Source organism: Cydia pomonella, chromosome 4 (genome assembly GCF_033807575.1).
Source record: "Cydia pomonella isolate Wapato2018A chromosome 4, ilCydPomo1, whole genome shotgun sequence".
NCBI classification, from domain to species: Eukaryota; Metazoa; Arthropoda; class Insecta; order Lepidoptera; family Tortricidae; genus Cydia; species Cydia pomonella.
In genome coordinates this window covers 13,193,950-13,338,128 of record NC_084706.1, presented here as the reverse complement: position 1 = coordinate 13,338,128, position 144,179 = coordinate 13,193,950, and the positions used below count along the sequence as shown (strand labels likewise).

The 144,179-nt window shown below is 35.6% G+C and overlaps 1 protein-coding gene across 2 annotated transcripts; it reads right to left on the bottom strand.

Annotated features, from left to right (window-relative positions):
- Positions 1–39,852: 39,852 nt before the first annotated feature.
- Positions 39,853–139,158, bottom strand: LOC133517126 (uncharacterized). 2 transcript variants are annotated; one of them, XM_061850287.1, is made up of 7 exons: positions 138,127–139,158; positions 82,626–82,988; positions 54,428–54,545; positions 50,740–50,909; positions 48,773–48,844; positions 43,125–43,214; positions 39,853–42,172 (listed from the first exon to the last, which is right to left on the bottom strand). In XM_061850287.1, exons 1-6 carry the CDS (start codon positions 138,221–138,223, stop codon positions 43,147–43,149), a joined length of 888 nt encoding a protein of 295 aa, XP_061706271.1. In that variant the 5' UTR covers positions 138,224–139,158; the 3' UTR covers positions 39,853–42,172; positions 43,125–43,146. The 2 variants fall into 2 exon arrangements, with proteins under 2 accessions (XP_061706271.1, XP_061706270.1); XM_061850286.1 differs by having other exon boundaries at positions 39,853–43,214; positions 138,127–139,157.
- Positions 139,159–144,179: the final 5,021 nt, after the last annotated feature.

Genomic DNA, 144,179 nt, shown 5'->3' with positions numbered 1-144,179 from the left:
ATTATTAAGCTTGAAACTACATAATAATCTTGTATTGTTTAGTAAAATTCGTCTTTTTTTAAAGGTTTTTACTAAATTAAAAAAAGCAAAATACATAAAATTTTACCCATTATTCAATTCAATGTTTTTGTATAGCAATATTAACCATATACGCGCGGCAAAATTGTGAAACATTACACTCTAATATAAATCTTACCTGTTTGTATTTAAGGTTTAAATTCAAATGAAGCAGCATGTTGCCGTGTACCTCGGTACCACGAACACCGAAGTTCGCAAATTACGAGCATCTTTCTCTATCACCCTAATTACGCCATGATTAGGAGAAAAAGAGAAAGTTGCCCGCAATTTGCGTACTTCGGTGTTCGCGGTAGGCCCCTCAGTACTCGCGGACTTTATGAATATGTGCGTGCATTTTTCCAATATAAACCTTATATTGTTACATTCAAGGTCTTTATTTAAATGTATAACTCGATGCATGACCGAGTTGCTTTGAAGCTAATTCGCACGGACTCTCTATAGCAAACTTTATGAGCGTGTGCGTGAGTTGTCGTATCTGTCTGTACAGTGTCTCATGAATGAATAGTCAAGCTTAGCTTCACTTCGCGCGCCCGCTATGATTACCAAGTTGAAATTTAATCATTAGTGAAGCTTTATGTTATCAATTCCAAAGTAATGTAATACGTAGTGTTTTCATTATGGAAAAATGTATTTTTTAATTTTAATGATGATTTGTACGTTGGTTTATGTAGCAATAATTTTTAGGCAAGCCGGTGGGAATCTAGTTGTATGGAGCCGCCGCCACTGCTGGATATTAACATTATTGAAAATATTTTTCACAATTTAATGTATATCTATGCCCGCTCATTTTGTCTAATAATTAAGAACTTATGTGTTGTACACCCCTTCCTACTCCTAAACTCATTAACTAAAATTCGACCGGAATTAATTGTAAATAAAAAAAAATGTCATATCAGGCTACCAAAGAGAAAGCAGAGGACCACCAAACATGGAAATTGCTCCACCGACAAGAGTCTTACTCTTAAATATATGATGATGAAAAAAAAAAATTGATAAATTTGGATAATTCTAGTGTATTTTCCATTCCACCATCGTCTTTTACGTGCAGACTGATTATATTTGGATTCTAATTACTGTCACTAAATGTCCTATTTATTTGTTAATATTCCTACTGTATTTATTTATTGCACTATCGTTTGGTAAATGATTAGTTAGTAAATTATATTTTTTGAATGTATCTCCTACCGGGCCCTACCGTGACCAGTTATGTAAAATATATTGTAATCATAAATGTAAATGTTGCAAAGAATAGTACGTACAAACATACTTTATCTACTGTCACGCCCGGATGAAGACGGGTCTCTAGGCTAAATACCCATTTTATTTTATTTTTAATAGGTATTCTTAAGCACTATGTAATATTACTTTACCCACCAGCGTTTCGTAACCTAATTTCAGACGAGAAGAAACGCCAAGGAACTCGTCTGAGTGTACTATTAATGTTTAGAATACTGAAAATAATCGTCTATTAAATATAAATGTAATACTCTTATTTACCTCAGTTAAGTGAACTGCTCCGCTCCCTATAACAAAATTATTCAGTATGTCCTCAAAAACTTCGTTCCCCTATGTCACTCAATGTAAAAATGTATAAACCTTTAAATCATATTTAATGTACGAGCCATTCATATGATCCATATGCTACTGAAACTAGATTTCATTTTATTTTGTATTTTATAACAGTTAACACTCTAATGATTTTAGTATTGTGTACAACCAAACTACATGTGAAAGTAAATAAATAAATTGAATACCCAAGTAATGACTCTATCCTAACTTTACCCCAAATTCACCTATTCTAATGCGTGTAAAATTGGAGGCGAACCTCCAGAATAAGGCGGAGAATAAGGCGCCCTAACTATTAATGTACATAAATAACAAGTCAACGCTTCTTCAATTACTAACAGATTTAAATGAGCAAAGATTACTACTAATGGTCCACTCGTGAGACCCTCTTATTCCTCTGTCAGTTGAAGGAAACGTAAAACGTAAATCTGACGCCAGGCCCTTTTCGCTACCTGGAGCTAACTCTCTACTAGATTCCCGAGTAAACCTGGTTATCAACGTCAAGCAGGTGTGCCTGATACCTGTAAAACGACAACTTCCTAAATAATGTTTTAGAGACTTAAGAGAATAGCGAACGACCGCTTAGAGATAAATCGGGACCACGTTTGTATGACAAGGCGATCTTGCGCGGTCGTCCACTTTCGCCATAAGTACGATGCCGAACAAAATATTAAAAAGTAGATTCTGGTTACCAGGTCTGAACTACGTTGAATCTTATATCATGAACTAGGTACTAGTATTGAAAAATTCCAAGACTTACAAGGTCTACGTAGACAAAATCGGACTCATCTTGCAATTTTACCTAGTAAGTACTATGCAGTCTTTGAAATTTAGCCGTTTAAATTTATTTTTTATAGTTCCTTATCGAATTAGAGCAAGAAATATATATTTCTTGCTTTAATTAGCATGGATTTCCGCAAAGTAACGCCTGATTCTATTAATTAGTTCCTTATCGCATGGTACGAAGTTGGCGAATTGGGCTCAGCCAAAAAATGTGTACCTAAGAGTTTTCCGTCACGGCCCTTTATATATATATATATATATATATTATAATTATATACAGACTGGTTTTGTTATGTTTGACCATAATCTTGAAGTAGATATGTAGGCCATAATGAAGAACTTTTACTATGGGGCCAACACCATAGTATAAGCTGATCAGTATGACCTACATATCCATCCCTCAGAATATGGTCAAAGATAGGTTTAAGGAACTTTATTCTCATTAAGAATTACATAATTCAGTTACATGAGAAAATTTACATTAAAACTAAGTCTAAGCATACAGTGTACACAAAAAACATGTTATTAAATTCATAGTGGGTAGAAATGCATTACAAGATAGGTACTTATTACTAAACGCTCGGAACATATCTTTACGTTACTAACTGAACACCAAACAGAACCAGCGATGTATGAGGCAGATAAGACGATGCGCTAGGATCTTATTAAATTCATAGTGGGTAGAAATGCATTACAAGATACTTATTAGTTATTACTAAACGCTCGGAACATATCTTTACGTTACCAACTGAACACCAAACAGAACCAGCGATGTATGAGGCAGATAAGACGATGCGCTAGGATGTTATTAAATTCATAGTGGGTAGAAATGCATTACAAGATACTTATTAGTTATTACTAAACGCTCGGAACATATCTTTACGTTACCAACTGAACACCAAACAGAAACAGCGATGTATGAGGCAGATAAGGTGATGCGCTAGGATGCGGCATACTCGAGTGTGCTCATAATAAGCATAAGTTTCGTGGATAGATATTTTTTAATCGTTTTTTTTTCTAATGTAATTAATATATATCGGTGCATACGTTGTTTGAAAAAATAAATTTTTTTTTTTTGTTATATAGGTAGGCGGTTGTCAATTTGAGTTTAACTTAAAGAGTACTTGTTTTTGTAAAAAGTTTTAGTATATTGTATAGTAAAGCGGATATGCCTACTTATATTATTTTGTTATCGTTTTGTATATATTTAGGTGTTTGTGAAGATAACAAAATCAGCCTGTATATATTTTATAATTATCATTATGATAATTATGAACAAGAACATGAAAATTATGATAATGACGGACGCTAGTCGAACTCTTATTGTGTTGTTGCTGTGTGTATGTTGTTTTGTACTTGTGTCTAAATAAAATGATTTTAGAATGCACGTGTAGATTATATACATTGAAGTATAACACTACTCTTTTTCAAATAATTATCGCACCGAAATCCCCAGAGTTAACAAATAAACAGAGTACAACTAATATCTTTTTAATTTTGCTAATGGTGGCTGAACGTTTCATAATTATTTACCAACTAACGCGAACTTTGTAGACGTTAATCATAGTTAACTGGCTCATAATTTCATATAACACTATGTTAATAATCTCACACACATTATACGAAATGAATGACCTACTAGTTGTTTTAACCACCGTTAGACTATGAACCTAAATACCCATTATTCATAGAACTTACGCTTCTATATTAACCAATTCCTAGAAATATACTTCTGATTCTTGGTATATTCCTTTTACTGAGGAATTTCGAGAAGACAATGCTAAATTTCGCTTGGCATTGCGAATCGTTAGTCGTGCCAACAAATTGGATTAAATTTATTTAGTCCCCCCTCAAATTGAACTAATTGGTTAGTTGATGGTCGACGATTAATTTTAAATAACTGAAAGGGTCTATTTAACACTTTCAGCGATTCCTAATTAACTTGGAGCGTTAGTGTAACAGCTCTTTAAATGATTATTTACTTGCTAAAGTTTTTCTCCCAAAAGCTGGCAAAGGCTTTTTAACCTGCAGTTAATTAGTCATAGCAATTATTTAAGTTGCCGTAGGTTAAGAGAGCGGAGTTTTAATAATAATGGTACTGTTCTTTTAGATCATAATGCGGTTGCAAATAAATTCATGTGACTTCATCGATTTGAATTCTGAAGTTTGACTTTCACTCGATAGAAAAAAATCACGAATATAGGTCTTAAACGCACCAAAATTTGTAACAATTTATACACAAAAGCTAAAATTATGAAAATTGCTTCTAAAAATGTTTGTGGAAATTCATCGATTACTTTTTTGTTGTTAAAACTTACAACAAATTAAAATTCATAAACATGATATCCGCGGTAATGAGCACGCGCACATCCATTTCGCAATGGCGCAAAGAATAAGGATCAAAGTCAAATGGCGTTTTAAAAGTTTTAATGATGTGTCGAAAGATAGCAGTAAATTTAATGTGGCTTACAAAGATTACTGTGACAATCCACCTCTCTATTTGTCTATATGGACCCTGAACTAAATGTTGAGTTACAGTATTTGACCATAGCGTGGCAGCATTAGCCGTTATATTTCAGCACAGGCACTTAACGCGAAATCAAAGCGTACCTAACCCGGCCAGTGATAAATGTCGCGTATGAATGGCCGGCACGGTATAATAATTTATCGGACTATCTCTCGAGTCCACTCCACCCGCTGATCCGGGTGACGTATCACCGGTGCGATACCGTATGACTCATTTAGTTGAGGCTTTTCGACTTTTAGTGAAGGTTTGGTCAAGAAACAAGAAAACGAATATAGCCATTTGTTAACATTGAAAGATTTTTTACTGCTTACTAAGCTTCAGCAAAACTACAACTTTTAGGGCGCACCAGACACGGGCTAAGATTAGCAGTAATTAAGCACTATTATCTACTCATGAATAAAGTAGTGCAGCGATTACCCATAATTTTAAGTCGGCAGGTAGGGTAGTGATCTGTTTTAAATCTAAATATATAAAAGAAGAAACTGACTGACTGACTGACATATCAACGCACAGCCTAAACCGCTGGTTCTAGAGATTCCAAATTTGGCACGTAGGTTCTTAAGAAGGTCCAGGAGTGCAGTAAGAAAGGATTTTTCAAAATTCACCCCCTAAGGGAGTGAAATGGGGGTCCAAACTTTGTATGGGGAAACAATATTAGTTAGACCATTTTATTCGAAATTTTACAGAGTATTCCTAACGATAAATAAGTAAACACGTGTTTCAGGTTTTTTGAGAATTCAATCCCTAAAAGCAGGAAATATGGTGACAAAGTCAACATGAGCATTATTTCCATGGTTTATCGGGTCGCTGATTACGAAAATAACAACGATTGTAAAATCTAACGGGGTGGACGTGAAATACAAATCCCCTGTTGGGGTGCGATGGGGTTGAAATTACTAAATATCAATATGGGTGTTGGTTTATGGTTATTTGGGACGTTATTAACGAAAATGGCATTGAATTATTTAAAAATGTAATATTGTGGACATGAAAAATATTGACACTATTTTTGCCAAATTGCAATTCAATTGGTCCAGTAGTTTCGGAGAAAATCGGTTGTAACAGATGGATTGAGAGACAGCCACACGTGATCCTATAAGGGTTCTTTTTTTATCTTTTGAGGTATGGAATGATACCCGCGTTATCCTAATAGATACTACGACAGGACTGTTTCTCCCACGGTCAGTTCTATGTGGCGTGCTCCTGTGTAAGTTCACCTCAAAGTTTGGTTCTATTGCTACCGCTTTCAAACATGGCTAGGTAAAAATGTTGTTCATAAGGAAGTACTTTAACAAGTATAAAGTTGTGGAATACTTCATGCATTTTTCAGAACATGATTCTAAATCTAATAATCGCGGACAAACATACCTACATGCGTTCATACAAACATACGGGTCAAACTGAGAACCTTTCTTTTTGCTTTACGCGGGCGAAGCCGCGGGCTAAAGCTAGTATGTTTATAAATAATCGACTGGAATTCTGAGTAAGTATTACATCATACATAAATTAATATTGATAAAGCAAACCATCCATTTAAAACTATTTATTGAATAGGTACTTAGTATTTTGGTCAAGTTGTGAAGTTTTGAGGTTACAAATATCCGTTATGTATGTCAACGTAAAACGTTAACTATCAATGCTCATATGCGACAGAATTTTTGCATTATGTGTTGTCTGTTGTGTGCAAGTTAAGTGGCGCCCTCAATAAACTTCTACAATTTCTTGTCGAACCGTACGGATTGATGTTTAAAATTGTCGCTGTGTGACGCAATAAAGTTAGGCCTCTTGTGCACTAGTGGTTAACCGCGGGGGTGGCTAGTCGCTTTTCCAGTTAATATACAACCGCTTGTGATCGTACGCACTTGACCGCCACAAAATTTCAACCGCGGCGGTTGAATGGAGAGCTACGGCACGCTTCGAGGCTGGCCGCCAACTTGTCTATACGCACTGGCGATTCAGTGTGCGGCGAGCCGCAAATAATAACAGTTATACGACGAGATACTCATTCTAACATAGCAGAAAAAAATATTTTCGTGCTTCTTCAGTACTTGAAAACAACTTGTGAACTGGCCTTGTTTTTAACAAGTCTGGAGTTGAACTTCTAGCGACCGCGGTAGAATGTCTTCCGTCTCGCCAGGCCTATAGAACTCTCCGCGCGAGCTCGAATTTATGCCTACGAAACTCGTCCCGTCTACGGTACAAAAGTGTGAAGGAAATTTCTTCGTCACGAACAAATAACACCGCTTGTATGGATGGATGCAGAAACATCAAAATAAATAAAAAATATCGATTTGATCTTCCGCAAGAGAAAAAAAAAGAAAAATTAGTAGGTAGTGTAGCAAAATTGCTACATATGTATCAACATCTGTCGGTTTATTTTTGAACTTCTCCAGACTCCAGTGACTAGCTGCCAGCTTGGTCAGTTCTCTTTCCGTTGTCTCTCTATGCGGTTTCATAATTCAGGCGTTGATGATTAGATGGCGCTGTATCACATTGGTCGTTGAAGGAGTTTGTTTTTCCTTTTGGCCTATTTTGAATGTGATTTATGGCAGGCTGAAAATAGAATGTATTTTGAGGGGGGGGGGGGGGTATTTTTTTGAATAAAAATTGGAAGGTTTTCGAAAGATGGAATTGAGGTTTTTGTTTTTGAAAAGAACGTCAGAAAAAATTTGCGGCAGAAGAGCAAAGTCAAGTTGGTTGATTGTTTGCCATTTTTTATTGTTGATTAAAAAGTATTGGAAGATATTTGAGTAAAGTTCCACCGAAAGATTGTTTATGGCGTAATAGTGCTATCCTGTGTTCCTCTAGCCGCCGCCGCCGGCCGCTAGCCGGTTTTCCTCTTTGAAACTCAGGGGCGTTTCAGTCAGTTCTAGCCACGTGAATTTTCACCAGCAACAACTTGTGCAATAACGTGTGACGTATTTGCCGCCAAGGCTCAAGGGTACGTAATTTTTTGACCCTCCCGTCGATTCACAAATTCCGGGAGGGCTCCAATCAGACCACCAGCTTCAATAACCTTTATGCGGACAGCACTTTAATGTTGTTTCGGAAACTGTTTAAATTATGTTATATTTTTGTTGCATAATTGTTTAAAATTAAAACGTATTCTGTGAAGTGGCCTTGTAGGGCAAAAGGTTCGCCAATGGACAAGTGTCATATTTTTGTTGGATAATTGTTTAAAAATTTAAACGTATTCTGCGAAGTGATTTTGTTTTACTGCAGTAGACATTAATTGAGAAATACGTACTTACCCTTACTGTTATTATTTATTGAATATCTTTAAAGATGTTATGATTGTACGAGACAATCATGTATAGTTAGACTTGAAATAGGTGAATAGGTATAACTAACTTTTTAGGCCTTTTGGTATAGGTATGTGTATTTTAATGAGAGTAAGTACTTACTGGAATTTAAATATATTGCTTACCCTCTGGTTATTTTATAATTACCAGTATTCATGCTTTCTCTATTATTTTTCTTTATCGTGTAACGTTAATTTCAATCTGGTTATAAACTACACGAAGTTTCATAACGAATTCTTGCCGAGTTCATTGCGCGGCATATAAAAAGGCGTAAACACTGCGGTTACTCCCTGCGGTCCCTGTGGACATATGACCTTTTAAAATGTTTCGTCGGAATGAAATGCATAAACGAAATATTATAATGATTGCAACTTAACTTTCTTATAGTTATTTTACGCTATACGAGTACTGTTATGTGTGTACGTATACCTAACGTCAAGTTCTAAGTAGTATTTGGAAAATCATTTCTAAGTGTAGGCAACCCTAGATTTGTGCCGCTGCGCGCAGTCCAGGGAGCGGCACGTTGAAGGTCATTCCATTGTATTTTCGTGTAGGTATCAAAACGGTAGGTATTTGCGTTTTATTTGAGAGATAAGTATCTGTTCGTAAGAACTATTATATAATCTGTGGTCTCGCTCTCAATCGCCGGATAAGTACCTAGTACCTGGGCGACCGAGCTTTGCTCGGTTATAACTATTTATTGTAATATGGTGGTCTATATAGGTGATAATCTTAACTACATTTTTTTACTAAATTAAACTTGAACATATAAAAAAAAACAAAAGTTAGTCACCGGGCGAGATTCGAACCCGTAACACTCGTTTAGCAGTCCGCGTCTTAAGCTTAACCCGCTGGACCAGACGGACAGTGGCCGGCGACACGAAATTAGCGACCATATTCTGCGTCGAAAGAAAAACGCATGAAAACTCGAAAACACGCGTTTTCCCAAACATAAGACTAATCTAGATAGATTGTATACCCCCAAAAACCCCCATATACCAAATTTCAGCGAAATCGTTAGAGCCGTTTCCGAGATCACAGAATACAAGAATTGCTCGTTTAAAGGTATAAGATATAAAACGGGTACTTCAGAATGCAGCAATCCAGGATTACCCCTCCGCAGAGATTCTTAGTACAGCGATTGCGAGAGTAGCACGCACTGTCGTCTATCTCGCTCCAACCCTTGCTTAAATACGTACACGGTGCCCACGCGCGTTACAAACGCATGTTCCATAGGACTTTAAGTTCAAAACAAATCAATAATGGACAAAAGATCATGACCAAAATTTATAACTGATGATCTAAAAGGCCGCTTAATATGAATCTGTCGAATTGGCGCAAACGGCCGGCATCTTGAATTTCAGCATTTTTATACTGAGGATCCCAAAGGTATCGTAAGAACGTATTCTTAGTCAAAATTGTACAAAATGACCACCATTTAATTTCTTTATTTTTACGATGATCATGTTAAAAATTGATATCTGAGGATTTTACAGCTACCGTAATATGAATTCGTAGTGGAAATTGTAAAATATGTCCGCCATCTTGATTTTCGTCATTTATGCGCTAATTTAATGAAAATTGATGTACGAGGATCTGAAAGGCCTAATATATGTGTCGCCCGCGAGTGTCGTGAAACGAAGTCAAGAAAGGGTCGTGACGGAAACTCGTCATGTTCATGTTCATGGAACACTCGGTTGGAACAAAGTTAAAGAAACTCGTGACGGAAAACTTACACTTTTCTTCGCCTAGCCCCATCTGCTAAGTCCGTACCGTGCGATAAGGAACTTAATTCCAAACAACGGCAGTTATGTATGTAGTTAGTCTATGAATCTACTCTATAGAGTTTTTGGCGGACCGCAAGATCTCAGTTCGGGGCGAACTAATACATAGTATGTAGTTCATTAGAAAAAGAAATTACCTCTTGCAATCTACGTATGCATGCGTACCTGTGTTACAGTTCTACGGCCCCACAGATATACGTTAGTATACTATCAACGCGTTTTCCGCGAGAACGATCACCATTAATCTAATTTCCGGTGTCCAGAGAAGATTAATCGTCGTGCAAAGTTTGCACTTAGCGCCATTTGGTGTTAACGTTATTATTAACAATTACTTGATCATCGCGCGAATATAATAATGTTGGCGACTTAACTTCTGTTCTTTTTGACGCATGAGGGAAAATTAAATTGAAGCAAAGTTATTTGCTTACAGTTAGCCGGGACCATCAGCTTCATAGATAGTGACCCAGCCTATGAAGCTGATGGTCCAGGGTTCAAATCCTGGTAAGAGCATATATTTGGCTATATATTTGTCTGATGAACACGGATATTTGTTTCTGAGTTATGGGTGTTTTCTATGTATTTATGTATTTATAATTATATGTTATATATATATCGTTGTCTATGTACCTACAACACAAGCCTTATTGAGCTTACCGTGGGACTTGGTCAATTTGCGTAATAATGTCCTATAATATTTATTTATTTATTATTTATTTACAGTCTGACAAGAGTGTCGTCAAGTTCACCATACTTATTAACCTATCGAATGAGCTTTTGCTTTTACGGATACTGGAAAGCGATGTGTAAACATACTACATACTTATACGAGGCCTGGACGTTAGTGAGATGACGATATGAGTTGTGCTGGTGTCCGACTTTATTACCTACATGTAAATGAGTTTCACATGATTATCCACCTGGTTTCTTGAGCTTAATAGTCGCCTCCAAACCTCCCCTTATAGCGACCCCTTTCCTCACACAAAGTTTACCTTAAGTTCATATTAGCCTCACTGGAGCACTGTTCACTCTGAGTACTGATAACGTTGGTCACAATCTACAAGAGACACATAATTATTCTAATAACACCACAAGAACGTCCTTGACTTGATCTAAAAGCAAATATCACTCCCCCGTAAATTTGTTCGCACACAACCTCCTTTTTCCTACTGTCGTTCTCATCTACCCTCTCAACTTCAGCCAAAAAATCCCAATAACCTAGAAGCGGTTATTTAACTTAAACGTGACTACTAGCGCCATCTCCATGACGTTGGCAAATATTAGCCGGTTCGCAATACGTTCGCGACAAAGAGATAGTAGATTGTTTTTGAGGGTGCCATTGCTCATCTCATTCCGCTGCATAGTTGTTTGACATTTGACGTTTGCCCCTGACATACATAACGAATATTTTTAGGTAACGTCAAAACTTACTAATTTATGGGTCATTTCTTAGGTCAATTTCTTTAAATTTTGAATAAAATAACTATTTATGACTTAAACTCCTTCGAATTTGAATGATATATGTATGTATGTACTTTATTTTTTAGTTTAGAAGAAATAATACATCAAAATAAATTGAACAAGGAATATGACGCCCGTAGCGAGAAAATGACGGTCTTAGCGGAACATGACGCCGTTGGTTTTTGTTGTTTGGAGAAAATAACTACAAGTTATGAAAGAAATTTGAAACAGCAGTTGAATGGTATAAATGGCATCAGCTGAAAGTTAATAATGTATTATCAATGAGAGTTTGAAATAATTTGGGCTACAAATATGAGGCCTAGGGGTAGGAAAATGACGCCTATATAAAATAGTCTACATTTTAAATATAATGTCATATTTATAAATAAATGCATTAAAGATGCGCTTCTATGCCCAGGTTATATAAGTTTTAATCACTCAAATAATTATTTTTTCTCCAATATGCTTGGAAATGTTCACCTTATTGCAAAAGCAATATAGCAAAAGTAGTAGGTACGTGAAGTTCTTCATTATGTTCAAACTCAAATTTAAAAAATGCAAACCACTACTGTCGTGTTTTAGCGGACGGGAAGTAATTATATTTTTAGTGTTCCGTACAAAACTTTGTTCACGGAACACTTATGGAATCACTTCGGTCTCGCAAATTGGTTAAATTCGGTTTTCTCAGAGGTTTGACGGAGACAGCTGTTTGGACCATTTATAGCAATCACCGCCACTAACATATAAAATAAGTCAAGTTTTATTTTAAGCTAGGAACTTGAAACTTGGTAAAAAGGTATTATAATAAAAAAGAAGAAAAGTAATTTAAGCGTTTTTGGATATTCATTCCTAAGGGAGTTAAAAAGGGGATGAAAGTTTGTATGGGGATCAAGTTTTAATTTGAGTTAGGAACTTGATACTTCGTGTAAAGGTATTATATTGAAATAAATGTAAAGTAATTAAATGTTTTTTTTTTTTAATTCATCCCCTAAGGGGGTTAAAAAGGGGATGAAAGTTTGTATGGTCAACAAGTTAATTTTAAGCTAGGAACTTGAAACTTCTTGAAAAGTTAACTTTTATGTTAAATTAGAAGAAAACTAATTTCAGCGTTGTTTTGAAATTTAACCCCTAATAAGGGAGTTAAAAAGGGGATAAAAGTTTGTATGGAGATCAAGTTTTATATTAAGTTAGGAACTTGAAAGTCTTGAAACTTCGTAATAAGACATTTTCATAAAATACGAAAAAAGTAATTTTAGCGTTTTTTTTCTTCAAAATTTATCCCCTTAGGGAGTTAAAAAGGGGTTGAAAGTGTAATAAATTTACGCGGACGAAGTTGTGGGCAACAGCTAGTTCACGTATAATGCCTATCTATGGCATAATTTTGTGACGGGTCTTTGCTCTGCATGCTATGTGCGAAGTGCATGGCGGGGGCATGGCAAAGCGATCGCAGCGCATGCCGTGGTAAAAATTGGCACTAACAAAGGTTAGCGTGTTCATTTCGTACAAGTTATGTATGTATGTAAACACTTTATTGTACATAAGAGACAGGAAAAGATACATTAAAAAAAATATGTTGGCAAAGTACAAAGGCGTATTTGAATTTGAGTTATATGCTCGAAATACATAGAATTTTTGATTTATTTTGAAATTGTATGATGTAAGAGACCATTGTAATCGGTATGTAATGCTTAATAAAACTAACGCATTTAATTTGATGATGATTAAAACTGTATTCGCATAAATAGCTTGAAAATAGTATGTGTTGTACTATATGATCTTTTTGTAAAAGTTAAGAATGGATATTGTAAGTTATCCTTAAAAAATACATATACACAATCGTGGACCTTTTTTGTATACCAATGAAGGAAAGACAACCCCACTGTACATTGTGTTGTGTTGTTATAGCTCAAACTTACACAAAACCTTAACAAGTTATACACGTTTACCTTTCCCAAAAATCACTCTATTGATAGGTAAAAGTCGTATTTAAATCCGTTCAGTAGTTTTTGTGTTTTGGGATTGTGTTAATAAGATGTAGTGAAGTGACATTTTCCCCTAGATTTGCATCCGCAGAATTCGCTAGGTGGCGTGACGGTAGTGCAGGGAGCGAATACAATTTATAGCGTTTTACTATATTTTAGTCCAAATACATTGGATACTAAATCTCAAATGCTTTGTGAAACTTGTAACATAAAGTTCACGGACGTGAACTTTATGTGAAAATCACGGCTTTAGTCAAAGGAATAAGTTATTCCAAGTTATAATTGGGACACCGGGTTTGATTCAAATGATACTTCGTTACAAGATATGCATAATACGTATATAAGTTGTTAATGTTTATTTTGTTTTAAGTTGTCGTTGGGATTCAGACTGCACCAGCATTACTGCCGTAAATGTTAAAATTCCAAATGATAGAATTTTTACATTTACTGCAGCATCCGAACGTCATCTTAGGTATCAATAATCAGACTACACTTTCAAGTACACAATCATTGACTATTTAATCTGTAACTCACTTTACAATTCAGGTACTGGGTAATTTTTTTTGGGGTAAGTACTTATCCTACAGGTGAAGTGGTGATGATTTTTTTTTTCACTTTAATCTTATGGTTTGGGGAGTTTAAAGTAGGGCTCGCGGTCGTGTCCGTGATTCGTGAACCCGTAGCCGTGCGCCCGGTTTCGTGATTCACGGCTACGGTTTTCTGGTCCGTTCCGCACGTGACATTCGGCTACGTGAAATTAGGGTACGTGAATCCGTGTAGATCCGTGTAGGCGTGATCACGGCTTCACGTATCTTAAGAACACGCCGGTTCGGTCCGCCCGCGACGTTGAGTGAAGATACGATGCGGTCTCTAAGAGCTACGAATAAATATTTATCATGAATTTTTTATTCATAGCTCTAATTCCGTTTCATTACTTTTCAATTAAAATTTATTTTCAATAGTAAGGCCTTTTAAATATTAATGAGTAATAAATGAAAAGAACCAAACATTAATTACAATGAATAGCTACTTTAATATATTTTTTTTATACTACGTCGGTGGCAAACAAGCATACGGCCCGCCTGATGGTAAGCAGTCTCCGTAGCCTATGTACGCCTGCAACTCCAGAGGAGTTACATGCGCGTTGCCGACCCTAAACCCGCCCCCCCCCCTCGTTGAGCTCTGGCAACCTTACTCACCGGCAGGAACACAAACGAGTTGCTAAAATAATACAACAACACTGTGTGTCAGGAGACCAACTATGATGTCAGGAGTAACTAATGACAATGAATGTGAGTTCAAAATTCTAAACTGCTCCCTCCAGATTAAATAAAAAATACCACGAATTTGTAAAACAAAACATCGCGGTCACTTCTTTCAACTTCACGAATAAAAGGTAAAGCCCACAGCTACTTATGTATATTGTTTGTTTCATTTTAATAAGTCGCTCGCAAATCTTATTATCTTTGTCTGCACGTGCAACTGCACTTCTTATCTCCAAAAAAAAAACCGGTATGTTGGCTTAGCTTGTTAGTCATACAATAAAACGCTCTAACAATAATATGTCATTATTATAGTTTCTATTTTCCTCCGTGAGCTTCTACGGGTTATCGTCTTATCTATTGTTTAAAAACCGCAAAGGCGCGTGCCACTATGAAAAAATGGTTAGGCCGCATAGGTAGCGTTTATTGAATTACTACTCTATTGAGCACGGAATAAGATTCATTATGAACTAATACAGAATTCTAACAGAATAGCTGTCTGATCTCTATTGGTGCGTCTAAGGTAGGCGACTAAACGCTCTCAAACCAGCTTAACTTGTGACACTGCGATCCGAAACAAAGATACGTATTCGAAGACCTCGCTTGCACTGGTAATGCGAGCGCACGGCTAGCTAGCGCAAAGGAAGCAATGTTATGTTTCTCGAGGAGCAGGTAAAAAACAGGGCCGGATTTTCACACAAATATATTTGGGTGGTTTTACGTTGTTTAATTTAAAGAGATAAAACATAACACTATTTAAATAGTAGGTACACATCTAACAGAATGGGTTTGTGTAATTACAATAATAACGAGATATACTCATTTTTATAATCAACTGTTTAAACAGTTGTTTGCTAATTTTAAACTTTAAACAGGCTAATTTTAAATAAACAATAAAACAATGGTAAAATAGTAATAAATAAGTCTGAAGAGTTAGCGTTCTTCAGACTTCTAACAAACTGACACTGTTTGTATGGTTTGCTTGAAAGAGTTAGCGTGATTTGACTCTAAACGATATGCATATTTTGTTTTATATTTATTTATTTTATGCATACACTATTATGTATATGTTACTTATTTTTTTGTTAACTCATAATATAAATTTGTATAAATGTTTTACTAAATGTGTACTCTATTGTAAATAATATCTTTATTTTAGTGTACATAATTATAACATATAGGTCTATTTTAACATTAGTAGTGCGGGATTGTTAAATGGATATACATATTTATTACTATTTTACCATTGTTTTATTGTTTATTTTTGTGAAAAACCGGCCCTGTTTTTTACCTGCTCCTCGAGAAACATAACATTGCTTCCTTTGCGCTAGCTAGCCGTGCGCTCGCATTACCAGTGCAAGCGAGGTCTTCGAATACGTATCTTTGTTTCGGATCGCAGTGTCACAAGTTAAGCTGGTTTGAGAGCGTTTAGTCGCCTACCTTAGACGCACCAATAGAGATCAGACAGCTATTCTGTTAGAATTCTGTATTAGTTCATAATGAATCTTATTCCGTGCTCAATAGAGTAGTAATTCAATAAACGCTACCTATGCGGCCTAACCATTTTTTTTATAGTGGCACGCGCCTTTGCGGTTTTTAAACAATAGATAAGACGATAACCCGTAGAAGCTCACGGAGGAAAATAGAAACTATACCTTCAATCTAGAAATAAACAGTACTCTTTAATGCCCCGAAAGTCCGAAACTGATAAGAACTGCAGCTGCGTACTTTTTTTCCGTGGCCCCGTACATGTGTTTTTGTTGAATTTGTTTACCTGTATTACCTTTATCAATTTTATCATACCTACCGAAGATTTGCAGACCCTTTTGTTTCTTTGGATTAGGATTGCCTTGTTTATATTTAGGCTACGTTATATTCTTTGATAGTAGCAAGCTTTTACAAGTTCAAGTTTGCTTTTTCATTCATTCATTACTACTTAACAGAGAAAAATGTCTTCTCTTGATTTAATAATGACAACCAGTAGCACAGCGTTGCTTAAGTTCATAATTATAATGATACTTACTAGGGAGTTTTACACCTTATATTTATATTAGTGCTATGCAACGAGCAGGTCGCTAGTTTTGACTATTAATCATTAGCTGGTTATACAAAAAACAGGATAACCCCATAAATTATTTAGATATAACCATTATATTCAAATCGATGCAAAAAATACAATACTAAGTGGTAACTTAATTCAATAATACTTAGGCCTTATTTATTTTTCTCCCGGGCGTGTCGAAACTACGAGACGTGCGATAAGTACCTATCCAACGGAACCGAGCCCGAAGCTCCGCACACGAACGCAGGTACGGGCTACGTATCATGGCGTGTCACGGTCACGGCGTGTCACGTGAATCCGGTCGCGAACGCAGGTACGAGGTACGTACCTTGGCGTGTTCGTGAAATTCGTGATCTTAGTACCGCCGGGCTTAAGAACCCGTAGCTACGGATCGGCGTGTATCACGGATATCAGGAGCCCTAGTTTAAAGCGAATACAAATCTTTTTGAACCATTTTTGCTCTTGAAGGAACAAAACGTGTCCGTAATATTTTTTTTTAAATAAAACCAAAGTCAACTTTTGTGCTGGTAGCAGGCATTATAAGTTTGTATTAGTTTGATTTCCATATTACTGCAGCTATAATTAATTAGTTGCTTTGCATACCTTTTCTATTAGTTCTTTTATAAATAAAATGGTTATTTGACGACCTGTCTGGCCTATGTCCTATCTATGGTCCTGGGTTCAACACCTGGTAAGGGCATTTATTCGTGTGATCAGTAGGGATATTTTTTCCCGAGTCATGGGTGTTTACTTTGCATTTAAGTATTCATAAATATGAACATATTATATATTTATCGTTGTCTAAGTCCCCTTAACACGTCTTATAGAACTTACTGTGCGACTTAGTCAATTTGTGTAATAATGTCCTTTAATACTTATTTATTCATATATATTTGTAAAGCTTAAAGTATAATACATGTATTTAGATTATAAACCCAACAAACGCGTAATTCAACATAACCTGAGACTGAGGACTCTGAAGAGGCTTATGAATGAAAATATTTCATTCCGAGTGTGATACATCCTGGCCCGTAATTTGAGCAAGGAAGTCACTACTACGTGAGTGAAGTTTACACACTCACCTTGTTGCTGATGTAGAGAGCTGGAAGCGTCATATCATTGCAACAGTAAAGCTTGCCACGTGACCAAGAAAAAAAAATCTTCACTTCTCAATTCGTTTATTTAAAAATTGTAAAAATCTACGAAGCTTTGTCTAATGTTCGAATCCCGGTAAGAGCATTTATTTGTGTGTTCATCACGAATATTGATTTGTTTCTAAGTTATGGATGTTATGAATGTACCTATACCTACTAACTATATCTAAAAACCAGTAGCAATTAAAATGATTGTATTATGTGCCTATATGTAAAATCATTGTATAGGTGATACAGCTCAGGTAAGATAGCACATCAAATATTTTTTGTAGGTATAGTAATCTGTCAGATTTATGTATGGTATGTTCTCGTTTCTTTATTCATTTTATTTTTCTTTTCCCTTTGTAAGAATTCGATATGTTTTCTGAAAGAGCTACGTATTTGTATGATTTGATATGACATATATATTTTCACCACACCAACTGGTAACCTTCTTGATTGTTTAAAAACGTATGATAAAGTTGCATTTTATCCTCATGTGGGGCAAAGTAATCAGATGCAAATTTTGAGTCGTTTCCTTATGTTAGCTGGTAGAATTGACTTTCAAATGATGATTTTGGATGATAAATATTTAATTACGCTAATTTGGATTTGATTTCGTTTTGTTTTTTTTTGCTATATCATAGTTATTATTTTCCTCGCGTTGGTGTGAAAAAATGTTGTGTTTCACACAGAGGCAAAGTTTGTTTAACCCTCGTGCTTTGAAACCCTCGCAACGCTCAAGATTCCACTTCTCGAACCACTCGCTACGCTCGTGGTTCAATTTTGGAGTCTTTCGCTTGCTCAGGTATTAATATTAGCACGAGCGGTTAAACAACAACTTTGCCCCCTTTAAAACAAATAACTATTTTTACCCACGACGGAACGGAGACGGTATATGCGTTTGGGGTGAGAGGATGTTTGTGCAAACCAATGTTGCCATTTTTCTTAACAGCTACTAGTCCGATTTTGATGCGGTTTTCAGTGATTATTCATTTTCCTAGATAGGTGTTACGGTGACAACTCACCAGAGGGCGCTGCAGTAAACATCTAAACTACTTATTGTAGTATAATCGGTAGTGATCTTCCATACGAAGCGATCCCAAATGCTTATAAAAAGTCGCGCGATTGGTTACATGGAGTTTCGCTAGTCACGATTAGATATGCTACATACCTACTGGGTTTTAATCCCAGTAATTGGAACCACCATTAAGCGGTATTGGTACAAGGCAATCGTGTAAACCCATGTTTAAAAAACTCAAAATTCTTCCTTTGGCATGTATATACATAGCAGAAATATGCATTTTTGTAAAAAAACATTACCAATACTTTACTTTTATAGCTCAAGTAAATCCAAATGCTAGAGCTAATCGACTGAACAAACTTCTTGGAACAAAAAACAATTTGGCGCTTTATCGAAATAATGTCGATGGGATGACATACACAATATATAATAAACTGCCACAATCGTTAAGAGACATGCCACTTATTAAATTTAAACGAGCGATTATAATATTTTTAAGCCAGCACAATTTTTATAGCGTTAAGGAATATTTAAATATAGATTTCTATTGATATTGTGACATTTTATTATTTATTAATTCTATTCTTGGCTCTATTTTCATTGTTAATATTTAATAATAATAATTTATTGAAATATAATGTTATTGTAATTGATTATGCAAATATGTAATTTAATGTAATATAATGTAAATAGGTTTTTAAAATATTTTGCATGCCTACTAGTATAAGGTATTGACATTATCTGGACATAATATTATTGACTATACCATCCTATCTGTACATAATGTTAAGCAAATAAACACATTTCATTTCATTTCATTTCACAACAAAACTGTCGCAAGTGAAAAATATGTATGTAGTAACATTTAAATATTTGTGAGTTATCTACTATATTATAAATGCAAAAAAGTAACGATATACTACAGTAACTAAAATTTTAACGTCTACTGATGTTAGATTTGTTTGTCCTATTTATAACTACATTAACTTTGATAGGTGACTTATTTGCGACGATTACTGCTCACCACGCTACGTCTACGCGTCAGACCAGCGTATTCGTTGTTAAGGTGACGCAGTAGCCGTCAAAAATATTTTTTGATACATGCACACGTTTATTGCCGACTGTACATGCTCTCCTTTATATGTCTATCAAGCACTTCTAAACTCAATGTGTTTAAGTTTTCCCATCGAAAAGTTCCTTTTCCCAAACATGCAATGAAATATTGATGTAATGTTCCTTATAATAGGCTGCGAAGTATGACGTTACAGGTGCGGCTAGGACAAGAGGTCGTTAATGGAATTTCATACAAAACTTGCAGGCCTAGGCCGGCAAAGTCCCCTTTTTTTTTAATTTTCATTCCACATAAATTTGTGGCACAGGTATCATGACATTCTGCCACTATGCGTATTAAAAAAACCGGTCAAGTGCGAGTCGGACTCGCACAGGAAGGGTTCCGTAACTTCCGTACCATTATCTATAAAAAAACGGTCACCCATCCAAGTACTGACCCCGCCCGACGTTGCTTACTTCGGTGATTGGATGAGAACCTCGAGATTGGAAAGAAGTATATATTTTATTCTGTTTTTAGTATTTGTTATTATAGCGGCAAGAGAAATACATAATCTGCAGAAATTTCAACTGGCTAACTATCACGGTTCATGAGATACAGCTTGGTGACAGACGGACAGACGGACAGACGGCCGGACGGACGGACCCTTTGGGTACGGAACCCTAAAAAACAATAAATGATTTGGTATTTTATTACTGCAGTTTTATTTAAATAATAAATCCACATGAACATAACAAATAACACATTATTATTATTTTTTCTTAACTATACATAATTAGGTACGTACAAATATACACGGTGATGCTAAATAAAAGTGTGTAAAAATATTGCTTCCCGAAACCCCGCGCTTGTCTCGATACTTCGCGCGTAGTGAATTTGCGTTTGCACTAGCTTATTATTATTATTTGTTTATCGCACTCATGTAAGTACAATGCATTATATCTATGACTTATAGCTATACTTAATTTTTCCTGCTTTAATGAACAAAATCATTTTAAAATTAGTGCAGTTTGCTAAAATATGTGTTTTTTATCTATATAGCAATCTAAATGTTTTTTGCTATGGGATATTTATCAATAGACATGCAAAGTCTCCGATTGCAAGTAAGTCCAAAGAAAAAAATCATAGCCATACGTTTATTACTTCAATTAGGTAGGTACTGATCATGCAAATTTGCCTATTTTTTTAACTCGGGTAAAAGGTACCATTTTATCCCTTGGTTAACAATGTACTATACTAATAGTTCCAGTTAAGCTTATTGTGACGGAAGGATAACTACGGTACCCTACAATGAGCATGGCTCGACATGCTCTTGGCCAGTTTTTTTTAATATTATGATCGCCGCCCCGTTGTAGGCTAAAACAAAGCCTGAAACGCAGAAATCGTATCCAGCAATTATAATATAAATTCCATGTAGGGCCGTCTCATTTGTTTTGCACGACGCACGTAATAACACGATCAAACCTACGAGAATTTTGACATGCCGACGTGACGAGAAAGCTTAAAATGAAAAAGAAATTTATTTGCTCGATAAATTTATGAGTATAACACAGTATCTGGTGCTATTATTATATGTACTAAAAATATGCTTAAATACTATAAAATACTCCCTATCTGACAAGCATGAATTAACGCTTAGATTATATTTTATCAGAAATAGGGTAAATAGGTATATTATGTCCAAAATGTCCTTAAGTACATGAAACTATTGAAAACTGTTGTTTGTCGACTTAGGTTATTCAACTGACAACAGAAATCAATAGAATACATAAATAAAAATAAAATAAAAGTAAAAAACCTTTATTTCTTACAGAGTTAAATTGACACTAATATTATATTTAATTACAAAAAGTAGTTGTTGTTAGTAGGTAAGAATCGTGAAAAAAGTTTATTAGTATTTTTAAGGCAAGTAAAAATTATTATAAAAAATATTATGATAGCGTTATTATTATTGTTATTTGTTTCGTTTTCCTGTGAGTTATTCTGCAAGAACCCCTCTGCAGGTAAAGGCCTCCTCCAAGGTGAACTAATCGTCTCTGGATTTTGCAGTTTGCATCCAGTTTGGACCCGCTGTACGTTTGATTTCGTCCTCCCACCGATTTCGGGATCTCCCTTGCTTTCTTTTGCCTGGTGGTCCCTTCCACGCGGTGACAATTTTTGTCCATCTCTGGTCTTGAATAGAATACATATAATGTAAAAAAAATACAAATTCATTAGTTTATTTAGCCAGTAATATAAGTACAACAAAACATTCTGTTTGCTACATCTTCTGGGTATATCATTTTATTAAGATTGCCAATATTCCGATTATATGTATTCAACAATGTTCAAGATCAAGACAGTCAATATTAATTGAATATACAAGTATCGTAAATTTTTTGGTTTTACTATTTTGTATTGTTAGCTAGATGACGTAAAAAATACTTATTAGGTATCAGTCGCGGCGCGTGGAAATTTTGGCTAGGCAACTCGGAACAAAAAAAAACACCTATCTTAACATTTTTTTCGTGATAAAAGTGAAGCATGCGTATGGCGCATGGTAACAACCGGGACGGAGTGTTATCATAATATTATTCAAGTTTCACCCACGAATTCGAAAACCTATTACTACAAACCTACAAACAGTACTTTTTTTAATAAACGTATGTTATCAAATTATTAAGCTTGAAACTACATAATAATCTTGTATTTTTTAGTAAAATTCATCTTTTTTTAAAGGTTTTTACTAAATAAAAAAAAAGCAAAATACATAAAATTTTACCCATTATTCAATTCAATGTTTTTGTATAGCAATATTAACCATATACGCGCGGCAAAATTGTGAAACATTACACTCTAATATAAATCTTACCTGTTTGTATTTATGGTTTAAATTCAAATGAAGCAGCATGTTGCCGTGTACCTCGGTACCACGAACACCGAAGTTCGCAAATTACGAGCATCTTTCTCTATCACCCTAATTACGCCATGATTAGGAGAAAAAGAGAAAGTTGTCCGCAATTTGCGTACTTCGGTGTTCGCGGTAGGCCCCTCAGTACTCGCGGACTTTATGAATATGTGCGTGCATTTTTCCAATATAAACCTTATATTGTTACATTTAAGGTCTTTATTTAAATGAATAACTCGATGCATGACCGAGTTGCTTTGAAGCTAATTCGCACGGACTCTCTATAGCAAACTTTATGAGCGTGTGCGTGAGTTGTCGTATCTGTACAGTGTCTCATGAATGAATAGTTAGCCCTTAACTACCTACCTACTATTTTTATTACACATGCACCTACCTCCCGTCCTTAGGACGGCTACATAATATCGACCTTATATTTTAAATGTTATGGTTTATATAGGTTTTTGGAAATAGAAACAACAATTACCCAAGTTAAATTGTTTATTAATATAAAAATAACATCAAAAACACGAACATAACATATTTTTCTCTTAAACATATGGCGCCAGTCTTTAATTTTACTCTAGGAACAATATATCCTTTAAAAGGTGAGATCAACGTAAATTATAACTTCTTATAGAGATCCAAGTAATTATTTCTTATTATTTAATAATCAACAAAGCTAATTAGCAATATAACGGTACAAAAAAGGCACTATTTTAATAAAATTGCAGACCACCAAGTTACTGTTTTTCGCGGCAGCGAATGCACAATTTGTTCGCACATTTTAGGCAAATTGGTTTTTTGCATTCGAAACACATGTACTGCGTTCTGCGTTTCTTCTTCGGGTCACACGTAGAGCAGGTTTTGCGCACTTCCAAGCGTTCTTCAACACCATTAGCGTTTTGGAGTGTTGGCAAATGATCGTATCAAATGGAAAAGTATGCGATTTAGAGCATTTTTAAGTATTTACAAACCTACTTAGATGCATAGAAAAACACTTAAAACTTTTAAATTAATATTCGTCGCTCATAAAATAATAAGTGTACTTTTACGAAGACAAGGTCACCGACTATTATACTAGACAAACAGTTGCCTTGGTAAAGAAAATAAGAGTGCATAGTTACGTAGCCTCCTACAACCCGTCTCTGAGACCCCAGGAAAAAAAAACGTAAGCACCTACCACTCGTCTTAGAGACGGGCCGAGGCAGAAATATACTCACCAAAACTAAACGCGTGCACGACCGACCTCGGCGAGCGGTGATGCGGCACTGAGGCGGGAGGGAGGAAGGTACAAGGACACACACGTTTCTCCGATGCTCACACTTAGAATTATACCATTTTTATTATTTAATGAGTCTGTGAGACGGTAGGTAGGTGGTTAAGGGTTAAGCTTAGCTTCACTTCGCGCGCCCGCTATGATTACCAAGTTGAAATTTAATCATTAGTGAAGCTTTATGTTATCAATTCCAAAGTAATGTAATACGTAGTGTTTTCATTATGGAAAAATGTATTTTTTAATTTTAATGATGATTTGTACGTTGGTTTATGTAGCAATAATTTTTAGGCAAGCCGGTGGGAATCTAGTTGTATGGAGCCGCCGCCACTGTTAGGTATGCCGAGCGAAATAGTAGATTATATAGTAGTCCGGGAAGTCTACATTAATCCTACGAAAACCTTTTGTGATAGAGTTTTTGAATTGAATGTATGCTTATTTTCTGTTTTTCATTTGAAACAAAAATGGTTTTAGATATACAAAAACAATGTTAATCGAGGCCAAGTAGTTATTTTTTTTAAATTAATCCTTATATTAAAAAAATATAGACAACCACTGTTAATTGTAAGCTCTCTGACTCTGACTGTAAGACTTTTACAGAATACATTTCGGAGAGTGTGCCGAGGAACTGCGCAACCTTATTCCTCCGTCCCCATTTCACCATCGGACTACCAGACAATCGGCATTTCGGCATCGCTTCACGGTAAGTATTCCACAAATATGCACGAAGCGTTTCACAGCGTTTCGTAACATTCCTTATGCGAACTGCTAAGGAGTTGATTGCCGTACCCGAGTCTGTGTTTCCGCATTAGTACAATCTGGATCTCTTCAAGACTAGAGTAAATAGGTGATCCCACACTACTAGACCTCGGCTTTCAGGTTTCGAAGGCTCCGTTAGCTCCAAGTACTTTCCCTGTTTCTACAATTTGTATGTATGTGGAGAAGAGCTGAGTTCCACAGGCATTATCGATGACATTAGTACCGGGATAAGAATGGGTGCATGGCTCGTAAAAGTATGACCGTCGTTTTGCCTTCACCGCGAGGTCCTGTCCGTTACAGGGTACTTATCTGATTCAGCCGCACCTGTAAATATCCCGTGTCGTTTTTTGCTCTCCCGCCGCCGCCGTATTTCGGCTGAGAGATCTGCTGCTGTTCAAACGAGTCTCCTTCTTCAACTCCATGATCAGTCAGTCGCCTTCACCCTGACTACCTTGCGAGTCCGGTGAACGTGACGAAGTTTTAGTGTACGGAACTTAAAAATAATATTGACCTACCTAGTCCCAGATTGTATTTTGTACCTGATGTGTATGCATTTGTATACTTTCTGTCCTAAATTTCGCAGTGCATTAATATATACTGTAATGCTGTGTAATTTTGTTAAATAAATAGCATTTCTTTAGGTAGCAAGCGGATCATTTTTGAAGTGATTACGAGTAGTCTCTTTAGCCGTGTCCATGTCTGACACAGTAAGCACTAACGCGCTTGACACAGGAGTCAGGCGGTGGCGCCCTATCTCTCGGGATCTTGGGAACCTCTTTCTGCGACTATGCATTTTTGAAAGTCAGAAATTTGCTTTTTCGGAAGCGACCGCTATAAGCCTACAACAACGTTCAACGATGATGGTAGAGCTTTATATATGTGTACCCAAATTGGAATTATATATTCGTACAAAATGAATTTATGAGCCCGTCGGTCTGGCTAGGGACGATGGCAAGAGGCCCGATGGTATGACGTTGGTGCCTTGGAGGATGGGACGGCCGCTAGTCTGGGATGCTACATGCGTTGACACCCTCGCGCCGTCTCACCTTCCGGGCACCAAAAATGATGCTGGTCATTATATTTTTGAGGCGTTTGGGGTCGAAACGCTGGGGCCGTGGGGGCCAAGCGCGCGCCGGCTTTACAGGGACTTAGCCGCGCGCCTTATAGACGCCACTGGTGACCAGAAGGCTGGCCAGTATTTTGCTCAACGCATTAGCATTGCCATTCAACGTGGCAATGCGGCCTGCCTTCTGGGCACACTGCCCATCGGCAGTGACTTGGAGGACGTGTTTTATTTATAGGACCTTTATTTTAAGTTTATTTATAGTTTTTATTATTTTTTTTAAGTTTATGTATAAGTTTTTTAAGTTTAGTATTATTTATGTTTAGTTTATAATTATAATTGACATTTTTTATCCCTATTTATGATTACTTTGAATAATTCTCATTATATATATTTGGCTTCCTTCACGCCCTCCTCTATGTAAACCTCAGTTCAACTACCGTATCCAAATCGGCAAATATATATATAAATAAAAAAAAATAAAAAAAAATGTCCATATAGGTATAAAAACTGAATCGATTGTTAATACATACAAACTAATGCACAAACTCACAACATCAATATTCAATATATTCATTCTCATCGCCAACACACGGTTACATTGAATTCCAATAAACTAAAGCACTCACACTCTCAGCAGCGAGTTAAATTACTATTAACCATTTAGTTATCGACATAAATGATCGTTAAAACAGTGTTATAAGCTTTTATTGCTGAACGATTTATAGGCCGTTTCCATCGGATTATTACGCAATATACACCAAACGCGTTCGATTTTGTTAAGCCAGTAATTTCCGATTAAGTTGCCTTTTGAGTACGTTATAATGGCTAGTTTACGAGATTTAGGGAAAATGAAATGTATAAAATAAAATATATGACGTAATTACGATCATACAATATTATTATTGTCCCATTAAGTGGCGTCACTATTCATAGTGAGATGTGCAAAGGACAATTAAATCTTACTTAAGTAAAAAATATATCGTTCATCTAGTTGAATTATAATTTCAGGGTGGAATCACAAGCAAGTGTATGTATTTATCTACCTAGACTAGTAGTTAGCTCATAACTGTGAACTTGCGATTCGCCAAAAGCGTGTAATTGAAAAAGCTTATTTATTATCAATCTCAAACAATCATATTGTTCTGATGAAGATAAAGAAAAAGATTCCACAAGACAAGACAAGACAGAAGAAGATTCCAATGAAGATATTCGAGATGGCGGCCGGTTTTTACAATATTCTCCTTGGATTCCTATTAAGGCCTTTTTTTGGACCCTCATATATCAATTTTCATCATAATTAGTCAAAAACTAAAGAAATATGACAAACTTGGTCCAATGTTGACCTCCGTTTTTCATTTGTCCTGTAGTGCCGCGCTCTCAGATCTTACCTAAAACGCCCAGTTCAACGGTACACCTGTCCTACCCTACCTACGTACTTACGCCATAACCACGCATACTTTCTTGCAAACCAGTATAGCAAAACCCTTATAAAATGGCTTTTGGGCCTTCTGGTTCCATAATCCTTTGACCGATCTTACTCATGTTAGAACTCTTCTTCTTCAACCTAGCGTTTTCCCGACCTAGCGACAGAGTTCGCTTTCCTACTCAATCTTCTCCACGTTGCCCGGTCTTCGGCATCCTCAGGTGTGAGATTGTTCTCTTCCATTACCGCTTTCACGACGTCCAGCCGACGTTATGTTAGAACTCAAAGAACAAAATAGTCTCAAATTATCCTTCTACCTAATAACAATTAAATTAGAACAAATATAATACTAAAGTTATCGCGGAATAGACTATCAAGAGAGAGTTGCTCCTAGCCGGCTATGTTCGAAAGTTGAATGTAAAAACTTCTCTTCACTTCGCTCGCTCGTTTGATTACATTACACGATGCCCAATTGAACAAAAGGAGATTAATACTTAAACCTAAAATTGGTTTCGCTTAAATTCTGTGGTCTACAATTATACTAAAAGAGTGGCTTATTATAGGTACCTAGTATTTGTGCGATAAATAACTGTTTTTATCTATAGGTATATATCCGAAATTATTTATTCATTGAAATGGTACCAGCAGTATTCTTTTGCTGACTGGTGATACTTACTCGGAACATGTTGAACAAGAATTGGATATGTTAGACCATTTTATTCAGTTTTTATGAGGGTCTTTCGACAGCTGACGCTATGATTTTCACTTGATTATTTTCTGCTGTTGCTGCATGAAGTATTTATATAAAGACACTTTGGGTTTGTAATTATTTTATATTTAAAAACTTTGTCATAGGAATATCAAAAACAGTATAACTTTCTAATGGTAGTCAAAATTTTCATATATCTGTCACTGAAAATGATATATTGACATAAATATAATTCAGCCTACGTAACTTCTAACACTGATTTCGCAGTAAAAATCGATGTGATATATATTTACTATTTTTCCCGGACAATTACTTGACACATAATCATTTCGGTCAAAAAGACAAAAATAACGCATTTATAGGTTAAACTTTATTGCACAAATACAAGTAAAAAGTACTTAATGCCCTGAGGCATTCTGTACCAGTCAACCACTGGGCCAGTAGGATGCAGTGTGATTTTTTTTCCAAATACTAAGTTTAATACTAATAGGCCGATATAGGATAAAGTAATAGGTAATATACTTACATATATCGTCGCAAAAAATAATATTGCTGTAACTCACAAAATCAAAACTACACCGAAAAAACTCTGAGCAAAAACAAAAAAAAAATCATAACTTCTCAACGGTAGAAGGGATTTTGACTACCTTTGGAAAATACATGTTTTAAATAAATAATAATATCTCTCGAATGGAAAACAGTAATTTGAAAAAAAAATCAAGAACATTTTGCGGGTTACTTCATTATGTTTTTTTTTTATCCGCAAGAATGCTTTACGGAATGCTTTCTCACAACAAAATAATATTATGAAGGTAAAACATATAAACCAAATTTAAATTCGTTTTTAATAGCTGTAGACAAAATTATGACCGTCTATAACGTTTTTGGTACCAAAAAATCACATTTAATCAATGTCTATAGCTAGTATGATAAAAATATTAAGATACAATAAACTGATTGAAGTATGAAATAACAAAGTGTAGTTAGTGTTTTCGAAATGTGGCAAGTAATCAATTTAAAATTACTTGATTTTCCTTTCTGTATCAGATGCAAACGAGGCTTGAATTAGTATAAACTCACATTTTAATTTAAAGAAAAAGATTTTTTTTAACTGTTATCCTTTTATCATCGTCAACTGACGGTTTGTTGTACATTGTATCAGTGTCCATTTAGCCTACCACGAATTAAAAATAATAATAACGGGAGTCGGGTAGGGTCTCCGTCTCCGGCGTGTCTTCTTCGGTCGGAGTGGACCCCAAGGGGACCCGCAGGACTTTCAGCTATGGCTTGCCTTCATTGGCAGTCCAGAAAGGAATCGTTAGAGCTATATGGGGTGGAAGTGAAATATGCATAAGACGCGAGTTATCACAGTGGCTGTTATCAGCAACTGGGTATAAAGCGGCGTACACCTCTTGACACCCCTGAGCCGCACATAAACATCTCCTCGTAACCTCTCCGTAAAAATTTAGAAGAAACAATTATTATTTTATTTTAAATGCAATCGTTTAAAAATAAATATTAGGGGATTACACAGATCGACCTAGCTTCAAACTAAGCAACGCATGTACTATGAGTACTAGGCGACAATATACACATACTTATGTAGATAAATACATACTTATATACATAAAAAACAGCCATGACTCAGGAACAAATATCTTTGTTCATCAGACAAATAAATGCCCTTATCGGGATTCGAACCCAGGACCATTGGCTTCATAGGCAGGGTCACTACCGACTAGGCCAGACCGGTCGTCAATATAAGAAAATATGATGTAAGTAGTTACTAATCCATAGGAATAATAAACACGTGGTAGCCCTAGTACCAGACAAGGCAAACAAACTAAAAGAGGAAAGGGTCCCACTAGACAGTATCTAGCAGGTGCTTGTAGAACATTCGTTTGAAAGTCAGCTTGTTTTGGGCTTGTCTAATCGTTAGAGGGAGCGCATTCCAAAGCAACATTATACAAATTAATGTGGACTAAAGTTCCCAAACTGAAGCCCATTGTAGAATAAAAATTTCGCATACATCTTTAAATTTATTCGAAGCGTACAAATACATATATACCTAGACTGAGAACTTATTAAAATATTTAAGAGTCACAGGAACATAGCCGCCGCCATACAACCGAAGTTACACTTAAAACGAACTGCTGAAATGACATGAAACTCGGCATCGACATTCAAATACACACCGTGGGCCAATTAAACCCGACAGCTTTTAAAGGTGTATTCTTGAGCGCATTTAGAGACTAAAATATCATACAAAGTTTCATGAAATCCATCGTGTTTTAGAAATAATGTCAATTTTTGTGAAAATTTGTTTCTGTTATAACTATACCTAGATATTTTTCTAGCAGGAACAAAATTTGCTTAGTGCTTACTACAATAAAAATATCGACAATCTTGTTATCGATACGTACATACTTACTACTTCAACGAAGTATACATATTTAAGGAAAAGAGAAAGAGGGTCATTAATACATCAGTGCGATACTGTTAATAATAAAAAACTAATATACACCTACACTGTAGCCATATACAGAGACACAGACACAGATTTGCTATGGGATCAAAAATGGGTTTAATATAGTACATGTTGTATCACTCTGCGTCAATTTGAAAGACAATTTGGGTGTGTGTTTATCATGGCACTCCATGACCATATAAGTCACTACTTATGGGAGAATTAATTCAGTGACACGAAGTAAGAAAGTTACAAAAGGGTTTCAATTTGTTTTCTAAAGTATGTAAAATATAAATAAATTTATAGTTTTGTTACTATTATCTATTTTTAACGCACCCTATTACCCTATATTTTTCTTTGTATTACCTCTATCACGTTGAAGTGGCACTTATCGATAACAGGACTGTCGATGTTTTTATTTTGTCAAACACTTAGACGTCAACGTTCGTGCTACAAAAAATATCTAGGTATAGTTATAACTTAGTGAAAAACGCCTTTTTAGCTGTGATGCTTCGACTATGTGACTTGGTTTAGACATGCCTACTGATAGACATTAAAGTTTTAAAGTAAGCTCGCAGTTATCTGTAAATAAATAAATAAACTTTATTTATTCATTGTTATGATTTTTTTTTACCAAGTCGTAAAAATAAATAACGGGTCGTGTGCAGAAAAACGACTTGGCGAATTTGGCAAAAACTCATAATTATAATATTTTTTGCTCTTTATGACCTCAGGAATGCGTGGTTAAAATCTGTCTGGTTAAATTGTACTAAACTTCGTTGCTAAGAATTAGAGGAAATAAAAGTCAGAAGCAAATAGAAGGAGTAAAAGTTTTACCTACAAATTTTTTATATGATCTATTTAATTTATATTGCGAATTTCGGCAACATAAACTACTCGTAGATGTATGTTACATAAATTTTCATGTCAAGTTTTATTTTATTTCAGCTTGTCGTTTTAAAATGAGAGCGCGAGCGATTGTATAGGAGCGGCTTTTGGGCGAAGAGTAAGAACCCTTCGACATCCACGACGTATTAGACCAAAGTTACGTGACTGATCCATTTTTAAATATTTCAATGGAAATTTAACTTCTACTAAAAACTTTCGCGTTTCGTATACGTTTCAAGTCTTAAAGTCTGATTTGAGGAGATCTTTCACTACCTCTTGAAACTCATCATCAAAACTGGAGCTTGACAAAAATGTTCGAAACCTTAACGAAGAAGACAAATCGCCAAACCTAAAATACGCATCGTAGAAGAGTTCCGTTCTGGTCTTAACTTAATCAGCAGTTCCACTACACTAACGGCACTTTTTTGTTTGCAAATGCTTGGTAAGTTGATGAAAATACAAAAATCGCTATTGTATTCTTACCAGATTTGAAGAGTTCCCTCAATTTCTCATTGATCATGGGATTTGAGAAATGTTCGGAAAGTTTTTTTTTTTTTTATTCCACTTTGGTTCCATAAATTTTGTCAAAAGCCAGTTCTGATAATGACATCAATTTGATTTTGATAAAAATGGGATCGTTCTGGAACTAAGTATAATTATATTCTTTGCAAAAAAAAAACCGATTCGGTTCAGAAATAAAGAAGTTCTGAATTAATAATTAATAAAGCCGAATTGATAATCTCCTCCTTTTTTGAAGTTGGTTAATAATTACATAATACTGAAGTAATATCAGAATTAATATTAAAACATTTTTGTACCATTTGGCGTTGAAACTCTAGGTCCATGGGGTCCCAGCGCGCACAAGTTTTTTTGGAGAAATCGCGAAACGTTTGGTTGACGTAAGTAACTGCATGGTGACCGAAGAGCTGGCGGCTTCCTCGCACAACGTATCAGTATTGCGATACAACGAGGAAATGCCGCTAGCATCCTTGGTACAATGCCTCAAGGGCCTATTTTAGATATAAGCTAGATATAGTAATCCTCTCTGTATACTTATATCTATAAAATCTTCGCTGGTCTCAGGTGTTGTCGAGGTGATAAATAAGAGTGGACTGTATAGTATAGACGCTGGTTTACTTCCAAAATTACAAAATACAAAAGGTGACAAAGTGAATAGTCGTTGGGGGATTGCACAATAACCGTAAGTTTTTAAAAGCTCTGTAAACTGTCAACGTTTTTGAACACAAAATTGCCATACTTAAATTTGAACATAGAGATTTGAATTATGCTTGAATTTATACAATTCATTGAATATTTTAATTACAAAATATGCAAATTGAATATAATTAATTATGAGATTATTTGTTTACATGAAATTGAACTTATATTAAAATTTACAAAGATTATTTTTTATTACACTCCGTAATTAGTTCCGTTATAACGAACAAGGATCAAAAATGCGTGCATTTTTGAACGTTTCGTAACATGCTCCCGGCCTTGAAGTCTGAGAACTTCAATTGTGTGTCTGCTGCGAGAGGGGAGAGGTTGTTGACTACCCCGTCGGGAGGCCTCCTATCTTCTACTGTATATTTTGTGCTCCGCGTCCGACACTGTTGCTGCCATGGATGCCTCGGAATACTCGACCGAGTTGCCAGAAGAGAAGAGGAAGCAGTTTTGTCCTTCACAGCAACCAGAACGCCGTCCATGATCTCTCCTGTTGATGAGTGCAACGAATATGGAATTGATGAAGTCCTGGAGTCAGCAATCTGTGCGTGAGGCATGAAAATTGTGGATCGCCCTATAAGGAAGTGGGAAGGAATTAAGGGACTGAAGCTAATTGAGACGTTTGACATTGAAGTCAGCGGCCTTGAGATTGAAATTGCCTGAATTTGAATCAGAAGAGTAGATATTCTTTCGTAGGTCATGTACAAAGGCGGTGTAAAAGATAACTGGATGCTTCCGGTTACCTGCGATGACGTTGATGCATTATCAGATAATATTGTCTGAATGAATGAATCTGCAATTAATCGGCGCAAGGCTGCAATATAAGCATTTTTATTAAAATCTGAATAAAGTACGAGGTGCGCTGCTTCCGTTGCAAGACACACAAATGCATAAATATTACCATTTTGGCTAGATAACTTGACCAGATCACCACGCAAAAACGCGCTGTTATAAAACTTGAATATTGAACTGAGCAACACTGGATGACTGGGATCATAATTGTAGCTGGAGTTGCTCAGTCTTCCCCCCACACAAATGAGTTTGCCATCACCGTGAAACGGAGGAGACCGTGTGAATGTGTTTTCTGGTTGTTGATTGACAACATGAGATTGTTCTGCCATTTCTGGCAAATCAACGATGAATCCCCTATCTGGATTGCTTTCTAAGCAACGCTCTATTGAAAGAAACGCAGCTGAAGTACGCTGAAATGAGTGCCCCAGAACCGCAGGCGACTCTTTGAACTGCATGGATAGTTTGAATTGCTCGTCAGGATCAGTCTTTAAAGGCTGCTCCTCACAAACGTTTTGTTCTGACTTAATTGAATCTGACTCCCATGAACTCGGGATGTCAGTATTTGAATATGACGGTATTTCAAGTGAATTGATCTTTTGTAATTTCATGAAGTCTGAATTGTGTGCCCTGACAACGGTATTAGCAGAGCTTACCTCCGACTCATTGATGGGAAAATTACGCCTCGAATACTTTTCAATCAGCACTTGCGCAGACGACATGCTCGCGAAGTAGGTCTTCTCGAAGAGAGCCCACTCCTCTCCGATATCCCCTCCGCTTGCAGACGCAGACAAAATCTCGATGTCTGTCTGTAATGCATCAAATTCATCGTATAAAGGCTCTGTATTGTCAAATCTTAACTGTAACTCGGCAAGCTGCAAATCACTCAATTGCGGCTCGGCTGCTACATTCGAAACGAACTTCTGAAAGGCATTAAGTTTGCTTTTAATAACCCCACGCTTGTAATTCAGGGTCTTAAAATCTTATAAATTAATTAATGACACTACTCAAAATAAATTTTAAATTATCTTAGAATGGAATCTGCTATGCGAAACAACTAGGCGCTTAACTTTTATGCAATGCAGACGCGAGATGCAACTAAGTTATGTAATCGCTTAATTACTTTGTTTACGCCTTCCCGGCACACTGCAGTTTACTATAAAAATTGATCGATTAACGTGTGCTGGTGAAGTTATAATGGTTTTAAATTGAAATTAGACTATTGAGTTGATTAGTTAATGTATATTGTGATTAATGAACAGTTAGATATCAAGTTGGAAGTGAAATTGTGAAATGAAATCTTAATATTACTGTGAAATGTGCTAAGAGGTTATATCTGCCTACAATTCTGAATACCGCTAATGAATACTAGTGAATATCTACTTTCTACTGACCAAATGATGACAATGAAGGCAATGAATTTACTTTCTGCACTAGATGGAAAGGTAATGAATAATGAATATGGTTCAACTGAATATAGATATGGATATGTTTGAAATGTATGGATAGTGCTGCTACAACAAACAAAGGAAATGTGAATTGAAAGGAAATGGAACGATCTCACAATTTCGTGCTTGTTCCTTCTGTGCTGACTGCTTCTGGATCTTAATCTGAATGTTGGTTGCCGTTGCTCCCCACTGGATGCTCCTGAACTGGTCTGGTTGGTGCTGGATGGGCTGGATTCCGTAACTAACTCCGGTTACGGCTGGATTCCCACTGCAATGGGATGCTCCGTGTGTTCGTCGATGCTTTATTCACTCGTCGTTGATCCTGACTGCTGAGACGCGATGAGTGTCAGCTCTGGAACTTGCACGTAGCTGGATGTGCCCTACGCCAACCTGGATGACCCACGGCTGCACTGGAACCGTTGAATATGTGGAGCACGACTCGATGCCACAATCTTGCCTTCTCGTAATTCAGAGGCTTCGTAAGGACCATGTAAACTTCAAATTACATGTATGGATTCCAAATTGCAAAAATTACAAAATACAAAAGGTGACAAAGTGAATAGTCGTTGGGGGATTGGATAACAACGGTAAGTTTTTAAAAGCCCTGTAAACTGTCAAAGTTTTGAATATAAAAATTGCCATACTTAAATTTGAACATAGAGATTTGAATTATGCTTGAATTTATACAATTCATTGAATATTTTAATTACAAAATATGCAAATTGAATATAATTAATTATGAGATTATTTGTTTACATGAAATTCAACTTATATTAAAATTTACAAAGATTATTTTTTATTACACTCCGTAATTAGTTCCGTTATAACGAACAAGGATCAAAAATGCGTGCATTTTTGAACGTTTCGTAACATATCCATTATGTATATTGTTATTGTAAATAACGAATTTTCGTTAAACATTTTGATATGGAATCTATTATTTAATTCTACTTGTACTAGGGACTTTCGATCTTCAATAATCATATATATAATAATATAATATGCCACTATTGTTTCGCACAAATGGACGAACAACAGGGAGAGAATACAGCTCAATCGTTTCACGGAGTTTCCTTCTTACTTCGTAGCTAACAAGTCAAATAAGGAGTGCGATTTATTTCCAACACCGGCGGTCAGAGGTGCTCAATAATTTAGCCCAGTAATTCGTTCAAGAGCGTATCCAGAACATCTATTATTCAGTACTATTGCCGAAATTTTCCAGGGCTGAGAAGCTTTAGAGAGTAAATACTCTAAATACTAGGTGAACATGAACAGAGTGTGCGTGCGCCTCTCATACCTAAATCTAAGGCTGGAAGAAAAATAAGCGTAACATATTTTGAAATATTTATAAATCTAATCAATTATTCCTATATCAAGAGTTGATAAAATCCGTGTTTTTTAAATATTTTATAGTATTTCCTGTAGTAAGCAAAACACCAAAGTATTTACCTTAAAATTCTACAAAACCATCATAATAGGCATAACATATTAATATAAATCTACAGAGTTATAAATATAGTGATGATTTTTCAATGCATATATTATTATCTAGTATGATAATTATAAATTATTCGAAATCAAATAACAGAGGAGAGTAGAAATAGATGCAACATCGTTTCTAAATTATAATATATATTGTAGGTGTCAAATTTATAATCTAGTAAAAATAATATGTTTACAATGAGCTGAATAAAAAGGAATAAAACGCGTCTGAGAAATAATTCCAACGCCCCTTCAAATACTTCCACCATTCACTAAATACACCTGTTACTCGACAAATTAACTCCCGATCGCCCCATCCCTACCGTTCGGTCTAATGTACGCGAAAGTGTTTTCTAATTTAGAAGCAACACGGTCGCTCTTTGATTGATTGCTCCTGTACACAGGGGGTTGAATTGTTTATTCCATTTCGTTACGATTCGGAGTGTTTGATACATTATGAATTTGGATCACTAATGGGAACAACTAACATAGCTCAAGAAAATAATACGTACAGGGGAAATAATTCGTGTAGTTTTGTAAATTGGTACAATGATACCTTGTGGTGTCCAGATGAACATACTAAAAGTCCTCGAGGGTGGGAGGTGTGCTGAGGGTGTAGGGGGGGTCGAAAGTACCTTTTTCAGATCTTTGCTCATATCTTGGATATATTATAATTACTTCAGACAAAAGTTTTACCATAAGATTCTCTGCAAATTTGGTTAAGTATGTTTATTTTTACTATACGATCAATACTTCGGGAGAACAATACAGGGTGTTACAATGATACAAAAAAATACGATTTAAGAAAATGTCGTTTTTTTCGTCATTATTCATGATAACACAAATTTTAGTTAAGAATAGGCAAGCTTAGTCACCTGCTGACCAACTATAAAAAAACTGGCCAAGAGCATGTCGGGCCATGCTCAGTGTAAGGTTCCGTAGTTATTCATCCGTCAAAATAGAATTTTTGTGCAAAAACTCAAAGACTACCGATCAGGTTTGCTATAATTTTCCTTAAAGTCTTTACTAAGCTATACTTTCACGATTTTTGCCATATTTTTTGAAGCCATGGTTCAGAAGTTAGCAGTGGCGGCGGCTCCATACAACTAGATTCCCACCGGCTTGCCTAAAAATTATTGCTACATAAACCAACGTACAAATCATCATTAAAATTAAAAAATACATTTTTCCATAATGAAAACACTACGTATTACATTACTTTGGAATTGATAACATAAAGCTTCACTAATGATTAAATTTCAACTTGGTAATCATAGCGGGCGCGCGAAGTGAAGCTAAGCTTGACTATTCATTCATGAGACACTGTACAGATACGACAACTCACGCACACGCTCATAAAGTTTGCTATAGAGAGTCCGTGCGAATTAGCTTCAAAGCAACTCGGTCATGCATCGAGTTATACATTTAAATAAAGACCCTGAATGTAACAATATAAGGTTTATATTGGAAAAATGCACGCACATATTCATAAAGTCCGCGAGTACTGAGGGGCCTACCGCGAACACCGAAGTACGCAAATTGCGGGCAACTTTCTCTTTTTCTCCTAATCATGGCGTAATTAGGGTGATAGAGAAAGATGCTCGTAATTTGCGAACTTCGGTGTTCGTGGTAGGTACCGAGGTACACGGCAACATGCTGCTTCATTTGAATTTAAACCTTAAATACAAACAGGTAAGATTTATATTAGAGTGTAATGTTTCACAATTTTGCCGCGCGTATATGGTTAATAATGCTATACAAAAACATTGAATTGAATAATGGGTAAAATTTTATGTATTTTGCTTTTTTTAATTTAGTAAAAACCTTTAAAAAAAGATGAATTTTACTAAAAAATACAAGATTATTATGTAGTTTCAAGCTTAATAATTTGATAACATACGTTTATTAAAAAAAGTACTGTTTGTAGGTTTGTAGTAATAGGTTTTCGAATTCGTGGGTGAAACTTGAATAATGCTATGATAACACTCCGTCCCGGTTGTTGCTTCATGCTTCACTTTTATCACGAAAAAAATGTTAAGATAGGTGTTTTTTTTTGTTCCGAGTTGCCTAGCCAAAATTTCCACGCGCCGCGACTGGAAGTTAGGGGAAGTAGAGGGGGGCAACACATGTTTTTCTTCCATAGCGATTATTTACAAAAATGTTACGTTCATAAAAAACATTGTATTGAACACCCATATTAGTTATGAAAGACCTGCCTATCGACACCCGACACTAAAGGGTTGAACCGGAAAAAAACTAACATGGGTCTTCAAGAAACATTTTTTGATAAACGTAATATTTTTGGAAATAATCTTCCCCTAATTTCTGAACCAAAACCTGGGTCCAAAAATATGAAAAAAAAAATCGTGAAAGTAAAACTTAGTAAAGACTTTCAAGGAGAACTATAGCAACTTGATCAGTCTAGCCTTTTTGAGTTTTTGCAAAAAGACCATTTTGACGGAAGGAAAAGGAAAGGACGGAAGGACTGTAGGGCTCATTGGCGTAGTCTATTATTATATTTGGCTGCCTATAGCAACAACCCGCCTAGTGGGTTATCTGGTATCTCAGCAAACGTTATAAGTGCCCACTAAAGGGTGTTCTGGAAGTGAACGTGTTAATATCCACTTACGAATAAAACATTCAGAGATTTATTTTAATAGTGTTTGCTATTAAGAAGAATACCTACAAAAGATCAGCTCCAACTTTTATATTTATAATGTTATGTTTTATATTTATTTCCCTAGTGCTTTTACTATTTTCTTTTCATATTTACATAGCCGAACCTCTAGATTTATTAAAGCCCTAGTCTTTTGAACATTTTAAATGTGGAAATTGTAGCAAACCAAGTTATCTCACTCGCGAATCTTTCCCATTTTCATGCCTGAATTTGCATTAGAAAGTTAATGTTTGTAGATACGGAAGTCATCTGAAATGCTAATATTAAAACGTTAAGCATTTAGTGAAGATACAAATCTGGAAAATCAAAGTCGGAATACATTACTTAAAGGTACCTGCGAACAAGTTTCGAGTGTCGGTTAATGATATGTACTCGTAAAAAGGCGAACCGTGCACGTAAATAAATTGACATTCTGAAAGCTAATGAATACAAAACTGTGTTACTCTAGTACCAAATTTATTGAATACTGTTAATGATGTGGTTTGTGGTTTCTCTCATCATCATTATCATATCAGCCGAAAGACGTGCACTACGGGACAAAGCCACATCAGCCGATCACGTGCTGTCCATCCTACGCTGCATTTTCCGTTTACACTTAGATACGATTTATACTTATGTGTAACCTAAAATAGATGTGTTACTCAGGTTTTACGTATTATTTTTTGTGTCCGAAATGAAATCGGAAATGAGCTCATATGTAGGTTTTTTGGTTAGTGATAATTAAAACAAATTTATACACAACGATCCTTTTATTTTAATTAAGAAATCTCACAATAAAAGTCTTGAGTGGATCTTATCCATAAACGGCAATATGCACAGCAAATGTATTAGTATTATTATTTCCTTACTCAAAACAACTTACGTTTTTATTACACATACAAATTCCATACAAATAATTATTTACAAGCCCTTATCCATGAACTTCAAATTCACAATTGATTTATAATTGGTCTTACATTGCATCAAGAATCAAAAATAAATATCGTTTACGAATAAGGGCGAAAACGCTTGAATTTAGGTTTGATATTGTCCATAATTCATAATGATGTCCAAAAACAATGTACCTAGTAATAAAAAATAAATAAAAACAATCTTGATGATACCCTGTGTCAAAAGGGATCGGCCCTCAAATGCAAACACTTGCAAAAATAAACATTATTTGTACCGAAATACGTATATTGTGATTTTTATTTTATTAAAAATAAATAATTTCTCGTGTACTACTTAATTTATTCTCCTTTATTACGACCTCTTAACTAAAGCAGTTTTTTTTTCATTTTCACTTTTTGAGTAAATTACATCACGTAGTTTTTGAAATAGCATTTTTGAAATCACTATTTTAGCGCTTTTTATGAACTGTTAGATTTTTAAAAGTAAAATGTTTTTAACTAAATATGTTTGACACATTTAGTATTTTTTTTTTAAGGCGATGCAGCTTCTTTAATATGGAATAAGATTAGAGGTGTGCATAAAATGTGCACAAAACGTGTTGATTTTATTTCAGTTACATTAACAAGGTTGGCGTTATTTTCACGCTGTTCAATAATTATTCTAACGCTTGATTGATTATGTGCTTTAAACATCCATTTTTTTAAATCCATATCCAGATAATAAATACAACTAGGTCACTTCGATGCAGACGGTACTTTTTTTGAATAGTAACACAGCGATCTTATAATTTACGAATGTCAATATGTACTCGTATTATTCTAAAAAACTGATGGCCATTATCAAAACAAATAATGCCATAACATTAGCTAACTACTACTTTGAAAACACATGAGAGACACATAAAAACACGAGCTTCGGCATTTAGGCTTGGAACGCATTGTGATCAATTTCTTGCGGGTTCAGTCTTGCAAGTGCGTGCACTTTTAGCGGTTCTGAAACCACAAGAAATTAATCGCGCTGCGTTCTAAGCCTTTGACCCGTGTTCAGAAACTGTAATTTTTTTTAAATTCAAACGGTAAATTATTTATTGTTTTAGGATTATTTTTTAATAATAACAAATCACAATTTACAGTTGTACAATTAAATATTTACTTTTCTATAATAATGAATTTTAGCTGTAAACACGCAATGATTTATTACAAATATTAAAGTTAATCGTTTTGTTCTCCAGAAAAACTCTGGTAAATCAATTGCTCATGTTTCGAAGGTAGCTCAATGTTGTCTATGATAGTTGTCACTGTCTTTAAAGTAACGCGTTTCTCCGGCCTATTTTTGGCTTTGGCTTGATTTTCTTAAAACTATAGGTACCTTCTTATATATTACCACAAACAACAAATTTTAAAGGTAACTTAATGCTAAATATGTTTGTAGACGTTAATGGCGTTATTCCTAAACGTCTTCTGTCCAATCTAACAAACCGTTGATAATCATTTGTCCCTATCTATCATTTTGACATTTCTGTTTGTTAAAAAGAGACAAAGACAAAAAGGTTTGCCAGAGCTTGCTAAGTTTAATAAGGGGGTTAATGTGCTTAATTCGTGTCCCGTAACAATAATGATAATAAAGGGACAGTGAGATCCCATTTATGTGATGCACGTTAGTTAAACGTATGTCATAAAAACACAATTAAATCTGTTCTGTTTGTATTATGGTATGAAATTATTATAAACTAAGACATCCAAAATATTAGATCGTAAATGTTTACAATTTCCTTGCTTGTTAGTTAAGGTCAATACTGGTTTAATTACCTATAGTGTTTATTACATGTTCGTGTCAAATGTATGAATGAACTCGCAATAAACACTAATCAACAGATAAACAGCTCTAATGTGAAGGTCAGCTACACTTATCCCGCAGCAAAACTTATCTCTATTGACCTTACTAATTTTAAATTACGACTTTTTGAAACTAAACATTTAGTGTTTAAAAAAATAACGGATTAAGTAGGTATATCCATATGAAATTAAACTTACAGCCAAGAAAGCTGTGAACTATTTTTATAAACTTTGGTAGTTAGTGCCACTTTGGATTATGACTAGAGATCATATTTTTATCTTAGAATGACTTCAGTACAAAATATTTTATTTACTGGACCTAATCTGCAACAATTAAACATATGTTAGAAGAAACATTAACAATAGTTACTTATCTAATTAAAATAGTAAAAATATTTAGATGAGTAGGTATATTACGAGCACTTGTTCAAACGGTTTAATTGAACGGAAATACTCGTAGTACCTACATATACATATACCTACTTTTATTATAATGAGCCCCGTCCGGGATCGTCCCTCTCACGTTAAGCACTTTGTGTTAACGCTTATTGACATTAAGTTTAAAACAAAACCTTAAAACCTATTTATGATTCAACATTTCTTATAAAAATGATGATTTTCTTAACAAAATTTATTAATGAAAGCATCAGGAACGATCTCATATTGAAATTATTATATAATTAAAGGATTCAATATAAATATAGACCATCTCTCAAGTTTTGTTTGATAAAATGACACATTTACAGAGGGTGGTGAATGTGGACCAAATACATACGGAAAATAACTACACACGTCAATACGTAAGTTAAATATCTTGCTTCTGAAGAAATTAAAAAATAAAATGTAATTAATTAATTTTTATATTATTCTTCTACTCGTACCGATTGCAGCAAAGGTCACTAAAATATAACAAGCATATTTAACTTATGAATTATTCACACAAAATATACGCTTAAATAGATCCACAATTCGAGTTAATAGCATTTGGAAATAAATATTCCTAAAAACACTAATTCAAGTTACTAACAGAAAAACTTCAAAATTGCATCTGGCGTGCCTAAAAAAACTGGACTAATGATTCATGTTACTAAAGGGACACGACGATAGTAACAACCACTGGCAAAATAAGGACAGTCCACATCACAAGCTTAGCCCATACATATTGGAACAATTTCCGCTAACTGCACAAAATTAATATCTATTCTGGACAATATTGAAATTTAACCGACTTTTGAGACGGTATACGATTTCATTCACAATGAGGAAAATGTTTTACCTTTTGTTTTCTCTCAGTTGGCTTATAACACTAACATTTGAGCTAGAACTGGCAGCGCTACCATGGTGATTGCCGTGTACATATTTGCCCCTGTGAACAAAATAAGTATCAATCAGATGGTGTATTGGTCGCATTTTATGCGCTTCAATGTCGAGAAAAATCCAGTTATTATCAAGCTGTTTCAATGAGTGATATTTGCGTTATCGTATCAAAGAGTGAAGTTTCCTAGTAAGACAGACACGATTATCTACTAGTAGCTCTGTGAGCTGTGAACTCCGCTGTTTAAAAGATATTAGAAAAACTAAATAGACAAAAAAATTATAATCATCGAACATACCCACAAAATTTCACGGAAATCGGAAGATTTAGAAATGCGACCTGAAGAGTGGGACGGATGGACATACGAAACAATGTTTCCCTAACAGGCTAATTCGAACGTACAGACATCTAAAAGATGTCATTCAGTTATCGTGCATTTCGCTCGTACCCGTACATGTATTGGCGCAAATTTCTGCCACGACAGCCATCCCGAGACATTGCTGCCAGGGCTGGGGGAAAAATCTTACAAAACTGTTTTCCTCTTGATTTCACATTTACGTTTAAATTTCTGTTCCTATAATCTTATAATCATATCAATATTCCGATCTGCAACGACGTCCGTATATAAAAGCCAAAGTTTATAAATTAATCTAAGTGCAAAAACTGCCCCAGAAAATTCTAAACATGGACCCCCACACATCGCACCCGTTTTCGCCTGCGAAACTGTCCGTCTCCTTGAACTTTAACGACTGAAAAAAAGTTCAGACATAACCTGAAAAGAATACGCTTAGCTAGCGCTTCACGCTCGCTTGATCAATCAACAATACGATGTTTAAATGCAAAAAAATAAATACAAAAAGTTACAATTCAGGGGATAGAATCAGAGACCTCCCTCTACTTGCTACAAAGCTTAGACAATCAAAAATAGGAAATTAAAAGCAAAAAAAAAAAACAAATAATACTTCATTGGAACCCGGAACTTCATGAGTGCAAAGCGAATATATTCCAACTGAGCCTCGAACGGATATGGATATGTGATACGGTGAAATTAGGCTACTTATTGTCGAGTAAAAACCAAAATATCTAAATACCCTAAGGGAACTAGCGTACTAAAATATCTAAATTTTTCGCAAAATACTCTGTAACCATGTCTCACAAGGAAAAAACTCTTATGATATCGATACGGCTATTTGTTTAGGCGCAGTGTACCATGACTATGATGGCGGCATTTTGAAAAAAATCCAAAAACAGGACCGACAAAAAAATATTTTTAATCATAGAATATAGTCACAAAATTTATCACGAATCGGTTGCGAATTGCGATCTGTAGAGGAGATCATCCGGACATACGAAAGAAAATTTCCCGGCTCAAAACGTCAATTATAGGTCAATTATAGGCTCGCTGTAGGTACAAGAAACAAATCGTTGGGTAGTAACAAATGACTCTCGTCACATGCACGGGGAATGTCTGCTCAATGACAGCTATGGTCGCATTTATATCGCCTGTCACCATTCCTGTCACGATCTAACAAGTATGTAAGAGCGAAAGTGATGCATGACGCGACAGGTGATAAAACGCCGACCATTCAGCCGCTACAGTATTTTGTTTAATCATCATAAGAGGGATGAATAGCTTTGCGATCCTAATGAAATAACGATACCTTTTCTATGAAATTCCATTTCGGGAGAAAACTGTTTCCACTAACTAAATCTGAACAAATCGATCGAAATATATATCTAAGGACGGGCCTTACGGACAATAAGAATGGGGCCAGTACAGCGGTGCACGCAGACGAATTCGAGCCAATCGTGCAGTCTAACGCCGCAACGCGATTGGTTGATGAGTTCGCACCACGCGCGCGATTGGTCGCAACTAGTTCCTTTAGACTGCACGATTGGCTAGAATTCGAGAGTGACATTACTGAACTAGCGCCATTCTTAGTGTCCGTAATGCCCGTCCTTAGATATATATATGTCAATGCACAAATCACTTTGCTTTTGATGTCGATCGCTTCACTATAATATACTCTAGGTTTATAGGTTTCGATTTAAAAAAAAAAAATTGGTTTTGCAAATTTTGAAAAAAAGGAAAACCTAGTTTTTCATTGTGTCGATAACCTACTAACACACAATATTTAGAAGTGAAAAAACGTTTTCTCTTTTTGTATGGACGATCACGTGGTATACTTCCCTTTTAAGTTGCCGCGATAGCAGAGTACGCTTCCAGCCTGGGGCACTGGAGGCCTTGTCACCTTTTCTTAGTATATGACATTTATTTCAGTTTATAATTTATATAGTAGTGTTTCTACTTGAAAAAAAAACGAATAAAAATATTTTCTGAAAATAATTTAATTTGTTCTAATACTTCTAATAGTGTCGCAAATTTTAGTTTGAATGAATTTATAATTGTCTTGTTTTTCGATATAGTTAATTATTTGAATAAATAACTAATATCGAATAAATCAATCGTATAATATTCTGTACGCCAATCAAGCGGGCTCTCATTTAGTTTATGTAAATACTTTAGTTTAAAATCGTGATAATTAACAAGTACTGTATACTTATTTACGAAATATTTGGTATTTAACATATTTTCCTTAGTAAGTATGTATGTATGTATATACTTTATTGTACATAGAAATAAAAACACGAAAAACACAGTTACAGAGTAAGTTAAATACAACAAAGGCGAACTTATCCCTGTATGGGATCTCTTCCAGTTAACCTTTGAGGAAATGAGTAAAACAGAAGTAACGGTGAATGAATGACAAACACAAACAAAAGTGTACAATCACTGAAATTAATGAAATGCACGTTTTGAATACACATTGATACAAATATACATAGATAGAAAAATAACCATAAAATAATGCATATATATATATATATATATATATATAACATAAATAAAAATAAATAAATATTCAATATATAATATAAATAGATATGAATTCGAACCAGCAAAGTAAAGAAAATTAAAAAGTAGAAGTACTCAATGGAACTAGGAAGTCGTAACCAAAGTATCAGAAAGCCACAATTTTTTAAGCCTCTCCTTGAGTGATGCTACAGAAGTACAGATTGTGATTGCCTCATGGACACCGGAATCTCGTTCCATAACTTAACGGCATGGACAGTAAAGGATTTCTTGTATGTGCGCGTCGTATTGGAAGGAATTGTGAGTGAAATATTGGTGCTTGATCGAAGGCGATGACCACTACCAGCAGCTAAATAACTAAATCTTTCGGAAAGGTAAGGTGGCAAAGGTAGTATACATACCAAATCCTAAAAAAATACTCAATCTTCATTATTTTCGATGGAATACAATTTTTTTCTATTTAAATATATGATAGAGCCTATAATAAATATGTATCAAGTCTGTACCTTTAAACGATGTAATATTTGTATTTTATCCCTATTACCTACATAATTATGTAAACGGTAATATATAACAGTTCACACAGCAGTAATAAATCACGTTCCTTTAGAGACTAATAAAATTAATCTGTGTTTTATTGTCTCAATGTACTAATTGGATGAGCGAAATTTACACGACTTCGCTGATATTATTAATTAATGGTATTAAATTTCTTAGCAAATATCAATTTACACTCTGAACAATAGGTAGTCGTCTTTTTGTTCATGAATAAGAAGAATTTGTTATAGAAGATGATTAGATGATGATGAGTTTCTGGGGATTTGTCTCTAACACATAAGTTTTAGATAGTATAAGATATTATATATGGTATATAAAATTTTAGTCAAAGCTAGTTTTCGCAGTCCCTTGGTGAATACTAGTTTTCACTAATTATTAAAAATTAATTTTATAACTATACATCATCATTCCGCAGGCGAAGTTGCGGGCAGCTAGTACGAAATGGGTTAACTAGATTAGATTTTTTTTTTCTTTTTGGAAATTAATTATTTTTAAAATATCACAATGTTTCTAAATTTCATGAACTCACAAAATATCGTCAGATTGTACACAATAATAATAATACTTCATGAATTCAGAAATAAAATAATCATCACAACATGAATTTGACGATAAAAAAACATTTTAATAGTTGTAATAAAAAAAGTCAAATACATTATCATTAAGAGAAAAATAATCAAACTAAAATAATGACAAAATTATCTCTTACAGAGTATAAAGCGATCAAAATATATATAATAGCCAGGTCATATTTTTAAAAAAAACCATGTCGACTGGCAAATCATATTACTTTTTGCCATGGATCGAAATCTTGACCGAAAGTAAGATATCAAGATGGCGGCCATTATTACCCTACATAATGAGTTCCTTGTATCCACATTTTTTTAATATATTTTTATAATAATTGTTGCAAGAAATAACAGTATTAATAACGCGTATATTCTGAAAGTTTGGAGTACCTATCTACTTATTGGAATTACTATCGACCATGGTTAAAAATACAAGCCTCGTTATACTATGCCTCCAAATTTTCTGGGAGGGCTTTAATTTTATATTATATTTAATAGTTTAGCCATTTATTAAGCTATTGGGGCATTTTTTTATAATTTATTTCAAAAAATACTTATGACTATATAACCTCAATTACTCGTATTATTATAATTAATACTTCGAGCCTTATATTAGGTACCTACAGAGTAGAGAACAAACTTCATATACTTAGGTTAAGTTTAAACAAAAACAACAAAATTTGCGTGAATACATAAATTGTTCCACCAGATCGGTTTTTATTACTGTACAGCCAGCATGTGTACCTATTGACCATGAACCTTATTATTATGATATTACGTTTTATAATTGTATCAGGCCGCTCTTTTGTGGTGAAATATCTACGCATGCATACCCACCCGATTAATACAATAACGAACACTGATAAAACTATTAAAATATACTATGTATGTATATTATCTAACAGTAATGATTTTATTCTTTTCTCAAAGCCAGCATTAATAGTCCATAGATCAGATGTGTAGCCATCTATCACCCGGATCATCAGGAAATTCTCAATCCAGTTGCACAGGCCTACTGGTATCCCATATGCTAGAAGCTTGCTCACCAAACTTGCGTAACAGACCCGGTCGAATGCTCTAGAGACATCGAGAGATACCCCAAGGGCTTCACCATGCCTCTCAATTGCTTCGCTCCAAAGATGAGTAGCATCATGCTACTAGCATGCACCAGAAGACCTTCAGTCGAACGACCCACGCGGAAACTATACTGAGATCACTGAGTTAAATTTATCGTCTAGGTGTGATAAGAGCCGCCTGTTCAGTACACACTCCATAATGTTGCAGACTATGGAGCCTAAGTATGGAGGTGACTGAGATTAGTCGGTAATTGACTGGGTCTGGACGACTACCTTTATGATGTAAAATAATGTAAGAGCCAGTTACAATCTTTGCTTACAAGATTTTATATTTTATGTTTATTTTTCTAAACCATGTTTGTATATCTACAGTATTTAAGCGAATTAATATTGTTTTAATTTTTGAATAATTTTCAATGAAATAAAATTATTCTTATCTTAAGAATAAACAATCAAATAATCGTTACGGTAGCAGTTACGTGTTGAATATTTTCTAAAAATCGAATAGTAGTTTTTTAAGAAAACATTTACCTTTTGAACCAACAGCTGCAGCCAATTGCATATCCGCTGCCGTAGGCATCTCGGGAGTTGTGCTTATAGGTCCTGCAACAATAGTACATTGTGCACTGGGGGGTAAGTGAAATTTTGCAAACGAGGTCTTTAGATGCACAAATGTATTTCATCGCACTTGCGAAGAAAAAACTAAATTTTTAGCGAAATTATTCTTAAAGATGGTGACATTTCAAACGTTCGTCTGCCATATTGTCATTTTTGACAGGTTAGGCTTCGAAGGCACAGACCTATCCGGCACTCAGCCACGAATGTCACGACTGAAAAATCTGTATATATATTTAAAACGACTATTAAATTAATCAAATTAAATAGTTTTTTAAGATAAACAATTAAATAAGACATACATATAAACGTCAGTATTAAAAAAAATCCTTTATACCTACTTCGTTCGTATTAATTAGTGACACAATTTTAACAAATCAGTTGTATTTATTAGCACAATACATAAAGTCATTCGATTTGTAGCTGGCCCCGAACGCCTAATCCTTTGTCTATTGTTAAGTAAAACCGCACATGCTACAACCTGTATAAAAATGGTCCGGTCACATATTATTTTAGGACATTATTACACAAATTGACAAAGTCCCACAAGTAAGCTCAATAAGGCTTGTGTTGTGGGTATATAATATATATATTATATATACCTGCAAGAAATAAGATATTTTTCGAGCAAGTGTGATAAAAAGCTAATACTTATTCTTCCACCGACATGATAAGGTGGGACTTGGCTTGAACAATAGTACGCAGCTAAATTTTCGATGGTTCTTCCCCAATACAATTGCCACCTTTTAAGTTAACCTTTACCTTTTAAGTAAATTGGTGAAATACCTCGGGGATACAATCGAAAAATATGTGATTGAAAAAAGTTGATCCATCATAATAATCTTTCTTTCAATCAGGCCCAACATTACGTCACTGGAACCAATTGACGTAGAAGTAAATATATGCCTTGTTGACTTTTAATTTAGGAACGGCAGAGCGCCTAAAAAAATGTTTTTCTGTCCGACCCACCGATATTATGTTTAAAGAATTTTTCGTACTACAATGGACTTAACGAAGCATAAAATTATTCACGAGGACTGCCTGCAGGAAATGTTTCATCTCAACTTTATACAGTAAGATAGCTGTGTACACAAACTTTCTGCTGATAAAAAGCTTAAATGGCCCTCTCGCAAATTATTCCGCAAAATTGTTATTTTCATGCCTACGTTAAAAAAAATCCATCCCCTATTCTTGCCGGGCTCGGCCTTTAATGACGTTCGTCGACTTATAAAACGGTTAAATTGCTTGTTTTAAATAAATAAACAGCATTGTGTTTATGTCGTTCGGTATTATTCTTTTTGCAACCGTTTTCATATTTTGCTTGCAAATATTCAATTCGATACAAGTGCAAAAAGTAGAAAAAGGATTGTTTTAAATCGACACAGGTATCGTACAACGTTTTGCAATAACGCTTTACAACTTTAAAGTTTCGGCATAGGCACGTAAAGTGCTAATTATCGCATTAGTGCGGTAATGTAGCACCATATGTACTGTAAAAACTGGTATTAATATTGTTTTGGCTACTTTTATTTATCCCTTCATCCATTACATGTCATTAGCGCTCTTGTTACTATACCAGAAATTTTAAAGGGGCATAAATTTAATTCACTCTTTATTGTCACTGGAGCCCCAAAGGTAGTTCCTAGTTTCTCACAGCCATTAGCAGGTAACTGTCGGGTTGTGGGTGGGACTTAATTTGCACAAGGCATTAGCATGTCAATCCTGGGACTCCGGCAATACCCTGTCAACACGGGTACAATAAAGAGGCAACTTCTTACTTCTAATTATTTTATGTACACTTGTTTTAAGTTTTTCTTTAATCAAATTTGTTTAAAATTTGTGCAAAATTGTGTTTTATCAATGTAAGAATTTTTCCAAATTACCTGGGTAATAAATGGCTTCCTTCCGCACCGCGTACTTTGCTTGCGGTATCCTCAGGGTACAGATGAACTCAGCGGGCGACGGTAGATCCTCATCGCGTAGCGTCACTGACGCCACGGCCGAATATCTCCCGTTCACCAGTTTAAGGTCTCTAGTTACACCATCTAGTAGCCTATAACAAAAATATTTTCTCAAACATGTGTAGAAATATCGTCATTACATTAATAATAGTAGGGTGCGAAACTTCTTGTGGCGTCCTTACAACATTGTCGGTCTAGGCCGGCAAAATGAATTGAGCGCGCGTCATGCGCCGCGCTGTAAATTAAATAGAATTTATGGTTCTTATTTGTTTTTCCATGCAGTTTTTGAGTAAAGTACTATATATACATCTCCAGGAAAGGATTACCGGGTCCTGTGTTCATAAATTGGTCTCGCTTCAATCGGCCTTTCATATCACACTCGGCCGGCATGTCCATATGTGGCAGCGGCCGTTAAAACGTCCCACTATTTGTCCCATGTTGTATTTTACATTGTATCAATATAGGTATATCGAATCGATAAATGAGGAGTCCCTAATGACAATTAAAACTACCACGAGAACTCCAGCCTCTGGTTATTACCATCACATTATTTAGCCCCAGTGATTTCTCCCTAGTTTATTCTTGTAAATTAGTATTCCATAGCGCCATTGTGTTAATTAATAACCTACCAACCGATGTATCTTTTGCCTATACAAATTATGGAATTTGTATAGGTCATGGTAAGTATGTACTTACCAAATTTCAGGGCTGTTCTAGATATTTCGACCTTTGTCTTAGTTCGAGTGTGCTAAAAGCTGATTTCGCTGTATAGGAAACTAAACTATTAGCAGCAATTTAATTTAAACATTTAGTTGTCAAAATCTGAGCAATATATCGTATGACCAGTCGTTTGGGAATATCAGGTGCAAACCGCAATGCGGCTAGTATATGCATTGATGGCTTCTAACACGGCAAAACGACTACTAAACTCAGGCATCTCCGATTCAATTCAAAATCCCCGCTCCAACCGCATGTTAAACGTCGGAGGCGGACAGGGCAGGTCAGCATAATTTTGACGGTTACAACGTTTGGTAGGAATTAGAGAGAAATCGCGAAACGGTAACTTTAGTATTTGAGGTTAAGCTGACTAAATGGAACAACTCAGAATTGAACAGAATTTATAATACCTGATTACAGCAGAGTGCACTTTCTATAGTTTCAAGAACGTGCGATTGGTATTGATAACCTACCTTCTCTAAATTATTCGGTTACGCATAAGATTAAAAACAGGTTTCTCATATTTATTGTTGGCAGTGTGATTAATAGTATATTGTGAAACGAGGGGGGTAAGTGAAATATCGGATATGGCCGATTGGCCGTTTATAGATTCACGACGGCTGCAGGCAGACTCCAGTCTGCGACTGTCGTGAATTAAACACTCGAGTTTGCAATATTCTTACCCCCGGAGTTACTCACAATGTTTATCATCGTACTTGCAACCAAATTCATTCTTAAATACGGTGACATTTGAGACATTCGTCCGCGATATTGTATATTTATTGACAGGTATAAATACTCTAAAATATTTTAAACGTCTATTAAATTAATCAAATTAAATGTTTATAAACACAGAAATTATAAACATCAGTATTTTAAGGGTAAAACTCATTTATGCCTTGACTTTAAACAAGTATATTTTACTTATAACCCACTTGGTTCGTATATATGAATTGTAACATAATTTAAAAAAACCTATAACTCCCATGGGAGTAAAATGGACTTAAGGTCTCGCGCTGCACTTGCGTGACATAGCATGCTTACTAAGCAAGTGTGATGCAAAAATATTTTCAACACACTTGCTCAAAACGACGTTTTTATTCCACCGATTTTTGACTCATAATCCTAGATATTAAACACGCGTGCTTTTTCAGTATATTATAACACTCGTGCTTTTTCATTATAATATCCGACTGAGTTAAGAAGGTAACTGATTGCTAATAATATGCATGGAAACGGAGACTTCTTAATTTGGTCGGGTAATACATTTTTTTAAACCAACTATTAGGTTTCACATGTTCAATCAAGTTTTTGTCTTTTGATCCAAGATAGAAAAGAATAGAATCGTTTATTGCATCATAGTCGTTTATTGTCATAGTGTTGTGTTCCTGCCGGTGAGTAAGGTTGCCAGAGCTCAACGAGGGGGGAGGGGTTAGGGCCAGCAACGCGCATGTAACTCCTCTGGAGTTCCAGGCGTACATAGGCTACGGAGACTGCTTACCATCAGGCAGGCCGTATGCTTGTTTGCCACCGACGTAGTATAAAAAAATAATTGCATATCACATTACAAGCGTGGATGGAATGGAACAGATAGGTATACATGTGACATCTTGTAAGGGCACAGCAATATACGAGTGGGGCTACAAGTAGGTGATTAGATTGCAATTATTTTGAACATTTCATTGAATTAATATTACACATACATTTGATTGTATTATTACATTATTTCCTTACATAAACAAAGCGCGGTAATATTTTCATTTACTGACTTCATCAGAATATTCATAAAGATTATAAAGATATCTATTCTATTCATTTAAAAAAGCTTCAGATGTTTTTTTTTAATTGACCTAGATTGTCCGGTAGAGTTTCAAAGGTGATTGTATATTTATAGTCATATAATGTGGGCTACTTGTGACCACTTTTTTTTTTTTAATGCACTTTTAGAAGATTAACGTTACGGTTATTTCTTTCATTTTGTGTTGTATATTTTTAAGAATAGAAGTTTAAATGTTTCCCTGCGAATTTACAGGATTCGAATATGTACATAGACGTAACCGTCATGTTTGATAAAATAAGCGTTATACGACTCCATTCGATCTATGTTTACTAAAATTCTGATGCACTTTTTCGCATTTTTTTTCAATATCGCAGCTATATCTTCAAGGACCAGGCCATATGATTCGCGAATTAGCATAATTATGCGTAATATGCCGCAAGGGATATCTGTAGGTCTGTTTTTAGATGCTGCATAGAAGCTACAATGAGAATGTGTAAGCTATATGTTGTGAAATAAATAACGTCAATAAATAGGAACCTGGGTGACACCAATATATTGACGTCGACTTTCTTATTAGTGGGCTTATATACTCATCGCTGATTAGATCAAGACAATCTAATATTTTCTAAAAACCCGTACAAAAGTTTACACATAGAAATGACATAATTATCTTTTAATATTGCATGAACTAGGTTCCGATGACTAATTACATCCAAGATTTTAGTAGTTTAAAGAGAAGTTTTAGTAAATGTACCCATGTATCTGAACGTATATGAGACAACAACAGTATGTCCAGTGTTATTGTAAATGATCTATGTCGAGCTATCGTTGGAAAAGTTGTGCAATTCATACAGCAACGACAGATATTTTCCTTATTATCTGATCCAGACGCATTGCAGTTGTTGATCGATGCAGGTTTTCGCTTAGTTGCGATTGAACAAATCTGTGCGATATTAATGGTTCCGCTCCTGCAGCTTTGACGCGAGTGATTTCACTACGGCGATACTTGCGATGGCAACGGCAGTAACATAACATCGTCACAGCAGTGGCTTTACGAACACCATAATACGAGTATCATAAGATGTCATTGAAACATGTTCAGTCTTTAAATACCTTTCAGGCGTTGCTAGCGTAAGATTAGGTGCAGGATAGGTTCCCTCTGCAGCGCAAATGACGTTCACTGTGTCGTCATCAGTCTTGTTCTGGATTAGGCGGAAATTCGTCTCAGGAACTGAAAGAGAAGATAACAAATTTAAAACACCGGCCAAGTGCGAGTCGGACTCGCGCACGAAGGGTTCCGTACCATTATTTATAAAAACCGGAAAAAAATATGTTTGTTGTCCATACAACATAAAAATATTTAAGGAAGCTCCCATGAGCTTCCTTAAATATTTATATTATTCTGTTTTTAGTATTTGTTGTTATAGCGGCAACAGAAATACATCATCTGTGAAAATTTCAACTGTCTAACTATCACAGTTCATGAGATACCGCCTGGTGACAGACGGACGGACGGACAGCAAAGTCTCAGTAATAGGGTCCCGTTTGTCCCTTTGGGTACGGAACCCTAAAAAGTTGTCTCAATATTTAAGTGGTAACGACTGATAAGTAAACTCCACCAGAAGCTTTTTGACATTTCGATGTTCAACGCCTCATTCTCATCTTAGCGCTTTCCCGGTCCCATTGTAAAGTCTGGGATACTTTATGGCAACAAAATCCCAAAATATGTTACAGACATTAATTTTTAACCTAAACCAACGAGCAAACTAAGCAGACCGTACAAGCGTCTGATAATGATATAACGTACAAACACATTGCTATGAAATTCAGATATTAGAATGACTGCATTATGATTATGGTAGGTACCTACCTATTGCACCTAAAAACATTATTAACTCTACTAATTTGGTTTACTACTAGTCCCAAAACGCAAATAATTAACTGTTGTATCATGTTTTACGATCATAAGATTCATTAGTTACTTACTTCACTATGAAGCAAAACTTTTGACTACCCCCTTGACGTTTAAAGTTTACAGTGACTTAACATAATGAAGATTAAGCAAATGCGTAGAATCATTGTTTTTTTTTAAGTATAGAACATTTATCACCATTTACTGCAATATTCTACCACATGGAATGCCAGATGTATTTCACATGCTTATTTCCGTAGATTTTTTCAGTCCTTAAGGAAAATAAAAAGTGCCTATATGAATTTAAAAAATCACGTAAATGCTAAAAGAAAATAATTCGTCGACTATGGGACGAAATGAAACAAAACCAAAGCTTTTAAAAATGTTTATATTCAGACGTGGAATTTTAGTTGAAATTCTTATAAGCCATGGTCTTGAGCAGTACTCATATAATTTATTCTAGTGTAAGGTTTAATGGCGTTATTCACAAATGCGCTACAAGCCTCGATTAACTATTAAACGCTTAATCTGTATGTAATTTACTTAAAAGCCATCAGAAAGGGACAAATAAATTCAATAATTTAAAGTCTCGGGCGAGAATCGCGACTCTGGACCAGCCCATCGCGCTGCCAACTGAGTTACCGAGACTCCACTCGATGACAGCGAAATATCACTTCTTAAACGGCTACCGGAGTTCAAAGTCATATTGTAAAATCACTAGCAACGATGGGTCACCCTCACCCCAAACTAAATTAAGTTTGTATTAAGCAGAAACGTCTGCAAACGATACCAAAAAGCTTGTGGCGATGTGGTGGAAATATTCATTGTAATCCAGTGTCGCGAGTTCAAGCCTCGCCTGAGGCAGTGAAATTTTCCACTTTTCATTGATGTCTTAGCTTTGCGGTATCATTTGCAGACGGTTCTACTGAATAAATAATTAATTGGTATGGGTGCCAAGTTCTGTTCTGTGTAGAAAATCCTGAAATTATAAATTCAATTGAATTCAATACTTTATTTCCAAGGATATGGTACATACACTGTTGGTTAGTAGAAGGTATTAGGTCAGCACATTCTGCCGGCATGCATCGGCGTAGAAATATTTACATAACTATTTACATGAGGAGTTAAATTAAACATTAAATTCGAAGTCAGTATAAGATTAGCAAAATTAATTAACAATTCATAATAAATATCATTTTAAAAATTCATCTACGGAGTACATGTACCAAGCAACCACTGAAACATTTTTTTTCAAATTGACATACCGGTAGAGTTTTGAGATCATCAAAGGATTTGTCTTGGTATTATATTTGTCTAAACTTTGGTTTGTTGGTAAAAACTAGCCAAGTCAAATCTTTTATAATTTCAGGATTTTCTGCACAGAACAGAACTTGGCACCCATATAGATCTCAATTCTTTTGTCGGCATGTCAACAACAACACATATTCTTATTATTATTGAACTTTGCTCTCATTTACAATACAGTACAAATACGTTTATTTCATTACTTTTTACAGCAGTTCATAGGTACAAATATGTATTAGGTAGGCAAGTAGTCCATCTTAAGTACAAGGTGTAGGTAAGTATTTATCTCAACAATGTGCAACAATTTGATTGTGTAAATAATGAAAAAGGTGTGGGTACAGCTTGCTGGATTTAAACCCGCCCTTGGTCAGCTAATTGAAGAGGCAACGGTATTATTTAGCGAATTGTACAATTGACATAAAAAATGAGAACATTTAGTAGCTAACAAGATTTTTTACGGGGTAATGAACACTGGAACAGAATAATAAATAACATGTATTGTGTATCATGGAGTTAGTAATTACCCAAAAGTTAACATTATGAACGCATTTCTCACCGGGTTGGTAACGTGTATATCCTGGAATTCCTTTTGATGATTCATATACAACTTTTTAAGCCTAGATTTGAACTGTTGGATACTCTTAGCCTCGCGCACAGGTCGGGGATATCATTCCAACACTTAGTGGCGGCGTAGCGGAATGACCCCCTGAACGCAGCCGCGTGATGTTTGGGCGGTAAAGTCGCCATCAGATATTTCGAAGCAGCTAAGGTGTCCAAATATTTCTGAGCAAGACTAAATTTCAATAAATTCTGCATACTGTAAATGCCATTTATATCATAACTATTGCAATGGCAAAAAAATCTGAGCACGGTTTTTTTCAATAATTTCTTTGCACACGTCCAGTCGAAAATATCTGATCGCACAAAATGTCAAACGTATCTAAGCATTAATAAGGGCTTTCACAAAAATCTGCTCATTTGAGGATATTATACTGTATGTGTTTACTATTCGTCGTATAATTGGTTAGCTAATAGTGTGCTACAGTCACGTCTGAAAATATCGATACGAAAAATTTGCCAAAAATATGTATACACTACCTTAATATATGGGCAATAAAGTTGTGTATAAATATTTTTGGTAATTTTGGATCGATATTTTCAGACGTGACCGTACGAGTAAAGATAAGACTAGGTAACATTAACTCTCAACCACCTATGTCTTCCTAGTACCCGTACAAATACTCTACTTATCGTTTCTTGAAGGAAATGTTTTTATTATTTAAGCACCTATATTGTACTTTATGTTCTTACATTTATACGTGTTTTTGCATTGCTTATAAATGCAACTATGTGGAAAATAGCCATCAAAATAGTGACTCAAATGCTCGTGCTTGTATAAACTTCTTCATACCTTTTAATATGTCATGCTAGCCTAGTACTACTATTAAACTTATAATGCATATTTTGTCTTGGATAAATCGGAAACACTCACTACCTCGTAATAACTTATACAATCCTAGTAATTCGAACCTTAATTTACGATGACAAAAACCAAGCATTCCAAACAGCTGATACTTATTATTCCCACACTATTAAAATCAACGGCTGACACGCAAGAAGCGTAAAGAGGGACACATACGTTGACGTTACGTTACTCTTCTCGTGAATTATCAAAATTTAAAATACGAAATTCACTTTATAGTTTGTTCAGGCTCCTTTATCTTATTTAACCTTAATGCAAAAGCTAAATAAGGTATATTTTGCTTTAATGTGCAGATCTTTGTGAACGCCCTAATTGCTTAGATACGTTTGACATTTTGAGCGATCAGATATTTTCGACTGGACGTGTGCAAAGAAATTATTGAAAAAAAAAACGTACGTATTTTTTTGCCATTGCAAAAGTTATGATATAAATGGCATTTCCTGTGTGCGGAATTTATTGAAATTTAGTCTTGCTCAGAAATATTTGGACACCTTGGCTGCTTCGAAATATCTGATCGCGACTGTACCAGCAGCAGCGCGTGGAGGGCACGCCGTAGCTTGTCGGCCAGCGCGCGCGACGCTTGCTGCGCCAACACGCGGAACGTCACGCACGCGAGGTGGACCCACCGCCGCGCGGATATTTTCAGCGAATTTAATTGATTGAGCGCTGGAGTTACACGATCGCGACGACCAAGTCGTTCACTAAATCTTGCGCAATAATTTTGAACTTTTTGTATACGCTGACTAGTTTTCCGTAATATACACGGACCATAGACTGGGCTGCAATAATTAAATTGTGACAAAATTAAAGATTCAACTAGCATTCGTCTCACTTCAGCACTGAGGAATTCATTTCACATTTATGTTTTTATTGAGATATCATTACTTCTTGTGCAGAAAATACTATACTATTAATCATAAAAGTAGTTCAAGCTGAAAAGGAGATCATCGCTAACGCGGTCAATTGTCAAAAAAACAAACAGTTATTCCGATTTTTTCTTTGTATACGCCTAATAGTCTGTCTTCATGCGAAAATATCAACTTTATAGAAGTGGGGTAGGTTTTTGGGCTACAAGTCTTAATCAACCTAATAATTATCAATATATGAATTATTAATCATTTCCTGTTTTCAGATTTTTTCTCCTATGTACACCTAATAGCCTAACTTGGTGCCAAATTTCAAGTTTCTAGACCACCTGGAAGTAAGTTAGGTTTTTGATCTATAAGTCAGTTACAAAAGTGCCAGTTTCTAAACGTTAATTTATCAATAACTGATTGAGCTACGTTTATAAAATTTTGTAATTTAGTCGAGTGAAAGGGCATAAATATATGTGCCGAATTTCATGCGTGTAGAATAAATAGGTTTCAAGTTGTGAAGGAGTCAATCAAAAGTAGCTCGAAATGGTTCATGTAATATTACATACGGTTGCTGCGTCGCCAGTTCCTTTTTCTTTGAACTTGGCTGGAAACGTTATATCAGATATTACTGTGAAATATATTCAAATAAATACCAATTTTAAATATTATTCGATAGAACTGTAGAGTATGGACCGATAATTTATCTGCAAACATAGACGTTTTTTGTAATTACTTCTTTATATCGTCATTTCTAAATACGTAATAAAAGGCATACTGCTATATTACCTAATCAACGATCAATGACGTGCATAATGTTTTTCTTGGTATATTGGTTATAGGGTATATTTAAACTTCATCTAATATACAGTTCCATAATTATTACATATTTTAAAACATATTTGTTCTAGCTAGTGACATTATATAATTAGGTATATGTAAGTCTCAATAGAAATATAAGATTCCCAGAAAAGTGGGTGAGGTTAGAACTGCGACACCGTATAAAAAATAATGTTTTTGATTGTATAACGTGTTGTTATACCTAAATATAATATAACAAAAGCCATTATGCAATATGTCCTTATACTAGTTAAAAATTAATACAAATATAGGCATTATATAAATTAAGGTTTAAACTGAATCGTAATATAATAAAACAAACGTTAAGTAATAATTAGGTACACATGAGTAACAATATATGAAATAGCATTATGGAAAGTATATGATAGTTTTTTTTAAAACACATTAATCATTACACCACCCATATCTTGGTCACATTATTCTGTTTATGATCCTTTAGTTTTATATTCAGGGACAATCGGTCATTGGCCTCCTACTTCACTACTACGAGTATGTACAGATATTACAAATTCTCCTTCTTCATTTACATTTCAGAGTAGGTACTTAGGTACTGCAACTTGGAACATCAGAAACCAAGATCATTGAACCCACCCCTACAGCTGTTGCTAACTACATACCTACTTCATTCGGAGACACAGTATTTCAATTCACTTCACTAGTTTGACTCAGTAATTATTAATTACACGTTACAATTTCAAATATATACCTAAATTTTAAACAAATACTAATTAAAAATTCAATTAAATCTAATAAAGTATAGACTACAGAGTTGAAAATATAATATAACTAGCTTCAGCCCGCGGCTTTGCCCACGTAAAGCAAAAAAAAGTTCTCAGTTTGTATGAACTTATGTAGGTATGTATGTTTGTCCGCGATTATTAGATTTAGAATCATGTTCTGAAAAATGCATGAAGAATTCCACTACTTTATACTTGTTAAAGTACTTCCTTATGAACAATATTTTTAGCCATGTTTGAAAGTGGTAGCAATAAAACAAAACTTTGAGGTGAAATTACGCGGGAGCACGCCACATAGAACCGTGGGAGAAACAGTCCTGTCGTAGTATCTATGAGGATAACGCGGGTCTCGTTCCAAACCTCAAAAGTTAAAAAGAACCCTTATATGATCACGTGTGGCTGTCTGTCAATCCATCTGTTACAACCGATTTGCTCCGAAACTACTGGACCGATTTTATTGCAATTTGGCAAAAATACTTTCAATATTTTTCAAGTCCACAATATTAAATTTTAAATTCATTCAATGCCATTTTCTAAAATAACGTCCCAAATAACTATAAAACGACACCCATATTGATATTTAGTCATTTCAACCCCATCGCACCCCAACAGGGGATGTGTATTTCACGTCCACCTCGTTAGATTTTACAATCGTTGTTATTTTCATAATCAGCGTGTAACACTTTGGGGTATCCACCCAGTGTTATAAACAGCTGAGTAGCATATTATATAGGTACTTTATAGGTTAGAAAATGGTATGTTTGTTTTGGTAAGATTTAGTAGTTGAAATGTCTTCGACACGGATGTCATAGTGGGTCAGTCAAGGACTGAGACCTGTAGTGATATTTTCAACTTTACATATACGCTTTTAGCTATATTGAGTGGACAAAACTTACCGGAGCGGTAGGTCAGTCTGTGCGTTCACTCCGTTGCATTTTGCGCATCCATGTCGTGTTCCTGCGTTGTGCTAGGACACAGGCACTTTGTTTGCGTTGGGGTATATACATTTCACAATTGAAATACATTTTAAAACATAGAAATACCACGTATTAACAGTATGATTTCGATAAAACCGAGCAGTTGTTTATTTCAGCGGTAGACACTGACGGCTGTCAATGTCATTTGGTTTTTTTTTGTCCATGGTTCCGTAACAGACGGTCGGTCACACTTGTTGTACGACAATAAACATATACTTGTGGTTCTTGTATCTTTTTATAATTTCCAATTATTAATAAAGTCCGTATTATTAGCTTCCAAAATGAGTAACTCTTTTTATTGTTGATGTTTCGAATTATTCCGAGAGTCAAACCGGTCAGTCGCGGTATCCATTGAATGGGAAGTTTTTCATTCATCAGTTTGTCTGTGGTTTCTCGGATTGGAATTTTGATAAATCATTGTTCGATCGATCTTCAGGATGTGAAGGATCTTAGAAAATCTTTGGGCAATCAATCTTAGGGGTATGTAACCTACTTGAAGGTTTTATTTCCTAAAACTGTGGTAAATTCAAGTTAGTAATCGTTAATGTAATTTTGTTACAGCTCGTCCCAAAATGTGCATAATTTAGCGTCTTAGAGCCTACCTAAAATGGCGGCTGCTAATCTTTTCCCTTCAATTTAACATAACTTGGTGAGTTTCCACACTTTTTAAATATATAAAGAAGGAAAGGCGGAGGTAGTGTGTCCTTTCGCAAATGGGTTAATATAGTGTTTTATGTGGATTTTCCAGCAAAACCTAATGTATCGTCAACCACCTCTTCGTCTTGCCACGCGGTCTGCAGGCGCCGTCGTTGGTATAGGAAATAATGGACCCGGCATAAACCCCGGTAAGTCATTTAATCGCTTCATTGCCGTAATTTAAATCCCGCTGTGCCTCAGTTTAAAATATAATTTTTCTATAAAACTAAACGTGTTAAAACATATTTTTTTTTAACCTAGAACATTTTCTTTGTTCTTAGGGTTTTTTCTGGACCCTGGTTTTTTCTGGACCCTGGTTTTTTTCTGGACCCTGGTTTTTTTCTGGACCCTGGTTCTCCTGGACCCTGGTTCTCTAAGGCTGTGCCATCCGGTGGCAGCGTTCTTCTTGGCAGTGTCCGTGAAGTTAAGACTTTTATGATATACCTTTAGTTAAATATGGACCCTTTACGCTGAACAGGTAACCTGTAATCCCTGTGAGCAATTGCTTACTGCTAAACATCCCCGGAGGTTGGGGCATAACTTTTACTGTAGACAGTGTTATGTTAGGAAGACAAATTTTGATATTGTTTTCCGTAGACACATAGATGCCTATGATGTATCTAGTGTAAATTTCAAGAAATAGTGGTGTCACTAAGAAGTATTTAGTATTACTTATTTACTAATAAATAACTCGTGTTGACCATAGCGGGTCATATATATTTAAGGAATAAAAGGTGTGTATTAAATAAATTTGGGATTTTCATTTGGATATGTCATACGCTTGATGAGAGTAGTATCCTGGCGTCCTACCTTAAATTTTTGGATACCTATTCTCACTACATAGTGGCCTGAACCGCGACCCTATCTATGATTGTAGTTAGCCGAAGGTATTTGTGAACTTTTCAGTAGTGAAGTTTGGTGAGTTCTGGATCACTCCATAGAAACACGTTTCCTTCTATGGAAACGGTCTTTAACAATAATAGAATCAGATCTTCTCCATATCCAGAGCTCACCCACACCTATTACAGTGGCGCCCAACGTGGGGCCTATGGAGTATGACATGTCCAAGTGAAACATTTTTGCATTATTTTAGTATTAAGGTTATTTTATGTAAAAGGGATTGCAAGTTATTGTTTTAAATTGTTGCTTGAGTTGGAGGTTAAACTTATAAATTTAACCAACTTATAAACAAAACTATACTACGCTAAATAATTAGCCTTACATAAGAGAAATTTTCTCACTATTTTAAAATACTTTAAAAGGGTTAAAATCTAATTAAGTTTTAACTTTACTTTAAAATATTACAATTCAAAACTTGACACTGACTTACTTCTGATATTAAATATCAATCTTAAAAAATGGATTTCCTAAATGCGGGATGTAAAATCATACATTTACATAAAGACGAAATGGCACATGAACTGGCGATTCGCAGACTTCCGGTTAATCCTATATCGCGTCGGTCCAGCTTATGCCATGCGTTAAAACAGACTGCAGATTTAGCTAAAAAGGGTAGTTTGAAGTGCCAGGACTTGTTAATAAGTAACGAAGTTGCCGAATTGGAGCTCTGCCAACGTAAGGTACAGGGAAATAGATTTAGAAGCGAAAGGAGACTTAACGGCGTCGGCGATTGATAGGCTATCCTCGCGATGCAAATATCTTTTGTGTCGTGTTTCACGGTTACCTCAGGAGACCGAAGCGGTACTTCTGTTGAAAACATTAATTACTTCTTTATTAGATCGGTTGAATGAGCAAGGCTCTTCTGCGTCGTCTGGGTCAGATGATGATTTTCAATCTCCTAACGAATCTCGTATTGTTATGGAAATTATTTATAAAACGGACAAGACTTTCAACATAAATTCCTTGAATTTGAAATTCAAAGGTGACACCTGCGTTCGTACGTTTCTGTCTCGCCTCGAGGAGTTGCGAGATGCCAGAGGAATCTCAGAGAGTCGTATATATAAGGGATTTCCTGAAGTTCTTGAGGGTCCGGCGTTGTCGTGGTTCCGGTCGCAACGTACGAAACTTACTACATATAAGGAGGTCACCGCGGCTCTACAAGAGGAATTTGACATACCTGATTTGGATCACCAATTGTTGCAGGAAATACGGGCTAAGACTCAAGCCAAGTCCGAAACAATTGTCTTTTTCGTATCAACCGTGTTAGGGATGTATGAGCGTCTGACGAAGGAGGTTCCTGAGCAAGAGAAGCTGGATACTATGATGCGGAATATTCGCCCAGAGTATTCCAAGGATTTAGCCTTACACGACATAGAATCGATAGAGCAATTGAAGTCTTTGTGTAAGCGCATTGAATTGGCGCAAGTCAAGGCGAAGCAGTTTCGCGAACCGATTCTCTCAAACAAGACTAATGATTCTTCCTCTGACAATCCGTCGAAGAATGTAGAACCTCGTAATAAGTTGTTTCAGTCTCGTTTCCCTAATTCTTCCAGAAACTTTGTTGCTTCTGTGGCACAAAGCTCTTCTCACACGAAATGTTTTCGATGTGGTAGGTCCAATCATAACACTAAAGAGTGTAAGAGCTCTCGAGATATCGTTTGCTTTAAATGCGGAGAAAAAGGGGTGAAAACTCCAGAATGTGTTAAATGTAACTCCAAGACAAAAAACTAAATAGGGTCTTTTCTGCTAATAACAATTCTAGATCTTCTGCTCCCTGTCGTGCAGAAAAGACAATCTTCTTTAATCCTCCGAAGGGAGATGACAGGGTATATGCTCTCTAAAATATACTTAACTTGAATTTCAAGGCGTTATTAGATTGTGGAGCCAGTGTTAGTTTCCTGGGCCACAACAGCCATTTAGTATTCGCCACCGGTGGGATACCTATTCAAAAACATACTAAACCGGTTATGGTGAGTGTAGCTGACGATCATCGAATCGTAGCCACTGAATATATGATTATACCAGTAAATTATAAAGGTCAAGTTAAACTTATACATTTTAATATTCAACCGGAGATTGCTACTCCAATGGTACTTGGTTTAAACTTTTGGAAGGCCTATGGATTAGCTCCTGGCCTCATTACTGATATAGAAAAGACTGATTCTCATTATATTGCTAGTCTTGATGTTTTACCGTCAGAGACAGGACTTACTACATATGATTCCTTATCTTCTGAACAAAAATCTCAACTTGAGACTACTAAATCTCTTTATGATCAAATTGATACGGATAAGGTTGGTCTGGGAAAGACTCACTTAATTGAACATGTTATAAATACTGGGGATACTCCTCCGATAAAACAAAAATATTATCGACTTAGTCCTTTTAAACAAGCTGCTTTAGCGAAAGAAGTTGATCGTATGCTGAGGGAAGGAATTGTCGAACCTTCGCATTCTCCATGGAATTCTCCTGTCGTTATGGTGGAAAAACCTAACGGAGATTTAAGACTTTGTTTAGATAGTAGAAAAGTAAATGCAGTTTCAAAATCTGATGCGTATCCCGTACCACACGTTCAATATATACTGGACAACTTACGCGATGCGAAATTCCTTACATCTCTTGATTTAAGTGCGGCATATCATCAGATCCCTCTTAGTGAAGACTCCAAGGAGAAAACTAGTTTTACTGTACCAGGGAAGGGATTATTCCATTATAAGAGAATGTGTTTTGGTTTAGTAGGCACCTCTGCTACTATGCAACGTCTCATGGACAATCTCTTTACTTCTCATTTTGATCACAAGGTTTTCTGTTATATTGATGACATAATTATTTGTACTTCCGATTTTGATGAACATATAAGGTTGCTCAATGCCGTTTTTGAAAAACTAAAATCGGCAAACTTAACTATTAACATGAAAAAATCATCCTTCTGTAGGAGTGAACTTAAATATCTTGGGTATTTAGTTGATCGATACGGTCTGCGAACCGATCCGTCTAAAATTGATGTAATTTTAAATTTTCCTACTCCCAAAGATGCTAAGGATATTAAACGTTTTCTGGGAATGTGCGGTTGGTACCGACGTTTCATTAATAATTTCGCAAAAATAGCTCGTCCCTTATCTCGCTTAACGAGTAAGAAAGTAAAATTTGAATGGACAGATGAAGTCAACGATTCTTTTAACATACTTAAATCTGCCTTAGTGTCTTCTCCTATTCTTAAATGTCCCGACTTTAATTAATGCTTCTATATCCATACGGATGCATCTTCTTACGCCGTAGGCGCTGTTCTGATTCAACCTTTTAATGGAGTCGATCATCCTATTGCCTACTGCAGCCGTACACTTAACCAACCAGAGACGAACTATTCAGCTACTGAGCGCGAACTCTTAGCTGTGATTTATGGTCTTGAGCAATTTCGTGCATATGTAGAAGGGAGAAAATGTTATATTGTAACAGATCATGCATCTTTAAAATGGTTTCAAAACTTAAAAAACCCTACAGGACGATTAAATAGATGGGCGTGTAGATTGAGTCAATTTAATTTTGAAATAATTCACCGGAAGGGCAAAGAACATGTCATACCTGACTGTCTTTCTCGTATTCACGTCAGTTCTTTAAATTCTGCTACTATTCAAGATCCTTGGTATCTTGATCTATATAAAAAGGTGTCTGAAAAACCTACTCTCTTTCCCAACTTTAAAATTGAAAATGATAAACTCTTCCGTTACTCTAAGAATAAGTATCGTCTGACAGCTCAATTTGACTGGAAGCTGGTACTTCCTTATGAGCATCGTAATGAAGTCCTAAATAAGTGTCATGATGATCCTACAGCAGGTCATTTTGGCGTGGGTAAAACTCATTCCAAAATAGCCGACATATATTATTGGCCTACTTTATTTCAGGACGTGAAGGAATACGTCGACTCTTGTGAAATTTGTAAAACTTATAAACCTGTTAACTTAGCTCGTCCTGGTTTGATGGGTAATCCACGACGTGTATCGTCGCCAGGCGAAGCAATATCTTGTGATATTCTTGGTCCCTTTCCTCCATCTTATCTGAGAAATCAGTATCTCTTCGTATGTGCTGATTATTTCAGTAAGTATGTGACTTTGTTTCCACTACGCAACATAACTGCTAAAGCTATTGTTAAGTGTATGGAAAAAGGGATATTCCTTATACATGGGGTTCCTAAATATATATTCTGCGACAATGGTGTTCAATTTACTTCCAAAGACTTTCGAGACTTAATGTCCAAATATGATGTCCCTCATATTTTCTATAACCCTAGGTATCATCCTCAGACGAATCAAACGGAACGAGTGAACCGTGAACTAGTAAGAACCATTGCCTCATACGTGCGTTCTGATCACCGTAACTGGGATAAGAACGTATCGGAAATACAATGTGCATTGAATACAGCTCGTCACGAAGTAACTAAAAACACACCGTATTTCTTAACACATGGTCGTCAAATGATTCTAGATGGTTCCCTTTATAATAGCGAAGGTCCCATAGATCAAAACGCGCTCGAATTAGATACCAGTGGTGCTTTTTCTGAAAGACTTAAAGAGCTCAAAACTGTATTTCAAAAAGTGCGTAACTCGTTGATTGCCTCCCATGAACGTAATGCTAGGTATTATAACATGAGGAAGCGTCACGTAGAACTGGAAGAAGGACAAATCGTTTATAAAAGATGTTTCCCATTGTCAAATGCAGCAAAACATTTTTCTGCTAAATAAGCGCCCCGTTATGACAAATGTGTCATTCATAAAAAATTGAGTCCTCTTGTATACTCTTTAAAATCCTTAGAAGGAAAACTTCTAGGTAACTTCCATATAAAAGACATTGTACGTCCTGGTGAAGCCGAGCCGTCTTCCTAGCGGTACTCGTCTTAACACCAATTGGATACTTACACTTGTAAATATCCTATGTGATACTAAATATTGAACGTACCTACTAAACTGAATGCAGCCTGGCACAAGCTGGTTTTCATCAGACTGGGTATTTGTTCCATGTTTTTGTTTTTATTGGTACCGGGTGCACACGGACCAACTTTAATCTTTCATGTGTCCTTATAAAGACATAAAACTTTAAATAATCTGAATAAACTGCAGAAACTTACTTTACTTATAAACCCTAAACGGGCCTATTACCTGAAATATTATTAATTACTGAAAAAGGGACTACGTTCTCGCTAAACTCTGTACTGTAACTGAACTTTTGTTTGTAATTTTAGGAATTGTGTAATAGCTAGAGAATGCAGCTTGTTACATATTTCCACTACTGTCGGTGATAGGCAATTTCTTTAATAAAGGGAAGGTTGTTAACGTTGCCGTCTTTGACGTTTTCTTTTAGGTTTAGGAAAGCGCGCACTAGGAATAAGAAGGTTCGAACCAAAATTAGTCATTAGATTTCCTTGGTCGAACTGATCATTCACCAAGTCATAGGTATAACTTTGGTTGTAAGACTTGTTTTTCTTTATAGATTATCTATGGTTTCTTATTTACGTTTCGTAGGTTAAGGTGTTCACTTCCTATTGGGCGTATAGCATTAAAAAAAAATTTTTTTTAACCCAACTAAAGATGAACTGTAACACTTTGGGGTATCCACCCAGTGTTATAAACAGCTGAGTAGCATATTATATAGGTACTTTATAGGTTAGAAAATGGTATGTTTGTTTTGGTAAGATTTAGTAGTTGAAATGTCTTCGACACGGATGTCATAGTGGGTCAGTCAAGGACTGAGACCTGTAGTGATATTTTCAACTTTACATATACGCTTTTAGCTATATTGAGTGGACAAAACTTACCGGAGCGGTAGGTCAGTCTGTGCGTTCACTCCGTTGCATTTTGCGCATCCATGTCGTGTTCCTGCGTTGTGCTAGGACACAGGCACTTTGTTTGCGTTGGGGTATATACATTTCACAATTGAAATACATTTTAAAACATAGAAATACCACGTATTAACAGTATGATTTCGATAAAACCGAGCAGTTGTTTATTTCAGCGGTAGACACTGACGGCTGTCAATGTCATTTGGTTTTTTTTTGTCCATGGTTCCGTAACAGACGGTCGGTCACACTTGTTGTACGACAATAAACATATACTTGTGGTTCTTTTATCTTTTTATAATTTCCAATTATTAATAAAGTCCGTATTATTAGCTTCCAAAATGAGTAACTCTTTTTATTGTTGATGTTTCGAATTATTCCGAGAGTCAAACCGGTCAGTCGCGGTATCCATTGAATGGGAAGTTTTTCATTCATCAGTTTGTCTGTGGTTTCTCGGATTGGAATTTTGATAAATCATTGTTCGATCGATCTTCAGGATGTGAAGGATCTTAGAAAATCTTTGGGCAATCAATCTTAGGGGTATGTAACCTACTTGAAGGTTTTATTTCCTAAAACTGTGGTAAATTCAAGTTAGTAATCGTTAATGTAATTTTGTTACAGCTCGTCCCAAAATGTGCATAATTTAGCGTCTTAGAGCCTACCTAAAATGGCGGCTGCTAATCTTTTCCCTTCAATTTAACATAACTTGGTGAGTTTCCACACTTTTTAAATATATAAAGAAGGAAAGGCGGAGGTAGTGTGTCCTTTCGCAAATGGGTTAATATAGTGTTTTATGTGGATTTTCCAGCAAAACCTAATGTAACGTCACGCCACGCGGTCTGCAGGCGCCGTCGTTGGTATAGGAAATAATGGACCCGGCATAAACCCCGGTAAGTCATTTAATCGCTTCATTGCCGTAATTTAAATCCCGCTGTGCCTCAGTTTAAAATATAATTTTTCTATAAAACTAAACGTGTTAAAACATATTTTTTTTTAACCTAGAACATTTTCTTTGTTCTTAGGGTTTTTTCTGGACCCTGGTTTTTTCTGGACCCTGGTTTTTTTCTGGACCCTGGTTTTTTTCTGGACCCTGGTTCTCCTGGACCCTGGTTCTCTAAGGCTGTGCCATCCGGTGGCAGCGTTCTTCTTGGCAGTGTCCGTGAAGTTAAGACTTTTATGATATACCTTTAGTTAAATATGGACCCTTTACGCTGAACAGGTAACCTGTAATCCCTGTGAGCAATTGCTTACTGCTAAACATCCCCGGAGGTTGGGGCATAACTTTTACTGTAGACAGTGTTATGTTAGGAAGACAAATTTTGATATTGTTGTCCGTAGACACATAGATGCCTATGATGTATTTAGTGTAAATTTCAAGAAATAGTGGTGTCACTAAGAAGTATTTAGTATTACTTATTTACTAATAAGTAACTCGTGTTGACCATAGCGGGTCATATATATTTAAGGAATAAAAGGTGTGTATTAAATAAATTTGGGATTTTCATTTGGATATGTCATACGCTTGATGAGAGTAGTATCCTGGCGTCCTACCTTAAATTTTTGGATACCTATTCTCACTACATAGTGGCCTGAACCGCGACCCTATCTATGATTGTAGTTAGCCGAAGGTATTTGTGAACTTTTCAGTAGTGAAGTTTGGTGAGTTCTGGATCACTCCATAGAAACACGTTTCCTTCTATGGAAACGGTCTTTAACAATAATAGAATCAGATCTTCTCCATATCCAGAGCTCACCCACACCTATTACAAGCGACCCGATAAACCATAGAAATAATACTCATGTTGATTTTTAGACTTTTAGGGGTTGAATTCTCAAAAAGCCTGAAGCAAGTGTTTACTCATTTATCCTTAGGAATACTCTTGTAAAGTTTCGAATAAAATTGTCTAACTAATCTCGTTTCCCCATACAAAGTTTGTGAAAAAGTGGGTGAATTTTGAAAAATTCTTACTTACCCTTAGACCTTCTATCATGAATTTGATTTGAATTTGTTACGATTATTATCCGTCAGCTTTCAAAAGTGACATTTCTTGTACAAAACATTTTGAAACGAAATCAGATCAAATTAATAACCAGTAAATAAAGTCCCAGATCAAGACAGTCGTAGTTTATTTTGTTGTTGTTATCAAAACACGGAAAAAGGTTCAATTGACTTCGCCCTACGCAATATAAAACTGCTAGCCCTACAAAAAACACAATTGTATGAAGTAAGACAGAGGCAGCAGATTGCATAAGTTGTATTTTATTATATACTGGGCTGGCCTTTCTCAATCTCGACTTGGCTGTTGGGTGTTCGAAAAAAGTTATCGAATCATGAAACTTAAATATTTTAGTCGTGCATAATGATTAGGGGAAGATGAGCACATTCAAATATTTTATAGACTTCGTTTTTTTTAAATTGTACAATCAATCATTATAACATTTTATATATATTCTGCTCGATTGCCAAAAGTTAGAAGCCCATAACTTTTATAATAAATGAATTAATTGAATTTTAGTAGAAGCTTTCGACGCTCTATCCCAACGAGGTGGTACATTTGTACAGAGGTAGGGGAAAATTCAGAAAAAAAAAAACAAAATAATTATCAAATATCGTTTTGTTTGGCCATAGAAATAACAATGATGTAATAAATTAAATGGTAAAACTTTTTCTTAACAAAAGCATATATTTCCTGCATTAAGAACTGTAACACGGTACAGACAGGTTTTTTTATTAAGACAATGTTCCTTCTAAAACATCGTTTGCCGACGTCATATTTCTTTGATCTATTTATGTGGATCTAGTGTCTTTCTGCTTATGATTCCCTACCATTTTTGGAAGTTTTAGTAATCGGGATACATTTATACGGAGTTAAATATGAATGTACCCCTGTATTAGATGTACGATCCTACCCCAAAGGCAAAACAAATAAAATTTGTACCTGCCCATAAATCATATAGAAAAACCTACAAAATATATACATTATTATAGTCGTAATCGTCGATACTTACCAATGAGCAATAGTTCTATATAATAACCGACCGACGACCGATTGACGACCGGTTTGGCCTAGTGGGTAGTGACCCTGCCTACGAAGCTGATGGTCCCGGGTTCAAATCCTGGTAAGGGCATTTATTCGTGTGATGAGCATGGATATTTGTTCCTGAGTCATGGGTGTTTTCTATGTATGTAAGTATTTATAAATATTTATATATTATATATATCGTTGTCTAAGTACCCTCAACACAAGCCTTATAGAGCTTACTGTGGGACTTAGTCAATTTGTGTAATAATGCCCTATAATAATATTTTATTTTATCCTTTTTGAAATATATTTTCTTTCTTTGGAAAAGTGACACATTACTTACTTATTTATATAACGTATAATAACTTTTATTACTGCCAAAGCTTTAATTCAGACAATATTTTTTTGTATTACTTCGAAAGAGACAATAGAGTTTTTAACCACTTCATCCTACCTATAGTTAAGCATGTCATTTTCATAAACTAAAATGCATATTCATTTTTTAAAACAACCAAGTATGTATACCTACTTTGAGGTTACAATATAATAATATATGTATGTATTTGACTTTGAACTGAATGGCTAATGCAAAACATAACAATTATAAAATAGGAATAGGAAAACTTGTAAAGTGAAAATGCATAAGGTAGGAAATGTGAAGAATGTACTTATACCCCTCCTCACAAATTATTTTAAGTAAATATTTTATTAGATTATGTAAAACTGACGCGTAGGCGACAGCCAGTGTACAAAAATATGAGGTACCAGTCTTTCGAAATATAGAAATTTATATTTTATCTAAAATGTGTTTGGTTTAAATACTTCGTGTTAAATCCGATATCAAAATTATGAGATTTACTTAGGGCTGTCTATTTTGGGGTACGTCGACGGTTATCATATCACACTGATGCCGATCCGACCCCCGTTTCGGCTTCTGAACAATACAGCGCTATGCACGTATATATTGATTTCCCCCACGCACACCGGAGCTGGGTGCGGACCAGTAGCCCGCTTAAAGGCTACACATTTAATACAAAACAAATAGTCTTTATTGCATAGCTCAATACAGAAACGATACAAATAATACAGCACATTAAGAAGAAGCAAACAGGCGGTTTAATAGTTATCTTAAACAAAACTCTAAAACACCGAAGAAGCCGACTTTAACACGACTCACAGTATGTGTGACGCGCACCAATAGGTAATCAATATGCGCGGGCGCGGTGCCTGAAGAGTCTAGGGCTCGCGGTCGTGTCCGTGATTCGTGAACCCGTAGCCGTGCACCCGGTTTCGTGATTCACGGCAACGGTTTTCTGGTCCGTTCCGCACGTGACATTCGGCTACGTGAAATTAGGGTACGTGAATCCGTGTAGATCCGTGTAGGCGTGATCACGGCTTCACGTATCTTAAGAACACGCCGGTTCGGTCCGCCCGCGACGTTGAGTGAAGATACGATGCGGTCTCTAAGAGCTACGAATAAATATTTATCATGAATTTTTTATTCATAGCTCTAATTCCGTTTCATTACTTTTCAATTAAAATTTATTTCCAATAGTAAGGCCTTTTAAATAATAGTATAAATAATAGAGTAATAAATGAAAAGAACCAAACATTAATTACAATGAATAGCTACTTTAATAAACGAGTTGCTAAAATAATACAACAACACTGTGTGTCAGGAGACCAACTATGATGTCAGGAGTAACTAATGACAATGAATGTGAGTTCAAAATTCTAAACTGCTCCCTCCAGATTAAATAAAAAATACCACGAATTTGTAAAACAAAACATCGCGGTCACTTCTTTCAACTTCACGAATAAAAGGTAAAGCCCACAGCTACTTATGTATATTGTTTGTTTCATTTTAATAAGTCGCTCGCAAATCTTATTATCTTTGTCTGCATGTGCAACTGCACTTCTTATCTCCAAAAAACAAAACCCGGTATGTTGGCTTAGCTTGTTAGTCATACAATAAAACGCTCTAACAATAATATGTCATTATACTTCGTATCCAAATCCAAGACAACAAATATAATTTACTAGCAGCAGTACACGTTATCGTGCAGTCCAAGTCACACCCTGTCCCTCTCACTCGCTACGCTGCGTTCCTGCTTCGACATCGCTCCTCCAGTACTCATTACATGTTTTTGTGTTAGTCCGAGTCACACGTATTTTCGCCAAAATAGTGTTCCTCTAAATATGTGTGTACCTAATTGTGTTTCGATTAATGTTTATTGTGCGCTGAATAAGAAGTATAGAATCAAAACATTATTTGAACTGCCGACCGCCGTACCCTCGAACGAAAAATTGATGTTTATTCAGCTCGGCAAGTCTAGTCTCGTTTGCCATACTTACATGGCAGTTAAACTTTCAATTTGAAATTGTAGGTATATTCGTTTAGCGTAATAAACTTATTACCTAAGAAATCAAGTAAGTAATTTTTACGTTCATACGAAATCACTTACTACAACTACCTTCTTTTTTGAATAAATAAATTACGGAAAAAATAAGTATGGGGCTACAAATAGATTACAATTTGAACTTTAAATAATTGTAATACGTACTATTATAGTATTATTTACTAATATAATATTATTTAGATTTCATTTTATGATTGCATAAAATGCAATGTTCACTCACAATTTTTTTTTACGAGATGCTTTCGCGTACAGATTTAAATATACAAACCATATCTGAATAAAGTTAATATATACTAGGTAATCGTTTCACGAAAGCGGCTTTTACCATGTCCGATCTACCCTACCATACAATAAAACAGATAACAATGGTAATCCTTGCCGATTGGTAATAAGTGCCTATGAATGATAACAAAACGTCTCTATGCAAATGTATATACACAGTACCAACAAGTTTAATGAGCGTCTTATGAGGATACCTATAGGTATAAATATACAGGAGTAATGTCAATCAATACACAATCTATAAGACATTGGAAGACTATTTAGTCTGACAGTTTAAAGTGTTTAATGCCATTAATCGACGTATACAAACGGGACGTGCTATGCGTGCTCCGATACCGTGCGCCCCATGCCCCATATGAGGGCCATAGTGAATCTATCGTATGGATCATGAAGGATTAGGTAGTAGGCTTTAATCGGACATCGCGGTATCGTCGAGTCTTGGGTCCAATCGATGTGGTCGCCTCCTAAATTTGATCATCAGTTAGTTACCCGCATTGTTATTATTAGACAGCTTTGATTAACATAATATAATATAATTTTAAAATGAAATATATTATGGAAAGATATACTTGATTTGTGTAATATTGTGGACTCCGTCTAATAATAATTCTCCTTTCCGTGAGTACTTAGAAGCTTAGGTTTACTGTGCAACAAGATATTCATCAAACAGAAAATCGGTATTAACTGTGTTGATTCAAGTTTTAATGTAATTTTATAATGCACATTAATTAATAGTTCAAAATGAAAACACATATTAAATAAATATTTTCTTATAAATGAGATGTCGACATGGTACTATATTTTAACACCACAACCATTGTGTCGAGGGCTCCGCTTTAACAGCGTCGAAGCTATATTTGCCCCACTTTAATAGTGAAGAGGCTATCATTTCTCCACAATCATTGTGTCGAGGGCTCCGCTTTAACAGCGTTGAAGCTATATTTGCCCCACTTTAATAGTGATGAGGCTATCATTACTCCACAACCATTGTGTCGAGGGCTCCGCTTTAACAGCGTCGAAGCTATATTTGCCCCACTTTAATAGTGATGAGGCTATCATTACTCCACAATCATTGTGTCGAGGGCTCCGCTTTAACAGCGTTGAAGCTATATTTGCCCCACTTTAATAGTGATGAGGCTATCATTACTCCACAATCATTGTGTCGAGGGCTCCGCTTTAACAGCGTCGAAGCTATATTTGCCCCACTTTAATAGTGATGAGGCTATCATTACTCCACAACCATTGTGTCGAGGGCTCCGCTTTAACAGCGTCGAAGCTATATTTGCCCCACTTTAATAGTGAAGAGGCTATCATTTCTCCACAATCATTGTGTCGAGGGCTCCGCTTTAACAGCGTTGAAGCTATATTTGCCCCACTTTAATAGTGATGAGGCTATCATTACTCCACAACCATTGTGTCGAGGGCTCCGCTTTAACAGCGTCGAAGCTATATTTGCCCCACTTTAATAGTGATGAGGCTATTATTACTCCACAATCACTGTGTCGAGGGCTCCGCTTTAACAGCGTTGAAGCTATATTTGCCCCACTTTAATAGTGATGAGGCTATCATTACTCCACAACCATTGTGTCGAGTGCTCCGCTTTCACAGCGTCGAAGCTATATTTGCCCCACTTTAATAGTGAAGAGGCTATCATTACTCCACAGTCATTGTGTCGAGGGCTCCGCTTTCACAGCGTTGAAGCCATATTTGCCCCACTTTAATAGTGAAGAGGCTATCATTACTCCACAATATTGTGTCGAGGGCTCCGCTTTCACAGCGTCGAGGCTATATGTACCCCACTTTAATAGTGAGGAGGCTATCATTACTCCACAATCATTGTGTCGAGGGCTCTGCTGTCGTAGTGTTGAGGCTAAGTTTGCCCCACGTCATAGTGAGGATGCTATCATTACTCCACAATAATTGTGTCAAGGGGTCCGCTGTCGCAGCTGTCGCAGTGACGAAGATATATGCCGCACTTTAAGTTATATGTACTATACAATTCCACAATAATCGTATCGAGGCCTCCATTTCCGCAGCGTCGAGGCTATATGTGCTTCATTTTAAGTGTCGAGGTTATAATGCTTCGGTCATTTGGTTCTTCGGTTGCTTTGCTCTTTTTGGTCGCTTCGCTCTTCGGTCGCCTCGCACTTCGGTCGCTACGCTCTTCGGTCACTTCGCTCTTCAGTCTACACCCAACTAGCAAAAGAGTCTCAGGTTGCGCACTTTATAAGACTGATGAGCTTATAGAGCTCTTATTATTGTTTTGGAACATATCATCACTCTTATATTAGTCTTAGACAAGCTAGTATCGGCTTTAGTAAGGTCAGTCTTATTACCTAGTCTTATATATGTATATAAGAGCATTTTATAATACTATTATAAACCTCTTGCTCCTACAACAACATTTACGAAGTCTCATTGAACTTGAGAGTGCCTGGTCTTATATCCCCTTTCTCTAAGTACATTTGATTTTATATTAGACTTTATAAATGCTATTGTAAGAATGTAAGACTAATATCAACATAGTATAATACTATTATAAGCCTCTTGGTCCTACAATAACATTTACGAAGTCTCATTGAACTTGAGAGTACCTAGTCTTATATCCCCATTCTCTAAGTTCATTTGATTTTATGTTAGACTTTCTAAATGCTATTGTAAGAATGTAAGACTAATATCAACATAGCATAAGAACACTGTAAGTACGTACTTTTCTGATCTTATTTAAAGCTATAAACAAGCATAATAAGATCAACAGCAGCACTTTAGTAAGATATTAGAGTGATATAGGATAAATATACTTATATCACAAAAGACAAGATCAGTATAAGATCGTTTGATCTTAAATCGATTTTGGGAACACTATTGTAAGTATGATATTTAATTTTTTTTTTTGTAATTTAAAGTAAAAGTGTAATTTTAAATAGGTATGGATTACGACAACTGGAAAAAACGTTCGAGAAGTGATGGTTATCGGCGGAAAATTCAGAAGTACAAAAAAATCATAAGTAAATCAAATGCATATTGCCAAGACAAAGTAGTGTTGGTGAAAATATTAGTGAGGGTTCTGTAGGTTCTGCTTGCATGAAAGATGTAGAGGTTGAGGACAATGTTTCAGTATGTGAAATTAATGATTTTAGTGAAAAAGAATCTTCGACCGAGGACGAAACAGATTATGAGAAAGATTTTGCCTTAAAAAGTGAATTACACAAATGGGCGTTAAAATTTAATATCCCTCATGCAGCAGTAAATGGATTGAATGGAAGACTAAATAATGTTCTACCAAAGGACGCAAGGACACTGCTTAACACAAACAAAGAGATTGTGCAAATTAATGAGTTGTCTCCTGGAATGTATTGGCATAGTAGCTTAATAACAAGACTTGTATATTGTGTTTCTTCCCAAGGCCATGTTAAATGTTTTAACACGCGGAAGTCTTTCTTCATCAAGTAATGGTCTATATCCATAAATACAACCATTGTCACTTTAAAAAAAAAACATTTAGTTTATTCGTATGTGTCAAGTGATCTAGTAAGGATAAACAAATGTATTTAGGGTTTTAGTAAGTAAACCAAGGAACCCTAATTAATTCAACATGGCCATATCATTTGTATTCTGAATGCAGAATTTAGTGTAAATAATCTTATAATAGTCTAATAGTGCGCTTTAAAAATACACCTACAGCTATGGCTGACTATCAGTACAAATAAAGAAATAAAATAATTATAAACGGATACAAATATCATATTTGATCAGGCGCATGAAGTTTGAAGTGGAAAACAGGGTCTACTTTACAGTAAATAATATTTTCCCACGTGATTACTTACCGTAAAACATAAACACACACGATGATAACGAGCACGTTATTATATTTAAACATAATTCATAAACAGTTAGATAAATACTTACACTAACATATTTTTGTCACGCTGCTGCATTTAATTTCACTCGTACACTTATACTTCACAAATAGAATGTTTCAACTCTCTGTGTGATCTTACAAAAAATCTAAATAAGCTTATTTAGGCTCATAAGATTCTAACGTTGGACCAATATAAGCCTATGTAGGCTTACAAGATACTTACGTAAAAGCGATATTAGCCTAAGGTAGCTTAAATAAGTTTTGGAAAGATTACTGTAAATGCAAGCAGCATTCAATTAGACTGATATTAGAACGATATCAAAATAAATACGCTTATAATTTGTGCCCAAATCCGGGCTTATACGATGCTATAAAATCAATATAAGAGCGAAAAAATTGTAGTCTTGAGACTATTCTAAGCGTATTTTTGCTAGTTGGGCAGTCAGTCATTATACATATCTCAAAATGATATCGTCAAAGATATATAACGTTGCTCTACTATAACAGTGTTGATGCCAATGTAATGATTGAAGACTTTAATAGTATTGGAAGTAGCTTTACGCATGTAAATATAAGGGACTAAAGAGCAAAAATATTTAAGGTTGAGCTAAAGTTTACAGGACTTGTAAAAATAATGAAATATAAAGGAGGTTCTTGTTACGCTGAGGTAATTTAATAGGTGTTAATGCGGCCTAAAATACCTTAAACAAAATGTACGCAATGTCATTGCCCTTACAGACAAAGAAATGCTGTATGTAAACAACATATAGGGAAAAATATATCTGTAAACCCTTTAACCCAAATTTATGATTCGTACTCATATCACGCTGTTATATACTCCTAATAACTTCAAACGTCAGCTTTGATATGCTGTCAAGAATATACCATACCAACGAGCCTAATGTAATAAATCCGGTACAATTTGCTTACGGATTCTCAGCTCCAAACTTCAGGGGAACATCGCCGCATCAAACAAGAGGTGAACCGCCGTTGATGCACTATCCCGCGACGCGAAATAAGTGCTGTAAATTGTGCAACCATGCAACTAGAGTTATGCTGCCACGTGTTGCAGTCGCTTGCGCTAAGTAGCTAGATTAATAATCGCAATAAAGGGTTGAAATCCTTTAACAATAACATTATTATTGTCTGAAACGTAAATGCTCGGGTTGTCATATTGTCTTGCTGTAAAAGAAAGCTTAAATAGTTTTCATTTTTCGTCGCAATGCACACTGTACAAGTGTACAGTTTTATTGTAGGTAACGTTAAAAAATGTTACTCCTTAAAATGAAGTACAAGTTACAAGTCATGCCAGATATTTTGTTCACAAATATATCATAACTCAACACATAATCTACCTAAGTTCCTTGCCACTTGTTAGCGTAGTAGCCATCATCGTTCAGATACGCATAAGCAGATAAGATTAGCTATTTAGTTATAAATAATATCATATTACTATTTCTTGATCTGTGGTAATAACTAAAATTAGTCCATCTATATTTTCAAAGTGATAAGTTTCAAATACTTAATACCTACAGGATACTCTACTAGTAATTGTCCAGACTTAGTTTTAAAGTACTTACATATAGCCTTGATATTTATGGTAGCTTTACAATGAAGAAAATTCTCCTTTATCTACCTCACTCAAAGGCTATTTACCGAGGAAAGTATTGATTGCTGTATTCAAAATTAACTTTAAAGTGTCGTAACATAAAATTAGATTATATTTTAGGGTCAGTAACGCGCATGTAATATACCTCTGCAGTAGCGGGCATTCATAGGCTACGGTGATTGTTTACCATCAGGCAGGCCGTATGCTTGTTTGTCTCCGTTGTAATTACATCCAGAGAATGGTTGGTAAATTCTAAATTATACAAAATGGTTTGTTTATATGGTTACAGACAGAAAATGCCCATCTAAAACTTATTTAGAGCCAACTAAAGCTTGAAAACACATTTACACTTAATGGCGTCCTGGCTTGTAAATGACATAAAAATAGTTGTACCTTGTGAATATTAAGATATATACAACTTTATCAATATACTACAGTGAAATCAAAGAAAGTTTTATACTTTTTTAATATTAACGAAATGAAATACCAAGAGCAATTTCACTCCTTACTTTTATTATGCTATACATACATTTTACATTTATACTATGTGGATACATAAATAATTATTTAAATTGGATATAAATTAATAACTTCTAGGTGGTACGTTGTTCTCTTTAGTCAAAATCAATAATATCAGTATGTTCGTGACATACTGATTTGATATCGATATTTTATTTTATTTTCGCATTCAGGATTTGAATTTAAATACAAAGCTCTGAACATCTGCTAGTAAATTATATTTGTTGTCTTGGATTTGGATACGAAGTATAATTAATAATCAAACGAACTTACCTGTGAAGTTTGATTACAATTATGCGAGTATCCAAATCCAAGACAACAAAGACCCGCCCCCCATCCCCAAAAATGAAAATAAAATAGTCTCTGTTAATAACACAAAAATAACTCTGAAATAATGAGTACTGGAGGAGCGATGTCGAAGCAGGAACGCAGCGTAGCGAGTGAGAGGGACAGCGCGAACTTGTTTTTTAAATACTATAATCTCTAAAATGTGTGACTTGGACTGCACGATAACGTGTACTGCTGCTAGTAAATTATATTTGTTGTCTTGGATTTGGATACTCGCATAATTGTAATCAAACTTCACAGGTAAGTTCGTTTGATTATTAATTATTACCTTCAATCTAGAAATAAACAGTACTCTTTAATGTGCCGAAAGTCCGAAACTGATAAGAACTGCAGCTGCGTACTTTTTTTTTCCGTGGCCCCGTACAGTGAAGACTCTAATTGTATTTCGCGCGCACCAATCAGCACGATGAGCAATCTTCAAGCTCGTATTAAAAAAAAACCTTTAAAAAATATTTATATTGGAATATCTTGCTATACCTATTTTATACGTACTAGCGAAACTGTATTATGACACCATTAATACTATGACAGAATATTATCCATATTTGATTAGAAAACAAATACGTTTTTGGAACAAATTTGCTTTATGATTGAATTTTATGGCTATTTACTTTTCATTCCACAGGCAATTAGTCCACTAGTCATCGAGACGATTCTAACAACCCCAAACACAATTGGGATGCGATTTTTTAACACAGATCTCTATCATCAGATCAGCTCCATCTCATCATAATATTGCATTGTCATCCGATTTTTTTTTTATGGTAGACGAGGCAAACGAGCAGACGGATCACCTGATGGTAAGCGATTACCGCCGCCCATGGACACCTGCAACACCAAAGGGGTTGTAAGTGCGTTGCCGGCCTTTAAGATGGGAGTTTAGTTTACACACGAGTATGTCTACTCTTTCAGCTTAATCGTAAATCGGGAAGTGCGTCAAATTAAACTTCCAAGATTTGACCCACGCTTACTTACTAATAGCTTCATACATATATACTAACAAGGCAAGTTAAATAAAATCTTGTGAAATATGAGTTGAGATTTTAATAAAGCGTATTAAATTAGACTTATAAAGTTGCGTCTCAGAAAAAAAAATCAAATCATGTTTAGTGTTTCTAAATGTTATTGACAATTAAATAGTCTTCGATTAATGAAAGTTCCGGGTAAAAAATACTCAATATTTATAGTAAGTTCTATGTCATATTTGTGAAAGTGGGTAATGTTGTAATAGAAAGTTTTTGAATGTTCCCTAACTTTCAAGGCGAGTGATAGATATGTTGTACATATGTTGGCGAATGTGTAGGACCGTACTTTGGCCAAATGTTTGAGTTCGGTACGGAACGAGTTATCGCTATTTTCGACCTAATCTTATTTGAGGAGCGAGGGCCCAATTACACAAGAAATACATTTGTATGATATATAAAAGTAAATCACATTTTTTGTATCTATTTTAGACCCTTTTTTGTAGAAATGTTTGTAGTTAAATAATATATAATCGTTTTATGTCCGTAGTGGTTTTGTATGGCTGATCCTGGGTATCTACAGATATAAGTTTTGTTAAGTATACAGATACACATTTTTTTAAATTTAATAATATGGAACTCTTATGTCTTTTTCAGTTATTAACTAAACAACTTCGATTTTAACTTAGCCATCTACGGACAAAAATGCGGCAAATGAGAAAGTTACTTACCGAAAACAATCATCTGCCTTGTCCTCTGATCTTCCGCCATAAAAGTAGACACCACACATGTGTAGTCTCCAGAAATATCCGTATTTGGTTTCACGATTCTTAGTGCTCGGTGCATCTTCAGCGGATCATTCGAGGCCTTATAAGTCAAGTCTACTCTATTCCTTAAAATACCCAATTCCTGGGGTTTCTGTGTAGGTATCCATTGGTACACTGGTCGCGTTTTATTCCTAAAGAACCACTTCACAACTAGTCCCGACGTATCATTCCCATATGTGTAATCACAATCTAGTATAACTGCGTCCTGAACGCCATATTGAATTATTTCTGGCACCACGACTTTTACTATTTTTATTGCGTGTAAGTCTGTAACAAAGAAAAATATGTTATAATTTATTTTACGTGACGTGATAGATCATTATCCATAACAGAACCGTAACAAATTTAAAAATCATAACATCGCTCCTGATTCAAACCATCGTCAGTCATCGCCTCCCGGCTGATACTTTGTCAGATTATAGTTTAGATGCTGTTTTAAATAAACAAAACCGTCCGCCAGTTGTATCGCGGTAGAAAGACCGTCAGCTGTAAAATGAACATGTAAAAAATACGCGCCTTACCACTTCATGTCCGCAAAGTAAGCGTAATGTGTAAATTGCGTAATCCGTTTATTTGAAACGCCTGATGGAATGCTACATGCAAAATTGCATGATTTTGTTATAATATCATAAAAAGGTAAAGCGCTTATTTTATACATAGTCATGTGACCAACTGACGTTCTTACCACTATGATACAACGGGCTGACGAAGTTTTTCTTAAAGTAAATGCAACTGAACTATCGTCTGACAAAGTATCAAACGGGAGACGATGACAATTTTTTTACGTGTTTCAGTGGCTGCCATTTCTCAACCCACCAACGGAGCGGGTCTGACGTCCACGAGGGTTCATCATACATAGCCGTTAACCACTATATGAGTTTTCGCCCGGGAGGTGATTGGTCAGGGAAATCTGTTCCTGGCTCGCGGTATAATCGTTTTATTTGTTTAACAAAATGCGTCACTTTCATGGGTTTTCGTATTCTTAAAATAAAGGAAAATTTTGAATTGATAAATAGAATTATTTCTGTACATTTTATGGGGAATTGAGGCTGACTGACGTAGCCTCTGAGTGACATGGACGGAGGCAGCGTTCCGTCAACTTTTTAATATATCACATATGTAAATGTTTGTAAAAAAGCAATACATTGCAAAGGATTACCAATTCAATGCGAACCTGCGTAAACAACCAGTAATGTACATTTAATAATCGCGATCTGCATTTGATTTGTATTGTGCTTACATTTTTACAGTTATTAAAAATAACGAATAAATTAAATGTAATAATTTATAAAATATAATTTAAGTACCGTGTAACGTAGCTAAGCAATATCCAGCAAGGCTACTCGATCGCATTCCTTTTCTATTGCACCAATATATCAGTGCGAGCGAGATGGATTGCGATCGAATTTATGCAGTCGTTAACGTAAACGTCAAGTGTCAACTCGTGGTACGGCTACAATAAACTCTCATCTTTAATTGCGTGGCGAGACTCCCCATGGAGAGACTCCCCGTCCTGCTCTGTGGCGGGTGTGCGGTGCAGGAAGTTAAAATATTTACAGATGGAAGCAAAATTGACGGTGGAGTCGGAGCCTCGCTATCCATATGGAAAGGCGAGTGCGAGGTCAAAGCCGTCAAAATCACTTTAGCAAACTACTGCACCGTATACCAGGCTGAGCTTCTAGCTATTCATAGAGCGGTTGAGGAGATACTCAAGAGGCGGGAGGCGACCATCGGCATTTTCAGCGACTCGAGGTCAGCACTCGAGACGCTAACGAACCGTGGATCCTACCATCGCCTAGCGCTCGAAACAAGGAGCAATATCAGAGCAGCTCTGGCCCAGGGTAAAACTGTGTCTGTGTTCTGGGTCAAAGCACATGCTGGACTGCCTGGAAACGAGCGCGCAGACGAACTGACAAAGATGGCGGCAGCCTCGACACGAAGGACACTGGACTACGACAAGTGTCCCATCTCATTCGCCAAGCGCTTCATTCAACAGGAAACGATTGGTGAATGGGCGGATAGATACAGTTCAGGAGAAACAGCCTCAGGATTTTCTCCTGGTGGCTCATGAATACCTCTCCTTTTTATACGTAAATAAATGAAAAAAAAACAGAGCCCTGAAGGCATTGATGGTATTGAATGCGTAGATCGGTTAGCAACCTTTGCGTATAACTGGTCCATAGTGCACAAGTCCAAAAGCTCGAAACATTGTAATTTTTACTGGCGTGGTGCAACGCCTAAATCAATGTGCCAGCATGTTTGCTCTAGTCGCCAGCGCCCTACGCTCCCTTTTTATATCCTCGTTATCCTTCATGTTATCACACACTACATGTCCTATATGTACATAATACAGATACCTGTTTTTTAAGGCACGACATTGAGCAATACTGGAAGAAAGTCATCTTTACATTTATTACTAGGCTTAAAAATCATAAATTCAATTTTGATACAGTTATATTTAAGGCCATGACTAGTAGCATATTGCTCACATATATTTAGCAATTGGCTACTTGACTGTTTTTTGTAAATAAAGTCAAACGATCTTGATTTTCCTGAGGATCAAATGTCTATATGGGACTCATGGCATTTCAGCAACATAAAGATCAGGAATTAAGAGTTAAAGTCTGACGCCCGCACTCGACAATTGAAACGCCTCTAACAAAATGATAAGGTGATGTGACGTCACATCATATAAGTCTGTCCTAAATGTATGGAAGATCAAGGAAATTGCCATTTGACCCTGAAATATTGCGTTTATGTGTATAGTTGTTTTACAATTTATTTTTCAATAAAATGTAAGGAATCGAATGGTACCATTTTCTTTTCTATTTTTGATGACAAAAAAACAGGTCAGGTTGAGATTTCGGAGCCTTGTATTTTTTTATAGTAACAATAAAAAAAAAATCCTATTTTTTATAATGGATGACCCATTTTCTATTAATTTAACTAAATTTTGTTATAATATTCAACTTGTGTCAAGTACCCAATTTCCTAAGACCTTGCCAAAGAATTAACATTTTACAAGAAATTTATTAACTTTTATCAGCTCTCCCTTTTTAGGGTTCCGTAGTCAACTAGGAACCCTTATAGTTTCGCCACGTCCGTCTGTCTGTCTGTCTGTCCGAGGCTTTGCTCCGTGGTCGTTAGTGCTAGAAAACTGAAATTTGACATGGATATATAAATCAATAAAGCCGACAAATTCGTACAATAAAAACTAAAAATTTAATTTTTTTTAGGGTACCTCCCCTACACGTAAAGTGGGGGTGAATTTTTTTTTTATCTTCTACCCTAGAGTGTGGGGTATCGTTGGAAAGGTCTTTCAAAACTAATAAGGGTTTTCATGAAACATTTTTTGATAAAGTGAAAATATTCGAAGATAATTGCTCCGAAAGAAAAAAAAAATGTGTCCCCCCCCCTCTAACTTTTCAACCATAGGTCCAAAAAATATGAAAAAAATCTTGGAAGTAGAGCTTAAGAAAGACATTAAATGAAAACTATAGCGGATATGATCAGTTTAGCTGTTTTTGAGTTATCGCAAAAAGTTTCCCTTTCATAGTAAAAAGACGTACACCCACAGTTCATCCCTTGGTTATAGGGATTGCAATCCGGTCCGGCGGATCCGGTAATCCGGCCGGATCCGGCACTTTTCAGGAGCTACCGGATCCGGTAAAAATCACCGGAGTTTATTTGTAGATTGGTACGAATATATTCTCCAATGAGAACTAAAATTTGTATTAACTAACAACGCGTTCATTGAGAAAAGAAATTAAATGCCTGAGTGGTTTGACGGCAAATATCTTGCCGTTAGTTCTGGGGTAGTATGTATATCCAAATGGTAACTTTACTGCTTTAGCATTGACACGTTCTTTGTCACTGTCAAGTTTGATAAAATAAGTGTCAAATATAACCATGACCGCAATGGTATAATGACAGTGTTACTGTCAATTTCCTTCATAAATTGCGTTGACCTTGCTATCTTTGCCGCTCCTATACTTATCATTAACTACCATCAATTTAAGAATTCTTTTTATGACGACAGAATCTGAGAGCTTGTCGCGTTACGTACTCTTCCAAAGCTCAGGGTGTGGAAAGTAGGTGAAATATAAGGAGATTTTAGTTAAAGCAATGAAGTCAGGGGTAGGTGACTTTATTTTCCAGCAAGAACGTGGAGTCAATATGGCACTATACAAGAAAAAGCTTAGGCATATAAAGTTAAAAAAGAATCGGTCAAGTCCGGTCTAGATAAAGGAGGGGGGGCGCAAGGCGCACCGTCTATCGGCAGGAACAGACTTCAACAAGGGCACTCCAGGAGCGTACCCAGGCATGCACGCTTAAGGGAGGAGCGCGCTCAGGAGAAGGCGCACCATCTGCAAACGCTTGTAGGAAAGGCGCACCCACTATGCGCACCTGTTGGAGAGGCGCACCCACAGTGCGCAGATATAGGAGGGGCACACCAACTGTGCGCACGCGTAGGAGAGAGGCACCGATTGTGCGCACTTGTAGATTAGGTGCGCCGACTGTGCGCACTTGTAGATGAGACGCGCCAGTTGCGCACGCTCGTAGGTCGGCGTGTTGGAGTGCACGTGCCAGTGGAGGCGCCCCCGCGAGTGTCGTCTAAGCAAGAACATCCCGAAGCTCGCACGGCTTCCACGTGGTGTACGTGCAGCGTGCAGAAAGCAGATCTACGTTAAAGGAGGTTAAGTTAAGTTGAATAAGTCGCCGAGAAGAGCGAGGGTTTGTTGAAGGTATGGGATCTGCCTTGGTCCCGCACGGACCCTTAATTTAGGAACGCTCTTGTTGGGAGTTGGCAATAGACTAAGACTATGATGGCCGTTGACCTGCATATACCTAGCTTAGGAACTATTTAATACAAAATTTGAAATTTAAAAATATTTATAGACCAGTTATTTTAATACAGCAAATTTCAATACATATACATCCTATTCCTAAAGTAGACAGACTCTACTTTACGTCAGTCACGTAAATAAATATGTCCACAAAATAGAAACAAGTACGAGAGAGTTGTCGTTGAGATTCAACACGGCAAAGACGTCTCGAGTTTTTTTTTTTTTGTGTTTTTCTCATTAATGTTGTTTAACGTGTAATATTGATAGCTTATTATGGGGTGAACTAACGTAGAAGTGTGCAGCTAATGAAAAACTAATCTTGAAACGCGTTTAACTATGTTTTAATCAACACCCGGCAATACATCGTGGCTTTTGGTAAAGTCCAGCTATTTCTTTACTAAAAACAACTACCGAACAACGTCATGCTCTACGAGCACACTTAAAAGTAACCACCGAAAAACGACATGACATTGGCAAAATCATCATAGATTTGATAGAGGCCATATTTTAAAAGAAGAAGAAGAAGCAAGTACGAAGATAATTATATGAAATAGATAATTAAATAAGCAAATATCATAAGAATAGGAATAAGGTAAGATATCAGACGGCTCAGGACCGCTTTCGGTACCTATAGATGGGTTTAAATAATTTTGAGTTGCTGCTAAGCATGGACCATGCATGGACCTAGAATACCAAGTACGTAGTTTCGCTAAAACAGAACTAGGATTCCATCATCCACCAATTTCCTAGTATTTATGCGTGACACACACATTGACAGTTATCTCTATGGCCTCATCCAACAATCTGCCGTCAGTCGAATTGAGACGTCTAAGATGAGTTAATCAATTATCCCGTTATCATTCTTAAAATACGATATTAATCCATGAAGTTGTACCTAAAGTGGAGGGTGCTCCCACTTTTTTGCCATACTAAATTGAACCTTATTACCGAGCTAGAAAGGTGTTCGTGCCAAACTAGACAAAATGTACTCAATCCCTCTAGATATACATTCGTGACACGCACACATTGAAACCGTTCGCCATTGCAGTGTCACAGCTGGTGGCCAGTGGCGCGGCCTCTGTTAAACTGTTATACTATCTTCATCATTATACTTATCTCAAATTACAGACTGAGAGGCTAGCTTCAGAATGTTATAGAAATATACAATGAGCACAACCCGAGGGATGAAGGACTGGGAGCTAGGACCCAGGTAGGAAATGCTACAAGCTTTTAAATAAATACAATACAATCGTATAGATCCGGATTTTGCACTTGCCTCGGTTATCGGTCTTGCCAATTATGTGTTGACGTCTCAAAATAGTGCGATGACACACATTTTATAAGTCGATGTCGATAAAAAAGCACGATGTACTGGACCACCGTTATAAAATTCAGAAATATTTTTTTTTTTTTATTTGCATAAGATAGTGTACATGAAAGTTCATATAGGTTTATACATAGTAGGAATCGACTACCTCGTCACATAGTGACATGCAAATGAATATGGTCTTAATCTATATATACAATTAAATTTTAAAAATTACACTAAATAAAAAGGTATCGTTATAATAAAATGCGCATTACTACTAATAAATACAAATGTCAGTGCAAAATAGAAATGAAAAGATAAAACATAAAAGGTCTTGATACAAAAAAGAAAAAAAGAATACAATGATCAAAGCAAGTAAAACTAATGTCAAGCCAAATAAAAATAAATTAATAAACATTATTACATCATAAATAAAATCAAAACAATTAGATACTATATTGGTAGATTCAATTAATTATTTTCTAATTGGTCATGTTTATAGAATTCGTCAACTGAGTAAAAACATCGATTAAGCAGCCATTTTTTTAATTCTTTCATGAAACTTTTTGTTGGTAATTTCTCAATATCCTTAGGTACGCTGTTGTAAATTTTACTAAGTATATAATATGAATTTTTCTTAAAAAGTTGCATTTTTGCTACTGGTAAATTTAATGGTTTATGTGTAATCGTGCGTTTGTTGTCATTATCCCTTTTGATAAATAAATCCATGTGTTTCCTCACGAATTTACATGCCGCTAAAATATACATACATGGACTGTATTTTTACTAAATATTGGCTTGCAAGAATCCATTTGACGAAGGCCCCATATTGCTCTTATGCACCGTTTTTGCGCTATAAAGGCTTTATAGGCATGTGTTGAGTTGCCCCATAAAACTAGCCCGTATCTTAGTGCTGAACTCACGTAGCTATGATAGACCAACAAGGCGGTTTCATGTAATGAAATAAGTTTAATTTTCTTAAGTGCATAATTAAATCTATTGATTTTCAAGCATACTGTGTTGACATGTTCTTCCCAATCACAATTTTCATCAACCGTTATACCTAAAAAAATAGTAGTATCAACTTGTTTTATATGCTTTTCATTGTGCATTATGTTCAACTGTCTTCCTTTACTTTGTTTGGTACGAAATTGGATATATATAGTAGGATATTATAGTTGTAATAAAATGAACTGTTTGTATTTTTTTAATATTTTATGTAATTTTCATTATATACAATTAACATATTTTCTAAATTTTCTTAACAGTTAAGGATTGAATACATTTTGTATTTTCGTGGAAACGCCGCTGTGCTGTTCGTATGGATGTCGATAGAATAGTCGATATTTAGTTAAGCACTAGGAAAAGTGCATTTTTGCTCCCATCATCTGGGCTTTGCTTATGAGATATCGTCAAAAAAAATTTGAACAATGTGTATGTAATTATTATTACATTGGTTTGTACAGCAACATTAAGCAAATACAGATACGAAGAGAGCTTACATGGACACACAGTAGCAATCATATTTACCTTTCTCAAATACATATTGAATAGAAGTTGCAGTAACAATGAAATACGTAAGAACCTAAGCTATAGTAATAAAAACATCCCAAGAGCGCAATCAGGAAATAATTCCAACGAATACCTAACGTAACGTGGTTAGAATATTGTAGACTCAGCAAGTTTCAAGATTTCTTCTTGATAGTCAAACACTCTCGGGGATATCCATAAGACGTCAAAATTTCACTAACGAGGGAGACACCAGGAGTCAGCAACGCTCGACCTCAACAAAGCCATTTAGCTGCGGTTTTATCTCCAGTGAGTATTGTGGCAACGCGATAACGTCAGCTAGAAATTTAATTCCATGAAAAGTAGGATCACGTGTAATATTACAATAAAAACAAAATCGTTGAAACAAATTTATACGATTATTATAAATTTAAGAGTGATCATTTGTGTTTTGAATAGGATATGGCTTACTTTTTTCTATCTCTTTGTTAACTATAAATTAAAATCCCAGTTTTCATGTTTTGCAATGTATAACTAAATATTTATTTCCGTTTTCACATATTATTTTCAGCAGCAGTTCTTTCTATAAAATGTATTGATTCTCTCAACAGGTCTGATCTTTCTCAGGGTGGAGGTTAGCGCAATGTAACTCTGTTTTTATTATGTTTTTAAATAAACATTTTATATTTTTAGATAAATGTATACATACGCTGTAATTGAAATAATAATCCGTAGTTCAGGGACTTTTCCTTCTTCTTATCTTCTTATGTACAAATGAATAATAATAATTGAACCCCGCTGTCAAGATAAGTCAATTTATTTTTAATTTAATTTGGCGACCCTTCTACTGCCCCGTGTTATTTATATTTAATTCGGTTCGCTAAGCACCTCGGGCTATATAAGTACACACAACCCTGATTTTGAGATCCTCGACTATGAATAGGCAAGCGTAACAAGATCGTTGGGTTTGCGGACAATTTTATATCTGGGAGGATTTTGTTTGCACATCATTATAGATGAACGGGGTGCAATTAAACCTAAAGGGAGCGCTATGTACCGAAGTAAACAAGCTTTACTTTTCTCTAAAAAGGTATTAGGTATGTAAGGAAAAATAACTTCAGATACCATTGTTTTTGACCTTTTTTGCTTTACCTATAGAACTTGGCTATTTATAATTATTATTTTAATTATTTTTTATGTCTTGGGCGTTTGAATAACGTATCCGAAAACATTATAAGTATCTATATGATTTTGCAAAATTCAAAATTTGTTTTTTTTTATTATTGTGAATTCACTTAACAGTATGAGTGGCATAGTTAATAATGTGTAGTGTGAACTTAGAAATTTCTCGATGGAAAAATTTACATTTGCATTTAGTAGCTATGTTGGTGTATGAAGACAACTGCAAGATTAAGTAGTATTTATAGTACTTTGTTTAAACATAACTACTATTCATTTTCTTATTCGTAAAAATACCATTCTTTGCATCACTACCAATTTTTACCAACAAATTGTTCAATAAACAAAATTTAGACAATATTCATCTTTACTTTATGTACAGTAGTACAATACCTGGTCTCCTGCATCAATACCCCGGTCTGAGATTGTGAATTTTTAGAAATGTATTGTGTTGCGACGCTTTGCAGTTAGGTACTTAGAAATTTGCGTGCGTTAGCGAAGGTCTCCGTTGCAGTTTGCCCTAAAATGCTTTCGTATGTTCTCCTGTAAAATGAAATTTTGTGAGCAAGTTCGATCATTCATTCGTTTTTTGCCGATTCAGTTTTTGGATTTTTATCATAATGACGGAACCATTTATTTATTTAGCTCGCTAGGTCTACTGCAGCTCACTTTCAATAAAAAAATACAATTTTAATAATAAAAAAACAACGGCTACGTACACATTTTGAAAGCTTTTGACTAAGAAAATACCAAGCCAAAATTCCAGAAAAAACATTTCGGTTTATTAACCGCTGTGAAAGAATCTTTTCAACCGTTCAAAACAAATATGTTTGGATCGAAATTCGAAACGCCCCGTTTACACTGCGTGGTCCCGCTCCACTTTAATTCTCCTATTTTCGAGTATCCCGGACCAAAATGTCATATATTATTCCCTAACGGAAACCGGTGGGCTGGCTGGCTATTAATAATGGGTTTCCTTTGCCAGCGCTACATGCATCTGACAGTAACGATCGCACTTTTACTTCATCATTTTTATCGTGTCGCTTTTAGGTATTTAATTTTTTCGGGATTCCTTTATCTTTGAGAGAAGTTTTTTGTGTTTTGAATAATTTATCATAATTTATTTCCAGATTTTTTTAAAGCAGATATGTTTTATCACTTATTAATGTCACTACGCTGGCAAGGATTGACAGAGACATCGCCCGCGTCATCTTTACGAGTATAGCAGTAACGCTGCAATAGCAACGTTGTTGCAGTCGTCACCCAAATCTAACTTTAAGCTTACTTCTGTGGAGTTTTGTCAAGTTTAAGTTTATATTTATTTTATATATGTTAGATTGTAAGGTACATTATGTATCTATGGGCCTTTGATGCCTGAAAATAAATGTTTTTTTTTATATGACGTCTTTCAAGCCTTCAAGAAAAGAGCGTACTCCCATCTTAAAGGCCGGCAACGCACTTACAACCCCTCTGGTGTTGGGGGTGTCCATGGGCAGCAGTAATAGCTTACCATTAAGTGATTCGTTTGCTCGTTTGCTCTTATATCATAAAAATAGTTCTTACTGAGATACCCCTGCCTTTCTACTTTATGGCAATTTTTTTAATGGGTTTTACGTTTTATGCTTCTTTTTAGGGTTCCGTACCTCAAAAAGGAAAAAAAACGGAACCCTTATAGGATCACTCGCGCGTCTGTCTGTCACAGCCTATTTGCTCCGAAACTACTAGACCAATTTGGTTGAAATTTGGTACACATATGTAAATCTGTGACCCAAAGACGGACATGTAACTTAAATAAATGAATTTCAAACATAAGGGCCACTTTTGGGGGTAAAACGAGAAAATTAAAAATAAAAGTTTTTCAAAGTATATCGTGTTATATGTCAAATAAAAGGGCTTATTATGAGAATTTCCAAAATGTTTTTTTTTTTTTTATAATTATAAAGTAATTAGCTTCGAAGTTATTCAAGAAAATAGGCAAAAAATGACCATCCCCCCCCCCCTTTATTTCCGAAAAAACCTATTAGAAATCTGTCAGTTAAGGGTAAGTCGGACTTAAGAAAACAAAACTTAAGTTACGAGTTACACTAATTGCCGCTGCGAAGGTGTTACCGATTCTGGTGAAATTTTGTGAGCCGGTTAGATAGTTACATAGAACTTCTCTGTTGTTTAGTTTTTTTTCGAAATTGTTAACTATATGGCTGATCGGCTCAAAGGACTTAAGCGCTCTTGCTAATTGTTAGCTCTTTGTTTTGGGATTGCTTGCATGCACGCACCTGATTGATCCACAAAAAGAAGGATTTCGCAGGGAAAATAAGTTTTGAATCCGCAATCGTCGTAGTCCCGACTACGTAGTCCCGTCGTAGTTCCTATACCATGCCTACGCGCGCAATCCGATTTTGGTAAAGCAAAATAAGTACTTATTATGGTTTTTGTTTACATTTATATATGTTTACGTAGCATGTTTTAATTATGATATTGTCTTCCAATCACGGGCCGCTGGCGTATATACAACTACTTCTAGGGCGCGGCGCCCACATGCTACATAGTTGAACTAAGCCCGCTGCGAGCGCTCCTGTCCCGGGACGCCCTCGCTTGTAGCGCTTGAAGCGCCCTTGACCCTTCGACTGATAATCCTGACGTATGAGACGCGCTGCGCGCAGACCAATGTCAGGCGCTTACGGCGTCCTCATACCTACTCAAAGAGGCGGGCGAAGGCCGACGTAAAGTCCTGGGCACCAAAGGCATCCTCATATTAACGGGGCAACTTACAGGGCGCCCTGCTCGTGATCTGATGCTCTCGTTTCGTAATAGGTACTTAATATAGTCAGGCGACGCTTGATATAGGTACGTGGCGCGGATTTTTTTATGTAGTTGGTTTTTAGTTATATTATCTGAAGTCCATCGTGAGGTTTGCAGTTTGCAGAGATGCAGAGAGAGAAAAATCGTGTGATGTACGGAACCCTTGCAACGCGAGTTCAACTCGCACTTGGCCGGTTTTTTCCGTAATGTATTTAAAAACAGATTGAAATTTCACCTTTAAAGTGTTCAGACATCGTAAATCTCTTATACTTAGACACAAGAAAAAAATTTTAACCGACTAGCCACTCGCTGGTTATTTGATAGGAACTTTACAGGTCGCAGCTCGAACATGAACTTGGTTGAGAGAAGTTTCCTATTCATTTTTGCGTCGAAGAAACTTGGAAATTATAAATAATTTTGTTACCAAGGTCAATTATTTAAAACAATTATTTCTAAAAAAAATACACGACAATTATAAATAATTAAAGATCGCTCTAATTAATAATCGAGTAAAAGTTCGTAATGAAAAACTGTTTTAAATGCAATAAGGCAAACTTCAATAAATCAAATAAAAACTTGAACCTAACTACAAAGCCGGATATCTTATCTAAGCACCGCCTATTAGGACTTAGGATCGTTTGAGCTATTAATCGCAAGTTCAACGACTGTTAACAACTCACGATATCGAAATCAAGAGCACTTCTGCTACAGGCAATCGAGAAAGTTTGACTTTGCGATAAAGGCATTGAGCGGCTCTTACAATGGCTAGAGCCAAGTTTTTATTGCAACAAAGATAAAATATGGTTTGTTTTATGGGGGTAGATATTGCAGAGGACTTAACGGTTTTATTTGTGTTTTTAAACATAAGCAATTGAAGATAACGATACAAAACAGTATTGTGAACTTAAATATTTAAAAGAACATTTACACAAGAACAGCAAGACAATCCACTGAGTTGAGAAATTCAGTGATTAATTTGAAATTATTTTATTTCAATTAATATATTTAATACAATTTTATTAATATGACGAAACGCAACGCAGTTCTTTTACTAAAAAAAGTTTTGAATGTTACGAGTCAGTAAACCAAATCGGTTATTTAAGTCATTACCGAGGGGTGTCCACTGAACTCGATTTCTATTTTATCACCTATGCCTATTTTAAAACGGTCATAACAAGGGTAAGTTAAAAATAAAGTTATCTAATATTTACTCGGTTTTAAAATAGCCAAGTCGGTTAAAATAACAAACTTACATTAAGTACATTTCAAAACTTTTTGTATAACATTAAACGTTTAACCGTACTGCTTATATATCCACAGTATGGTATGATGTGTTTAATCGAATATACTCGTAAATATAAGAGATCCCATCAAAAAAAAAATCATGTAAAATGTTGCCAAGACGAAACCATAAGGCTCGCACTGTCAAAATGTTATAAGATCTCTTGTCGAGCCAAGCTGCTAACTCTACAAGCACAAACTACACCGTAGCCAAATCATATGACTTGGCTGTTTCGCTACTGTCACATGGGCGTAAGGAGAAAAATTTATTCACTGTTCATTATTTTTTATTATACAATACTTCTCGTAGTGACTTAAGCTTTTTACTGATTTCCCATAAAAACCTCAATCTCTTATTCCCTCTAACGCCCTTATCCTCCCCCTTTTCACCCTTACAGAGTGATTTTGATCTCCATAACAGAAACTATCTACATACCAAATTTTAACGAAATCGGTTCAGCTTTTATTGATTCCCATACAAAATTCAATTTTTTAATTTTTTTTTTAAGGTTTTTAATTTTTTTGTTGTTTGTGTAATAATATTATCCTACATACCAACATTTCAGCTTCCTAGGACTTCAGGAAGTACCCTAAAGGTTTTGATGAACATCAGTGAGTGAATGAGTGAGTGAGTCAGTGACAAAATCGGGGTTTTTTAGATATGAATAAAATCGAAAGTATGAGAGCTATGCAATTGAAATTTTTTATGATTAATAAGTCTACAATTGAAATCATATGCCATGAATTTTGAAACTCAAGTTATGAGGGTTCAAAAAACGACGAAGCGCTTCGAGAAAAGATATGTGCCCTTGCGCTTCGCTTTGCTCGTCTTGGCGGATAATGCAAAAAAAAGTTGGTACTTATTATGTAGTGGACAAAAATTTGTTACCTACTTATTCATGATATTTCATCATCATTGGCCTTTGACATGAATAATAATGATGGATTAAGCAGCGTCCATAAGAGTTGGGCACTTATGCAAATGACTAGTAAGTCCATTGCGGTTGCGATTGCTGCTGTGGCGACCGCATAGCCGGCAGGAGAAAATCATACCCGGTGACGAAGGTGAGAAATCAGCGTGCTGGTGTCTCGCCTAGTGTTAAATCATGCTTCGTCGTGTACAACTACTCTATCACCCCGTCTTCTTCCAGTGGTCGCGGTGTTCAGCCTCTTTTTCGGAAGGATGACATAATAATATCTCGTTTTGCACTTTCCTTGAAACTAAGCATTTACCCATGCTATTTTGATTACCATTGCCATTTAATAATGCGGCGTACGATAGCAAATTATAAACCGTTTATTGCCGGAAATAATCTAAAAATCCTCAATATAACCATTAATCCGCCATGTAGCCACCAGCGAAAACCACAAAACGTAGTTTTATTAGCAGCTACAATATTTCGTATTGTTACAATTAGTTTGAATCCAATAAGCGTGGCTGGAGTTGGGAACCTCGATGCCGGGGTATTATTCTAACGACTAGGCCAATTGAAGTTCAGACTCACCAATGTAACTGTGCCCTGTTTAGCTGCGCAGAATTGGAATGTAAACATATGGTTCGCCTGAACCTTGAAATAGCCTGCGCCTGTTAAAAGACTGGAATAACACGCCAGACCGTAAAGCTCCACTCGATCGTTTTCGATTAACTGAAATTTAATGTTGCTTCGTAGTTTTGAATTGAGTTATTCAAGGGGCCGGGCCAGATATTGAGATTTAAATGATATAACTAAAGTTAAATCGAAAGTTAATTGGAATATTAATTGTAATATTAGGTACTTAGCTATTTTACTCGTTACACGTGCAGTAATTGAGCCATTATTTACTGTACAGATTTTTAAGATACAATAATGGGGAGTTTTCTTTTGTTTATTGCATACATGAAAATGGATGGAGTTGAATGATAAACCAAAACAAGTAAACAAAATGTATGATCTACCTACCTACAGATAAAACAAGCGTGGTATTAAAACTAATTAATTTTATGATTATGTCTATCAAGAAAATATAATTATTTATTTTATTGCACAGGTAATTCACAAAAAAGTATGACCAAAAATGATAAGTTGTAACTGCAATTTTGTAATTAAATTATAGCTTTACATGCGAGAATGCACAAAGTAGCGTCGGGAAACAAAAATATCCTTGTTCCGCTGAGATGGAAACGTTACGAATGTAGGTCAGCCGTCCCGAAGCAAACTAACAAATATTTTAAGAGACGGGACAATTCACAGGAAAACCGCTACTTTTCCCTCATTGTCAGTGTCCTAACTTTTTGGTAATTTTTATAGAGGCTTGATATGTAATGTTGACTAAGTTTACGGTACCGTTGCGATGAGAATTCAGTGACTTTTTAAGGTTGTAGATCGGACAAAATAAAATTCGATTCACGCAGTTTTATTTGGTAATGTGCCCATACTCTCTGGATATTTGGACATTATCGCAGTCTGTAGGTATATTTTGCTTCTAATGTTCTGTTTCATTATCTAACCTCTCTATTACTCTTGCATATTCGATCGATAAAGAGGCAGATAACAACATTTCGATATTCGTGTTTCCCGGTAGATGCATCATAGATGCACGAACCGCCTTGATGCATCAATGTCTTATTTTATTATCTGTGAAAAGTTGTGAAAATACTGTTTAAGGCACGGTATGTATAAGTTACTCAATGGTTTACGACAGGTGCTAGTGCTGCACTCTAGTAGCAGAACATTGCAGTAATACCAGGGAGTATGCTGTCAATAAATCTTCGGACGAGAAGGAACGGGAGAAGATAACGCCTGTGGCTGCTCCTGGATCTAACTTACGGTTTGCTCAACTTTAGGAAATTAACGTGTGCTATGATTTGTAATCAGTCTTGTTCAGTAAAGATTGAGAGCTGGATATTATTTTTTTATTATATGTCCTCATTCATTCATAGGCACCCGTTTTCGCGTTAGGGGTGGGTTCGGCGGTTCAGGCTAAGACTCAGGCGTTAAAGTCTGTTTTTTTGCATTGCGAACACTTGGAAAGGCCAGGTCAAGAGCACCCTAAACCGACGAGCGTGTATGAGGAATGTCATGAAAGTGAAGGAAGCGAAAGAGGTATGTCAGGATCGTAGCAAGTGGAAATCCGTGGTCTCTGCCTACCCCTTCGGGAAATAGGCGTGATTATATGTATGTATGTATGTATGTCGGCGCTTTACTGCGAAACTGTTTTGCGATGACTCGCGCAACGTATATCTTGAGGACTGTGCCGATTTGGAGGTTTGAACAAGACGTACAAGCGTTTGATCGTGTGCTTCGACAGGGCTTAGAGGGTGTTTTAAATGTAAGCTTCGATGAACCACAGTGGCGCCAGGCATCACTTCCTGTTCGTTATGGGGGGGTTGGGGGTACGTTGCATGCGTGACGTCGGCTTAGTAGCTTTCTTGGCATCATCTCATGCGGCGGCAGGCCTTGTCACTAAAATTCTTTCTTTTGATGGTGGCAATGTCTGCGTCGCAGTTTTTCAGGAAGCTCTTTCCTGTTGGTCGTCTCGCCTTGCGAGGGTTGAACGACCGGAGAACCCCTCATTCCAAAGACAGTGGGACGATATTTTGTGCTTTGGTGCTTTGCTTTTGGGAAGGACGTGGCCAGACTGAAGGCTGTCAGAGAACCAGAGTCGGGGGCGTGGCTGCATGCCTTGCCGTCACCGCACTTGGGAACCTTGCACGATAATGATACGTTACGGATAGCTGTGGCACTGAGAATTGGGAGCAAGGTGTGCGAGCCTCATCAGTGGCTGAGCTGTTTGCGGTGCGTGGGTAGGATACCCAGGCATTGTGCTATCAACGATCTGATAAGGCGAGCTTTGGTCTCGGCGAATGTCCCGTGTATCATGGAGCCCCAGGGCCTGAGTCGTTTAGATGGTAAGATACCGGATAGTTTTACGCTTGTTCCTTGAGCGAAAGGCCGCAGCTTGCTTTGGGATGCCACGTGTGTGAGTACTTTTGCTCCTACTCATCTCACGCACACGGTGAACAAAGCAGACGCAACCTCGAGCAAGTGTACGATTTTGTCCCGGTTGCCGTTGAGATGGCGGGCCCTTGGTGTGCCGAGGCCAAAGCCTTTATCAAGAGCGTAGGGCGTCGGCTGAATGAAAGGGGCTGAGACCCTCGCTCTGGTTCTTTCCTGGTCCAATAGATATCGCTGGCCATTCAGCGAGGCAATGCCGCCAGTGTTTTTGGCACTTTTGGTCCGGGTGAAAATCAGAGTGGGGGGTAGGTTTCTATTTGTTTATTGTTTTTTGTTATATAGATACTAGGTAGGCCGTTGACGAAACGAATGTGGATATATATTTTGTAGGATATGTGCATATTACGGTGACGAAGCGTGTTGTGGATGTTTTTTTTTTGGTTGTTTACTTATACAGGGTGACCTTAGCCATTGGACATCCCTGAAATCCCACATAGGGTTACTTCTCAGGAATGCTCTGACGTTAATATTTTTTTTATTAGAGCAAAAGATAAAAAAAATACATTTTTCGAACAAAAGTTATTTGCAATAATCGACAACAAGAAAAAACACATTGTGTTAATCTTTGGCAGTGTTTTTTACAATTTGTTCGAAATATTTGATAATGATGACATTTTTCAAAAGTCAGAAGCTTATTAGAGACTAAAGATAATCAAAAAGGTTGAAAAAGTTTCCATACCATTCTTTGAGGATATTACCTTAGGAGCTGCTAACACATACAGGCTGCTCCAAAGTAAAAAATGGTAATTTGTTAATTTCTTCGAAACCGCTACACCGGTTGTTATGATACTTTGTACACTGGTTCTAAATACCCTAATGCATATGTACATTTCGGCTTTGTCCAATGGCTAGGGACACACTGTATATTGACGAAGTCTGCGTCGTGGATCTGACATCTGTCTTGATATGATTTTAATTGTGTTTTTAATTAATAATCTTTTATGTTTTAAATAAATAGATTGACTTGACAATATAGAAAACTGGAAACCGAAAAATACTTTAATTTTTCCTTGTTTTATACACTAAACACTAATTGTATTCTAAATCTATGTTTGCTGGGAATGCCTTTGAGTTTTGATGATCGGTCAGTCAGTGAGTGACAAATTTAAGAAACTTAAGACTAGTTATAATTCTTAAACTACTGTTCCAAACTAAATGAAATTTTGAATATACTGTGTTTATACAATGCCTGCTTGGTTACTGAAAATTCAGGCTTCTAGTTTTATCCACAACGAAGTTATAGGGGGGTCGTTGTTCGACTTCGAGGGCACTGCCGTGCCGCCCACAATTCCCGACATTCCATTAATTTTCCAAAAATTTTATAATTAGGTTATATTGGTATTATGCTTGTGTTCATGCTAATGTGCCTATCGAGCAAAAATTACTTCTGCTTTTAAATAAATGTCAATTTTATAACGGTTTTACAAGATTTTATTAGACTCATTTATAAATCGTTTTGCCAATATTATGTGCCCGCTGTTTCCTATTAGTTTGCACCCGACGATGAAAGTTACTGGGCGTATAATTTCTTGTGATCTCGGAGCGCCCAAGGTCTCGCACGGCTTTGTTAATGTGTATTCGCACTTGCTGAATTAATTTTACTCGTTTGAAAAACGGGGCTGGTCCATTTGTAGTAGTAGCTTTTGAACAATATAGTTGTTCTAAGCAGTTGCATTTTGTTTATGAATTTTTACTAGACGAAAGTTGGACCGTGAGATATATACCCCGATGTTACGCAAGGGGATAATGAAACAATGTCTGACATTTATTTTATGATATTACAACTATCACAACGAAATTAATAAATACAACAAACACATTACAAATTACATTTAAAATGATTATGAATAGGTTAAATTCTTCAAAATTTTATTAAATACGTTGCAAAATCTGTCAATACACAGCGATTTTGTAGGCAACAAAAGAGACAATACAATTTTATGTTATAATATATTATTATATATTTCGTGCATATATCTAGTTTTTTATTTATGAAATTATATATCTATTATTCTAATAATGCAATTTATATGTTATTGATACCAAATTTATAGCCTCAGGTAGCTAGGTAATTTCTCCTTTCCCTTTTGAGAGGTTAATCTACTACTATAATATCACTAGACCAGTTGTCCGAGAGAATCATATCTCCATCGTGTTGCACAAATGCTTATTATGATCGTTAGTCTGGACGAGAAAAGTTCGCGATACGCTTAAACAATACTAATGTAGACCCAGCTTTACCCTACTGCCTACTAATATAAATAGCACAACACACTATCGGCCTTGACGGCCGTATCAAATGTCAGTAACATGCTTTTAAGGAAATTGGTGTCTCGCTACTGTGACATTTATTCATAGACCGACAGGTATCTTTTTTAACGTGCAAAGTTGTAGGTATTTATCAGCAGAACATTATATTATATATACATCATATATTATACTAGCCTATATGGTATGCCACTGCGTGATATTTTAAATCAAAAATTAAACTTCTAAAACACATTCATGGGTTGTTTACTAACCATTGTATTAATCAGCATCCATATTTTATAATATGCCTCCCACTTACTTTGAACATGTAAGCACCGATGTTAGTGTCATACATATTCCCGCTCCAATACCTAGTAAGTGCTCCTATTAGGTGTGAACTGGGATATTATCAACGTTCAAGATGTTTCGGGTTATTCTCACTAGTTACCACCAAGTTGCTACCGGTGGTAACAACTGACATTTTTTTCTCACTTTTGATCGCTGGTAATAACTGAAAAAAAAGACCTATTTACCACCAAGGTAACATGGTGGCAACGGTGGGAATTATTTTTATCAGTCAGTATCTTACTATAAATTATAGCATATTGCGCTCTTGTTTAAGCCCTTACTAGGTTTTAATATTGGGCAGGTGCAGTGCTCCTCGCGTCTGCCGTGCTTTGATACCCAGTTGAAAAACCTAGTAATGCCTTCCTGCTTGCTGGATGACCACGCTGAAACCTAGTATGTCTCCAGTTCCTTAGTAGACTTTGATGGGATTTGTGGCTTCCTGAGTTTTACAATTGTTAACCGCCACTAAACATGCTGCTTACTAGGTTTGGAGGTGTCGAAATCTTTTAATCTCTGTTATTTATGCCGATTTTGGAGCAGGTGTCTCTGTTATCTGGTGAGGATTTAGTAGGCGGGTACAAATAAGATAAAAAACGAATTTCCAGAAATGGTCCCTTGCTAGGTTTTGATATAAAACAGCTGAAAAACATATAGCTCTTAATAAAAAATTATTATGTGCGTAATCGTTTTTCGAGCAACACCCTTATATATATATGTCGCTCAAATCGTGACACTGATGTGTTCGCCATACATCTGTAAGAAAATGTAGGTCGGAGGGGCTTTTTCATGGCCCAGGCTTTATATTTCACCATGCTTGTCCATCCGCGGCTTATCTCCAAAGTGGATCTTTTTAGTGTAACTTTCGGAAGCCTAAAACGGGGATGTTTTTTTTTCTTGCAAATGCATGTATTAAGATGTACCTACCTATAATTCGTTCTAAAAGACTGCAGTACTAAATAATAATTCAGCCTATATATGTAGGTACGTCCCACTGCTGGGCCTATGCTCATGCGCGAAAGTGTTTGGGCCATAGTCCCAACGCTGACCTAATGTGGATTGGGAAATTCACCTTTGAATTTCTTCGCAGATACAGGTTTCCTCACGATTTGTCCCTTACCGAAAAGCTAGGGGTAAATATCAAATGATATTCCGTACATAAGTTCCGTAAAACTAATTGGTACGGGCCAGGATTTGAACCCACGACCTCCGGATTGAAAGTCGGACGTGAGATCCACTCGGCCACCACCACTTCTTCCCAGTAGTGTACTAGTCAAAAATACTTATATAATGAAGTTAAAGCTAACTATCACGACTAACTTCATTCGGTCTCGAATTAAGGTAAATTTGCTTAGGTACCTAAGTACGCGGGTAAATGCTCTCCCCGGGTATTTACTCGTTAGTTTTCACATGCCGTATTACTCTAAAGCTCAGTCATACCCAGATTCTTTTCAACCTTCATCACTTTTAGAACTTAAGCAACAAAAACAGCGTTTATGACAGTTTTACCAACCCACGTCAAATTTGAAACGAAACGGCCACTGACAGGAGGCTTATTATCATCTTAAAATATAATTTATCCGAACACAAGAACACCATTAAGCGCTCTCAAAATCTAGATAGCCAGAGAGTCACGAAACCTATTAAAACTTTTTCATAGACGTGAAAAATGAAATTACTTTTCATTTCCTCTCGAACTCGTTTAACTTCATAATGCACATGACTTGCGGAACTTGGGATATGGTTATTTACTTTGACTCAGTCGTTCTCTAACTAATGACTGTTTTAGTTCCTTGTTACCCTACTTATCGATGTTTTATCATGACATGCGTGCTAAATTCAAATTTATGAGTACTATAGTTATACAATGTTGCATCCAAACCAAGTTCTTGTAAAAAACTTAACATAACTATAAAAACAAAGCATAAGAAAAAGGTTAGTGTGTCAACGCCCTAGAAATCTGCTTTAGTCTGATCGCTAGCAAGATAGCAAGTAAAATACGGTTTGTATTTACTTCGTATGTCCCGAATTAAATGCAGCGATTCATTTTCGTGGGATGGGAAACAAGTGTAAAAAGATTTCAATTTCCAAAAAATCGTGCCAGTTTCACATTTAAAGTAGATGGCGCTGCACGGCACGAGACGAGTATAGAGTTTAGGTGCCGTAGCCGTAGGTTCAGAGAACAGAAAAATTGTACCGCTTTTGTAGAGCACAACAGGGTTGCTAAAACTTTAATTAGATATCTTGAGGATGTTCTCTATTCTCTAGTGATTTCACTCATTCAAATCTTGATTTTTTGACTTTCGCTCTATAGTAAAAAAAGCGGCCAAGTGCGAGTCGGACTCGCCCATGAAGGGTTCAGTACCATTTATGACGTATTAAAAAAAACTACTTACTAGATCTCGTTCAAACCAATTTTCGGTGGAAGTTTGCATGGTAATGTATATCATATCTTTTTTTTAGATTTTTAATTCTGTTATTTTAGAAGTTACAGGGCCCCCCCCTGTAACTTCTAAAATAACAGAACACATTTATTCACTTTGGAAGTGTCTCTCGCGTAAACTATACAGTTTAGAAAAAAATGATATTAGGAACCTAAATATCATTTTTAAAGACCTATCCATAGATACCCCACACGTATGGGTTTGATGAAAAAAGTTTTTTTGAGTTTCAGTTCTATGGGGAGCCCCCAAAATTTTTTTTTTTTTTTTTCTATTTTTGTGTAAAAATCCTAATGCGGTTCATAGAATACATCTACTTACCAAGTTTGAATAGTATAGCTCTTATAGTTTCGGAAAAAAATGGCGGTGACATAATCGGACAGACAGACGGACATGACGAATCTATAAGGGTTCCGTTTTTTGCCATTTGGCTACGGAACCCTAAAAATCACGAACTTGGGTCTAAAACGCACTTTAAACATTTGTGACAATTTATACACAAAAGCTAAAAATATGAAAACTGCTTCTAAAAATGTGCAATTTTATTTTTGACGGAACTTATTGATTTTTTTGTTAAAACTTACGACAAATTAAAATTCAAAAATATGATATCCGCGATCCCGAGCACGCACATCCATCTCGCTCACACTTACGCTCAGTAAGAATGAGAGAAGAACACAGACCTACGGGGCCTTAATAATAAAAATATTTATTTTCAGATATTTAAGGTTAAAAATACCTCATAGAATCACATAAACGAAACAGAAACTACACTTATAAATCATATAAAAAACGGCTACCTACTCCTACTATATCAGTCAAATAAAAAACCCTCGCGCCTCGTGACAAAACATGTGAACTAAGCGCAACTTTACTAATTACACCAATATTGTAGGCAAGACTTAAAAACTTTTTTAATATTAACCTATTATATATTATATACAATAATAATATTCCTCCATAAGCTCAGACGGAGTGCAGTAAAATAGTTCTTAGATAAAACGCGACAAAAAACATGTGACATGCTGAAGAATGCCGGAAACGGTAAAAGTTTGGTCGTGAGGATGGAAAGTATAGTTTGGTCCAGGACTGTCGCATTTCAAACATAGACAGAGAGAATTATACTGTCTTTGTTTTACCCTAGTACTTGTAACGATTTGCTATAAAACCTTCGGATTAAGCGCTTTGTGCTGGCCGGTTGACAAAATAAAAACATTTTAAAATCTTGTTCGGCAATCTGTCACCTTTTTTACACATGTGAAATGGTAAAGATCGGCTACATATTTTTTGCAAATAATTTATTGAATATAATATAACCCTTATAGTAAAATACTGTGTACGTGTCCCCATATCGGGTAAGAGTTGTAATTATTTAATTTTAGTCGCTAATTGGAATTGTTATGTTAATTTTTTTTATGTTCCATATTACTATTTTTCTGTGAGACTGTCACATCCGTGAACATTAAAAGCATGCTTAGGGATCGCTTAATATTTCTTCCTTTGTGGACCGGATGTCGCAGTCACTCAACATTTTCGGAATATTCCCAAAGTCTTATAATCTTAGGGGTCAAGTCTGGGATAAAATTTATCCAATCCCGTGGCGCATGCTGCTGCGCAATTCGGATGTTCCTGTTTGAGGTCCTGGATCCGGAACATTGAAGTCGAAGAGCTTTCTATGGCTGTCCTGGATCCGGAACATTGAAGTCGAAGACCTTTCTATGGCTATCCTGGATCCGGAACATTGAAGTCGAAGACCTTTCTATGGCGGTTCTGGATCCGGAACATTGATGTCGACCTTTCTATGGCGGTCCTGGATCCGGAACATTGAAGTCGAAGACCTTTCTGTGGCAGTCCTGGATCCGGAACATTGAAGTCGAAGGTCTTTCTATGGCAGTCCTGGATCCGGGACATTGAAGTCGAAGACCTTTCTATGGCGGTCCTGAATCCGGAACATTGAAATCGAAGACCTTTCTATGGCAGTCCTAGATCCCGAACATTGAAACCGGAATCCACCTACCTGGATGCGCATGATCCTTTACGTTCCGGAAAGTTCCCGTGCTGAGGAACAGGAATCACAGCTGAAGACAATTGCGTCGTACCGTGGCATAGTGCAGGGAAGTGACCCCTATTAAAGACTTGTTTCGTGCTTAATGTTCTATTGCCAGCTCAGTTATATAAGAACTCACGACCTTTGTTGTTTTTTTAGTTTTTATATATTTTGTAAAATGTACTCCGGGTAGTTTTCTTCTCTTTCTCTTGGTATTATTTATTTAACCTTTATTGCACAATACAAAAAATACAAATGGCGGACTTAATGCCTTAAGGCATTCTCTACCAGTCAACCATTGGGCCAAACAGAAACTTACAATTGGTGCGGAAAAGAAAATCAGTACAGAGAGATAAAAGTAGTCATTTTTTTAATAGCAAGAGATAATAGGTAGTGTACCTACTATAGAGTATGGAAAAAATAATGGGCCCTGGAGAAATAGTACATTATTGCAGAGGCCGGGAAATGGCAATTCGTGGATGAGTTTCGATTTTGTCGGACGACGCGTAGCGGAGCAGAGAGACGAATCCACGAATTGCTGTTCCTGGCTGTTCGAGGCCTATATATATAGTGCTTTTCTCCAAACATGCGAGGAAATTAGGTAAAATAATCATAATTTAAACATGAACCATCACTCAAATCGAACCTTCACATCAAAAACGTCAAAATCAATTTCCCTCTTTAATTATTTTTTAAAAGTTAAAGGCACAACTATTCTGCCATTCAGTACCATTCAATATTCGCTCATTCAATATAATTGTTCAATATAAGCTGTATTTGCACGTGTTAGATTATTATTTATAAATTGTATTATGTATGGAGCTGACCTGTTTCTCTTTGACGTCCAATGTTGATAAAAATTCACTTTTTAAACACTTAACTCAATATCACGCGAAGTTTACACAATTTGTGATTTATGTGGGTATGATACGAAATCACGGTTGATTAGAGAAACATGGGTAGTGGTAACTTTGAGACGGTACTTAATCTACTAATAAGATTTGTAAACTATTTTAAAGTGATTATGTTATATATTATTATTACTTATAATTACTATGTATAACGGAGTTTATTGAAGAGATGTTGTAATCATTTTAGTCTGCATTATTCGATAAATAGATAAGGTACATGAGAAGATACGTTTGTGACGTCACTTCTCGAACGACAAATGGCATGATCAACCAGTTGCGAGTGGCTGGTTAGCAGTGGATATAAAAGGGCCCGACCCGATTCATTTGGATCATTCTCATTGTCATTCTTGTTTGCGCTGCAGCACTGAGTTAATCGTCGCCACAGGAATATTGAAAGTTAAATAAATACTATGTTGATCATTATTTTCATGCTTATGTACTACCTAATTAATTTGATGAATAAATTATTAAATAATTAATTTAGCCATGTATTGTTGAATCATAAAGTATTAGATTGTATTTATTATTAGTTGTTGATGATAAGGTGAATAAATAGGATTATTAACTTTAGTAAAAAGGCTTTATTTTCAATTATATTTGTTCATTATTTAATTTATCATACTTGTAACCCAAACAGCATCTAGTGATTGATTTAGCAGTTTCAAATCATTGTGAATCTAGATAAATAAATAACTTAATGACAAATTATGCCTAATTTATATAATTACCCTTAGTGTTGTTAAGCAGTATTGAGAATTTAATGTAATATTTACTATTAATTCTGTTTTAATTGATTATTTACATAACAGCAGGGTTTGCTTTTATCTACTCAGGCATCTATTTTAACTTAGTATTCTCACACACGCATGAGATCCTTAAAAAAATATAAAAATTATATAGTCTTTGATTTTATTAAGCAGTATTCACACGATCATACACCTCGGTCTTACACGACTCTATCCTATAGCTTGAAATGATGCTGACCGGGTCGTGTAGACGCGGCCCGCTGCTATATTAAATTAATTGGCTGTACCTATGCGTTTTTCTTAGTGGATACATGTTTTTAAAAAGTAAATAAACAATACAGTAATAACTTTCCCGGCCGCTAAAACACGACAATAATGGTTTGAATTTTTTTAATTTGTGTTTGGCTATAACGATGAATTTCCCGTATTATTTTTGCTACAATAAGTTGAACATTTCCGAGTATATTGGAGTAAAAGTTCTTTAAATGAGCTAGCTAAAGGTTTTAAGGCACTTTCCCTCCAGGACCTTTTTCTATTATATAGAAGAAGAAGAAGAGATATAGATATAAAGTTACAAAAGGTAAATAGGTAGGTAGTAAAGTTAATTTAATAACAATTGTTTTGAAGTGGTTTACAAATTATGATTAAAATTACCGACCATATTTTGCTGATTTGAAATATGTGACCCCGGCCGGAAAAATGACCCACTTTATCGCTGTCCATAAGGACGAGATTTGCTTGTATCTTTAAACGAATAACTTGTCAAGCCGTCCTTATGGCAAGCGACAAAATGGGACGTGTTTCCGGTCGTGGTCACAAATGCTTAATGGTATTTAAATAGCTACATGTCACAGTTCTAATACATTGTTATATAAGTAGGTAGGTAACAATAAATTAATAAATTGAACGATAGGTTAAGTGCCTACAATACATAGATAATGATCACTCGTGAGCTTAGGTGAAAATTTGAGTTTAATTATATGATACATACATTTTACAGTAGGTACAACAAAAAGTGACATACAATTAGAAACAAATACACACAAAACAATAATATATAAATAAACTACGAGTACAATGCTAAATAAATTATCTTATTCTAGAAGACCACCTGAGCTGCACCGGGTGCAAAGGTGCCCATCACACTTGCCGCGTTACCGCGCTGGATAGCGATGGCCAACCTCTGCACCAGGTACGAATACGAACCCGCGCAGGCATCAGAGGTCTTCTCCTTAATCCTACGTCCCACTTCCCTTAAAAACGCTATGGCGTCACACCCCCAGCACCCCGTTGTCTCGAAGGCGAGAGGTACAAAATAATAATTCGCTTCTAGAACAGAGTATTTTGCCCTCTTTCTCAATGCTGCCAACTCTGCCGCTGAAAATGAAATCGACGTATATTAAATTCACTCGCTCACTGCCACCTTGTATTCTACAATACCTTAATTTATATTAAGCTTCCTTTGCATTCCCATCTCTGTGCGATCCTATCTCTGTGGTGCTTGTATACCGCGCCGTTTATCGTGACATGTAATAGGCCGTTAAGGGTAAGTGGTGTCCAATATTTTGCCGCATCTTGTGTCATGCGAGATGACAAATTTTCCCGAGTTGGAGACTATTTTGCCCTTGTGAAATGGAGCCCTAAACAATACAAACTTTCACGTAGTAACAACATATTTTTGAGTAAGTACTTGTATTATACCTATTTTTATGGTTACGGTACAAATATACAAACTACTAAATTATCACAATATCTATTAACAATTTGGTAGTAACAAAATACATAGTTATGTTTTGTAATGGATATTTACAAATATAATCTTCTATTGTTCGATTGCAAAAATACTAGATGTTATCCTGAAAATATTAAACAAATTTCTAAAAAAAGTTACCAACACAAATTTTGGAAGTCTACAAATGATTTGAAGTTTTATAATTCATTTAGCCAGCTAAGAACTCACGTAAAAGTGCTTTTACGCAAAGCTTACAATGATCACTTTCGGCTTATTCAAAAAAACATCAGAGTTAATCCTCAACAATTCTGGAATCATATTCGCAGTTTGAAAACAACGGGCGGATTTGAAACCACTATTTCATACAAAGGCGAAGAGTGTAAGGGTGTTGACACTGCGTTAGCTTTCTCCCACTTTTTCTCTATTGTCTTTTTATCAGATATCCCATTATTAGATTCCGCTCATACCATTAAAAATGATTCGTCCTGCTCAGCTACTCGAATTGACGTCAAAGAAATATCTTTGGATGATATAAATAAAGCGACTAATAAACTAAAACCCAAATCCGCTGAGGGTCCAGATAATGTGCCTCCGTATATCATCAAAGCTGGCAAAAAATTTTTACTTCATCCTATCCACTACATTTTCAAACTTAGCATAACTAGGTACCGGTACTTATCCTACTGCATGGAAAATATCACGTGTAAAACCCATTCTGAAAACCAAAGACTCTTCCAAAGTTGAAAACTACCGTCCCATTGTTATTATCTCTTCTTTATCTAAAGTATTCGAATCTATTCTACATCAAAAAATCTCTGTCCAAATAAGCCCATATCTCAGCGACAATCAACATGGATTTCGCACTAAACGTTCTATTAACACAAATTTATTATTACTAACAGACTTTATTTCCCATCACCTTGATTTAGGCTTACAAGTAGATATTATATATTTTGATTTCCAAAAAGCCTTCGATCGTGTTGACAATGACATCCTTTTGGAGAAAATCACCGCTTTTGGTCTCACTCCGCAACTACTTCGACTTATTGCTAACTATTTTAAAGATAGAAAACAGTTTGTACGTCACGGATATCATGACTCGCCTCCATATCGTACCCGTTCTGGAGTAAGCCAAGGTTCTATCCTCGGTCCTTTGTTTTTATTTTATTTTAATGATAAACGATCTCAAAATGTAGTTCACCACTCTCGCACATTACTTTACGCAGACGACCTGAAGCTCATACGTTGCATAAATAACTCCACGGACTGTGACAGCAAGATATTGATGCTCTGCTCCGCTGGAGTAAGAAGAACAAATTACTCTTTAATCTATCTAAATGCCACGTAATGACTTTTAGCCGTGCTCACTCTCCATTTCATAATGATTATTTGATAGACCATATTCCACTCACTCGGGTTAACACAGTTAAAGATTTTGGCATATTTTTTGACTCTAAACTTACTTTTAACGAGCATATAACAACTCTCACTGCAGATTGTTACAAAAAATTGGGTTTCATCATTCGTCATTCGAAAAACTTTAATGACTCCAAAGTTGTTCATCTATTATACATTGCATTAGTTAGAAGTAAGATTGAATCGGGCTCCTTAATCTGGAATCCTCATGAAAAATCCTACACCTTGCTTTTAGAAAAAGTACAGTCAGCTTTTCTCCGCTTCTTGTATAAAAAAGCAAACGGGTATTACCCCTTTTTATACCCTACCAAATTTTTACTGGGTATGCTAGGCTTCAACTCTCTTGAGATAAGGCGTAATGTTAACCTTATATCTGCTACATCTCGAATATTAAGAGGGGAGTCCGACTGCTTGGACTTGATGGCAAAGGCGACTACCTTTTTTGTTCCTGACAACTACTTACGTGGTCGTAACCATCGACTCCTAGCGAATGGAACCTTTCACACGTTAGCACACCAGTATTCTCCAATCGTCCGCTCCCGGACACTCTTCAACATTTTTTTATTTTTTGCACCTGACTGCGACTTGTTTGCTGACAAAAATCATAAACTTTTTAAAGATTTTTTACGTTATTGTGAATCAGCTTTTTAATTATTGTCATATTTATCATATAACTTTATTACCTAGCTTATAGCTCTATTACTACTTAATTTTACAGCGTATTGGCACCACTTACCTGTAATGCTGTAAAATTGTATTTCAATAAATAAATTATAGTGTCAAATGGACAAAAAGTTAAACAGAGATTAAAAGGTGTAATTCTAATTAAGAAGTAGGTATAGTAAATTGTATGCTCACATTCAAACTTAACATATTGTATATAAAAACATATAAATATGTATATATATATTGTATATATATACATATATGTAGTAAGTATGTCATTTATGGTCCTAAAAAAATAGCTAGTTAGTTTACTCCTAAAAAATCACAAAAGTAAAGGTTAATTTTAATCTCAATTTATTAATCGAATTAAATCTGCGTCACGTAAAATAAAGATTAAATTGTAATTACTCTTCAAAACCACAAAATTGACGTTTTTACGGAACATTTTACTAATTGCAATTTGTTTAGTTAAATAGCCTTACCTGGTAAATATAGGTTGGTACCTAGCCCAGCCCATGAAGCGTTTCAAGCAAACTCGAAAAAAACCTAAGTTGTAAGTAACCTTCGGTTTTAAAACTTTTAAACAACTCAGTGCTGATGATGCCAATCGTAGTCGTCTCGATATGAAATTCGAGTCTATATCCAATGCTTAAACGTTTCCGTGTAACGACTTTCAGAGCCGGCTTGTCATGGAAACTGTATGTCCGGGCACTAGGCGGTAAGCGATGTTAAGGAAAATGACAAGGCATGAGTCAGCGCTCTGCTAAGTAATTACATACACGTCATATTGTAGCTCTCTCCACTGGGGTGGCCATGTTTTGTGGCGATAATTACGTTGCTTCAATCATGATTGCACGTTTTTAAGGTAAGTGACAGATTCCAGTGGGCTATCTTCCAGCTATATAGTATAATGTTACTATGGTAGTTTCGGCAAGTGTGAATGAATATTGTTAGAAGAGAAATTCCAATTTTAATGAAAGTCCAATATTCGACGCTTAAAATTGATAATATTTTTAAGCCGTCATCATGAGAATTGTTACCGGGCTTATGTGGCTAGGTTTCGTAACTATGCATTTAAAACTTATATTATTTATCTGTAATTTTTTCTCAGGTTTTGAATGTTGCAATCATAAATACTGCTATGTAGTTTCATGACATTAAATGTTGAAAAAAAGATCTCTTAAGGCCTAGGCCTTAAGGCGACTAGTCGCAGAATAAATGTTTGAGTTTTGAATGTGTATATAGCCATAGCTATGTTCCTTTATCCCAAATCAATAAACTTATTCTAAGACGTGATACAACACATTTATGTTTAAGTAGAGGACCTTAATAAATACGAAAAATAGCCTTTGTCCCCGAAAGTTTTTAGGGAGCTGTAAAGACGCGAAGAGCCACCCGAATTATAAAGCAACTGGATTTTCAACGCGTTGTTTAATATTCGCTCACGAAATGAACACATTATGCCGGTACTTAATATGTGTAAAGAGACGATCTGAAATTGTACAAATAAAAAATAGGGTATCGTACCTCAAAAGGAAAAAAAAAACGGAACGCTTACGGCCGCCCGTCCGTCTGTCTGTCAAGACCCTTTACCTAGTTGTGTAGTGGAAATTAGAACCATACTCAAGTGTACAGTCCCTTGTAGCTCTGAAAAAAATCAAACTTCTAAGTTAGCGTTAAAAAAATCGGAGAAGCGCGAGTCGGACTCGCCCACCGATGGTTCCGTACTCTTTAGTATTTGTCAAGCGGCGACAGAAAAACATCATCTGTGAAAATTTCAAATGTTTAGTTATCACGGTTCATGAGATACAGTCTGGTGACAGACGGACGGATGGACGGACAGTGGAGTCTTAGAAATAGGGTCCCGTTTTACCCTTTGGGTACGGAAAATACCGCCGTTTATGCCGCAAAACACCTATATTTCGACACTCTCCAGGAAATCATATTTTTTAGGGTACTTTCCATTAACTTAGAAATATGAAATGTGGCAAGTAATATCGTTTAACATTACAAATACAGGGAAAAGTCTGAAAACAGCACATTTGTAAAAAAAAAGTTTAATTTTACTGAGCCCTCGGTGGGCGAGCCCATTCGCACTTATCCGTTTTTTTTTACATTTGTTTTAATATATACCGATTTTAATTTTCACGATTTTTATACATTATTAAATTATAGAAACGGAACTTAATCGCGTATTGAGATTTAAATTTACCTGCAACGTTTCGAGGACGGCCTTGCCCCGTGGTCTCGGAGAAAACTGGCAAAAGTTGACATCAACATCTAGCCGCGCGAGTTTTTCGAACTACCCGCACTTGGGCGATTAAGTCCCGTTTCTATAAATAAATAAATAAAATATTATAGGACATTATTACACAAATTGACTAAATCCCACGGTAAGCTCAATAAGGCCTGTGTTGAGGGTATTTAGACAACGATATATATAATATATAAATATTTATAAATACTTAAATACATAGAAAACACCCATGACTCAGGAACAAATATCCAAGCTCAACACACGAATAAATGCCCTTACCAGGATTTGAATCCGGGACCATCAGCTTCGTAGGTAGGGTCACTACCCACTAGGCCAAACCGGTCGCCAAATTTTATTTCCGGTTTAATAATGTTTTTAATATTTTCCATTCCATTCCTATATTTATGTTGGTTATCTAATTTTGATAAGCGCTGGTGGCCTAGCGGTAAGAGCGTGCGACTTGCAATCCGGAGGTCGCGGGTTCAAACCCCGGCTCGTACCAATGAGTTTTTCGGAACTTATGTACGAAATATCATTCGATATTTACCAGTCGCTTTTCGGTGAAGGAAAACATCGTGAGGAAGCCGGACTAATCCCAACAAGGCCTAGTTTACCCTCTGGGTTGGAAGGTCAGATGGCAGTCGCTTTCGTAAAAACTAGTGCCTACGCCAAATCTTGGGATTAGTTGTCAAGCGGACCCCAGGCTCCCATGAGCCGCGGCAAAATGCCGGGACAACGCGAGGAAGAAGGAGGAGGTTATCTAATTTTGATATATATATAACCGGTAACTCAGCAGCGAGCATAGACCTGGAGTTGACAACCGGATCCTTTAATTTTCCAACTTAAAAACATGTTAACTTAACTTCATTTAAATTTGACTTAAAGTATGTGCTCGAAAAAAGTTAAGTCTGGCGCTAGCAGAATAAATAACAACATCACTCACAAAATAAGTCAAGTGAAGGCGGTAAAATGTGCGAGAGAAATCTGAAGAGATTTTAAATAAGTGCGTTAAGTAATTAGGTTCCGTAAATTGAATTATGTGGCTCGCAAGTCGCATTTGCGTTTATTGGAGTTTCTGGTCGTGTTTTTTCAATAAGTATTAGTCTTTATTTTCGAAGAATTTCCAAGGCACATATGCCGTTTTTAAATGGAATAACTAACTTCTTAATTTCTGGTTGGGAGGCGATACTGTAAAGTAACGCCTGTTTATTTAATTCCAAACTTGGTCTTAATTATCCCCATAATTTAATTAAGAAACAAGATTTTTGTTGGTTCTGATTATATATAAGGCAAGAATATGATTATCTATTATAATCTTTATTTATCTTTTATCTCAGGTAAGGTTTCTTACAATATCGATGTAAATGTAAAATATAAAAACACATAGAAAACAATACAAAAAATAAACACATTATAAAAAACGTAACCTAGAGTGCCGTCCAAGCTGCCGGTGGTCAGGGCCGCAGTGGGGAACCGACGTTACGATATACGTGCCTTGTCCAAGATTATCGCCTTCTGCATCTGACCCTTGATCTAGCCACCCAGCGAAAGTCTCTCTAGGTGAATTATCTATTATTATTACCTGGTAGTAATGCAAAAAGGTGATTTTTAGAATGTATGTAGGTATTAAATTTCAGATTTAAAAGTACCTAGTTATTAAATGCTTTAATAACTAAGACTTACACCCAGAAACCTCTAAATAGCTCAGTAGCTATGCTTCAGTAGGCATCAAAAAATGAAGACCCCCTAAAACGAAACAATAACAAAATAATTTACCTTTCAAACAAATACAAAATAATTTATAAACATCTCAACAATAAATGTCAAACTGAAATACATTTACAGTAGGTACCTTACAAGTCGAATAAATGGGACTAATCATCTAACACAAAGCCCGTCACTTTGATGAATTACACAATATTACCCCTTGTGATCATCAATTGTCGATTATAAATTTGACATGTTTATTGCCAGTGGCTTTGTCCGGGTAAGTGGGCGGTGTATTGTGGTTAGGAATAGTAAATTGTGCGGTCACTGCGTTCGCGACATGTGTGAGGAAGGTTGACTAATGCTTATGTACGTTTTCTTTACTACCATAGAAGGAGCATGTAAGAATTAGAGATATGAATGAAACCCACCAATTTATGATCAATAAACCAGGCCTTAAAATAGTTTTCCATCATCCAATTACATGGTATTAATAAATGTAGGTTAAGTGTTATCTATTATTTTAGTGTGTCGTTATCGGTGTACAATCCTCCGTGGCGCCCTCTACCAGATGCGTTGCTATCCGTAGCTAGTATTAGTAGAGCGCGTTCGATGCCCTCATACTACATACATAGTCGAATGAAGGTGCGAACGCTCAGAAGGATATGTAGGAGCCCTCATAACCTTGTCAGGCCTAAACAGCAGGAATATCAGGAATAGCAGCAGCGCGCCCAATAATCACGTAGTTGGCCGAAGTCAGATATTTTTGCGCCTTTGAATGGAATATGTTAAACAACTGATGTGACCAAGGTTAATGCCGTTGTTAAAAATGATCGGGCCCAGGTTCGGAAGCTTTACGGTAAATTGGGTTGGATTCGTTACTCCTTTTGTTACTCCGCGCCCCGGCACCGATCTCCGAACCTCCCGTAGCCTTCAACTTATTGTCCTTCGACATCGTACAGGTTTCATGTCGAATTCCTTCAACATTCAGGCAATCCGGCTGTGGAATGATCTTCCTCTCTCTATGAGACAAGCCCAGAACAAATTCTCCTTCAAGCGCATGTTGCGCAAGCATCTGTTTGACAAGGTTCAAAGATCGTCCTCATGATGTTTCACAATGGGTATATATTTATATATGTATGTATTTATATTTATGTATCATATTATTTATGTACGTATAATTTTATATAATTTTGTGATAAAATTTTTTGTCATTTTACTCTGTATTCTGACCCTGCACCAATTAGGATCTTTCGGTTTGGCTCATGGTTGACTGGTAGAGAATGCCTTCTGGCATTAAGTCCGCCATTTGTACTCTTCATGTATTGTGCAATTAAGTTTAAATAAAAAAAGAAAAAAAAAGAAAAGGCAAATTTGCTTAATCAGTAATTAAACTACTAGACGTATTAACATGACTTTTTTCTTATGACTAACTTGCAATCGGAGACATGGTATTGTATGTCTGACACTGATTTAAACTTGCACGATTTTTACACATTATAAACTAAAAAAAAGGGGCTTAATCGCGTATTAAGTTTTGAGTTCTTCTCCGAGTCCACGGGGACAACGCCGTCCTCGAGACGCCGCGTCGGAGAATGTATTAGTTAATAATGGTATGTCTGGTTATAATAACCCATACTTAACTAAAAACATTAAATTGAAATATTTATTAAAAACACATATTTAGGGAAACTGCAATCATTTTAAAATGATTTGTTTTTTTTTTGTGATTGAGTATGAAAATCAGCGGGATTGCCTCCTACTTTTTTACATTTTCATTCTAAAACTGCCAATAGTCAATAGCATTACTCATATAGCCAATGAAACTGATTAGAAATTAAATAATATGTAAATAACAATTGAATAAGCAGAATATAGCAAGTTTTATCGTACATTTTACTTTATTTACATGAATAATGCCAAATAATTTTAAATACCCATTAAGGGCCTGTTTCACAATATCCAAGTAAAGTGGATAACTAATTAACAAATAAATAAAAACTTCCTGCTAAACTTAACACTTTATCTACCAGTACCACTTACTGTGACTTACTTGAAGATTGTGAAACGCCAACGACGATGACTTTATTCGTGAGATAAGTGGCAAATAGCTTATTCAGGACTTTACTTGGACATTGTGAAACAGGCCCTTGATGTCGTAATAATGTTTAACTGTGGCTGTACATTTTTTCACTATGAAGAAAGAAGACTTTGCGATAACTCACAAATAGCTAAACTGATCAAGTTCGCTATAGTTTTCATTCAATATCTTTCTTAGCTCTATTTCCACGATTTTATTAATTTGTATATCCATGCTAAATTGCAGCTTTCTAGCACTAACAGCCATGGAGCAAAGCCTCGGACAGACAGACAGACGGACATGGCGAAACTATAGGGTCCCTAGTTGACTACGTAAGTAACTCTACAAAAGATCGCACTAAAATTTCGTTTGAATTTTGATTACTTTTGGTAAAAAAAAGTTTTGCAATCTAGTTTAATATTCTGTCTACGTTTGTTAAAAATGATCGGGCCCAGGTTCGGAAGCTTTACGGTAAATTGGGTTGGATTCGTTTATTGTTACTCTACTACATTACACTTGAATAAGGGAACGGATGTATTAATAATTTTGTTTAAAGATAATTGGCTTTCGAATATGGAAAGCAGATAAAGTTTTAAAATGTTTTATAACTAATATAATTTTTTTAGGTAGGTTTATGGTAGTATTAGTTAGTAGAAGAAAATATATTATTACAACATCGAAGTACGTGATTGATTGTAAAATCAATAACTACTACGCCATGGATACTGTAAAATTGCATTTACTCATATATACATAATTATTTATATACCTAACTAAATTAATTTGTAATGATTGTCAGAGTAGACAAAAATTAATTATTCGCAACTTTAAAGCGGAATACGTTATTGCTGTACAGTCAATACAATGCAAACATTTCACACAAAACGTAGCACAATGGGCACTGAAAAGGAAGATAAACGTAGCAGCTTTAATGTCGCGCTCGCAATGGACATGTCCGGTATGTGTCGGCGGGTGTTTTTTCGGACTATTTTAATAAAACGAGGTAATGACTTAGTTAAATGATGTGTTTGCTTCGTTTTCAGAAGCGGTCTGCGTTGCAAATGGGGCAGTTAAGAATGGTAGAGATTAACGTTTATTTTATGTGGGGTAGATACTCTTAGCATATATATGTCGTTGTAATTTGCTCGAATGTTTCTTTATTTCACATAATTTATCATTTTTAAAATTAGAAATTTATAGGCCGATTCGATCTTACTTTTGAGATCCATAGTGAATTTTACTAAAATCTAAATACTGCTTAACGTAACGTATCAATAAGGTATAAACATTTAAAATTCTTTGATTTAAATGTTTGTCCCTAATTTAATACTATAATTTAATATACTTACGAATTAGAATAATAGGTATTTAATTAAATTTATTTCTATTTAAAAATAAGTTTAATTAAATACTAAACAAAAAGTCTAGTCCAGTACCGCTTATCAACCATTTCCTTCAGCGGATCCTTAATTACTTCGGACACGTGGACAGACGGAAACCTTAAAGATTCTAATTACATTTTTAAAATTCTAACTTAAACATGGGAAAAGAGACACAGAGGGTCATTTTAGTACAGAAAATGTACCAGTTTCTACTATAAATAATTGACATGTAACATTAATATTATACAATAAATGATTATGATTATGATTATATGTAGAATTCTTGCATCGTTGACTATAAATCGCAAAAGTGGTAGTGGATGGCCAGCGAATATAATAACCAAGGCAAGCCTGCATTGACTCCAAAGCAATTTTAATTATAGGAATTCCATGATCCAACGAGATGCCGCCAAAATTTTTAAGTGTTACCAACCGTTTATTTGTCGATCATTCAAAAATATAGGTCTGGAATGCTGCTAGAAGGTAAGATCCCCGGAATACACTAATCAGTAAAAATCGGTCATTATGTGTAAGAACTATGGATCGCAGCATACTAGGACGGATTGACCGAATCCGTAACTCTACGCTGCGCTCGAAAACACGCATTAATGATGTTGGAGTTAAGACCGCCAAGTTGAAATGGGACTGGGCCAGCCATATCTGCCGCATGCATCCACAGAGGTGGGCCAAAATAGCCACGGTATGGGTGCCGCAAGACGGGCGAGGATCGGGTAGGCCCAGACGGAGATGGCGGGACGACCTGGACGCATATCTCAACAAACTGTCCGGAGATTGCTCAAAACCGAGACAAGTGGAAATCGAGGAAGGAGGCCTTTGCCCAGCAGTGAGCGCCGTATAGGCTTATAATATATAAACTGATACACCTGGAAATGGTTGATACTGTGCTAGCAATAATTCTACAATACGAGGCAAAATCAAAGGCACGTATTATAGACAAGTTTGAGCAGACATACATTACAATTCTTGGAATCTCCAATAACATACAATTTTTATCTAAGAAAGTCCCAAATCCCACAAACCTTCCACAATGTCGGCAGATTGATAGTTTTTTTGGCTGTTGAGTTAGTTGAGTGTACAAAAATAATGGGATAAGTGAAAATTGTGCCCAGCTAATAAAAATTACTAAGACTTGTATTCCAAAAATGGACAAAAACGGTGTCCAATGGTCTTATTCGAACTTTATATCTAGACATCGTAAAAAGTTATATGAGTATTTTTTCACAGCTCTTAAATATTCTAATTTTTTTGTTATCACCCGTTACGTGAATTTTGTTTTTCGTCGTGAACTGTGCCACAATCACTTGTTTTGTTCTACACACTTCAGGTTTTCTATCAGTTTATTTATGCAACACGACCAATGTAATGGAAATGGCAACTAATATAGTCGGTAAAATCACCCCGTTTAATGTCGCATCGGACATATCCAGTTTGCTGGCATTACAGAGCGATGAGCTCGCAAAACTGGGAATTATAGAGCTCTGCGACATCCTGGGCATACAAATAAGTTGACCGATATTGCTACGTCCGAAAATAGGAACAAATACGACCCTGGTTTATTATGTATGGTAACATCCGCGGAACATTATCAGTGAGAAAACAGCATTATTATTTTAAATCAAGAGGATTCGTTTTTATACAATGTATTTAGACAGCTATTGTGGAGCCGTTAATTCGTGTTTTTTAACCATTTTTAGATAGCATCCATTTAAAGATTTAAGGCGCCAAACATGGCTAAGCTCATTAAACTTATCATTACCTGTGCAAATATCGGTCGCGCATGTGTTAAAGTATATGAAATATAATAAAATACAGTTTTAGACGATTAATTAATTAATTTTGAAGTAGGTGTGGATATTTTCTGTAAAATTTAAAAATTACATTGACGCGCTAATTTTTAAGCTAGGTACCGATTGACACCTTTATGACTCATGTGTGACTGATATTTGGAGAGATTTATTATTTGAACAAGTGTGGCCGTATTAGGCGTCATAAAACTTTAAAAAGAGGTGCAATTTAAGAATGGCTGAGAAAAACAAAGGGTATGACAAATAAAATTTATCGTTCTAAACGTGGTTAGCAGCTCCACTATATCTATCCTCACATATTATATAAGTGGAGTCAATAGCAAGAGAGAAATGTTGAACACATAACACATAAGTTAAGTATGAGATTTTTAAGAGGATGCGGGAGCTGAGACTTAAATATTTTAGGTGAACATATTCGACTCGGTAACGGAAGCGGCTCCTAAAACTAGTACGATAAGGACAACGCTAGGTTAGGCGAAAAATCCTGCGTAAAAATCTCAAAAACGATGTTTCGTACCCGACTATTTCCTCCTACAAAACCTAACCAAATGTAACGAAATTTGTGATCTAAATGCTAATGAAATTATCTGTGGCAGATTGTTTTGCTTTTTAGGCTAATTGGTGTCCGTTTTGAATATCATGCTTCACTTTGCGGCGTGCATTAGTGCCTTCAAAAACAAAAATATCAAAAAAAGCAAAACAGTCCATATAATCTGTGTTGAAAAAAAAAACATTTCAAACCCACGGAAGAAACAGTCGAGTGTTGAATGGACAAATGACCACTCCTGTTACCTCTTAATAATGTTACCTACTGCCATATATCGAATCCGAAGTTGGCTACAGAAGTACATAATTTGTCAATCATGAATTCCACATGCATTGGTAGCTTACGGCAAAACTGAACAAGTTGTTGTTACAACTAAGTTTACCGCTAAATTCACCCCACAATTCGAATGCATTTGCCTGGTTTAACAAGGGTATCCTGGTGTAAAGCTGCTAACCTAACATGAATTACTATAGTGTCACTACGGTGGACTCAACTCATTACCACAATGCAGAATACAAAAACAACAGTAACTAGTGGCTCTGTTAGCTGTAGACCTCGCGATAAGCTTCATAAGCTTAAAAAAATGTAAAAATAAAAAATACTTACGTTTTCTCATAATAACAGCGAACAAAACTGGTCTAAAGTGCCATAGTGCCACTGGCACTCAATTCCTTTATATATGCCAAATTCCGCCATTCTGACCATTTTCCAAAAAACGATACGACAGAAATTTTTTATCTAACTACTGAATCTCCTTACAAATTTTCACTAGATCGGTTGAGAAAAGCGACCTGCACATGAATCCATCCGGACATGAAATAAATGTTTTACCTTAACAGCTCGAACAAGGGTAATTTGCTGTTTAAAAATAGTCAGCAGAATCACATTTTGCTCACTGAGAGAGAGAAAATAACATTCAAGTGACCTTTATATTCGAATGTCATTTCAACGTACGGGGCCTAACACAAGTTCGAAATATTTGGATTCTATTGTATTTGTCCCTTTCACGTCATTAGCAAAAAGAAAGAGACAAAAAAGTTCATACGTAATTCAACGGTATATGACAGTTTATAATAGTCCCCCTAAATAAGTCAGACCGCTTCATTCAAAATACCCTACGAGTCTTCATTCGTAATAATTAATTAATGAAATAAAAGTTTAAAATTTAATAAAAGCACCATATTTTACGTATTTTATTATACAATCAAAACAATGAACTTAAAAAAATACAAAGATTATTACGCAAAGTAAATACTTCTACTTTTAATGATCTCTGCTATAGTTGACAACTAGTAGTATCCACAATTCGGAGCGTATCTTTCAAAGTTTCTTTTTTACAAAAAAAAGTTTTCTTTTGAACTGTAAATTTTTATGTTCGTTATTTCATTATTTCCGTATTATTTTATTGAAATTTCTTTCATTTTGTTTTATTCCGGTAATTAAACATAATTGTTAGAATACCTTAAGAAAACATGAGTGAAATAGTGATAAAGAGGGATTAAATTTTTTCAGGATGTATTTTTACCTTCCAAATGTGTTCTCACTGCTGACGTGAAAAGTCTTGTGTACTACACGAGATCAAAGTTATTTACATCTTGTGCGCTTTTGAGTCCCTTACTACGCTCAAGATTCTAAATTAGATACACGAGTGTAGCGAGAGAATCTTTCGCTTGCACGGGACTCAAAATAAGCGGGACTCGAAGAAATATCAAACTTTGCTCTCTTGTTGCACAAATAACTATTGCCCCAGATGAAACAGAGTTCTTCTCTTACGCTCGGTCAATAAACGGTTATTTTAGTTTTGACTAGCGGATAAGACGATAAATTATTATGCTATGATAAGAAAAAAGTTTAGCAAATATGTAGACCAGTGACCGTACTCGATAAAATGGCCATCGCTGGACATTGGACAGCGTTAAAAATGTGTTTTATGGCTGGGCCATGTTGTGCTTGACAGTAATGGCCGCTTGTGAAATATAAGGCTTTTCAAAAATGTGTCAGAGAAATTTTGAACAGATCGTGCGTGCGAGTAACTATCGCTTAGTCAAAGTGTGTCGGATATTTCGCAAGTAAGTGGGTCCAGAATTTGGGTAAGTACCTATAAAAAGCGGCCAAGTGCGAGTCGGACTCGCGCATGAAGGGTTCCGTACCATTTAAGACGTATTAAAAAAAAAATCTACTTGCTAGATCTTGTTCAACATTTTACCACTTTGGACACACATTTTACCACTTTGGGACTGTCTCTCGCGCAAACTATTCAGTTTAGAAAAAAATGATGTTAGAAACCTAAATATCATTTTTGAAGACCTATCCATAGATACCCCACACGTATGGGTTTGATGAAAAAAATTTTTTTTTTAATTTATTGACGTATTAAAAAAAAACTATTCACTAGATCTCGTTCAAACCAATTTTCGGTGGAAGTTTGCATGGTAATGTATATCATATATTTTTTTTAGATTTTTCATTCTGTTATTTTAGAAGTTACAGGGGGGGGGGACACACATTTTTTCACTTTGGAAGTGTCTCTCGCGCAAACTATTCAGATTAGAAAAAAATGATATTAGAAACCTAAATATCATTTTTGAAGACCTATCCATAGATACCCCACACGTATGGGTTTGATGAAAAAATTTTTTTTTTTAATTTTTATGACGTATTAAAAAAAAACTACTTACTAGATCTCGTTCGAACCAATTTTCGGTGGAAGTTTGCATGGCAATGTATATCATATATTTTTTTTAGATTTTTCATTCTGTTATTTTAGAAGTTACAGGGGGGGGGACACACATTTTTTCACTTTGGAAGTGTCTCTCGCGCAAACTATTCAGTTTAGAAAAAAATGATATTAGAAACCTAAATATCATTTTTGAAGACCTATCCATAGATACCCCACACGTATGGGTTTGATGAAAAAATTTTTTTTTTTTAATTTTTATGACGTATTAAAAAAAAACTACTTACTAGATCTCGTTCGAACCAATTTTCGGTGGAAGTTTGCATGGCAATGTATATCATATATTTTTTTTAGATTTTTCATTCTGTTATTTTAGAAGTTACGGGGGGGGGGACACACTTTTTACCACTTTGGAAGTGTCTCTCGCGCAAACTTTTCAGTTTAGAAAAAAATGATATTAGAAACCTCAATATCATTTTTAAAGACCTATCCATAGATACCCCACACGTATGAGTTTGATGAAAAAAGATTTTTTGAGTTTCAGTTCTAAGTATGGGGAACCCCCAAAATTTATTGTTTTTTTTCTATTTTTGTGTGAACATCATAATGCGGTTCATAGAATACATCTACTTACCAAGTTTGAACAGTATAGCTTTTATAGTTTCGGAAAAAAGTGGCTGTGACAGAATCGGACAGACAGACGGACATGACGAATCTATAAGGGTTCCGTTTTTTGCCATTTGGCTACGGAACCCTAAAAATGATGACACCACCTTAATGTTAATTTAATGAAATGTACTGAATAAGTAGAGTTAGCATCAAATAGATAGTTGGTAAGTACAGGGGGCCGACATAATGTATGTACCTGTAAACGCCTATTTAACTTATGTGCCTAATATTCTGTGAATAATTTTTTTATGAATACATAATACTATGTTTTATGAATAAAAATCTGAATCTGAATTTAATGTAATTATTATTATACGTTTCTTTATTTATATTAGTATTTAGTCTAAACCATAATTGATATAATGCCTACTCTTATAATCATAATTTATTTTAACTAGTATAAAGACATATTGTACGAATGCGAGTGAACGATGAGATGACGGGTGACAGAAAGATATGGAAAAGACATGCTGCGCCGATCCCAAATGAATGGTATAAGGGCAAGCGAATGATGATAAAGACATATTGTATGCCGTCAAAAACATAACGCAACTCAGTTCTTCTATCGTAAAAAGTTGGGGGTTCCATGTTATTAAAGATGAATATACATATAAATAAATAAATCTATAAATATTTTGGGACATTATTACACAAATTCACTAAGTCCCACAGTAAGCTCACTATTACACTAGTCGGTTAATTTATTTAGACCCTACTTAAGAGACCTTTTGCCTTAAGTTATTAAGTAACCTAACAACATCTTATAGTGAACATATCAATATTTTAGAAATCCTTTATGTTAATTTATGTTTTAAATAAATAGATTTACTTGGCAATCGCACTTAACAATCAAATTTAGTATAATATGTATTACTTGTGAGATAGATTGTGTTTTCATGCGTTTTTATCAAAATTAATATATATATGTTGAATAACTTCATAAAATGACTGATGTAATGAAAACTGGCCAAGTCAAATCTAACCTACTTTAAGATCTCACATTTTTTTTAAATAACAGCAATTGTTATAGGTAGGTATCCAATAAAGCAAAGAAATAGAGTTTAATACTTGTTCATAATGTTATTTTTTCTTATAAATACATATTTGGATTTTGCATAGAACTTGGCACTCATTTAGATCTCCATTCTTTTTGCGGCGAAGCCCACAGCCAAGCATAATTTTTGTATTGAACTTGGCTCTCCTTTTTTACATTTATGTTTTTGGTGGGATATACAGGTACACTGATTCATTCATTGCAAATGTAATCCTATACTTTTATTTGGGGAAGTTATCTATGCAGTTGTTGTATAACTGGACCGAAATTGCAAAATACATCAGTTTTTCCTTGATTTATATAATAAACACTCATTGTATTCTAAATTTGAAGCTTCTATGTCTGCTAGAAGTTCCTTAGAGTTTTGAAGATCGGTCAGTCAGTGAGTGAGTGACAAAATTAAGATACTTTGACTTGTTATAATTCTTAAACTACTGGTTTAAATTGAATGAAATTTGAAATTTACTGTGTTCATATAATGCCTGCTTGGTTACTGAAAATTCAGGCTTCTAGTTTTATTCACAACGAAGTTATAGGGGGGCGTAAATAGCCTCGAGTCGAGAAAAGGATGGTACGGCCGTGCCGCTTTTTTGCTCGACTTGGCGGGAGCACTGTCGTGCCTCCAGATAATGGTTGTTAATATATTATATTTTATATAACGTAATACTTTGTGCAATCATAAACATTTTTTCATACGGGGTCGTAGTTTTAACCAAACTTAACCCACTATTTGCTTCATTTTCGTTTATGTGGGGTCACAGATTTATCCTGACCTGTTGAGATCTACAATCTACATATAGTTAAATAATGTCACTAGTTATCACAATAGATTTTAGAGTATGTAATAAATATGGCAGTGTATATAAGACAAAGTATACAGGAAAGTTAAGTACACCCTGTAACCATTATACCCAAAATTACGTTATGTATATCGTTGATTAGGAATATTGTAGTATGCCTTTTATTACGTTATTCAAAATCACGATATATCAAACTATAGTACCCATATGAAAAGTAATAAAAAAAGGAAGTGCACCCATTATACATATTCGTAATCCCCGAATAAAAAGGTTTCCATTTATTTATTTTGTATATTCTTTTCCACATGGCCGTGTTCCCACGGAGTTGGCCAAAAATGTAACAAACACTGTCCCTCCGGACAAAATCCGTTTTCGCCTCCTTCACTGAGCAATCGAACCAATGGATTCTTACAAGTCCACGTACGTATTTTAATATTCATGAGCGTGGGATATCATTTTGGAAGGAACAAAATGATCGCATAAAAAATGCATGAATTGGAAACGATCCATATTTACCAGATATTTACTGACTTAGTAACATTGTGCACAAAGTTCGGTTTCAGCCCATGGACTGACGATGTTTTTGGTACAAATGTAAAAATTGGTTATAATAACAGTTTGTTATTGATATTTTAATACTCGCAGTACATTTCGCTCATACTTATAGTATACTACTACTAAGATTTTGTTTTTACTTAGAAGTAGTATATAATATAGTACTCGGGGAGTGATCTCAAAATGATATGAAATTAACATGAAAATGTTTCTTCAAACAAATTCAAAAGTCAAAAAAATATTCTATAAGTTGGCATCAAGGGCTCTTTTACAAGCCAATGCAACATTTAGAGTAACATCATATAGTGACATGAAAAATAAATAACAACATTTATAAAATACAACAGCCAATACCTGGGTAAACATTACATTATAATACCTAATCTTAAAATAAATAATTACTGCAATACAACAGAGATGTATAGTGTCTATGGATAAAAAAAACATTAAATCTGGAGATGTAAAAGGTCCCCAATGTCAGAGGACTAATACTAATAAGATTTGGAGGTGTAAAGTCTCTCCAAGTGTCAAAATAAATTTTATACTAAATAAATAAAACGCGGCTGGACTGTTAAGCTAACCTTTGTCTCTGAAACCTTTGACTGATTTGAGAATTATATCTGAAAGATTCTGACAAATATTGATATAGTTAAACCTCAATATTTATTAATATTTAAACCTTAATTTTTTTGCGTGTGAAGATCGGTATAAAAATAAATAATATAATTTATATCAATTAACACGGAATCTGAAAAAAAAACAGCGTATTATACCTATCATTGTTCTGACCTCCTACTGTTTTTTATCTATTCTTAGAATATAATGGAGTCAGCGGGAGTCGAGAGGTGGAAATAAAAACTTTACAGCCTGCAAATATATTGTGAAGTAGTTGCGATAAACTTGAGCCTCTTTATGCTTTCCTGAAGTCCATAAAACTGTACTTATTTTATAAATTATGGTTTGCCCAAGCGTTAACAGTAGGATTTTCTTTTAGCACTTAATTGTGTGATTTTTCAATTTATTCGAAGTATTTTTTTTTTTTTCCGCATTGGGCTAGCGTGGGGACTATAGCCCGAGCCCTCTCGCGCATGAGAGGAGGCCTGTGCCCAGCAGTGGGACGTATATAGGCTAAATTATTTTTATAATTATTATTATTATTTATATTTTATTGAGCACTAACCATTTAAACATGATGTTGAGTTGGAAAATAATATACCCAGGACTGTACATAATAACATTTCTGAAATTTGTAGGAAAATAACTATTATTAATATTTTTAATTGACAGAAGTTTTGCAAATATAAGGCGGAGGATTAGTAAATTTCTGCACCAAATATTTTAATTTAAAAAGAGTTACTCCGTCTTTGGACAACCGACAACTTACATATATTATATGTACTTAGTTTAGTAGTTTCTTAGTTATCAAATTGCCTATAACAGACGTAGGGCCAGGCAGACAGTCATACAAACAATTATATAAAGTTAAAAATCAAGGTAATTCATCTCTATGTCTCGCTTTAACCTGTTAGTTATCTTGCAAAGATAGTAGTCAACTAGTCACTATAGTACCTAATTACTTATGTAGGAACATATGTATGGCATCTATGCCGCTTTAATGTTTTATGATTATTTTCTTAATAGATATTATTTATTTTCTTAATAGTCATTTATTCGTGGCATTGAGCTAAGTATCGCAGGCGGGGACCAACACAGGGTTACTTATAGTCATTTTGGTTGTTGGACCCCGCCTGCGATACTTACCATCAACAACAATATTCTTGTTTCCCTCTTTTTTAGGGTGCAACTGGTTTTTTTTTTTATTTTTTATAATAACTAATTTTTTTATTTATAACTTTATGGTAACCCCAAAAAAACATCCTATAACACTCCCGTGATCAAGACGAATCTAACAATACCTCATAAATCCATCAAGCCGTTTGGGCTACAGGAGGCCACAAAAAAACAGACATACATACATAATTACATACATACACTCGAAAAACATTACCCTCCTCCCTTTAGCAGTCGGGTAAAAATGTCAGAATTTTGATCATAGGTTTTTTATGGTTGAATGCCAGGTATTACAATTTGACGTTTAAAAACAAAAGAAGGTTGCACCACAGGCCTTTGTATGTAAGGTTGTATGAAATTCCTCTACATAATCATCTTCACGCATCGCACCGGATATGTAGTATTTCCGGACTTAATTTTAAGTAATTCATGTCAACATTTCATTGCAAGTTTGAGAAAAAATATTTTAAACGGCTAATAAATTAATCAAATGAAGTAGGTATTTATAAACAGAAACTAAAAATAATAATTTATAAGCGTCAGTATTTTAAGAGTTAAACTCAATTATACCTACTTGAAAAAATACATTATGCCCGTGGACATAATATTGCTCATTCCATCTCAGTATGCTGGCATACAATAACACCGTCATTTTTTTTATTCATTAATAAAAATCGGGCGGGTCACGTCTACAGGATGTATCCGGATAGGTGGGCTGGACAAACCGAAAAAAGTTTTGTTTCAAATAAATTTTATAAATGTTTATCAAAAGCGCCAGGCTGTATCCATAACATGTGCAGCATACATATTCAGGTAACCTATACTTCGATCAGTTTTATGCGATACGGCTCGGATGGTATCACACGCTTTGATAAATACGGCCTATCACTCGGTAACCAAAAACAGAATCTACGTTATTTATGACTGGTTATAAACTCTCACGCCTGTTACCATAAATTTCCACTAGCATTGTGCTCTAGCTGCGTTTTTGCGTGTGCTCTAGCTTCGAACCGCACATTTGTGGGTATTTACATATATTATTACCGATTCAAATCTTAGAACTTGAACCACCTCAGTTATAGATAGTTAATAGATAGTCGTTTTTAATGTGCTTCACCAATAGTCTTCGATATAATAATTCAGTTGCAAAATAAATAATTAGTACTTGCCTTAAAATAGGTATACAAAAGCTCATCATCATAATTCATAAGAGTCTAGCTCGTGTCGGTGGAGTAACCGCCATTCTGTTCTTCTCTCTGCCACTGTTTTGAGCTCCTGATAAGTCACTACGTTGATGTTCTCCTTGGCTTGGTCCAAGAACGCACGTCTCGGTTTTCCCCTGCCTCTTTTTTTTCTATTCTTTCTTCAATTATTGACTTTATATAAGTATCGTGCCGTATCAGGTGCCCCAAAATGTTACCCCTTCTGTTTTCAATCGTTCTCAAAAGAGATCTCTTCTCACCTACCAAGTCTAATACTTCCATATTTGTTTTCCTCTCTTGCCAGCTTATACCTTCCATTCTTCTCCATGTCCACATTTCAAAAGCACTCAATCTGTCTCTATCTCGCTGAGTTAATATCCATATCTCGCTTCCATATAAAGCTATACTCCAGACGTAGACGTCTTGATAAATCGCTTTCTGATATTTCGGGATATATTTGCTTTGAATATCTGTTTTTGGTGTTAAAAGCTTTTTTAGCCATTGCTATGCGTGTGATGATACCTGAAGTGCATTCGGAGTTATATGTTATAATGCTTCCTAAGTATTTAAAACTTTTTACCCGCTCAATTACTGTATTTCTGATTTTTATAGGCTCTATTTTGTATTGGTGCTTGGATGTTATTAATGTTTTTGTTTTATTGATGTTGATCTTAAGTCCAAATTCAGTAAATATATTGTCCATTTCCATCACCAGCTGTTCTAATTCTATAGCATTTTCTGCTACTGCTGCTATGTCATCTGCAAACCTAACGAAATGAAACCTTTCCCCGTTAATTTTGACACCCCCTTTTCCTAAATCAACAATCTTTCTAATGGCGGTTTCTATAAATATATTAAAAATTAATGGCGAGAGTGGACAACCTTGACGCACTCCCTGTCTTACTTTCGCCTTTCCTTTTTCCTGTCCTATTTCTACTATTGTTTCCTGTTATTTGTACAATTCATGTATAAATCGTCTGTCTCTATAATCTATGCCTATAGTTTTCATAGTGTTAATTATCTTTATCCAGTCTATCTTATCAAATGCTTTCTCTAAATTTATAAATGCTATGTGGGTTTTAAGCCCTACGTCCTATCTTCTATCAATTATTAACCTAGGAACGAGAATGGCTTCCCTAGTTTCTTTATGTTGCCTGAACCCGTATTGGTCAGGCCCTAAATAGCTTTCAGCTATCGGTCTTATTCTACCCTGTATTATTTTCAAAAGTATTTCAGAGGCCTGTGACATAAGGCTCAATGTTCTATACTCTACGCATTTAAGTGTGTTTAATTTCTTAGGTATTATGATAGTTTTAATCACATGGAACTTCGCCTGTAGTGTACATATCCTTAACTATAGTAAATATTTCATTTTTCATGGAATCACACTATAATTTCTTAATAAGTTCAATGTAAAGTTGATCGTCTTTACCGTTCTGAATACTGTTAACTGCTCTATCAAATTCTTCTCTAATAATGTCTGGACCTAATCTATCCTCATCGAATACGGAATAGGAATTACGGTTCCTAAAACCTTGTCTGTTAAACCAGTACCTTCATATAAAATTTCAATGTATCTTATTCATCTTTGCAAAATATCTCCATTGTGTATTAAAATTTTACCGTTTTCATCTTTTATTGTAGCACTTTTTGTCCTGTGGTATTTTCCTGTCTCTAACTACCTTATAGGCTACATCTGTTTTCCCTTTTTTTCATACAATGTTCTATATTATAAGCCAGTAGATATACCTTTTGTGCCGCAAGTGAAGAACCTGGGGTAGATCATCGATAGTGGGCTGACCTGGGATCCTCAGGTGTCTGACGTTTGTCGTAGAGTGACCAATACTCTAAGAGCACTTTATCGGTTTAAACATTTTCTCCCGACCTGCACCAAGACTCTTCTTGTCCAAGCCCTCGTTCTGCCCATCCTGGATTATGCTGATGTGTGTTACATCAATCTCTCACAAGCTTACCTAACCAAGTTCGATCGGTTACTTAACAATTGCATCCGGTTTGTCTTTAGACTCCGAAAATACGACCATATCTCCGCTTATCGCAAAAAACTTAACTGGCTCCCTATTCGCGAACGTCGATCCTTACGTATTCTGTGCACTTTGTTTTCAATTTTATTTGATCCTTCAGCCCCTGATTACCTTCGTTCCAAATTCAAATTTGTTACTCCGCGCCCCGGCACTGATCCCCGAACCTCCCGTAGCCATCAACTTATTGTCCCTCGACATCGTGCAGGTTTCATGTCGAATTCCTTCAACATTCAGGCAATCCGGCTGTGGAATGATCTTCCTCTCTCTATGAGACAAGCCCAGAACAAATTCTCCTTCAAGCGCATGTTGCGCAAGCATCTGTTTGACAAGGTTCAAAGGTCGTCCTCATGATGTTTCACAATGGGTATATATTTATATATGTATGTATTTATATTTATGTACCATATTATTTATGTACGTATAATTTTATATAATTTTGTGATATTTTTTGTCATTTTACTCTGTATTCTGACCCTGCACCAATTAGGATCTTTCGGTTTGGCTCATGGTTGACTGGTAGAGAATGCCTTTTGGCATTAAGTCCGCCATTCGTACTCTTCATGTATTGTGCAATAAAGTTTAAATAAGTAAATAAATATATTATCACATGTTTTTTCAATGTCTGCGGCCTTTGCTTCTCTGCACTTTAAGGTTATTCTATGTGTAAGATATTTATACTGCCGTTTGCTTTCTTTATCTGTTCTATACAAACATACAAAAGCTGTAACGGCATTAAAATAATGCTCATATTGAAATATTTTGAGCCTCCAATTTTGTTGCAAAACTATTAGTTTAGTTTCTATTTATTTAAGCTACCGATATCCGAATAATTAGTTGACCGGTTAAATACGTGCCCTTTAGAAAAACCCTAAATATTGCTTGTTCTTAAGTAAAGGACTATTGGCATTCTTTGTAATTACTTACATACTTAATAATTGTATCATATTCTTAATAAGCTTGCAGCCGTAGGTTGCAGTTGGGCTACGACCGATGTGATTCCATGTTGAATTTTCAATATTCTAGCATTATTTTTGTTATAAATAAATATTTCACTTGAGTACATAATATATATTTAATTATATATATGTGCGTATGTTGTGTATATATGTAGGTATATATTTCTATTATTTTTATGTGTAAGTGTATAAATAAAATATTGTTATATTGTTTTGAATAACTTGATTTGTGTTTCATATTCCCTCTCGTTGTGTTCAATCTTGCACTAACTACAAGTTTCTGTTTGACCCAAAGGTTGACTGGTAGAGAATGCCTTAAGGCATTAAGTCCGTCATTTGTACAATTTTATATCGTGCAATAAAGTTTAAATAAATAAATAAATTTCAAAGGTATACAGGTTCAGTCAAATACTCTAAACATAGGTAGTGTTTTGTTATAGTTATAAAGTTAGCCCTTAAATGGATTTTGCCTGTTATAAAGGACATCTTATAAACATGATCACACCATTATTTTCCACGCTAGCAACGTGCTAGCAACGCTAGCAGAAATCGCCTTTTGCTTAAATATATTTTAGATGCATATTGAACCAAGTTTTTAGGAAGAAAAAAGTAAATGAATCACAATTAAATGCTTAATTTTGTTCAAAGTTCATCCTATTTTTGGCAATGTCCATCTGATAAGGACGTTTAAAGGGACTGAGCAAGCCGACAATGTCCATTATATTATAAGTGACGTTAAGAAACAAAAAAATAAGTACTGTTTTTTTTCTTGAAATTTCCCTTAATTAGTTCTAAACAGAGATCGGCGGGGGTGAGCTGTTTTAACGTTATCAATGTCATGTAGCTGTGTCATGTAGATGTTAATATGGATATGGAGTATCCATATATAAATAGTAAAAGAAGACAAGACTGAAATAATTACACTAAAATTAAAATTCATTACAAAATGAGTGCTAAGCTTTTTTATTTATTGTACATTTAATTTTCTGTGCTATTGTAATAAACAACTATAAGTTTTTCTATATTTTCAATTTTTAATTTGTTTCGCCTTGAGTTTTACTTGAGCTTTATTTGAGCAAAAATATCTTTCTATATCCACTGATGTGAGTGGAGTGAAATGGATATACAATAATAATTATATTATCTAAGGAAGTTTGCTTTAATACTAGATGAAACTTTTTTCTCACTTAAGCAGAAAGCTGTGCAAAATAGATTAATCACATTCCGTAGGTTTTGATTGCGACGAGACATGAAGGCAGCCGAAATAAAATAATTTAATTAGTTTATAATTATTGATTGCACATGGGGCATTTACCATTAAATGACAAGGTATGGCCATGTTATGCAAAAACTGAAAACAGCTCACCCCGCCGATCTCTGGTTCTACATCAACGTTACACTCATAGTTTTACTTTAAAGGTCGGTGCTTTAGTACCGTGACAACTTAAAACAAAATCTTCTTGCGTGTAATAAATAATATAAAATTCAATAGCTTCTTTTAGACAAGCGCTTGAGGAAGGTTATGAATAGATTCTAAAAAGACGACGAATACAGCCGAGAGGCCCGAGAGTTTTGCATTTAAGAAGCATTATTTTAGGAAGTATTACATTGCCTTGAACACTGTTAAAATTTTAAAACTCCAGGTTTTGTAGCATTGGAACTATTGGGATTCTAACTTCCCTATTTCCATTTGACTCGTGTTTAATGCTTGCTCCGATTTTACTCTGCTCTGCTATGCACTTTAAAATTATAGATAAATAATAGGTTCATATCAATCATAATATCTCTGTTTAGGTTATTTATTTGTTCTGACAGTAAATAAGAGTTGCTAGGTAACATTAACAACCATGTAATCACATTATGAATAAAAAAAATCGGCCAAGAGCATATCGGGCCATGCTCAGAGTAGGGTTCCGTAGTTAATCTTCCGTCAAAATAAGCTAAACTGGAACTTAAAGTATAGTAGATTATTAACCAAGGGATGAACTTTAGATTACGTCTTTTTACTATGAAGGGGAAACTTTTTGCGATAACTCAAAAACAGCTAAACTGATCATGTCCGCTATAGTTTTCATTTAATGTCTTTTTTAAGCTCTACTTCCACGATTATTTTTCATATTTTTTGACCTATGGTTCAAAAGTTAGAGGGGGGGGACATATATATTTTTTCCGTCGGAGCGATTATCTCCGAATATATTCACTTTATCAAAAAATGTTTGTTGAAGACCCCTATTAGTTTTGAAAGACCTTTCATTTCATCCCTACTTTACAAAAACATTTCATCCCCACTTTACGTGTAGGGGAGGTACCCTAAAAAAATATTTTTAGATTTTATTCTACGACTTTGCACTTTGTCGGCTTTATTGATTTATATATCCATGCCAAATTTCAGCTTTCTAGCACTAACGGCCACGGAGCAAAGCCTCGGACAGACAGACGGACATGGCGAAACTATAAGGGTTCCTAGTTGACTACGGAACCCTAAAAAGGTCTAGACATACTTACGAGGTATAAGGTTGCATTATTCTGGCCTTCATACTTTGTATTCTCATGCCTTTAAATTATATCAATTTTATATCGATATCAGTACCCCTAGTGTAACTTTGATCGACATCATAACGTGACGAACGCGTTTGCGTTAAGTGTCATTTTGTATGAGATTTTTGACTTTCCAAAACGTCCCGCTTGGCGCGCTGTTCAAAAACCCATACAAAATGAGACTAAACGCAAACGCGTACGTCACGTTTCAAAATCGAATCTAGTTACACTAGGGGTACTGGTTATAATGATATCTGGTAACGTAATTTGCATATCGGAAGTCAACTTCAACTTCTTCACTAGCATTTAACTATAGAAAAATAATATAAAATTACGAAAGAAATAAATCGAAGTTATGTGGATTTTTGACTCGAATAAGAAAACAACGGGCACCTACAGAACAAACCTACTTAACATTTCGGATGCCGTAGGAAAATAAAGTCCTGAAATGTAGAAAACGGGTTCGCTAGTAGTTTCCTAGAAACAAGATACCTATTTCTGGGTCTCATTAAAAAAACAGACAAACAGACAGTGAGCAAATTTTTTTTGCTTAAAAAAGATTTACAGATATAAGTGGGTATAAGTAGTAGGAACTTTTAAATCTCCAAATGTTACTTGAGAGCACTTCGTATTATTTGGACATAAGTACCTAATTACTTATAGCTTGCATTTTCTTTGTAGTTATTTGCGATAGTCATTGTTTACCACCTACGCACTTTTAATCAACTTATCATACCTTTTATTTATTACTTATACATATAGAGATAAGTTTCCTTTAATTTTGTTTTTATATTTCCTTTTCTTGCTGCGTTGGGTAGATACAATAGTGATTACTATTATGTATATAATAAAAAAGGAAACAATTTTATTGGAAGAAAGTATATTTCCCTTAAAATTTTGTTTTCTATTTTTGCCTTATGTTATACGTGATTTTGTAACAGCAATACAGAAAATGTACAACTAAAACACTAAAAAGCATATCTCATTATGGGGTTCCTGAGGGTTATAACACTTATAACGTAAAATATTTCACTATGCTTGTTAAAATCACGGTTTTTTCATTTATTCCATAGAACTTGATTAAATATTAAATACTTGAATTAGACGTAATTTAAATATTAAACTTTATTTATTAAGTTCGTCTTTTGTACATTAAGCTTTTCGTTTTAAAAAATAAATAAATAAAGTACCGATGTTGCTGCAACACTTAAAACTGAACAAATGTTTTGAAAATATTTACACATATTGTTTAATTAAATGCACGAATTGAAGGTCATGAAGCAATTTTTTTATTACAAATATAAGAGTAAATCAATGAATTTAAGCTTAAAATCCCGCCCAACTCTCCTAAATAAATAATAATATTTTGACCTGTACCAAATGCAAACTAAACAAAATAAACATTTGCCTTCTTTGTAGAAAAAATATATAGGTACTTACGGATATCATAAGTAGATGAGTAAAACGTGCGTCGTTTTTTTAATTTAATTGGGGTACAAAAGCTTTAAGCTAAAAAAGCTTTATCAAAGCATATTCGTTGTTTCAAAGTTTGTATGTATTAAGTGTATAATGTAACTCCTAAAAATATTTTTTAAAAATTAAACAATTTTAAGTTATCATGTTAAATTAGACAACAACTCAATACATTCGTTTTTTAATTAAAGTAGATTAAAAGACAACAACACTGATCCAACTTATCTCCCGGTCATTCCTTTGCAACTTTGTTAGTATCTAACTAACAACCAAATCATTCAAGTATAGCAAAACACTCCAAACATAACGGTCTCGTGCACCGAAGCGTGTCGAGTTCCGTAGGGCTTTCATACCCAATTTGACCCTTCTAACTTACCATTAAAACAGGTAAGTAACCACAAAAGTGCGGTACAAAATTTGGCGAATGCGGGGCGCCTGTAATCCCGCCGTCGCACCATTTTTAACGACACCATCGAACCACCATGCCACTTATCCAGTACGGTTGCACTTGTTATTCACGAATGACGCAACCGAAGTTTAATGGGGAGCAGGCAGACGAACGCTCACCGCGACGAGAGGCAACAGACTGAGGCGCGATAGGGCTGCTTGCCTGACGGCGGGGGGTGTGTATCAACTCTGCATCCTCACTTCCCTCTAAACCACGTGCCGCGTTAGTCAATTTTCGTTTGAATTGCCGGCTACTTTGTATTTTTATTGTGGCCGTTAAACGAAACATCATTAGGAACGATCGGAGTTTATTGTTGCTCGCCACTGTTAATATAATTGAATAGTTCCTGTTCTGCGTTTTTCGGTTACAATTGCTTGTAAAAGCTGTTTTATATCTGAATGACAAAATTACGGAGAACGAGTTATTTATATGTATTTAACGAATGAAATACAAATAATTTATGGTTATAATTTATAGATGCATAAATCATAACCTTACGAGTTATACTTCTTACGAGTTTGTAGGTATGATCTAAATTTTTTTTTTTTTATACTACGTCGGTGGCAATCAAGCATACGGCCCGCCTGATGGTAAGCAGTGTCCGTAGCCTATGTACGCCTGCAACTCCAGAGGAGTTACATGCGCGTTGCCGACCCTAAACCCGCCCCCCCTCGTTGGCAACCTTACTCACCGGCAGGAACACAACACTATGAGTAGGGTCTAGTGTTATTTGGCTGCTGTTTTCTGTAAGGTGGAGGTATTTCCCCAGTTGGGCTCTGCTCTAGATCTGGAATGACATCCACTGGCTGTGCCCTACCACACAAAGCGAGATGACATTCGCAATGCCCATACCTCTCTTTTGGACGTAGTTTAAGGACGTACCCGGGTCCAAAAGTAAATAATTATATTATACAAACTTAAAAATATATCTTAACTAATGACCCATACAAAGAAATCGTAGGTTGGCAGGTACCTACTTATTGAAACTGCAAAATGTATTTATAATTTGAGTAGTAACTCGACTAGTTCCAAATAAATTAATATTTCAGATCTCGTATTGTACTTATATTTTTCTCACACTCGAACATTTAGCATAATTCGTAAACTCGATGTACATATATAAAAGTACAAATCTACGCAGTAAGCCAGCCCGGGCCTCTTGGTTTTCTGATAAAACTAAGGGCCTAGCACGGCACCGCAAACTTCGCCCATTGCGACCAACTTTGACGAGAGTTTCGAGGGCGTTGTCGTTATAAAATCGCCGTTATGTTATTCTTTTGGAGCAGATAGCGGGCCATGGGATGATTTCGTGTAAGTTAGCGAAAAGATGCTGTCTTTCGCTGCCAACTGTGAACGGGCGCGGCTTTTTAGTTCAACAGTTTAATAAGGTATTCAAGTACGGATATTTTTATTTAAATAAAACTAGGTCGAATTAAATGTATTTTCTATCATGCGAACACGACATGCGTATGTTGATGTTGACGGGGAGTGCACCGAGGAATTGTTCGGATTAATCCCTGCCGCTTCTTTCGGCCATCACCTTACGGGTCAACATTTCCATCTTCACGACTTAGATGATTTGTCCTCAACTGTGCGTTTCTCCAGAAACTTCCTGCTTCGCACAGCTAAATTATGTAATGATCGGTCGCCTGCGGTATTTCCGGACCAATGCGACCTTCAATTCAAACTTTCAAGAAAAAAACGTACTCAGGTTTCTAGTGGACATCCATGGGCGGCGGTAATCGCGAATATTTTTAACACTTACTCGTAAAAAATACCCTTATTGAGAAAGGATTTTATGAGACAAATGCTATGTAGAATTTTGGTTAGACATTTTTTTGTTGTGTTAAATAGGATTTTTTTTAAAGGGAAATATACTTTATACCCTTAAAATTATGTTTCCTTTTCTATTATAATAGTTATCACGATAATATCTACACAGCGCAGTAAGACAATATATAAAAACAAAATCAAAGGAAACTTCTCTAAATGTAGAAATAAAAAAGTCTAGGATAAGTTGGTTCAGCGTGGGTTGGTGGTACTCAATGCCTATCGCAAATAACTACACAGAAAATGCACGGTATAAGTAATTAGGTACTTTTTTCACACGTCCCAATAAAACGAAGAGCTGATAAGTAACAATCGGAGATTCGAAAGTTCCAACTACTTATATAACATATATAAATCATTTTTAAGCACAAACGTTTCCTTACTGGCACGTTTAGTAGGCTAAACAAATGTTTTTTAATGTTGTTGTAGATTCATATAAATATTTAAAGAAAAAATCAAAGCTCAGGCACACATATTTGTGATAAACACACAAATAATTTCCCCTACCGATTTAAAAACAGGACCTCCTATATACAGCGACACAGCAGATCACGACAGACAGACACGACTGAAAAATGTTTTTGAAATTTACAATAATACTAAACTCAGCTGGAAGTAGTGGAATTTGTCTAATTATTTATTTAAATTATATCATTTTATCACCATTTCAGATATATATTGTTACACGATTTATTTGCTTGAAAAAACAATATACACAATGGATATATACAGATGATTACTATAATTAGCTTATATCTAAAATAGGCTCTTGAGGCATTGTACCAAGGATGCTGACGGCATTTCCTCGTTGTATCGCAGTACTGATACGTTGTGCGAGGAAGCCGCCAGCTCTTCGGTCACCAGTTACGTCAACCAGACGTTTCGCGGTTTCTCCAAAAAATTGTTACACGTAGTACTCGAGATTGAATATCTGAAGATTACAATAAAACGAAATTACGCTTATTTTATAACATAATGCTTTCAATGAAGCAAGCAACTCAATATCAAAGGATTACGTTTCACATAAAGAAGTAGATTACTTACGTATCTTGAGTTATAATGATTTTGGGGTTTCGCTGGAGTAATAATCCTTAATCTCCTACTTTGAGGTTTGCTACTGTAAGGTATAGTAATAAATTATTAGAGATGTGAAATTTGGAACTTCATTAGACCATTTTTGATAGCAGCTACGTACCAGTCGTATATGGTTTATCTGAATCAGATATAATTTATTACATAAACACCATCACACTATACAAGTGCTCGTAGAAACCTGGGTGGCTTAGTTTTCCATATACATATTATTTTCCATATAGTTTATGTGCAGCTAACATTTACGCAAAAAACATCGTTTTCCAGTAGTACTAACAAATCAATAATGAGTTAAATAAAAAGGAAGTCTGTTGAAAATTGGTGAAACATTAATGCATTTTTGTATTAAATAAAACTATTAATATTTCAATATTAGTTTTATCTCATGGAAACTTCTACCACACCTACCGTGCCGGCTTCAAACATATCATTTGCTAGCGCATAAAAAAGGGGTAATATTTTATTTTGTTCTTTTTGAGGTCCACTTTTCTTTTTATTAATGGTAGGTAATTTATTTTTCACCACACCAACTGGTAAAGGCGCTCTTGATTGTGCAAAAACTAATGAGAAATTTGCATTTTATCCACACGTGAGGCAAAGTAATCGGATGCAAATTTTCAGTTACCTATGTCCTTTTAGCTGAGTTAGTTGGTGGAATCGACTTTTAAATGATGATTTTCAATTCATTCGTTTGGATTTCATTTGGTTTGATTTTTTTGGTATTTTATAGTTAGTATTTTCCTCGTGTTGGTGTGGTAAAAATTATGTGTTTATGTGTTATTTAACCCTAGTGCCTTGAAACCGTCACAACGCTCAAGATTCCACTTCTCGTGGAAATTGTGGAATATTTCGCTTTTTTTTAATACTACGTCGGTGGTAAACAAGCATACCGCCTGATGGTAAACGATCCTGCCTTCCTGACGAGGCAAGAAGTTGAAGAAGATGAAAATACAAAAATCGCTATATGTCTGTATGTCTATTATAAGATTTAAGACATTCCCTCAATTTCTAATGGATCCCATAATCAGAACTGGATTTGACAAAAATGGAATCAGCTTGGTACTAACATAAAGCAGGCCAATCTTGACTGCGACAAATGTAAACTTGCACTGCTAAACCTAGTATCTGTAAGGTAGTTTTTTTTAGGTTCATTTATTTAATTTCAACTTTCTCCATAGTAAATAGTGATGGGACGGGAATAAGTCGATATATGTGTCTACAGGGTCCTAGCCAAGATAACAATAGTTTGCAGAAAACGAAGCGAAAGGCTAAAGAAAACGTATGGAAATGATTATGATTAGACAGATAATAATTATAGTAATTTATGGGGTCAGTATTCATAAATTCGGTTTAAAGATTCTTTATTCTCATAAGAATTTGTACAATTCACTTAAAATGAGAACTTAAAATAAATTGAAAATGAGAACGTAAACCGCGCGCTTCCGCCATCCGAACGAAAGAGAGGTTGGCTGCGCTTGTAAGCAAACCGTCTAATTCGAAACAAAAAAATCAGACATCAAAACTGGAGCCCCAGCGCATACCGACCGCCATGACCATACAAAAATGACAAAGCAAAAAATGCTGATGTTAGTAAACCTATAAGTGATCAAATTATTAATGACTGTGTACGAACAGATAGTTTAAGTAAACAAGAAAATAATACCCTACATGATCCTGTACCGAAAATAGACAGTTCGACTGCTGAGCCCTTAACCAAAGAGACCGCGCCCGAAGAGCCTGGGTGGGAGCCTCCAAAGAGCCGTCACCAACGTCGGCGCAGTCAGAAACCTGCCCCCATGTCAATAAAGGGGACCGCAAAAAACACCGAGGTTGCCGGAGTAGTAGTGCTAAGGTACTTCCACGGATGCTACTTCAAATATGATTCTACGCCTGAAAACATAATTAGCCACCTAAGAAGCATTTGTGATGATGCCCAGTACACCGTGGAAGCTATACCATCGAAAAGAAACACATACAAGTCATTCAAGATAGGCATACCTACAAATGTAATGATAGATTTAAGTTTTATTAATAAAAAAAAAAAAAAAAAAAAAAAAAATGTTTATGACAACTTTCTAACGGCCTCTGCATGGCCTTTAAACACCGAATGCATAACCGAATGGCTGCCCTTTCTCCGTCCCAGGGAGCCAAGAGCTCCCAATGCGGATACCGACGAGTCAGACACCCGCACCTGCAAACCTTAACCACAGACCATCACAAAACACCGTAAATATGAAGATTTTACATCAAAACATAAATCGACTGGCAAATAAAACGTATAAAATTGAATCTGAACTACAGATATGTGATCAAGTTGACGTACTTTGTTTTACCGAGCACTGGCTACAGCCTAACCAAATAGATTCTATAAACATATTAAACTACAACCTGAGGGCACAATTCTGCCGAGCTACAAAGACCGGTGGAGGGAGCTGTATCTATGTCAGGACCGAAATCCCATGCATCGAGCGAAAAGAAGTCACGGACCTCGCAATTGAATCTCAGTTCGAGATCTGTGCCGTGGAGTGCATAGGAATAGACCTCGTCATCGTGTGTGTATACAGACCTCCGAATGGTGACGTACCTTTATACCTTCTTCTTCTTCTTCCTCGCGTTGTCCCGGCATTTGCCACGGCTCATGGGAGCCTGGGGTCCGCTTGACAACTAATCCCAAGATTTGGCGTAGGCACTAGTTTTTACGAAAGCGACTGCCATCAGACCTTCCAACCCAGAGGATAAACTAGGCCTTGTTGGGATTAGTCCGGTTTCCTCACGATGTTTTCCTTCACCGAAAAGCGACTGGGAAATATCAAATGATATTTCGTACATAAGTTCCGAAAAACTCATTGGTACGAGCCGGGGTTTGAACCCGCGACCTCCGGATTGCAAGTCGCACGCTCTTACCGCTAGGCCACCAGCGCTTTATACCTATCTATGCTAAATAAACTTTTAAGTTTTAGTTTTATTCAAAATTATAATGTGATAATAACTGGTGATATCAACATTGATTTAATACCTAAATGTAGTAATGTAAAACTCCTATTGAATACAGTACATCA

Coding starts and splice junctions, on each gene's coding strand:
- LOC133517126 (XM_061850287.1), bottom strand. CDS start 138,223: ATGGTGTCGTTAAAAATGGTGCGACGGCGGGATTACAGGCGCCCCGCA. Junction 82,989..138,126: donor GTTACTTACCTGTTTTAATG/GTAAGTTAGAAG, acceptor TCTTTGTTACAG/ACTTACACGCAATAAAAATA. Junction 50,910..54,427: donor ACGCTAGCAACGCCTGAAAG/GTATTTAAAGAC, acceptor TTTTTGTTATAG/GCTACTAGATGGTGTAACTA.